Source organism: Peromyscus maniculatus, chromosome 10 (assembly GCF_049852395.1).
Source record: "Peromyscus maniculatus bairdii isolate BWxNUB_F1_BW_parent chromosome 10, HU_Pman_BW_mat_3.1, whole genome shotgun sequence".
Classification (NCBI taxonomy): Eukaryota; Metazoa; Chordata; class Mammalia; order Rodentia; family Cricetidae; genus Peromyscus; species Peromyscus maniculatus.
In genome coordinates, this window is record NC_134861.1 from 88,492,453 (window position 1) to 88,619,685 (window position 127,233).

The window sequence follows — 127,233 nt, forward strand, 5'->3', positions numbered from 1 at the left end:
GTCTGAACAAAGGAAAGTTATTAATAGTCTCTACCTACCAAAGAAAAGAGCTGATGCAGTCAAAACATTTTAAGAGCCAGGCTAACATTTTAGGAACTGAAGAAACATGTGCAAATGGACTAGAGGGCCTAAGTCACTGTGCCTTAAATGATACGGTGATCCTTTCTGGTGAATCAAGGCAAATGTTTAAGCAGAGTACTAGCGGTAGTACTAACACATCTTCTGAGATACACAAAGAGTGGACAATGGGCCCCAACTTCTCATGGGTAGATTCCACTTGTGTTCAGCCTCACACCATAACTTTATTTTTTATGTTGCCTCGGCCACAGTTCCATTTTCAGCATCCCAACTCCATTTCACTGAGACAAATGAAAGTGATGCACACACAAATACACAAACACAGACAGAGCAACTGACACCCAGAGTAATTCTGCATGTCATGTAGATGGGGTTCACAAGTAAGTTCTTTCCCATTACTCTTAAATACAGTGCTAAGAAGCACTTTATCCAGTTCCGCAGAGTTCTAGCAAGGTTTATTGTACTGTTGCCCACAGAGATGAGTTCCAAAACGCCCCCCAACTTTGCTTCGTTTTCCCCAATTTCATTCTTTCCGGGTCTCTAGTGTTCTTAGATCACTTAACACCGTTTACTACTTTGTCCAAAGCTTCGTCCTGGTCCAGTTGTTAGAGAAATGGGTCAGGTGCTGGAATGATGGCTCAATTGTGAAAGTGCTTGCTATATAAGAACAAGAACTGAGTTTGGACCCCCAGTACACTGGACTAACTCATGGAAACTTAAGATTACTACCTTGACTTTTTTAATAAGGCTGTCTTGCCCAGGGCCACAAGTACACAAACACACAGTGAATGATTCCAATGTCCTATCTTAAGAGCTTCTTAAGGCAGTCACTTTGAAACCCACTTCATAAAGGACTTCTTAAAGGCTGTCCAACATAATGGCTTCTGGGAAGAGCCTCAGGGTCAATCACAGGCTTGTGATCTTTAAATGCCAAGTAAGCAGTCACTAAGCTCTGTAGCCTAGGGATTTCTTTAGATGCCAGCAATCTGTTCCAAAATAATCTAAAGTGTTCTTTCAAGTACTAAGCTGGTTACTTCAATTTCCTCTCTGAATCTGACTCATATATCTGAAAATCAGTTTTCAGTTGAATATATCCAAAGTTCCTTGAATTTCTAATTATTTTACTTTATGACCTCTCTTGATTTTCTTTCGTAGATTCTAAGATTTACAATTATTTTCATACTAAAACATTTGAGTATCTTTTTGTGTCATAAGTAGAATATTTGGGAAGTTATTTCTTGTAGGACAAGGAGACTACCATCTTTATATCCCCTGGAATATCTTGTTCATCAAAGATATATAAACACTGAATGAATTTACTCTGGGCCTTGGCAGGTCTAACCTATCAAGCTTGTTCAGTTCAATTTAACTCGGGTTATTTGTCTGATGGTTGTCACATAGGTCAGACTAAAGACACTAAGATTTAGCAGTTGCTTCATATTCATAATGCATTCCTAAAGTTCAGCAGAAGACTTCTGTTCACCAGGCACTCAAGGACATAGGATGAGAAGTTTCATCTCAGCAAAAACTTCCAGGATCACCAAGGCACCAAGGTAAGAAACTGCAGCATGGCGCATCACATACCCTTTTACACATACCCACAGTGACACAAGTCCCTCTGCTTGATTTCTTCTGGCAAAGCACATCATGTAACTTCAAAATCTACTGTATTTGAAATCCGTAAGTAATTTTTTTTTTTTTACCAAATAACAAAATAAAAATACTCAAGCATGAATTTGTAATTGTTTTATCTATATCACCTTGGTTTCCTAGTCTGCTTTACAAGAGAAGTACCCACCCCAAAGCAGGAACTTAGCATTGCACAAATAATCAAAAACCAAGACAAAAATATGCTTGCAAAATGGCCATTTATTGCCTACAGGGAAAGGAAAAGTGGGAGAGAAGGGGAGAGTACACAGGTGCAGGGAAACAAGCATATATTTAGCCCTATACATCATGTGTGAGCAGTACCCATCTCCAAAATGGAAAAAAAATAGTTTGTCATCTGACATAATAGTTAAGGTTCTTAAGCACCTCCCTTCTGAGCTGCCACAAGATTTAAAAGGCAGGACTGCTTTGTTTAGTCAATATTCACATTAATGAAAAAGAATGCCACCACTCAACTGTGTCCTTTTCCACACGCATCATCTATAGTGTCTACTATGAAAAACATCTCAGCTGAGCAGTTCGGTCAAGATCCAAACCTTATCAACTGTTTAATAAATAGAAAAATAAAGCAGCTGGTGATTTTATCAGAGAGAATGAGAGTAGAACCATCTTCTCCAGCGATGACAAGAAAGAATTAAATGTCTAGAATACCACAGAACCAGTCTATTAAACATTAATTATTAGTAAGCTACAATTACATGGCACTTCATTGAATTCTCTAATAAAGAAAAAGAGAAAAGCTTATATTGTAAGTGATTATCAGAATACATTGATTTAGTGCTCGGCTTTTTCTTAGGATTAAAAATAAAAAATAAATACACAACCTAAAACAGTAGAAATTTGCTTAGAATGATATTAATAGAAATTACCAAGTATTATGGGGAAATTACTAAAACACCTTTTTTAGTTTGAGGATCATGTGCTTTGCTTTTAGACCATTGTAATAGTTACAAAAACACAAATATGCCACAGAATAACTCAAGTGTATGCAAAATAATAAATTAGTCAACTTAATGCCAGGAAATAAAAATAAATAATCCCTTCCCTAGTCAAACAGTAAACTGAATGGAAAGGTAGAAAGTCCATGAACAATTACTTGGCACTTATACAGTTTAAAATAAGATACAACTTAATCTCTGATGAATATAATCATACAACCTGGCCTTTTCAAAGAGAAAAAAATGTATATATTTTTCTCTTTAAAAACAAAAGAGAAAAAAAGAAAAGAAAAAAGAAAGAAAAAGTACTACCCCACTTCAGAGACAACAGAGTTAAGCATTTTTCCCTCCTTGAAATACTCCAAGTATTCCTATTGAATCCGACACCTCAGCTTCTCCTGATGAAAGAACTGCTTGCATTTGGACAACTGTATGAATGCCCGTAGTGCACTTCTCAGTGCTGCTGGTGTTTAAGAAATCTGCCATTCAACACTGAACAATTCCAGATCCAGTGTGCAGTAACAGCCATCCAAACCCCTCTCAAAAGTCGGCAGAGCACCGCTCAGGAATTTCACAGGTAAGGGAATATACTTTTTAGCAAATTAAGCACAGAGAAAGGGCAGTAGTTTCTGGATAGAGAGCAACCCACACACTGCATCACTTACCGCATTAAAGTCGAAACAGCAGCAGGACACTAAGTCTGTCTGGTAAAAAGCAAAGCCATTGTTTGGCACACCAATGCTGAGCCAATATTCTGAGTTCAAGTAACTACACACAAATTAAACCTATGTGGTACACTGAACAACTGATAGCTAAGAAAGTATGTCTATGCTCTGAAATAATGTACAAGAAAGGATCATTCTTCAGAGGGCTACCATGACTCCTATGCTTTTAGAAGTGACAGATCTACAAACAGGGAAATTAAACAAATTCAGGGAACTTGCTGATGAAAATAACCAGTAACAGGTGCCAAATGAACCTTCTGAAATATTCTGAAATGTGAATACATCAATCATGCCAAGAGGCATATGATTTCTGATGGCATACTTCTAATTTCAGTTCAGTGCTATTCATTTTATAGGCTGTGCCATAAATACCAACATTTAATAGGCATGCCCTTAATTCATATCCTTTGAAAGGCATCTTACTAAAAAGTACTTCAGTTTCTCCTCTGGATCCAAGAATAAACCAAGTCTACCATAAACCAAACTTATGCTAAAAGAAATAATTATATTAATAAAACTTTCCGGGAAGCTTTTTCTTCCTACAGGCCTTTACCTGAGACATTTACATGAATGCATTTAGTTAAGTAAGAAGTACACATTCTTCCTTATCATCGTCCTGACAGGTCCCCAGTTCTTCCTTATCATCGTCCTGGCAGGTCCCCACCTTTCTTCTGCTTCCCTTCCCATTCTCCTCTTCCTGTGGCTCTTGCTCAGAACATCCAAGGGTTTTATCTTTTAAGCATTTAGGTGATAATTATGAAAGATGTTCTTGTCATCCTGTTCTTAAACAGGCTATAACTTTGGTAAATGAGCGGGTTAAAGATGTAGTAGCATTTACTTGTGTTTGAACTTAAATTTGGGAATTAATTATAGAATTAAAATCATACAGAGCAATCAGAAACATAAATGTTCTGTCTACAAACTCAAAACTTCAGTTGAAGTTTCTGATTTAGAAAAATAAGTCTAACTTCTCTACTTAATTTATCTACTTCTAATAGACAAAAGTCGTACAAATATGATACAAACCAAATGGAAAGTCGGTAAACAAATCTTTGAACACATCAGAAAAGAGTTACTTTGGGTTTTATGGGGAGAGGGAAGAAAAAAACCTTACAAACATGACAGCTCACATTTCAGTCAAAACGTTTGTTACTTTGAACATGTGACAAAGAGATTTTGCTTGCTACAGGACCATTATTGTAATACAATTTGTTTTTTGTAGCTGACGCTACCAACCAGTTAGTATACTTTGCAAAACTATTAAAGATATTTCAGAAACTCAGAATATAAAAGATTAAATTTTAAATCAGTATTAGAACAAAGTCCATTTTTAACACCAGGAAGTCTACTTTTGCATTAGAAATGAAGCTCTATGCTCCTGGCTCCTTCAATGCACGTGCTCAATCTACTTCTCCTGTGTCCCCCTCCCTCTGCTATCTGCTATTGAGTGTACAGGTGGGACCTGTCATTTTTATGACATCTTAGAAATACAATACAGACTTAAAATTCACCTACTGACAAGACATACTCAGGAGACAGAATTTTTAAACGGAGCACAGTTTTGTCCATGTTCTAGGTTTAATGTGCCACACCCTCAATTTTAACATAATCTGCCACAGATTCAAGTGATATGAGTCTTAGTTTTCAACTTTCTCCCTTCTCAGTGATATATGACTTTAAGAAAAAAAAAAAAGGATACGTTTTGTATTTCCACAAAGTATAACACTAAAACACAGTGGCTTTTAAAATACATTCACACAGGATGCTTATTAGTAAAATTAAGTATCTGCCTATAACTATCAGAAACGTAATTTGAAAATAAAGATTGGAACAAGGCAAATGGGAGGGTGGGGGAAGCTGGTCTCAGAACCCATTGTGCCATACCTGACTTTAACATGTGATATTCAAATGAATGTTCACACGCCTTACATCAAATAAATCAAACAAAAATATTCAGCTATGTTGTACAAAATTTTTTTTACATAAAACATCATAAATCTTGAACAGATCTACTGTATCTGAATTCTAAAAAGTTGCCTACAGAATGGTGCTGGGATTCTGTTCTCTGCTTGCTTTTAGGCAGTGCTGTTGCTTAAAAGTTGACACCAGGCACAATATTGTAAAAACAAAGTCAACAAGCAAGGAGCAGTAAGTGGATTTGAGCCTTTTCCAGATGTCAGTCCTGAGGATGCTGCAATATTCCCCATCAAAGTGTGTAAAGCTATGAGGAGGATACTGATGCTTGACAGTGGGTGACTTGACATGCACTTGTATGACTGTTACGATGGCAAACAGTGCAGTTTCCCCTTCCTCAAACAACACCGTTTTAATAAACCTAACACTCCAGTTCTTAAGAAAATTACCAGAAATCATATTTAACAGTTAAAAAAATACATAGCACAATCTAAAAATGCCCAAATTTTCTTTTATCATCACATAAAATATGCAGCAGCCCAACGGCATAAAGCTTATTCACTTATTCTGAGAACTAGAAAGTATATGAGCACACATGACTCACTTCATTGAATATATACCATGTCATTCACCTTGTCCTTTGGGCTTCTCACTGCCAAAGTTCCAAATGGCATGCATTTAACAAGACAATGCTGAGGACAGCAGCATTTCTGATCATCTGAACTGGCAGCTCAAAACAAGATACCACTCCTTTTACAAAGGGAACAAAGGGAAACAGTGTGTGAAATCTGGGCAAGAGGCTAAAGGGAAACCGTGCACATGAAAGCTGGGTTACCATGCCCTAGGTGTGTGCCACCCAAAACAAAACACAATCATCTACTTTACCAACATTTACAAAAACCACATTAAAATACACAGGATGATGAATGGTTTGAAAGAGTGCATTTGGAAGCAGAGAGACCCAATTACACACCTTCTTGCAACAGAGTGCCTTGATCATACACAAAATAAACTTAAGCTGTTTACAATGTTTCCCAATTTTTTTATTTTCCCCTCTACATTTAACTATTAAAAAAGATTTTTTTTATTAATAAATGGGCTCCTCTGTGGTTCATATACAATCATAAGTGAACTTTAAATTTCATTTATACAAACATCTCAAAAAATATCGGGAGTGAAGTATGGTAGGAAATATTGCTCACATTGCTAATAAACATGCGTCTATGAAAGAAGAAGAACGTTCTGTTAGTGCATATACCTCCAGAGCAGAAAACCCACCCAAAACAAAAGATCTAAATTAAACATACAGTAAGTAGCTGATTACAAAAAAAAGGTAATGTCCACAAAATTAAGTTTTTCATGCTATTCTACTTTCCAGTACTATGCTTCAGATAATCAATTTGCATGGCTAGATGTTGGATGCTTGAGGTATATAAGAAGGGATACCTGAACACTGAGGAAAATCTGTCATTAAGGGTTTCTTCTGCTTATTTGTTTATTCAGGTACTTTAACATTTTTAAAAGAATATTTTATTTACATCAAACTTTGCTGAACTACAGTGACATTCCAATTACAATAGATGACAACGCCTCTGTCACTAGGCACTTTTAAAAGGGAGTTTAGGCTTTACAGAGCTCTTCTGAATGCAATCCTGTGTGATATTACATCATCCCACCACCCTCATCCCACTAAAATTACCCTTTGGGGAAATATTATTTTATATAGCCTGATCAGTAAACTATGGAAGAAATTAGTATAAAATAGCCACAGGAAATGTATCATTTAACACTAATAAAACAGCCTAAGATGTCAGGTTTGAAAGAGGAGACAATTTGTATATATTTATAACTAATTAAATAATTTAAATTTGACTTGTACTTTATATATTAGTGAGACACAAATATAGGCTATTTTCTTTTAAAATTTCATTCACATAATGGAAAATTTCTTGTTTATTAAAAATATCACATTTTGATACTAGAAACAGTAAAGTGCATGAAAAGTTTAAAATATAAATTTCAGAAAACTCTTATAGCAGCAAAAAAGCAGAATAAAGAAAAACTTAAAAACACAGACACAACCTTTTCCAATGTTACTGTGCCATAATTAACATCAAGCAGCCAACTAATTTTCTCCCCACAAAATGGTATTTATGCTCTCTGCCTCTCAAGTCAGACTTTCAAGTGGCCCCTCTTGGCCAACAACAAAGTGGGGGGTTGGTTTCCAATACATCTAGAGGCATCCAACTTTGGGAATAAACTAGTAGCTTAATTCAAATCTAGACAGATATGGCAACAAAGATTAAAAGCATATGATGGCCATTTGGCAGCTAGAGTCAGAAAAAAATGATCCAAAGTTTTCAACTACTTCCCCAAGTCTGTCTTCTCCTCAAAATCCTCTCTATTTTTACCTCAAACAAACAAACAAAAACAACAAACAAACAAACAAACAAACAAAACAGCCATTTAACTTACTTTGGAAAATATGTGTAATAGTATATGGCTTTCCCTTTTTCAAACTTTGACCAGGGGCTTTTCATTCAACAATTTTCTTTGAACATTAAACTGTAGTGGTAAAGACAATATGGATCTTATCTTTTTTTTTTTTTTTCCAGTACAACCAGACAGAAAAGAAGAGTGGACATGAAAAATGAAAAATACCAGACACTAATTTTGTGGGCATCCTAAAAATACCAAGTTCTACTTTCAAGATGTATGGCAGTATATATCTGCTACTTTCCTATAAATGAACTGGAGAGATGGACTTAGAGTTAATAATTCTAAAAAGATTACAACTAATAGGCAGACCAAGAGAGAAAAGAGAAAAAGAAAAGAAAAAAAGGGGGATTCCTCAAACAAAACAACCAGCATTTGGCCAACAAACTGTCACATACTATGCTTGATTTTGAAAGCATGTTGTGCAATTATTTTCATTTTTCAAATTATCTTATTATGGCTAGTGGCTATATCACATTTAATGTACAAATCAAGCAAATTTAAGTGCTTTGTAAATGTGCAAATGACTTGGGAGCCAAAAATCAGTTTGTTATGAAGGGAAACAGAAACTCAAAGTTTTTCCTATAAGGCATGCCATCATTCAATTGAAAATCTTGTATTTGGAGTTTGTAAAAATCCCTTTTTACAAAAATGGTTGGCTTATTTGAAATTATTCCAAAGAATGTATTTGTTTTTAGAGAACAACACTGGTGTTGGGCCTCAAATTAGTGAATTGTGAATGCTGTTTTCTAATATAATAGGAAGAGAAGAAATCCAATTTTAAATATATTAAACTTTTGGATAGAGACAGATGGTAATACTTTGGTTCCAGCCCTAGTGCCAAATGATATCAGTATGCACAAAAACATACAAAGTCTTATAGCAAACACATAATGAAAGGAACCTGAAGCAGCAGCTTAAGGATGGCCATACTTCACTCCTACATACTTTGATTTACAACTGTACAAGTCCATAGCGACAGATCCCCGTCTTGGCGGGGCTGTACTCCACTACCTCCGATTAGGCAAGTGAACACCATTGACAAGAGGCAGGAGTGGAGGGTGGAGTTCAAGTTGTGTTAACAGTGAGAAGTGGTCTGAAGGGATGTGAGGGTGTGGACACCCAGTGATGTTGTTCTCAACCAGCCATTGAGGATCTAAAGGCCCCAGGACACCAAGCACGTTCATATGAGTCTTGGAATAGAAAATGTAGTCAATCACACCCTGGAAAGAGATTAGGGATAACGGGGAGGGGAAAGAAAAATATATTTAGAAAAAGAGAAAAACTCCATAAAAGAACAATCCTTAATTTGGAAAAGCTAAATAACTAAGTAACCTATATTCCTGGTACCTGTTATCCTGACTGTAGATTAAACAAGGCTGTAATCTTTAATGGGTTATTACATGAATAAAGGTGGCTGAATAGAGAAACACAGAATCCTACTGAATCATAAAGTTTTACATTTATACATAAATGATAAAACTAAAAAGCTAAACAGACTTGCTTGATTTGGTAAAATCTAACAGTCATGCAAGCTACTATATATAGTTAACTGTCCTAATTTGCTTAGTTTAAAATACTCATTTCTACAAATTCTGGCACTGAAGCAAAGTATCAATTAGCAGGAACAGACACATGCATGAAGACATGCAGCTGTATATATAACACCTGTTCCATTTCCCAGAGCTAGATCATTTGACTCATTTGATTAGTACATAGCAAAACTAATGTGCCTCCACCATCCTAGGCTGTACATAGATTTCACCTCATCTAATGCTTACATATATCAAGAGAGCCCACACTCAAGTAGAAAGGAATATTTCTACACGTGAAATTCATTCATCCATTCCTTTAATGTAGTGGAGACTTGCTATCTAACCCAGATAGGTTTGAATTCAAGATCCTCCTTCCTCACCCTCCCAAGTGCCGGGATTACAGGTATGTGCTACATGAAAGATATGTTGTTAAAGAACTTTTTTTTTTTAAGTGATTTTAGACCAATTCAGAAGATCAAGGTAGATGGTTTAAACTAATACGCCAAGTTTTTTTTTTTTAAATTTATAGTTCATGGACAAGTAAAAAGTAAACTTTCAAAAAGGAAGAAATAAAATTTTCTCTTAACCTACTCACAGACCAAGACAACAATAATAACTATTTAATTACTGAACACTTATTTTGGGAAACTTTTATTTACAGTTTTTTTCTGGGATATGCTGACAATGTTTTATATATTATTATAATTATAAAGATAGGATTTAAACTATAGTAAACTACATATCACTAAACATAGAAGTATATCTTTCAACTGCAAAAACAGTAATACGCTAGAGCTGGAGATTGCCAACTTTAATAGTACCATTGTCAACAATGCGAACAAAAGTTAATTAGAAAAGTATACAACCCACAGAAAACATTACAAATCAAGGCTTACTTCTCCCCAGAAAGTTAGTTCTTAAAAGTTTTACTGCCCATCACCATGTATAAGAGAGTGATAAAACAATACAAAAGCTACCAATGGATAGTTATCTAACAGTAGAACATTAACTTCTAAGCAGTTTTATTTCTGTTTTCTAACTATGAAAGCTGACTAATATCAACATACAGTTCTTTCTTCCTTATACTTTTGTTTGGAAAGAAGTAGACAAACATCAAAAATTAAGAAAGGAGGCTGGGCATAGTGGTGCCCAACTTTAATCTTTCATCCCAGCACATAGGAGGCATAGGCAGGTGGATCTCTGAGTTCAGAGCCAGCCTGGTCTACATAGTGAGCTACAGGTCAGCCACAGAGACCTGTCTCAAAAAACTAAACAGACAGAAAATAGAACAAAAAAGGAAAAGGATTATTTAAGATGTGAATAAGCCTATTTAATAATTTTCCTTTTGTATTATACTATAATTTCTCTACGCTTTCTATACTAACAATGTTCTACATCTATATATGTATACTTAGGATAGAACAAGATATACAATTCATTCTAGAAATGACAGAAAGTCAAACAGGTAAAGAGAAGAGCTACAGGTAGATGAAATGATCAGAAAATGGACAAAAGGAAGTGAGTAACCACAGAGAGTCACTGTCATCATCAGTCTTTTTGGAGGATCTTGTCCTGAACATGAACAACAGGTTCCCTTATGGTTAAGACTTCCTTTTCCTTTTACACACTTGCTCCATGGATGACCTGGGAATATACTAATGTGACTGCATGGGTAAGACTGACATTAAACACAATCTATGACCCCACCCTACAAGAAACTTGGGAAATAAGATAAATAAGATATCCAAAGAAAAATTGGACAGAATATTGTATAAATTCATTCCAAGTGAGTTCAGCTATATTAGGTGCTTAAATTCTTGCTAAGCACAGGTGGTGGTAAACAAGTGAAGATTAACTGTATTAATATATACCCGAGTGCTTTCAACAATGACTGACACATAGTAAAAATTTTAGAAATACTGGCTATTGTCACTAATATCTGAAATGTGAACAAATGAAAGTTCATTAAGAATTCAAATGACATCAATAATAACCACAAAACCTAACAAAATTCCTTCTTTAGTTGTCTATGCAAATCATACATTTGAGACTGGATTTTTGTGTGTTTGTTGTTTGGAGATTGCCTGTTGAATCAGTGATCATTCTTTGATTTCATGTATATGGATACTTTTTCTGCATGTGTGTCTGTGGAACATCTGGGGGCCTGGTGCTGACAAAGGTCAGAAGATGGCATCAGATCCCCTAGAAGCTGCCAGGTAAGTATTGGGAGTCAAACTCAGGTCCTCTGAAAGAGCAGTTGGTCTAAGTACTCTCTCTCTAGCTCTTCAAACTCTTAATCATAGGGTTTTATACTCTTCTTTTTTTACATACTTTTATTTGAAATAGTTCATATGCCAGCCCAGAGACTGCTACTTACTTTGAAATCAAAGGTGTAATTGGTATAAGGCATCAAGTTATTTTCATAGGCGCTCTTAAGTTGGAAGCCATGTGTGATTCTCCCTTCTGAGCTTCCATTCTTTCCACTACAGCTGAAGTTCATAAGACACTCATTGTACCTTAGTTCCTTGAAGTCTTTATGGTTGTCAGCTACTCCTCCATTGCTTAAATATTCCACAACACCTAGCAGAATAAAGAAAGGAACACTGCCCTTTAATATTTAGTACAAAGCTAGACACACCAGGTCTAGAGCAATTTGGTTAAGTCCTATGAAACTCTTAGCAGGATTTGGTGGTACATGTCTTTAATCTTAGTATCTAAGAAACAGAAAGGCAGGCTGGTTTCTCTAAGTTCCAGGCCAGCTTGGTCTACATAGGAAGCTCCAGGCAAGCCAGGGCTGCATGAGATCCTATCCCAGAAAAAAAATAAAAACACAGAAACAAAATAAAAAACAAACAAAAGTGTTCCTGTTTTGTTTTGTTTTTTTAAATTAAACACCAGCAATTTCATATAACTCAACCACATTGAAAGGCATTTGTTAATTTCAGAACAATGTATCAGGACCATCCAGGAATACTGTCAATCTTAATGGTTCTTTGGGTTCAGAGGACTTCTAGAGCCTAAATAGCATTCACCAGAAGTCTTGACTGTATTTTTGTAGTATTATTCTAAATCACTGTCTTCTGGTAGTTTGAAAGTAACTGGCCCCCATAATCTCATAAGGAGTGGCACTATTAGGAGGTGTGGCTCTGCTGAAGTGGGTATGGCCTTGTTGGAGGAAGTGTCATTGTGGGGGCGGGCTTTGAGGTTTCCTATGTGCAGGGTACTGCAGTGCCTCAGTCGACTTCCTTTGGACTGCATATCATGATGTACAGCACCATGTCTGCCTACACGCCGACATGCTCCCTACCATGATGATAATGGACTGAACTTCTGAAACTGTAAGCCAGCCCCAATTAAATGTTTTACTTTGTAAGAGTTGCCATGGTCATGGTGTCTCTTCACAGCAATAAAAACCCTAGCCAAGATTTATCTCTTTAGCAGTAGTTATAATAATCAATCAATAACATTAGGGATATATAAAAAGAATGTTTAGATTATTCATCCTCAATTCAATATTCAGGGTTAACTTGGAAGTATCATTATTTATTTTTTTAATTATTATTTTTCTGTGTATGAGTGTTCTGTTTACAAGTCTGTGTACCTGTGTGCCACATGCATGCCTGGTGCTTCACAGGCCAGAAATTCTGTCAAGATTCCTGGAATTAAGATTCCTGATGGTTTTAAGTCACCATGTGGGGGCTAGGAATTGAAACGCGGCCCTCTGGGAGAACAGTCAGTACTCTTAACAACTGAACCATCTCTCCAGCTCCCCTCCCCCATTATTCATTTTTAGGTAGCACTGAGTCTCAGTCTGACACCTATGAAGAACATTTCATGTCTAAATAACATTATATGCCAGAGACTAAATGCTAACATGTCTAAAAAGCTGAAAATAGCAGCTTCAAAAAGTTGCTACCGAGTAGCAAACATGAAAAGTCTCTTACTTTTTTTATTATTAGTTAGCAATACTATTAAATTCATCTATTAGTGATTAAGAATGATAGAAAAAATGAAGTAAAATGAGTGTCGGTGTTATGAATAATTCAAAAGGAAATGCAACTTATCTAGCATTTATAATATGCTAGGCAAACAATATAATGAGGTCAATAAAATGCTTATCCCCAAACTGAATAGCATGTATAGCACCTAAACAACAGAATCAAGATCCAACCCTGACAGTCTGGTTTGAGCCAGTGAACTATGCTTTGGTAACAATGATACTAGTAGTATCAATGGGAACAATGATACTAATAGCTATTATAAATGGTTTCAAGAAATCACATGAAATAATACAAGAAAAATACACACGTTTAGAGAATTTAACTATTTTTGTAAAAGACTAAGGAAGAGGGATGTGGGCTGAGGAGACAGCTCAGTAAAGGGACTACCATGCAGGCATTAGAGCTCAAGTCCAAGCTTCAGAACCGCTGGAAACCTGAGTGTGGTGGAGAGTTCTTGGAAGACCAGTGCTGGGGATATACAGGCAGACAGATCCCTGGGGCTCACTGGTCAGCCAGCATACCCTACTTGGTGATCCCTAGGCAGGTAGGGACATAGTGTGACAAACAAGGTGGATGGCACCCAAGGTTGACTTCTGGTGAGTGTGTGAGCACACATGCACACACATACCACCGTGTATACATGCATATACACGTGGGAGGATAGGAGAGGCAGAGGAAGGAAAGAAGGTGCCAGTTGGCCTAGGGGTCAAACCAAGTATTTGCAAAGATTTCAGCATTTACTTACTATGAACAAGATATTTACTAAGGTTGGTGACTATTTACAAATCCCAGGTATAGGCACTTCAGTTATTTTATATTTGCTATTGAGTGACTATTCTGACTAGCCAAATGACAGCTGGGGACATAATTCAGTGGTGGAATGCTTGCCTAACATGCAATAATCTTGGGTTTGATCCCTACTGAGGGTATGGATTAAATACCTTAATAGTAATATATAATTTTTAGAATATGTTTTACTAATAGTACAGGACTTATATTTTTTTGTTTTGCATTTGAAATCCACGATCTTGGGGCTGGAGAGATGGCTCAGAGGTTAAGAACATTGGCTACTCTCTTCCAGAGGTCCTGAGTTCAATTCCCAGCAACCACATGGTAGCTCACAACAATCTATAGCGAGATCTGGTACCCTCTTCTGGCATGCAGGGATACATAATAAATAAATAAAATTTTTTAAAAAAGGAAAGAAATCCAGGATCTAAAATAGAGAACTCAAGTCTTACAAAGATGAAATTCAGACATAAAGTAGTCCAGTAGTGTGATACACAATCTTACTAGAATTTTTGGCTCTTTATACTAGTATTAAGTACAGAAAGATCAATGAAAACTTGCCAAGATTATTATGTGAGATAGTTATCTGTAATGAATGTTCTCTAAAGAGTGCTCTTCTCTAATCAACTCTGTGCCTCAGAAGGTTGTTGATCTTGCATGGCTATAAATCCTTCCTATCCCTTTAGCTCCTAGCTGGACTTGGTTCATGGGCAGCCCTGGCAGATAAGAGCAGAGTGTGAGAGGGGTTTATCTTCCCACGGCTCCCTTCTTATTATAATCTGGCAGGCACCGATTATATCATTTCAACTCCCCCCGCCCCAAATTCCAACTGGTATGTTCCTTAATTTAGAAGAGAAAGCCCTGTTAGGAGATAGGTGGCTTTTCAACCAAGACTAAAAGCAAAACTGTAAGCGAGGAAAAAATGACGTTGTAAATACCTGAATCTGGCAATGAGTTAAGATCTGCACATAGCACCAGCGGGATGGAATTAGGATCTGCGGTTGGGCTGCCAGGCCTACTTGAGGCTTTCTCCAGAATGTTTTTAACCTCTGAGACAAACATCATGGTCTGAATAAGTTTCACATCAGAATACTCTGGGTCCCAATGCATGTGGGCATTTGCCACTATAAGCAGCTGTTTGTCTGCAGCATGAATAGGCTTCATACCTAAGTTTAAACATCATAAAAAAGAAAATGTAGAAAGTTATGTTTCTTAAATACTAGTACCTTAAAAGTTTCCTGAAAAAGATCCATAGCTACTTCTTTATTCTTTTCTATAAACTTATATTGATTTTTATCTCAAACTTATCTGAGAAGCTAAAGGGTAATTCTGGAAATCATGATATATTAGTTATTCATCACAATCATGTTAACAAATGGTAGCCTATGGAATAAACCTGGTCTACTACATATTTCTATTATAGCCTCTGTGAGCTAAAGGTAGTTTTACATTTTTCGAAGAGACTCTCTGTGGCTCACAGAGCCTAAAATATTTAGTATCTCGATCATTACAGAACAGCTTTGCTGACTCCTGCTGTACATGCTGATGCTAGGAATTATTTCATAATACAATCAGTATTTGGGTTATAGTACTTTTCATCTGCTGAGTTCTTAGTTTAAGCAAGCAAGTCATTTATTTTAATTTTAAATGGTGTATGTATGTGTATCAGAGTATGGAGTCGGTACATGAATACAGTGCTCATAGAGACCAGGACAAGGGCACTGATCTCTTGGAGCTGGTTAAATATAGATGCTAGGAACCTATCCTCTGGACAAACAATACATGCTCTTAACTGCTAAGCCTTCTTTTAAGCACAAGTAAGCACTTTTAAGTGCCTCTTATTTAATTAGCATAATAATCTAGTGAGAGAGTTTCCAGTTGAATTAACCAATACTGAATTTCTTGCCATTGTACAATACATTATCTGTCTTTCATTTCACAAGCTGAATAGTGAAAACTCAGTAGGAAAAATCAGCAACATTATATGAACCTAAAGAAAATGAAATAAGAAAGCATATGAATCCCCAAATAAATTCTAGTTATTATTTCTTTTTTTTTTTTCAAGTCAGGGTTTCTCTGTGTGGCCCTGGATATCCTGGAACTCATTCTATAGACCAGGATAGCCTCAAACTCACAGAAATCCACCTGCCTCTGCCTCCTGAGTGTGGGATTAAAGGCGTGCATCACCACTGGCCCCAAATAAAGTTAATTTTAAAATGGAAACTGTAGGACTGGATAGACGGCTCAGTGGTTAATAGCACTTGCTGCTCTTGAAGAGTCTGAGAATTCAGTTTCTAGCACTCACATCAGAGTGCTCACAACTGCCTGCAACTCCACTTCCAGTGGATCCAACAACTCTTCTGGCCTCCGTGTGTACCAGGCATGCACACTGTGCACATACACATATGCAAACATTCATTTCAAAACAAAAATCAAGCCGGGCGGTGGTGGCGCACGCCTTTAATCCCAGCACTCGGGAGGCAGAGGCAGGCGGATCTCTGTGAGTTCGAGGCCAGCCTGGTCTCCAAAGCGAGTTCCAGGAAAGGCGCAAAGCTACACAGAGAAACCCTGTCTCGAAAAACCAAAAAAAAAAAAAAAAAAAAAAACAAAAAAAAAAAAACAAAAATCAGAGAACTGTGTGTTCTCAAAAGTTTAAATACTTTTATCGTTCTGTCAGCATCTATTAAAGTTTACTTTCCACAATTTTATTTTATTAATTACTATGTCCACCTTTTGAAAAATATTGTGTTGATGTTAATTTTGAACATAATTTTAGGGAAAGAATGTATATAGCTGAATATCATCTTCCAATTACCCGAGTATTGAAAGCATTACGTGGCTGACTACCCTGAGTTCACACAAAGCAATTAGAAAGATGACCCTAAAATAGGCAAGGCATAAAATTCAATATTAATGCTATAACACCACTTACATAAACCTATATATCCTATATATGTATACAAATATTCATATATACAAACACACAAATACTTATATATTTATACTTGGATTCATAAAAAGAAACGAGTAGGAGCTATTTCTAGATTGTGATAAGACAGGAGCTTCTCGCTTTTTAAATTTATATACTTTGGGACTGTTGAAGTATCACAGAAGATGCAAACCTAAGTTTTCTACTGAAATTTTCTTAAGAATATCTCAGAATTTTCTACTGAAATATAAACTCTAAAGAATAAGGCCCAATTTCTAAGTCTGATATTTTGGTAAAAGTATGCTTCTTTCTAAATCTTATCATATTTAATTTTCTTCAACATTGAGAAAATAAATTACCAAAGTAATCTGCTATATGAAACTGAAGGAATAATTTGAATTTTTTGTAAGCTGTCTGCTTTTCCTAGAAGTTTTCATGTCACTGATGGCAATAAGTGAATGTTCACTGTGTTAAATATTAAAACGAGTCCCCAAAAAGCCATTTGCTACTACCCACCAAATTCCTCCTCTAGAAGGATAAGGGACATATTTTAGGAAGTAGAAGTATTACTATGTAATTTAGAATTACTCCTCTGCAAATTAAAAAGGACATTTCTATAAAGCAGCACAAAACACACCGGAAGAAGAAAGTGAGAAAAAAGACATAAAAAAAAAATTTGAAAAAGTTAAAAAAGAAGTAAACATGAAATCTCACATTAAAGGCTGATTTTGTTTAATGATAAACTGAAGAACTGTATAAAAGAGAAATGTGACAGAATTATAGTCTAAATAATTCAAACTAGGACTCAAGACCGTCTTTTCTTTCACAGGCAGCACAGAAAGAGAAGTGCACTGGTAATGGTCTCATCACCTTGTTCCTGTCTGAAACATTACTGAGTAATGAAGAGCTCCCAGGCAGGCAGGAGAGAGTCTAACAAAAGATCTTGACAATGCCAAGTACACAATGAATTTCTGACTCTCAGGGAAGCTATAAATAATCTAAAAACCCTGAAGGATCACACAGATAAAAGATGTCATTCTCACCCTGACAAAGACTTCAGATTTAACAAAGAAATTAAAGAAAACAAGCCAACTATTTAACCTTAAAAACAAAGGGTTCACACTCATGAAGCTAAAGCTACAAGAGAGGACTAAGTGACTGCATTTCTAAGTCAGCCTAACTAAAACATCCCTATTTCAAAGAACTTTTTCAATTAATGGTATGTTAAAAAGGCAGGTAGGTATTACCTTGTAAGTAAAAATGATAGAAACTATAGACTATGTCAGGAAATCATAAGAAATACATGATAACTTCTATAATTAGTATTATTTTCTCATTCATCTCCATTACAGTTCTCAAAAGAAAACAATTTTGTAATAAATGATTCGAAGATTCTCTTTTCCTGTTCTGAGATAAGGAAATCGGAATGGTGTCTCTTTTTAATACTATTGTATTAAATAGTATTTTAATACTATTACAAAGATGGCACTCACCTGTTCCAAAGAGTTCCTTGTGAACCTCTAAAACCACGGCAACGCCAATGTTATCTTTCGTCATCACTCTGTTCAGCATTGCTTCGGATCCATCTGAATTCGCCATTGCTACCTGGTTGAATTCCACTGTATGCTTCTGCACCAGTGTAAATCTAAAAGGCACACATATTTAGATGACTTAGGTAGTTACACTGTCATGCTAAGACATGAAGAGTGGAGTGGACACAATACAGACACTTGATAATCTGTCATTTTCTAGCTACAAATGGTCATGTGATATAATTCTGGAAATAAGAAATATGGTTTTTATAAACTTTATGGAGGCCCCATCTAGCAAAGATAAAATATATATCCTCATCATCCTTTCATGTCTTTCCCCCTTCTAGCAAGTACCTAAAGGACTAATAAGTAAGTGTGAACCAACCAGATGTGGAAAGAAGCCAATCTTGTAAGGATGGGGAAGCAGCTGGATCAATTCTATCTATTTCTGACTATTTGATGTATCTGAGAATTCATTTACTTGAGCGACTGTTCAGACTGTCTGGCATTTCAAGGTGCACACAATCTTAACTGACTCACCAACTTAAAGAGAATGAATAAAGTCTATCTGCCCCATTTGCAGATTTTTTTTTTGTACCATATCAAGATAATTGTCAAGAAAATGTAGGAATACAACCCTTTTCCCAGCTAAAAATTATCACACTTTTGACTAGTTTTTTTTATTACTCAAAGACTGTAATTATGTGTAAATGTTCAGAAAAAGATTGTGTCAAAAGAAGAAATGACTCTCTATGACGATGGCTTCTATACTACAGTATTTTCTTTCCTTAGTGACAAATTTTAAGTATAATAGAATTGTAGGCTATAATAAAAGTCTAATGCTGATGTTTAAGAACTGTGAGCTTGGTCAAGCCCTCTGTACTACTTGTTTTGTCAGTTGGATACAAGCTAGACTTCTCTGGAAAGAGGAGTCTCAATTGAAAAAAAAAAAAACAAAAAAAAAAGACTGCCTGTTGGCAAGTTGACGTGTGAGGGTCCAGCTCACTGGGAGCATGCCACCCTTGGCAGGTGGTACTGGGGTGGTGTAAGAAAACAGACTGAATAAACCCTTGAGGGAAAGCCATAAGCAGTGTTCTTTCATGGCATTTATGGCTTTTGCTTCAGTTCCTGCCTCCAGTTTCCTGACCTGACTTCATCTAGTGATGATCACTTATAAGGTTAAGATGAAAGAAACCTTTGCTCCAAGTTGCTTTTAGTCATGATCTTTATCAGAGCATTAGAAACCAAACTAAGATACTATTTAACATCATTTACACAGTTTTATTAGTTTTTGAAATATTTACAGAGAACCAAAACAGTACTGCGGGGTAAGCAGCAGCCCCTGACTGGCTTTGAACTTGCAGGTAATTCTCTCTTCCTGCCTTTGACCCTTAGTAATAAGATTAGAGCATGTAGCACCACACACAGTTTATCATACTACTTTTCACTAGAAGTTAAAATACATTTTTGATTTCATAACAATCTATCACTTTACATTCTTTCTAGCTTTGAAAATTGAGCCACAAATATCCCACACAAATATTTTTGAAATATTGACTAAAAGGCCTTTATACAGGATATGATGCTAGATGAAACAATATTCTTTCCATCAACTTCTTGCTCCAATTTTGAATGTCTCAGATGTGCTTAGAATAAGTTATGTGTAAAGGGTCTGGTCATATGGCCTATTTCAAACTCAAGAGTCCTTAAAGAAAGCAGTTTCCACCTTGTACAGTAAAAAGGTAGTCCTTAAGCTGAAAAGGCTACCAATGTAAAGAATGAAGTTATGAGCATTCAGGTAAAAGAAGGTAAAGATCCCGAGACAGCAAATGGCTTTGTTAAAAAATAAAACAAAACAACAACAAAACAAAAAAAAATTAGAAGAACACAAAACATAAGAAAAAGAATGGCAGAGTATGAAATCGTATTGGACATGAAATATACAGGGGCAGCTAAGTAGATTATAGGTAAAGAGCACTTGCTGCTCTTCTAAATGAACTGAGTTTGATTCCCAGCATGCACATTAGACACAACACAACTAACTGTAACTCTAGTTCCAAGGGAACCTGACAGCCTCTTCTGGCTTCTACAGGCATCCAACATACAAAATATACACACATACACATAAATAAAATAAGAGGCAAGTATAGTACCACACGTCTTTAATCCCAGCTCTTAAGAGGCAGAGACAGGTGGATATCTCTAAGTTTAAACCTAGTCTGGTCTACATAGCTAGTTCCAGGCCAGCCAATGCTACGTAGTGAAACTGAGTCTCTAAATAAATATGTAATAACATCTTTTTATATTTTATAACACTAACTTAACACAACCATTTATATTCTTCCCCAACCACCATATACCAAGTATGTTCCATGTGACTTTTACTTTCTGGTGTACAGAATGCAATTCAGGAAACATTTTGAAATATAGCATTCTCATCACCGGGTGGAAGCCTTTAATCCCAGCACTTGGGAGGCAGAGCCAGTTACATTGATCCCTGTGAATGCGAGGCCAGCTTGGGTCTACAGAGCAAGATCCAGGACAGGCACCAAAACTACACAAAGAAACCCTGTCTCAAAAGAAACAAGAAAAAAAAGGAAGGAAGGAAGGAGGGAGGGAGGGAGGGAGGGAGGGAGGGAGGGAGGGAGGGAGGGAGGGAGGGAGGGAAGGAAGGAAGGAAGGAAGGAGGGAAGGAAGGAGGGAAGGAGGGAGGGAGGGAGGAAGGAAGGGAGGGAGGAAGGAAGGGGGGAGGGAGGGAGGGAGGGAGGGAGGGAGGAAGGAAGGAAGGAAGGAAGGAAGGAAGGAAGGAAGGAAGGAAGGAAGGAAGGAAGGAAGGAAGGAAGGAAGGAAGGAAGGAAATATAGCATTCTTCCTCTATTCTACTGAAATTTTTCTTTTGATTACCATGCATTAGTTTACAGTTACTTTCTAGTTATTGCTTTACGATAACAGTCTTTGATAATATATAAAATCTTAAGTCTGCCATTTTTTTTTTCAGTATTTAAAATTCACTTGGTATTTATATTCTGGTTGGTGTACTCTGCTTTATAAGCATCATCCCTGACGCTATTTTATCATATAAGATTGTTTTTTTCTATGTTCCCCTTGTTGAAAATTTTTAGCAAAAGCTCAAATGAACATAAAAAAAATTATATAGTCAAGAATGGTATGACTAAAAAACCAAAACTATAATAAAACAGCATTAAAAAAGCCTTATATATTTGAGAAAGACTGTATCTCATGTGCAGGAGAACATGTTCAAAACAAGCCTTCAAATAAGCAACAATTTCTTAACAGTGTGCAGTCTAAAAGTAATGTGCTATGTTGCCATGTGATTACACTAAAACTAGAAATACAACACTGAACACCAACTGTGAGCAACTAAAACAATAGGACTTAAATAGTATTTCCCCCAAATTTACTTCTAAGTGAAAAGAACACAGAACACCATTGAGAAGATAGTATGAACCAGGGAGATAGCTCTGTGTGGTAAAGGCCCTTGCACTCCAAAGCCCGATAATCTACACCAGGGAGGAAGGAGAGAATGGACTCGTCCTTCACGTTGCCCCTAACTTTTACACACAGGTCACTGGTGCATGTGCTGACATCAACCACCCTACATGCACACACACAAAAAAAGAAATGTGAAAGTGAAAAGAGGAAGAGGAGGACGAGCAGGAGAAAAGGGAGGAGGAAAGTATGGTACCAAAAGTTAACCAGTATCTTCCTTTCTGTATCACTTCTCTGTAAATTTCTTAAGGTATATTTAGCATGAAATATATAAAGGATGACCTTGAGTCTCATCAATCATTAGCATGTAAGAAAACTAACTTAGCACCGCTGGCAGTGACACACACCTTTAATCTCAGCACTGGGGAGGCAGAGCCAGGCGGATCTCTGTGAGTTCAAGACCAGCCTGGTCTACAGAGCGAGATCCAGGACAGGCACCAAAACTACACAGAGAAACCCTGTCTCAAAAAAAAAAAAAAAAAAAAAAAAAAAAAAAAAACCAAACCAAACAAAAACAACAACAAAAAAAACCTAACTTAGTAAATGCAAACCTATAGGCTAGAAATAAATATGAAAGAAAAATAGGCAAATACCACTCTGTGTCTGCACAGCCTTTAACATTTTTGTTCATTTGGGTTTGTGAGACAGGGTCTCTCTTTGTGGCCTTTCCATTCCTGGAACTTACTATGTAGACCATAGTAAGGCTGTTCTCCAACTAACACAGATTTACCAGCCTCTGCCTCTTGAGTGCTGAGAACTCTTGAAGGTACTTCTAACCCTTTTATCAATTTAAGCCCCATAATGACAATAGATTAATAGTTTTTATTAACTCACATTTGAAAAGAAGAACTGTGGCATAAAGCCATTTTACATCTCAACTTTACACTATTTTAAAGATTTGTTATTTTTATTTATGTCTATGTGTGTGTCTACGTGAGTTTATGTGTGCCACATGTGCAGAGTGTCTGTAGAGACCAGAGGGCATCATCCTCTGGAACTGGTGGTTGTGAGCTGCCTAACATGGGAGCTGGGAAACAAACCCAGGTCCTCAGCAGAGGTACTCTTAACATGAGCCCTTGTTCCAGCCCCACATTTAATTGATGGCAAATTAGTATTAGAAGCCAGAATTCAAGATCTCATTTTAAAAAATTAAAATCACAGATTAGTAAATGCAACCAAAATAATCAATAACCCAGAGGCCAATGAGAATACTTATAAAAAGTGTAGCAGTTTGGAGTGGCACTATAACTTCTGAATGCCCTTCTTCCAAGAACAAAACTGTATTTAACAATACAAAAAGAAAAAGAAAGAAGCAAGTACCTGGCCTTTCCTAGATAACATCTACAAGTTACCTCATTTGGGAAAATTGCCTTTGAATTGAATTGGACATTTATTACCAGTGTTCATAGGAAAATTTCCTTGAAGTACCGTTGTTTAAAACTATGTAATAACAGTAAAATGTTCAAGAGCACCAAGCTGGCTTCCCCACCTACGCTTTTCCTCTCCTACGCTGTCCAGATAAAAATCAATCTTAAATGCAGTTCTCTACACACACACCCCACATATAAAATGCATGTATGTGTTTTATAACATGTTTGCCTACTATAGGTCATATTTGACATAAAAGACAAAGCAAACTCATTTCTGGCATTTGATCAATCAAAATTGATTTCTGTGGTATCTTTAACTATTAAAAATAAATGATATTTATGATGGCACCTAAAAGGTCCTGCCAAATTTCAAGGTCCTGATGAGCCTTGCCAAAGTAAAACTAGGTGGGATTAGAGTGTGGCTCAATAGTCAGCAACCACTTGCCATCTTAAAAAGAAATCACTAGAATATTTCAGTATATTCTAATTCTCTACGTGTCCATAGAAATATAGAAATATGAAATATATAAAAATGACCTTGAGTCTCATCAATCATTAGAATGTAAGAAAACTAACTTAGTAAATGCAAACTTACAGACTAGAAATAAATATGAAAGAAAAATAGGCAAACACCATTCTGTGTCTGCATAGCTTTGTAACGTTTTTAAGCTACGATAAAAGCTAGAACATAAAATATAATCTGTGTCCTAACTTTTACCAAAAGTACTCCATTCTTTCACCATATGGGTAGGTATTTTGATAAAAATTACTGTCTGCACTAATTTAAGAGACTTTGAAAATGCATACAGAGTCAAAATAGTCTTCTACAGCTATTACTTTGACTTTGTTCATTTTGTAAACAAAATGTCTCTTCCAAGGTAAAATAAACAAGTGAAGAAATAGATCTGAAAGGGTAAACAACTTACTCAGGATCACACAGCCAATTGAATAGCAAAGGTGTGATGTCCTAGTCTTTGCACTATTACCACCTCTTCCAGGAAGGAAGAAGAAAATAGAAGTGGAGTCCCTGCAGCTTCCCCTCAGACAAAGAACTACGCAATGCTAAGAACAGAAGAAACAGTCTTCCCCAAGGAGGAGCCCCTAGCTGGTCATCCTACACCGAGGGGTCAGTCCTGAATTATGTACATACATATGAGCAACACTGCAGACTCAGGAGGTTGTATTTAAATATGATGGGCCTATGTGTACACACACATATGTAAGAGTAAAATTAAAGAAAAAGAGGCCAGAAGTTTGAGAGGAGTAAGAAAGTGGGAAGACATGGGAGAAATGATATACATTGTAATAATAAAAATATTGGGGCACACAGAAAGTGGGGTCCTTGGAAAGTTATTAGCAAAAGGTTTAATTAAACAATGTATCACATTCTAAGTCTCCACTGTTATGGACTCCATGATGCTATACTATTTAGGAAGGAAATAGCTAAGGAAGTTAAGAAAAAGAATTCAACAAAATATTTTCTATGTACTCATCTTTAAAAACAGTTCAGTCTTTAATAATCTAAGAATGAATCTGCAACTATCCAATCAATGGTTCAAGTTTCCTATACTGCAGTTATAACTATTATTTCAAAACATGAACCAACCCTAGCAACTTATCAAGGAATTAAAATTCCTCCTTTCAAACTGTACAGGGTATGGTTTTGTTGTTGTTGTTTGTTTTTTCTTTGTTTTGTTTTGGAGACAGGGTCTCTCTGCGTAGCTTTGAAGCCTTTTCTGGAACTCACTCTGTAGCCCAGGCTGGCCTCAAACTCACAGAGATCCGCCTGCCTCTGCCTCCCAAGTGCTGGAATTAAAGGTGGGCACCACCACCGGCTGGCTTAAGGATATGATTTAAAAAAAAAAAAAAAAATCTTCTACATTATCTGGAAAGTAGGAGGAGGAAATAGACCAGATGCAGTGGCACACACCTGTAATCCCAGCACGTTAACAGTGAGCTCAAAGCTACATAAAGACCCTGTCTTAGGAAGACAGAGATGAGGAGAGGAAGAGCACCAGGTAGAAAAGGGGGACAAGGATGGAGGAAGGCAGTCAATGGGAAAATACCTTGATGTTATTAAACATTTTACTGTTACCACATAGTGTTTTAAGCTTACAATGCTTCAAAGGAATTTTTCTATGAACATTATTGGTAATAAATGTCAAATTTGAGCATTTTTTCCAAATGAGGTAACTTTGTAAGAAGTAAAAGTAATGCCAGAGCAGAAACAAAAAGCCTAAATATTGTATTGTTATAGAAATTGTTTCTGTCAACTATGAAGGGAAAGACCTCATGAAGCACTGTTCACAGAACCTGTCTGCCTGTGTCATTATCTATTTTAAAAAAAAAAAATAAGAAAATAGGTATCTACTTACCTCTGAGTCACTTTAAAAATTTAAACAAGACAATCCATATAAATAATTAGAAAGGACTTTTTATCTAGTAAAATAAAACTTGCAAAAATACTAAGGAACTATATATATTCTGGCATTAAATACTATAGAGTTCTATACTTGTACTTAAAATGAGATGTTTATTAAAAATTCACAGAAAAGATAACAAACCGGGTAAATAAAAATGAGAAGTGGGCCAAAAGATTTCAAGTTCACTGATTTTGTTCACATAAAAATAATATATATGATGGAAAGATGTGCTTCAGAAAAAAAAAATGCCTGACTTTGTTATAAAGGGGATTAAACAGGGAAATACTAATACACAGGCATAAACATATACCCAGCTATCTTGCATGTAGATAATTGTCAATGTATCAAGTCTAAAGTATTAACTATGGAATTCAACCTCTTTCACTTCCACACATTTTCTTTTAACTAGTGTTAATTTTTTAACTTCCCACTTACAAAGTCCTATGGTTTCCTTCTGTCCTCTCCTTATCTATGTAACTACAACTTTCATATACATATAAGCATATATGCATATATATATATTTTCCTGCTATATTTGAAGTCCTAGTGAGATTAGGAATTATTCACCCTTAGCACAGACTTGTCACAAAAAAAGTTCAGTAAGCATTTAGTAAATAAATTATTAAATAGATATATGAAATGTTAATTGAAAATGATGAAAAGGTTCATCATATAAATGAAATCTCAGAAAGTAATCCACTTCAGTTACTGTTTTCATACGGTATTAATTCCACTTTACATATAACTAATATTTTACTTCATGAAAATATTTTAAAAACAGAATCTTCAAATCTATCTCAAATTTTTAGAGTAAGCTGACAATAAAAATACAAAGAATAATACAATAAATAGCTTCATTTTCAGTACATTTCCTAAGAAAAAGTTTGAACTTCTCCAACACTTGCAATCTCTAGCTTCACCTTTTGAGAGTCACACTAAAAAAAAAATTAAAGTCATTAAGTGCATGTCTCTGTGCTGTTTTACTGACTTACTTTTCTGTTTTGAAGAATATTGCACAACCATCCACATGCTTTCTTTCCTGCTCAGACATGATTTTGGCACGTGACTTTGGAGAAAAAAATCCATCATATCCACGATCCTTCAATGCTGGCAGAAAGAGAGTAAAGTATTGCTCTGTTTCCACTTCCTATGATGAAAGAAAAATTATTATATACATGACAGAGTGAAAGCATGATTAAGACATAAAAATATTATGCATGAGTAAGGGGTGACTAAGATAAAGCACTTCAAGTAACATGCCATCCTGCTCTCTTATCAGTAGCGGGTGCCTTTGACATGTGCAGCATTTTAAACATAAGGTAAAATAAGGTTGGCATGATTTTCTCTTGTTCACAGTACTGGTTAGTAAACAGGAGTAGGATTATATTTCAGCTCCCCTGATTCCCAAATTAGATTTCACTCCAATACATTTCACTTCCTCAAGACTAGCAATTAAACAAAGCATATATGATAGGTTATATGGTAGGAAACACTAAATCTTTCATGTAAACAGAAAAAAAGATTACTTAGTCTTCTTAAACTGTGGTAGAAAGAAACAATACCTGGAGTGTGACAGAATCAACAACAACAAAAATCTAAAATTTTAGAAAGTTTTAAAAATAGCAATCATAAAAATGTGCTAATTTAGTAATTTAGAGACTTTATTCTTTGATCCATAGAACATTTTAAACAAATCTTTCCAAATGAAATAATCAAATGTGGAAGTGATGACACTGATATATAAAAGTGCTAACAGCTGCTTTTATAGCGAAAACCTGTAAGTGACTAACAGTCCTACAGCAGGAAAGTTGTATTCCGATAATTATACTCACATACTTAAGAATTTGAGTAACATGAAAACTGCATTAGTGAATAAACAAAACATCAACAGCAGAATCTCTCATTTTATTAAAAATAACTGAAATAATTAAAAATTAAAATGAACAAAAATAGCATACATTAAAATACTCCAGAGGTTTTAACATACTAGTTCTTTGATGTATAGGAGTGCATGTTTTCCTTGGTCATATTTTCTAATTTTTCAGCTTTCCTAGAATACTTTATAATAAATTATGGCTGTTACATAAGTTTTCATAGATTCTGATTTATCTTTCAAACTACATTTCACTCACACAGGCACGAGCATGTTCCTACTATAAATACTAAAGCAAAAGCTAAACAGTGAACCACAGCCTAATTCACTTGTTTTCTTCTCCCCTAATTCTGGTTCTTCTTACTGTTTTTAAGAACATTTACTCTTTAAACATTTTTATTTGTTATGTTTCAGGTAGTGTAAAATACAAAATAAAGAAACAAAACTATCAAGCTACTTTTTTATTTTATTTTAAAAAACTGTTTCCTTATTTGTTTTCGTTTTTTGAGATAGGGTCTCACTATGTAGGCATAACTGGTCGCTAAAAACAAAACAAAAAACAAACAAAAACAAAAAGCAAGGTATCAGTTTTCTGCCCAGGATACATTGAAAATGTGCAAAATAATACAATAATTTTAAAGCTTCTTTAAAAGAAATGGCAACTATTTGAGGTGGTGGAGATGAACAAGCCTTACTTAGCCATTTCACACTGTACAGATAAATTAAAATACCATACTATCTAATAAATGTAGACAATTATTTGTTAGTTTAAAATTTTCAAAACAAAAACATTTGATATGCTTTGAAATTAATAAAATTACTTAAAAAACTAGTTCAAATATGTTGAAAAGGAATTTAAATCTCAAAAGAATATATTTCTTCTTCAGTTAAATTCAATAAATATAGTGTTATTAAGTAGAAGATTCTAAAGCATTCCTCTCTAATTCAAGGCTACGTAACTTGTACAACTGGGTCCTTCTTCAAGTGGTCCACCTACTGAGATCTGAGCCCTTAACAAGACTTTAAAAGAATTGAAAGGGATTTTTAAATTATTTTTGAAAAATAAATAAAAAAATTTTACTAATATAGATCTATATAAATGTACTGGAAAAAAGAAACAAAATTAGGTAAGTCTAAATTTTAAAGATAGTTTATAAAGTAAGAAAATTTATGATTTACTGTGCAGTTTTTTAAATGTTTAAGGAACAGTTTTGAGAAAACTCTTTCTTCTGAACTTAACTCTAAATAAAACTTATATTCCTGAAAGACTAGTAACCTTTTTGCAATTTTCTCTATGAGTAATTATGATAAATTATTCACAGGGGAATTGTTAAAATTGTTAATATGCATTAAGAGTCAACATTAATTTCAGAAAATAGTAAATAAAAATAAGTGCATGTGTGTCCTTGGTCAGCAATATAGTTACACTGTGTCAATCTCTTAATCTGTTTTAAAATAATCCCTTTCTTTAAAGGAACGAACTATTCTTTTTGAGTTGTGCTTTGAACACAGGCTATCTCCCAGAGAAAGGTTCTTTTATTATTTTTAGTCCACCTTTAAATTAAACACAATTTAATTTCTATAGTGTTACCTGAAGACTAATGATATCTGCGTCCCAGTTAACAATTTCTTCCATAATTCCCTTTTTCCTGTATTCCCAGTTTAATGCCCAGGATGGGCAATAGCCATATAGCTGCCGGGTAGCGTATTTATCACATAACACATTGTAACACATAACCGTGAATGATGCTAAGAAGCAAGAGAAAAAAAAAAAAAACAGACAAAAGGGAGGAAATTAGGCAACTTTTTGTTAATCAAGAATATACCTGCATAAGCACACAAATACAGTTCATATATCATTATGGCAAAATGCCAGAAGTAGATTCTGAAGTATTTTCCTGTTTCATTTGGAATGCAGGATTTCTCAGAGGTAGGATTTTCTATGACTTTTACCTTTTAAGTTTAAGACAATTTCACTTAACGTGTTACCTGATGATTTCACTGAAATACATTACACCAATGTTTGTTTAATAGTCTGGATTTAACTATCTAGATTCAAAATTTTGAAATCAATAAGTTCAAATTTTGAAAATCAGAGTATTGTTTGCATGTGATTTACTGAGAAAAGGGTTTAGTTTAATTAAAACAAAAGCAAATTTTACTCTCATTATAATTAAAAGGTTCTAATTTCATTCATGTCAAAATATCGTTAGTTAATATTTTGGGGATGTATTATTACTCCCACTAATCTGAGCCAGAAGGGGCTGAACTAACAAAAATTTAGCCATACAAGAATTCTTTTTGCCAATCTAATGTAAATTTCTGAAATAAAATTATCATTTTGTAAGATTCTGACTTATTTTAAAAAAAAAAAAACTGTAAGCAAACTAATAATCTAGATGCCCTCACTACTCAAAATATGCTCTAAGGCCTAGCAGCATCAATGCTCACCTGGATGCTTAGAAATTCACAACTCTGGCCCCTAAATGTCTGTGAAACAGGAACTAAAGTTTAACAAAATTCTGAATTGACCCAAATTAACATGCATATTAAACTACAAAAAGGCCTGTCTTTCCTCAATAATTCTCCATCTTGGGTACCCATTAGAATCACTTTGTAGGTTTAAAAAATCATGAACAACAACAAAAACTGATACCAAGGAGGATATAACTCTATACTAAGTCAGTGCATTAGCTTCCTGGATGCATATTTTCAAAAGAGATGCACTTGGTTATAACAAACCTACATGACTGAGAACCACTGATTTAATAAATTTGTAAGCAATTCAAGATGAAGTAACATTTGTTTAAGTTGGATTCAGTTTCAAGAATAGGAAAGGTAGTAAAGTATCTGGTTCATGGCCACTTTGTATAATGAAGGCCAAGTTTCAAATGGAGTTATTTATATCCTCTGTATTTACTTTGGAAATGACCCAGAACCATTCCCAAGCCACTACATTGTGAAGTGAAGCATCCTGAGTTAACCATATTCTGCCTCTCCAGATTTGGAATACCAGTTTGAAGAGGAAAAGAAGTAAGGCGGATTATTACTGGCTTTGTTCATATCCAAGACTTTGTGAAGTAAGATTTTCCTAGACAAGTCTAGTAGTTATAATTTGTCTAACAAAGACTAAACTCCACATCAATGCCATGTTTACAAGTTTTAAATGGAAGAGAAAATTAATTAAGCCGCTATTACAACTTTCTTAAACTCCATTTCTATTTGGAAGATTTTTCACTAACTGGTCTTGATTACTACATAGTTAATGATTATAATAATTTTATTATAAATCACTCGTAACTATAATGAGTTATTATACACATCTCTCTATTCAGCAGAAAAAAAGACATTTTCAATGTTGACACTTAAAATCTATTCAGGCAATTCCAACCACACACTAAGAAGAATCTTTACTAGTTTTTTTAACCCTAAGAATATATTACTTTAGGAATTCACTGACTAGTTTGTATTTTTCTCTATGTATTGTCTCTGTTCTTAATAAAAATGTAGCTTTGCAATAGTAGAAGCTTTTCTTCCAAATTATGTTCATTTGGGTTCAAAGAGGGGATTAAAGAGCTCAAAAAATTATAACTCATTTTTACATTATTTTTATTTTAATTAGTATATGCTCATTGTACAAAATAATGGGTTTCATTCTGACATTGCATACATCAGATACTTTATTCATACTCACCCCCTCATCTAACTGCCCCCACCCCCATTGAATCCCCTTCTGTAAGGTTTCCTTCCTCTTCCCACATAGCTTCTACCCTTCTACCTTTATGTCTTATGTGAATTTTTTTTTTCTTCTTAAATCTGGATTTGCAAAATAAGAGAAAGCATGAAGTAGTTACAGTTGAGCATCTGGCTTAATTTCACTTAACACAAGATGAAAATCTAACTAAGGAGGTTAAAAAAAAAAGATGATCTTAGAGTAGGAAGCACAAAAATCACACTACAGAAAATCAATTATAAAATAAATCCACCTAACCCAAGGCATTCTGGAAAACTTAAGTGTTCCTTTTACTTAGATCACTTAATATGCATCATGCTAAAACAAGTGTTATTTGTGGTAATTTTGAAACAATGTCTATTTAACAGGCTGATGTTGTTTTTCTACACCTATAGAAGACACAAAACCCTACTGCACAGAATTATTTCTCAGCATCATTAAAATATAAAGAGAACCATGAAGAAGTTATACATTCAACATAATATGAAAATATTCTGGTTAAAAAAAAAAAAAAGCCAAAAGGCCAGGTGTGGTGGCACACTTTTAATCCCAGCACTCAGGAGGTTAGGCAAGTGTACCTCTGTCACATTAGCTTGGTCTACATAGCAAGTTCCAAGGATAGCCAGACCTACATAACAGAGAAACCCTGTCTTAGAAGAAAAATAAAAATAAAAAAAATTTAAAAAAAGGAAAAACCAAAACCTCAGAACAGAAGAGTTTGTATTGTTCAAAATGTAGCTAGTAACTTCTAACTCTAACAGACCCATTAAAAATCATTAAAGTATTAGGACCCAGTGGCTAGTCTAACCTATGAAAGTGAAAAGTTTCATCGAATTTTGGAGTGAAATTAAGTATTATAAAAATGCTTATGGATGTGATTTAAAAGGTACTTAAACAATAATTCAGCTTCTAAAAAAAGATTTTAAAGTATATGTATCCCACATGCAGCCTCGGTGCCTGAAGGCCAGAAGGGAGAACCAGATTACCCTGGAATTGGAATTACAGATGGTTGTGTGCTGTCCTGTGGGCACTAGAAATGGAATCCAGGTCTTCTTCAAGACCAGCAAGTGCTCTTAACACCACTGAGTCTTCTCTCTAGTCCCTTCACAGCTTATTTTAAGTAGAATTTTCGAACCTAAAATGTCTTAACATGCAGTAGTAGGAAGTCCTACAAAAATCTCAAACTGTTACCTGGGCTGCACAAAGACATAATGGTGTAAGTTTCATACATTACTACTGTTCTAGACATGCCAGGTTATGTCCTTAGAGTTATAAAATATTCTGAACCATTTCTACAGCCAATCTTGACATTTCCACTAAGCTAACTTAAACATTAAGTTAATATCAACAGTATTCATTTCAAGGAAGATAAACTATCAAAGAAATTCAAAATTTTTCAAAAGAAAGTTCATTATTGCTCCTTTTTCTTAAATTATGTAAGGCCTCTCAAAAGCTGAAACACAAGGAGTAATTTTCTAGCCCAATGCACCAATGTAAAAGATTCAAGATGTTTACTTGTACAGTAAGACTATCTTAATGTTGGCTTTTTTAAAAGTCCATCTAGCAATACTTTGAAACCCATCTACACCCTGATGGATAAAATGAAAACCTATTAACCACACAGCTCAAATAAGTTTATTTATTTTAAAGGCCAAAGATGAGAAAACCTACCTGATGGCAGAATTTGGTCTCGTTCTTTTAATGTAATCCATGGCCTCGGAGGAAGCTGCTCTGGATGAACTGAAAGAAAAAAATTTAAACATAAGATAATCCTATATGTTTGTAAAATCAGTATCATTTAGTTTCTAATACCAAATTTACTACTTGGCTATCATGGCCCATGAAAGGACTTAAAAATCGAATCCTAGAATTTAATTAAGACTTCAAAATGAACTAAAAGATAGTTAAGAGATATGCAGGAATCAATGCGTAAAAGTTCCTCTTGTCAGATCCTGAATAAATTCAACTCTCATTCTTGGAGGGTATGTAAAAAGCACTATCTCTTTGCATAAGTAATCCCAGCACTCCTGTAGAACAGAAGAAGCCATAGAATCCACTAGAAGCTCAAAGGCCAGAGAGCATGGAGTATCACAGCAGTGGCAGAAACAAGAGAAAGGTGAAAGGAATCTTCTGAAAATTGTCCTCTGACCTTTGCAAGTATCCACAAACATCATACACAAACAATAAACAAACTCATTTAATTCAATTTCTAAGAGCTATGCAGAGAACATAAAACTGGTATTAGAAAGGGACACTAAGAAACTCATTAGTGATATTTCCGCATATGTGATTTTATGAAAAGTGCCTTAAATTTAAAGCCTTAAGCAAAATCTTTTGTTTTAATTACATAGGTAGGTCATAGTGATTTTGCTTTGTTCCCATCTGCAAAATCAAAGCTATGTGAAAATTTAACATTATGGTAAATCTTAAAACAGAAAAAGAGGGGTTGGGGGCGTTTATAGCTCAGTGGTAGAAAGCACAAGGCCCTGGGTTCAGTCCTCAGCTCTGGAAAAATCAGAAAAAGAAAATGAATATATATTAAAAAAAAAGAAAAAGAAAAAAGAAAAACTGATTTTTTTAAATGAGACATTCACTACTTGATCTTTCTTCTACTGTTTTATAACGTCAATGCAATGCAAGAGCAGCTAGCTCATCCTCTTCAGACTCCGAGCACACAAAAGACAGGAGTAGTTGAGGTACTTTACTGTCAAGTTTCTGGAATGTCCTATCCCAAAGTTCGCAAAAAAGTCTCCATATAGTTACCCTAAACCTGCAATCACCTTGGATTCCGGGAGAATTCAGCCTTCCAGAATCACCCTGCCCCCAAGATGAAGGAAATATTTATGATGCTGTGCTACCTCTCAAACAGATCATTTCCTAAGAAGGAACCTGTATCGAGGCCAGCCTGGGCTACCAAGTGAGCTCCAGGAAAGGCGCAAAGCTACGCAGAGAAACCCTGTCTCGAAAAAAACCAAAAAAAAAAAAAAAAAAAGAAGGAACCTGTACGCTCAAGAAGTAAGGACTTTTTCAAATCTACCTTTTTGAACCAGAACTGAGACCACTGAGAGAACACAGTAAACAAATTACAAAAGATAAAAATCACTGACATTTAGAAAGAATGGCTACAAGTTAAAAAAAAAAACAAAAGAGAAAAAAGACTTTTAAAATATGCTAGGTGATGATGGTACATGCCTTTAATCCTAATACAGGGAGACAGACAGGCTTTGAGGCCAGCTTGGTCTACAAAGCAAAATCCAGGACAGCCTGGTCTACAAAGAGGAACCCTGTCCCAAAATTAACGAAATCTATACCAAAACAGATTGTAATTAAACTTCTGAGAATTACAGAAACAAGCGTGAGAAACATCAAAGACCTAACAGATTACCTATAGGAACACCAATTCAAATTACACTGAAAGCCTACAGAAGCACTCCATTGTTTGACGGCTCCATGAAAATTATCTATGTAGCAAAATTATTCTTTGGAAATCAAGGAGCTGGTCATGGGTGCATGCGTGTAGTCCTAGATACTGCTAACTACTGTGAGCTGGAGATTAGTAGAAGAGGATCAAAAGGAAATAAAGGTCAGTATGCAATAGAAAACTAAAAGACTAATCACTAACACATCTGTCCTTAAAGAAAGGCCAATACTAAAGGAAGCTCTCAAAACAGAAAGAAAAATATAAGGGAAGAAAAAATAAAGTATCAAAGAGAAAGAAGAAATAGATAAAATTAGGAACATTAATATCACCCACTTTACTATCAGTTCTTAAATCATATTTGACAGCCAAAGAAAAAATAATAACTATTATGGTACCAAGTATGGCTACCTAGACTTTAGTTAAAGTTTAAAGGCACAATAAAATCTTAGTGGGTGAATTAAAAAAAAAAAAAAGACTCAACTATTCTACATATCCTTCAAATACTATATACAGAAAATGTAAAAAAAAAATAACTTTTCAAAAAGCAAGAACAGCTATGGCAATATCTAATAAAGTACTTTTCAGAACAACAACAAAGGAACACAACGAGTCCTTACACAATGAAATGATCAATCCACCAAACTACAATAACCCTAAACATGTGACAATCAACAGAGCTTAAAATATCAGAAAGAGAGGCTGCAAAGACAGTTCAGCAGTTTAAGTTACTTAGTGCACTTAACCAGAACCCAAACAGTGGCTCAGAACCACCTGCCAACTCTAGTTTCAGGGTATCAGATGCCTTCTTCTAGCCTCCTCAGGCTCATGGTACACATATATACAAGCAGGCAAACTCTCATACACATAAAATAGAAATAAATCTTGAAAAAAAATATCAGAAGCAAAAGCTGACAGATGAATAGAGAAATTTTTAAAAATGCATAATTACAACTGAGAATTTTTAACTCCTTATCATCATTTGATAGAATTATCAGATGGGAAATTAGAAAAAATAAGAGAAATTTTTAGTACCATCACTAACATGATCTCATTTACATTTTTACACCATTTTCCAATTACAGAATATATGTTTTTCAAGAGTCCATAGAACACACATTATAACCAATATCTTAGATCACAGAAAAATTAACATTAAAAAAAAAATCAAAGTCTTAAACATGTTATCCAATTGTTCCTATATAGAATTAAACAAGAAATCGACAAATTAGGAAAACTACCACACTCTCATATTGGACAATACACATCTAAATTCCTCAGTGATCAAAGATGAAGTCACAAGGGAAATAAAACATTGAACTGAGTGAAAATGAAAGTGTAACATGAACATACTTCTGTTAAAAGAGGAAGATTTCCTTTACAATTCAAGTTACTACCTATGAACAAAATAAATCCAAACCAAGCAGAGGAAACACATTAAAAAGATACCAAAAATATTAACAATGAAACTAACATAGAGAATTAAATAGTTGAAGTAATAAGAAACAGACAAATCTCCAATTTTAACAGTCTAACAATAATGAATAAAACCAAAATAGTTATTAATATACATTCATCACATGAAAACAATATAATTAACAAACATAAACTTGTATATATAGAATTCTGCATCACAACTGAAGAGGCATATTCAGAGTACATATTTAACACCTACAAATATTAAGAATGTGCTAGATCATAATGTTTTAAATTTTTTAATAAAAGAGTATTATTGTGAAATAATCCTTCTGCACACTGTGTGAATATATGTCACGGTGATTGGTTTAATAAACAAGCTGACTGGCCAATAGCTGAACAGGATAAAGTTAGGCAGGAGAGCCAAACAGAACAATGGGGTGAGGAAGGCTGGAGTCAGAGGTCGACAGTCAGACACAGAATGAACAGGACACACAAAATGGGACAGAGGTAAAAGCCACAAGCCTTGGGGGCAAAACACAGATTAATAGAAATGGGTAAGTTATAAGAGCTAGTTAGCAACAAGGCTGAGTTATTGAACAAGCGTTTATAATTTATATTGAGCCTCTGAGTGAATATTTGGGAGCAGGCGGTCAGGACAGCAAACTCCACCTTCAGGAGTATGTTCTCTAACGACAATAAATAGAATTGAGCTAAAAATCTAGCTTGAACTCTCATGAAAATTAAGAAATAAAATTCTAACTGATTCACAGGGTAAACAGGGCTATTACAAAAAGTGCTGAAGGGCTGGAGAGATGGCTCAGCAGTTAACAGCACTGGCTGCTCTTCCAGAGGACCCAGGTTCAATTCCCAGTACTCACATGGCAGCTCACAATTGCTTGTTACTCCAGTTCCAAGAGATCTGACACCAATGCACATAAAATAAAGTTAAATAAATTTCAAAAAAATGTTTTTAAAAAAAGTGCTGAATTGGATGCTAATGAAAATAATACAAATGGAAGCCTGTGGGACACATTTAAAACCCATATTTAGAGAGAGAGAGAGAGAGAGACAGAGAGACAGACAGACAGACAGACAGACAGACAGACATAAATGGGTATTATTGACCTAGGTTTCGTGCTGTTAGAAAAAGAAAAGCAAACTGGGCGGTGGTGGTGCACGCCTTTAATCCCAGCACGTGGGAGGCAGAGGCAGGCGGATTTTCGTGAGTTGGAGGCCAGCCTGGTCTACAGAGCGAGATCCAGGAAATGCGCAAAGCTACAGAGAAACCCTGTCTCGAAAAACCAAAAAAGGAAGGAAGGAAGGAAGGAAGGAAGGAAGGAAGGAAGGAAGGAAGGAAGGAAGGAAGGAAGGAAGGAAGGAAGGAGGGAAAGAAGGAAGGAAAGAAGGAAGGAAAGAAGGAGAGAGAGAGAGAGAGAGAGAAAGAACAGCAAACTGAAGAAATAAAGTTGAGAAATTAATGATAACTGGAAATAAACATGTAATAAAGGATAACCAATAAAGCCAAAAGTTAGGTTTTTCTCCCCAAGGAAAAGACTGACAATTATCTAGAAGCAAGACTTTCTACAAAGTAAACTAAAGCAGCAAATATTAATATCACACATAGAAGAAATATCACTCTACATCCTATGGATATTAAAAGCACTATAAAAAGATACTCTGAACTCTTTGTGAAAAAAGATTGAAGAGTTATATAAAATGTAATTTTCAGATAACACTTCTTTCAGAAACAGAAATAGAAAATAGAATAGTGCTGTGGGATGTTCTGTATGGCAAATGTGTTGCTCTGATTGGTCAATAAATAAAACACTGATTGGTCAGTGGCTAGGCAGGAAGTATAGGCGGGACTAACAGAGAGGAGAAAAGAAAGAACAGGAAGGCAGAAGGAGTCACTGCCAGCCGCCTGCCAGGACAAGCAGCATGTGAAGATGCCGGTAAGCCATGAGCCACGTGGTAAGGTATAGATTTATGGAAATGGATTAATTTAAGCTGTAAGAACAGTTAGCAAGAAGGCTGCCACGGCCATACAGCTTGTAAGCAATATAAGTCTCTGTGTTTACTTGGTTGGGTCTGAGCGGCTGTGGGACTGGCGGGTGACAAAGATTTGTCCTGACTGTGGGCAAGGCAGGAAAACTCTTGCTACAGAATAGTACTATAATTACTAAAGAAAATTAAACCAGCAACCAAATGATGACCACTGCCAGCATATGTCTCAGATGATAACTAAAATGCGTCTAGATGGAGAGATGGTTCAGCAGTTATGAGCATTTATTACTCTTGCAGAGAACCCAGTTTTGATTCCCAGTACCCACAGAGCAGCTCACAAACATCTGTAACTCCAATTCTAAGGGATTTAGTGGCCTCTTCTGATCTCTGTAGGCACTGCAAACATGTGGTGCAAATACATACAGAAAGGCAAACCCACATACACATTAAATACTTTTTAAAAATTAAAGCAATAGTTTAAAACATCTTGCAAAAAAAACTTCAGGCCTAGATATATATATTCTGCCTAACAAAAACAAAATTAAACTCTCCCAAATAATACAATTCTTAACAAATTTTATGAAATCAGTATATCCTCAAAAACAAAACTTGATAACAACAATGGAGAAAAGAGCTGGTAGCAATTCTGACTCAACCATAAATGCAAACAACTCTAGGAAGAGTGGTAAGCTTTGCTCTCTTTGATCACAAGACTTTTTATACTACTATCATCAGACTGTTAGATTACCTAAAGACTGGGAGAACAGAAAAGCTGAAAACTATTCTATATACATTGGCACTTCATTTTTTTTTTTTTTTTTTAAATTCTGGAGTTATCACCACCTTGGTTCTTAAAACTTTTCCATCGAGGATCCTCTTCTGCATAGATCCGAGAACCTCAAGGGGAGGGATTTGATAAAGACACCCCTTTCAGGACTGAGTGTCCCAAGTCTCTTAATCTCTACACGTCTATCTGCAGGTCTCCATACATAACAGGACTGAAATACATATGAACTCATACACTATTAACAGCATACACAGAAGCTCATAGACACTGTAACAGTACACACAGAAACTCGCAGACACTGTAACAGCATACACAGAAGCTCATAGACACTGTAACAGTGCACACAGAAACTCACAGTGCACACAGCATACACAGAAGCTCATAGACACTGTAACAGTACCCACAGAACCTGCATGGGTTCAAACCAGATGAAGTCCCAGCACTAAGAAGCGGGGGTGGACAAAGTCCTTAACCAAGAAGCTATTTACAATTGATGCCTGTTGGGAAAGGGAAAATCCATTTCTCCAAGGAGTATCACTGGGTATATCAACCACACTCCTGGACAGTCCCCATGCCCAGGAATAGTTGCTGGAAACACAAAAAGGATGCCATCTTTTGTTTTTGTGGGCATTTTGCTTCTTTTGGTCTTTTTAGTCTTACTGGTTTATTTTGCTTTTTGTTTTGTTTCTGGTTTTGAAAGGAAAAAAAAAAAACATGAAATTGGCTGGGTAGGAAGGTGGGGAGGATTTGGATAATGGAAAAGAATATGGTCAAAATATATTGTATGAAAAAATTTTAAGTAAAAAAAATCATTTTCCTTTGCTTCCATGTATTTCAGGCTAAGCTTCAAATGTAATTGAGGACAACTTTTAACTTCTAATCCTCCCTTGTCCACCTTCCAAGTGCTGAGATTACAAGCATACATCACCACCACACCCAGTTTATGTAGAACTGGTGATCCAACACAGGTCTCTGTAAATGCTAGGCAAGTTCCTCTAGAGTTATATCAGCCTCTCCACACTTGGTTTCTGAAGTAGCATTGAAAATTAGTAATGAGCTGGGCGGTAGTGGCGCACACCTTCAATCTCACCACTTGGGAGGCAGAGGTAGGCAGATCATTGTGAGTTTGAGCCCAGGATGGTCTACAGAGTAAGTTCTAGGACACCAAGGCTATACAGAGAGAAACCCTGTCTCAAACCTCGCCCCCCCAAAATTCAGTAATTAAAGGATAGAATTATCAGTAAATAAATAAAAAATATACACATGGGAGTGTTACTGTGCAAAAACCAATTCCAAGAAGGTTATAACCTTCTTACAAGTAAAGCAAAGGTGTTTCTAGAGAACACATTCATCATCTTATGCTAAGGAAAATTTCTTAGAGAGGGCACAGATGTGGCCAATACCAGGACCACCAGTACCCATCCCAACTCCCAAACCAGTAAATTTTATTATGTTAAAAGTTCTATTCATAAACCAAGGACAGGAAAGGGTATTTGCAACAGAGATACCACCAAACGACTTACACAAAGTACAATATATACATGGCTGAGTTAACTGGTGACATTGATAAAGATAAGAAAGATATTTACTGTAAATTGGGAATGGCATGCAGAGTATACACACAGCTTAAACAAACGTTCACACAGTCCTAGTTCTTTTTTTTTAAAAAACAGAATCTCAAGTATCTCAGGATGGCCTGGAATTTGCAGTGAGCTAAGGATGATCCTGAACTTCTGATCTTCCTTCCTTTGGATCCCAAGGACTAGAACTGTATGTGTACACCATCATACCCAGTTTATGCAGTGTTGGGGATAAAACCAAATGCTTAGTGCATGTCAGGCCAACAGTCAACCAGCAGACCCACATCTCTAGATCTATTCTGCATTTCTTACTAAAAGGATTCTGAAAATAAGTTTATTAATTTGTCTTCCATCATTCAAATTCAAGTCACTTTGAGCCAACAGCACTTTGAATAACATTAACTGGTTTTCCTCTTATTATTAGCCTTACATTTTGCCTGTGAGGTGGAAGATGTCTTCTATGATAAAGCTCATTTTGAGGGTATAGCTGAAATAGTAACAGTGACCTCTATGAGGAAACTCACCATTTCTTTAGCTCTGTTTACAGACTATAGAGGGGCAAGAGAAATGGTTCACTAGGTAAAGGGGAGAAAAATGACTACAGAAAGCATCCTGACCTCTTACTTCACATGTGCTAGGGCATACACACACCCACACACAACAAAACAAAAACAAAAAAACAAAACCTTTCTGTCAGGCATGGAAGTGCATGCCTTGAATTCCAGCACCTCGGAGATGGAAGCAGGTGGATCTTTGTGAGTTCATGGCCAGCCTGGTCTACAGTGAGCTCTACACCAGCCAAGGTTATAGTGAAACCTGTCAAAAATAAATAAATGTGTGTGTAGGGGCCAGGAAGACAGCTCAGTGAGACTCTGCCAAACGGCTAGATAATTTTTGTATGTGCAGACCACGAAGATGTCTTAGTACATAAAAGTGCATGTTCTACAAGTATGAGGGCCTAGATTCAAATCCCCAGAACCACATAAAAAGTAGGCATATCTGTATACACTAGCACTGGGGGGCAAAGACAGGCATATCACAAGAGACTGTTGGTCAGCCCGTCACACATAAAAGCCAGTTCTGGTTCAATGATTGATCCTGTCTCCAGATACTCAATAAGGGGGAGAGTAATAAAGACAACTCGGAAAGCATGTACACACACAGGCATTCATACCCATATACTCATGTTCATGAAACACATACACACACACATACAAGTGTGCATAAAATATGTATATTTTTTAGAAAGACATTATTCCAGCCAGGTGGTGGTGGTGGTGGTGGCGGCGGCGGCGGCGGCGGCGGCGGCGGCGGCGGCGGCGGCGGCGGCGCACACCTTTAATCCCAGCACTCGGGAGGCAGAGCCAGGCAGATCTCTGTGAGTTCGAGGCCAGCCTGGTCTACAGAGCAAGATCTAGGACAGGCACCAAAACTACACAGAGAAACCCTGTCTGGGGAAAAAAAAACAAAAACAAAAACAAAACAAAACAAAACAAAAAGACATTAGTCCAAGAATAGCCTTTTTATGTAAGAAAAATTTGCATATGGAACATAACTATTTTATTGCCCTGTAATTCTGCTATTCTTAAAAGACCACCTTCAAATTTTCCACAAATGTACAATGAGTGGAACTACAGGCAAACCTTGATTTATAATGAAATTGTGTTCCAATTAGACCCATAGACTAAATCAAAAGAGTATTTAAAACACTTAACCTGCATCATACCTTAGCCTGGCCTATCTAAACTTTGATAGAATACTTCAGTTAACTTATAATTGGGAAAATTAACTAACAGAAAGCCAATTTTATAATAAAGCATTAATTATCACATTTAATTTACTGAACACTATACTAAAAGTGAGAAACAGAATTGTTCTATGGGTAAACTTTTATATAAAGTCAAAATCACCTTTGTCTAGGCACTATTGATAATTATCTTTTCCATTAAAAATATATAAACAGGGTTGCAGGTCATCTTACCAAATTCAGGTCACTAGTAACTATTTATCTTAGTAATCAGAAGTATGACAATCTTGAGTTCATTGCCTTGTAATTACTAGCCATTTTTATCTCAAAGTCTGTATTTGTAAAATGTAAAGATCATGGAAATGGAGAGATGGTTCTGCAGTTAAGAGCACTTGCTGCTCTTCCAAAGGACCTGCATTTGGTTCCCAGCATTTAACATCAGACAGCTCACAATTATAACCAGTTCCAGGAAATCTGACCCCTGTTCTGGCCTCCTTTGACATCTCCAAATATGTGGCATATATGATTGATCTCATCATTTAATTCCCACACTCAGGAGGCAGAGGCAAGTGGATCTCTTCTAAGTTTGAGGCCAGCATGGTCTACATTATGATGTCCAGACCAGCCAGGGCTACACACTAAGACTCTGTCTCAGTAGTGGTAGTAGCAACAGTATTAATAATAGATAATTTTAAAATGTAAAACTTCCTACAAGATAGTGTAACTAAAACTCTTATCCCATTGCTTCGTACACAAAAAGTACTTATACATGAAAATAACAAAGTCTTGCCCACATGCTGTGGGATGTCCTATATGTTGTAAATATATGTTGCTATGATTGATTGATGAATAAAATGCTGATTGGCCAGTAGCCAGGCAGGAAGGATAAGGTAGGCGGGACAAGGAGAAGAATTCTGGGAGGTGGAAGGCTGAGGCAGAGAGACACTACCAGCTGCCCACAATGAGTAGCAAGATGTAAGTTAAGGGTAAGCCACGAGCCACGTGGCAAGGTATAGATTAATAGAAATGGGCTGAGTTTAAGAGGTAGGCTTGAGCTAATGGCCGAGCAGTTTAATTAATATGAGCTTCTGAGTGATTATTTTATAAGCAGCTGTGGGGTCCATGGGGCTGGGCAGGACTGGAGAAAACTCCAGCTATACCCACATAAAGCAGAAATTCCAAACCTATAGCAGTTATAAAAGCAATTTATATCAACTACTGGTAACATCTATAGAGTTCACTGCTTTGTCATTAAGAGTTACCTGCAAGATTGTCAAGCATGAAGTTCAGTAGCTTTCGGGTTCCATCTGGGTCCTGGTATAAGCTCATAATATCCTGTGATAAAGGATTGCCTTAAACAGAGAACAAAAATAAAATGTGACAATTACAATTTCAGGGCATATATTATGGAACAACACACTAATTTCCTAAACTGAATTTTACTGTTTGATCTGTGACACACATCTAAAGAAATTATATGAATATAAAGTAGATATTTTAGACAGCCGTAAATAATAACTTCAAAAGAGTTATTTCCAGATTTCAATGTATGAGCCTAAAATGTGAACTTGTCAAAAAGAAACAAATATGTGTGTACATAAACACATACATATTAATCATGATTTACTTTGAAATTACCTGTAGAGTCTACATTATATTTAAAGACAGACTGCTAACCAAAACGTAACAATTCTATTTAAGAAGGAATTTATAATTATCATAAAAAGGAGGTCTCAGTCCAGTGAGAAGACTGCCAAACCTGATGACCTGAGTTTTATCCCCAGGAACCACATGGTGGAAGAAAAACCAACTCCTATGGTATTGTCCTATGACTAAAACATGTGCCTCCCTTTCACACAAATAGTTAAATGTAAAATAAAAAATAGTTTTAAATAAGTAAGAAGTCTCCTCTGTTGCCAAAATAACTTAAGCAAAATGTGGAAGGAAAATGTTGTTATGACCGTGATGAAAAATATCTTGAGTATTAAGAAAAGAGATGTATCAAAACACAAGATACCTGTAACAGACTGTGTATATCCTTAATAAATGAAGCATCGATTAATGTAACATACAACAATTATCTAGCATTGAGACCCAGAAAAGCAAAACTCATCAATAGTCTAGACATGAAGTTCCAAATTGCTAAAATAAACCAGCAGTAGTCCATTTACCCATCAAAATGCAATTAAAAAAAAATAATGACCATGTTAGGAGAATGTATAGTTCCTGGAAATTTCATATTACTGAAGTATAAAATGATGTGACTAAGGTGTAAGTCTGGTTGACAGGTTTCAGTAAACCTCAGAGGAAAAGGGAAAAGGGAAAAGGGTGATGGAAATGCTCTGCACCTTCATCTGAGTGCTGTTCTCACAGGTGTACAGTCACACCCTCATGAGTGCTGTTCTCACAGGTGTACAGTGCACACCCTCATGAGTACTGTTCTCACAGGTGTACAGTCACACCCTCATGAGTGCTGTTCTCACAGGTGTACAGTCACACCCTCATGAGTACTGTTCTCACAGGTGTACAGTCACACCCTCATGAGTGCTGTTCTCACAGGTGTACAGTCACACCCTCATGAGTACTGTTCTCACAGGTGTACAGTCACACCCTCATCTGAGTGCTGTTCTCACAGGTGTACAGTCACACCCTCATCTGAGTGCTGTTCTCACAGGTGTACAGTCACACCTTCATGAGTGCTGTTCTCACAGGTGTACAGTCACACCCTCATGAGTGCTGTTCTCACAGGTGTACAGTCACACCCTCATGAGTACTGTTCTCACAGGTGTACAGTCACACCCTCATCTGAGTGCTGTTCTCACAGGTGTACAGTCACACCCTCATCTGAGTGCTGTTCTCACAGGTGTACAGTCACACCTTCATGAGTGCTGTTCTCACAGGTGTACAGTCACACCCTCATCTGCATAGTCAGTCAAGCTGGATTCTTAAATATTAGGATACTTTGCAGCATGTCATTATAACTTAAGTACCACAGGAAGAAAACTTTAACAGACATACTAAAAAGACAACCCAGTAAAGAGGGAAGTTAGATTCAAGGGAATTACTAAAAAAGCATGAATGGGTCTTAAAATGCTGAATATCAAATAGTTAAAGATATAAAATTTAAAATAAGAGAATATGTATTACAGTTATACAAAAAGTGATTACAACTTTGGTTTCTGCTCCAAAATGTAAAATGTCTGAAAGTTACCATTCCTATCCTTGCAACCAATAACTGGTAATTCAAACTACTGCTGATTATGTCCTCCACAAGTCCTGCCTAGTCCTAAAAACTATTTTCTCCAAGTCGGGCGGCAGTGGTACATGCCTTTAATCCCAGCACTCAGGAGGCAGAGCCAGGTGGATCTCTGTGAGTTCCAGGCCAGCCTGGTCTACAGAGCGAGATCCAGGACAGGCATGAAAACTATACAGAGAAACCGGGTCCGAAAAACAAAAAAGAAAAAAAAAGAAAGAAATTTATTTTCTCCAAATCATGGTTTTATCAAGGCTTAACAGATCCACATGGCCCCTTCTAGTTTTCAATAATGGTGGGAAAATATTCAACTGAGGATCCCTTAAGCCCTGGTACCAACTGATAAGCTTCTTCTCCCTTCCTATTTATAGCTACATTAACAGTGTGCCTTCATAATAACAGAAGACAGCTGCTGAAAGAGCCTTGGGCCTCAGGCATTGCACAATGAGTCTTTAGGCAAACACAGAAAGGGAAGAGAAGAAACAAGGACATCTGACGCAGTTCTAGCCTTTGATACAACAGATAAAGAAAGCAATAAACAAACTAAACCCTATACAGAAAGACAGAGCCAGTTTTTAAAAACTGACATAAAAGGAGGTTCACCTTTTATGTAAGAGGTAAGAATCCAGCAAAAGAACCCAGGAAGTAAGGAGAGGGGCCGCCGTGGAAGAGGAAGATTAAGTAAGAACAAAGTAAAATTATGTATACAGCTGTATAGGCTGCCATCAAACCCTTAACTTTGCACACTTAAGAAAAAAGCTAATCAGTAAGCTGATACAGGATGCACAATATATACAAAGAAGTTTACTAAATGGTATCCTTTAACAAAATGCATTGTAGTACAAACTGGACCATGACAATGACAACCAGAAGCTCTTAAAAACAGACTGGATAAAAGATCAAATACATTCAGAAGCTAAAAACAACAAGTGACTTCCCAAGGATCATATAAATTACATTGGAGACTTCAAATCTTCTCTGTTGTGGAATATTACTTTACATTGTGTGAAGACGTGTCACTGTAATTGGTTTAATAAGAAGCTAAACGGCCAATAGCTAGGCATGAGGTATAGGTATAAGCAGAGAAAAGAAGAGGTGAATCTAGGCATGGGAGGGACACCAGAGGACATGGAGAGGAAATAGGGGATGCAAGATGGAAGAGAGGTAAAAAGCCATGAGGCAAAACATAGATTAATATAAATGGGTTAATTTTAAGTTGTAAGAGCTAGTGGGACAAGCCTAAGCTAAGGCCAAGCTTTCATAATTAGTAAGTCTCTGTGTAGTGATTTGGAGGCTGGCAGTCCAAACAAGCCTGCTACACTTCTCACTTATCAACAGAGAAAAGTGGAGACTCCCCTCCCCCAAAAAAGATGTAAACGGCTTTACAACTTTACCTAAATATTTATGTAGCATCAGTCAAAACCAGAGGAAAAAGAAAACAAAAAAAAAAACAACCTGGCTGAAACACAGTGGGAAACTGCTTTTGAGAAATGGATAAATTCCTTTAAAGACAGAAATTATAAGCATTCATACAAGAGGGGATAAAAAGGTAGTCAAAGTGGTACAGCAAGGGCCTTCAAATTGGCCACTCCATACCAACAAAACTGATAAAAACAGAAGTGGGTCTACTATAAAACAGTATCAGTAAAATGGTTACATCTATGTTGAAGATTTGGAAGACTGATTAAAACGCTGTGATTGTGAAAACAGAAAGTTACAAAGTTACAAATTGAGAGACAAAATTATCCTAGGATATCTTTTTAAACCCCTTTCAGAGTTATTAATTATCAACTCCTGTATTAGATCTAACATGGTTGTGACTATTAAGTAAAACTTTTGGGATGAACTATTTTAAGTAAACTATCAGCTTCCACTAGCACTAAAGCTAAGAATAAGATATCATCCCACTTAGCTGATGTGCCTCTATCAATATATTTGGTAAATATATTAATTTATGGCTTCCTTTTGCTCTATAACTATAGAAGTTCTATAACTATAGATCTCCTGCCGGAGAACATGCTCATGGCAACTTAAACATTCATATTTGGCTCAGAATCAACTGTCTTATTCAAACTGGATGCAAGAGCAACAAACTAGTTATACACTCCATAATGACATTTTGTCAATAAACAATTGTAGCAGGAAGGTTTCTCTGGTTCCACTCGGCCACCGTGGGACCGCATTTCTCCAGTCCCATCCAGCCCTGAGGTCCCACAGCTGCTTATAAAATAATCATTCAAAGGCTTTTATTAATTACCAACTGTATATATGGCCTATGGCAGGCTTCTTACTAGCTAGCTCTTATAACTTAACCCATTTCTATTAATCTGTAAGTTGCCACATGGCCGTGGCATTACCAGTCTGCTGGCACCTTGCTGCTCCTTTGGCAGCAGCTGGCATCTCACTCTTCATTCCTTTCATCTCTCCATATATCTGCTTGGATTTCCCACCTGCTTCTAAGCTGCCTTGCCATAGGCCAATGCAGCTTTATTTATTAACCAATAATAGCAACACATATTCACAGCATACAGAAAGATATCCCACAGCACTTCCCGAGACAGGAAGAATGCAGAGGCAGAGGAGACGCCATCCTGCCATCCAGGGAGCAGCATATAATGGCACACAGGTAAAGCCACGGAACACATGACAACATACAGAATAGAAATGGGCTGAGTTTAGTTATAAGAGCTAGCTAGCAAGAAGCTTGAGCCATAGGTTTCTAATTCACATAAACTTCTGAATGATTATTTTATAAGCTGCTAAGGGATAGTGGGAAAGGGTGGGACCTGGGAAAACTTACAGCTACAAACAATTTCATGTTATATTGGTGCCCTAATATTTCAATGGAGCTGAAAATATCTTATCACTACACAATAGTACTGCCTTCCTATCATTGAAGCATGATGTATTCATTACTCATGTATTTGTAGTGACATTGGTGTTAAACAAGCCAGTACTGCCAACTGCATAATATTATAGGATATATAACTATGTGGCGTATGTAATATTAAATGACAATAAAAACTGTTACTTGTTCATGTATTATATTATACTAGAATATATTACTCCCACACATTAAAAAATCAAGTTTACTGTAAAATGCATGCCCTGTTACATCATAGCAACTTCACCATCTCATATTTATCAATTCTTGAACTGCATTAAGAGATGAGATAGGGTTCCTAACCTTACCATCTAGGCTTATATAAACTCTATGATAGTCACACAAAGATGAAGTTGCCTAAAAACCTATTTCTAAGAATATACTCCTGTCCTTAAGCAGTAAGTTACTCTATTTGAGATCTTGAATGGCTCCAGCATCCAGAGAATTCATTTAAGGGGGAAAAAAAAGACTTTGATTAATAAAAATGATTTTTGAAGTTTACTTCTGACCCCACGCTGTCCAAACAGCCCAGCTGGAGTTTTTTCAGCTTTATCTCATAAAGACTAGTTGTTATCTGGTCTGCATGGTGTTTTTCTGACTGTTGTCCACAGCTGAAGGATCTCCCCCCGACACTCCCCACATGCTCTAATAAGAGGGTAATAGAGTGCAGAAAATTATTAATGGCGAATCACTGGTAAATTTTAACTTTGTGGGAATAGGGGAGATAGGTGGTAGTGGCAGAACCAACAATAGGCTAAACATGAAAATCTTGAGAATTAGAGATCCATAGGGGCCTGAAAAGCTCTGATGGTTCCCGGCAGTTTAAAAGACCATCCACATGCACAGGGCTATATACGGGAGAGACTGAAAAACAGCTCAAGTTTCACCTCTGACCTTGAAACTATGCCCAGCCAGGAAACAAAGCTAACAGACTGTTGTAAAAAGTTCCAGCTTAGTAATAAAAGTGTGCTCCAAACAGAATCACAAAGCAAAGAGGGAAGATTTATTGGTTCCAGGCATTTAAAGAAAATCTCAGACCCTGAGTCAAGATTTCAGTGACCACAATACAAAATTACTTCTGAAAATTCATTAAAGCAAGAAGGAAAACTGAAGTAACAGTAAGACACAACTATAGTACAAGGTAAAATTCTGATTTTTGAACTGTCATGTTTACTTAAAGGTCAAGTTCTAACTAAAACAAAAATCTATAAAAGATACAAAGAAAATAATACATTATGAGCCAAGCTAAGGGAGGAGAAAACAACAGATAATGAATTAAAAAGAAAGAAAACTGTCCATCGGTTACTTATAATATCAACAGTCTGACCTTGGGTGGTTCAACTTAACAACTGTTAAGCTTTAGGACAGGTCAAAAGCAGTATCCATTTAGAAGAAATCATATTTCAATTCTAATATTTCATCAGGCTAATAAAATGTAGTAAGCTATCTTGTGATGATAGGCAGCTGTAACAAGTTTCAGATTCCAGGTAGGCCCAAGATCATAGGGATTTTCAGTGTACTGTGGTTGAGTTCAGTGTAGTAAATATACTTTGCAATTACAATGGATTTATGATGATGCAATTCCATCATAAGCAGAGAACCAGCTGCATGTGTAATGAGTTTTAAAAATTGTCTAAAGAATTTAAAAAGCCAGGCATATAATCCCTGGACTTAGAAGGCTGAGACAGGAAGATCACAAGCTCAGGGCCATCATGAGTTAAACACCGAGAAACTGTCTCAAAAACAAAAATTGAAAGTTCCAAATTGATTTTTTTCAGTGCCTAAAAAATATATGTTAAAAAAAAACAAAACTATAGAGGTGTTGGGGATTTAGCTCAGTGGTAGAGCACTTGCCTAGCAAGCCCTGGGTTTGATCCTCAGCTCAAAAAAAAAAAAAAAAAAAAAACTATAGAAAGAAAAATAAAGAGAAATCAACAGCAAAATTCTCTAACTAGCTCAATAATAATCTTGACAGCTAGGAGCAAAGGACCAAAGGTGAAGACATATGAGATTACACAATATAAAAAAACCAAAGTAAGAAAAAGTAATGATGAAAGGCATCTCAGATAGATGCCATGAAGGATATCAGCATGACAGGAGTCCCAAGAAGACAGAATAAAAAGGTTAAAGAACTAGAGGCCAAAACCATCTCAAATTTGATAAAAACCCTTAGCATACATATCCATCAAACTCATCAAATTCCAAGTAGGATGACAAAATGCAAGAGGTGTACAACTAAAACTCTAGCAAAACTGAAAAAAAATCTAACATGAAAAGAGTTTTGAAAAGAGGTAGGAAAAGTAAGTAAGGTATCATGGACACATCATCAGTTGTCTTACTAGGTGAAATGCCTACAAGAAACTTACCTTACCATACAAATAGCTTTAAAGTGGGCTTCAACTCTCCACTCCTGCACACAACGCAGTGTGGCAATTACTAGATCCAGAGCCGTTTGAGAACTTCACCTCTCAAATCACCACCACTGAGCCAGCAACTTATTCTATGAGCATTCTTTTTATCTCTTACTTTCTACTATTACTTCATCTCCACTCTTGCATAAATGACTGATGTTTTGCCTGTGACTGCTCAGTTAGGTGTTAGGACTGTTCTTTATATTCCTCCACCTACTTTACTATACCATTCTTTACTACACCCTTCTGCCACATCTTACATACTTCTCACTCCTACATCTTTTCCCTCCCTCCCTCCCTCCCTCCCTCCCTCCCTCCCTCTCTCTCTCTCTCTCTCTCTCTCTCTCTCTTTCTCTCTCTCTCTCTCTCATCCTTATTCCCTCCTCCTCTTTTCATCTTCCATGGCTTTAACAAACTCAAAAATCTGTGGACCTTAACTGTGTAACCAAGCCTCCCACTCCAGCTACTTTACCCACCTCAAATTTGTTTCCAAGTCTAATATTTAATCCTTATCCTAGCCCATCCTACTTCTCTCCAACTCCGAATTTTATCTAAAACAGGAGAATTCTCTATACCATCCTTAGTTGTTTCTCCTCCCACAGTTACTAAGGTCAAATGGGGTACTGCTATTAACTGACTAATGTGACGCCTGTACAGTGGTAATTCAAGAAGCTGTGGCTGCTCCATCAGTTCATGTCCTACACAGAGCTTACATCAGGCACCCTGAGTGCCTGGACTGAGGAACTGAAGTCTTCACAACACGACAACTCTCCCACATCCATGACCCATATGAGTTCTGCAAATACTTCAAATGAAAGAATAAAACTAATAAATAAATAAAATCAAGAAAAGTAATGCCAGATGCATAAATACAAGAAAAAAACAGAAATTCTCAAAATCACTGATCCTACAGTAATGGCATCTAGTGATAGTAAGTGAGATTATTATCAGAGCATTCAAAAGGATTGTTACATGTGTTCAAAGAAATCAAAGAGGAAATAAGTTACCAATTGAGAACACAAAGAAATAGTAAGACGGTGTAAGATACAAAAGAATTCATCAGATTAAAAAAACAAAACAAAACAAAGAAATAACAGGCTGAAATGCTGGATATTAAAAAACATACTAAGCCAAATAAATAGTTCTTGAATAGTCTCAACCAATAGCCTGGATCAAGGAGACAGAATATCTGAGTGTGAAGGAAAGCAGAACTACGTGAGGCAGGGATAAAGCTCAAACAGTAAAAGGTACCAGTGGGACAAAGACACACATAACATTCTGAAATGACCCAATCTACACATGGTAGGCACAGAAGAAAGAAGAGAACCCAGTTCATTCTAAAGGCATGGAAATATTTTTAAATAATCGTTAACAGAAATTTTCCCTAGGAAAAGAGAGCTTGAAGACAAGGCCAAGGAATTGGAATAATCAAACAAAGACAAGGACAAAGAACATACCAATGGGAATTCTAAGGTATATGTAACGCTCTGAAAAGACCAAATCTACAGATAATGAACATAGAAAAGAAGACTCTTAAAGGCACAGAAAACATTGTTAAAGAAATCATGATAGAAAATGTCTCAGAATTAGGAAAAGAGGTTATCAATTCAAACACAGGACACATTTAGGATACCAATCAGGAAAAGAACAACAAACCCAGAAAAGAAACTCCCTTGATCGTGTGGTAACTAAAACACTAAACATACAAAACAAAGTTTGAAAACAGTAAAAAGAGAAATCCAAGTCACACACACAGGTCCATCAGAATAAAAGATTACTCAACTGAAAATTTAACTCAGGTGGCCTGGACAGATGTATCTCATTCTGAAAGACAACTGCCAATCCAGATTAATACAGGTATACTAATAAAGTTATCTGTCATCATTGAGGAAAAAATTAAAACTTTATGCAATAATAATAATAATAATAATAATAAAGGCTAAAATTTTTGACTACTAAGCCAGCTCTACAAAAAACACTTGAAAGAATCCCTCAGACCAAAGAGAAAAATTTAAAAGGCTATAGGAAATAAATAGCACTAAAATAATAGTTAAGCAAGAAAGGAAAAGGAGTAAAATACCAAACACTACAAAATCAACAAAGTAACGGGAATACATACATACCTTTTAAGATTAATTGTGATTATTAATGGTCTCTGAAACTGCTAGAAAAAAAAGTAGGGAGTACACGTCAAGATATAGGTATAGGCAAGAACTTCCTGAATAGGACTCCAATCGCTGAGGAATAATCAACAAACCAGAGCTCATAAAATTAAAAGCATTGTACAGCAAATGAAATTGTCAATCAAGTGAAGAGAGAGCCTCAGATGAGGAAATCTTTGCCAGCTATATAGCCAACAAAGGAGTAGTATTTAGAATATACAAAGAACTCAAGTAGCTAATATTAAGAAAACAAACTAGTTTTAAAAATGGACCATGGAACCAAACAGAGTTCTTAAAGAAAAAAAAAAAAAGAAGTGGCTGATAAACATTTTTAAAAGTGTTCAACACCACCAGACAGCAGGGAAATGTAAATTAAAACTACTTTGAGGTTCCCTCTCATCCCAGTCATAATGGCCATGATCAATAAAACAAATGGCAACAAATGCTGGCAAGAGTGTGGGGAAAGAGGAATTCTTACTTTCAGTGGAAATGTAAATTAATGTAGCCAGTATGGAAATCAGTGAAGTGGTTTCTCAAAAGCTGCAAAAAGATCCACAATGTGCCCAAGATAAACCACTTCTGAGTGTATACCCAAAGGACTCCATATACTCTTATAGAGATACACCCACATCCAGTCATGGTTGCCCTACTCACAACAGCTAGTTAATAAATGCCCATCAGCTGATGGTTAATGAAAATGGGATTTTATTCAACTGTTAAAAAAAAATGAAATTATAGAATTTGCAGAGAAATGGATGGAAATGGAATACAACAGTAAGTGGGATAACCCAGGCACAGCCAGACAAACGCCATGTGTTCCTTCTCATAGATGGATCTTAGTTGTGTATTTTTAAGAGTTGTATATCTAAACTGGAATGTCTCTAGTGGTCAGGAAGCTAGAAAAGTGCTCATGAGAGGTAGAAGGGAAGAGATCTTGAGGGATGAAGGGATAGAATACATGTGATAAAATTTAAGTGAGGATAGGGAAAGAGGACAGGGAAGGGGTGTTGAGAGGTGGATTGCGCAAAATTAAGGTTGTACAGAAAGCCCTTATGGAAACCACTACTTTGTAAGCTAATTGAAAAATATAATTCAAAAGAAAAGTTTGAACACAGGTACCCTGTTTGGGTGGACAATGCTTCCCCCAAAAGACATGGATTATTAAAATAAAATCCCAGTGCCAGGCATGGGATAAACTGGTTGGATGGGGGCGCTAGAGGCCCCAAAACAACACAATCTACTATTTGCCTTTGGTTGCCACCATAAGATGGTAAGAACCTACTGCATAACACACAAAACATTTTGTTTGCAGAACAAAGAAATCAAGCCCGAATTGGCCTGAAAACAGTCTCTCTGGTGGCTGGTATGCCGAGTGCTGGAGGAGAAAAGTCATTAATGGTGTTACTCAACAGTGTATGTACCCAGAATGCTACAGTCTCCACTTATCAGGCAAAATGTGCCCACTAGTGCAACAGAAGCATGAAGATTTGGGGGTCATCAACTGCTTTCTGATTGGATCTGAGGCCTGCTCTACTGGAGGAAATTCGTGCCAGGTTGTAAATCTTGGCCAACCAAATATTACTACTGCTTTGTTAAGTGGACATTTTGTCAAACTGCCTTCTAAATATTTTTGTTTATGCTCGTATATTAGTGCTGCTCGCAGCTTTGACAGAAATGCTTTTTATGCAGTGGGCAACAGTTTGTTATACAGGGACTCATAACTAGTGAAAAGGCTAAGCATACATGACTGTTGAGTGCTCAGCCTTCAACGGGACACCTAAATCAACCCTCTGATCCCCAAGGCTCAGCAATATCACAGAACTGGGGACAGAAAGAATGTTAACAGCTGGAAGACAGGGAGGAGTGCAGGAAAATGCTGTCATCTAAACAGACACGGTTGCCACACTCAGGAACTCATTGTAACAGGGTTACCTACACAAGGTCAAGCCAACAACATCAGTCAGCATTCCAGCAAGCAGGCTCTAACTGGACTCAGTGGATCCTCATCCCCAAAGAAAGAGACAGTACACCAATGTAGGAGGAGGACACATTGAGGATGTCGAGGGAGACAGGGAGAGGGGAACTGGGAGCAAATGTAATCAATTGTATACATGTATGAAAACTATCAAGGGTAAATGGTATTTTTTTTAATGGTAGTATTGGGAGGTGAGAGCTGATATTCCATGGAAATGGAACCCAGGAGCTACATTTACAATAGATTTTAAATTAAAAAATTACAAAAGAAAACAAGATTATATAAAAGGATCAAGAATATACAATTGTAAAATACACATTTATCCAATACCACACTTCACTATCCCATGTCCATCAATGGACTAAACAGTCAGAGACAACAGAAACATGACAATTTAAGTATACTGTAGACCAAATGCACCTAACAGACATTTATAGAATATTTCACTCTACCGCAGAATATATATTCTGCTCATCAGCACACAGAACATTCACCAGGATAGCCTATAATATACTAAGCCAAAACCCCTTCTCAACAAATTTACAAAATACAAAATTGCATGTTTTCTCTGACCACATGAATTTATTTAAAGGAAGAACTACAGGAATTATATGAATATATGAAAATTAAATAACATGTCACCCAAACCTTCTAGTTTCAAGAACTTAAGAATTTAAGCATTTCTTGAAACAAACAAAAATGGAAATACATTACCAAACTGATGTGATACAACAGAAGTATTATTAAGTACTGATATTGAAAGAGTAAAAATATTTTACATAAGCAACCTATTGTAGAACCAGAAAAAAACAGAACTTAAACTTAGTAGGTTGAAAGAAATAAAGGTGTGATTTAATAAAATAAAATTCTAAAAATAAAAAGATTCACAAAACAAATACTTTATAAATAAAATCTTATGTGGACTAAAGAAATAGATGTCAGTAAATGAAAAAGAGGTGATACCAATGATCACTGGGAACTATAATCAACTACTATATGCAAACAAAAACCCTGAATACAAAAAAACCATACATACTAAACTGACAGCAAGAAGAAAACTGACTCAGAATGATCAGAATGAGACTAGATTCCTGTCTTTCATCAGAAACATCAATTCAAAATGGATAAAGGACTTACTATACAAAACTATGATAGTATAAGAAATACAGGGTAATTGCTTTGAGATACTAATACATGTGAAGATTTTTGGTATACAACCTCAAATACAAAAAAATGGGATTACATCTTTATGAAAACAATCAATAGAGTAGAGAGGCAGCCTACAAAATAAGATTTACAAACTGTTAATCTAATAAGGGATTAATATCTAGGGAGACTTGTCACTTGAGCCAAGATTTCTAGAGGAAGCATGATAACATGAATAGACACTATTTCAAAAGAAAAAGAAAAAATATTTCCAATTATAGATACAATATGCAACACAAGGCAAAATAAGACAATATATAGCCAAAAATGTTTATTTGAAAATAATAAAGTGTAAATGTGAATGATACAACTTGAGATAGAAAAAAAACTTAAAAATTGCTTAAAATGATAGGTAATATAGGCACAAATAGACTCTAAAAATATACCAAAATTACAGAAACAAGTACATTTTCTCTCCTTTTTCTCTTTTTATTCAAGATACAAGTAGATGTTTTAAAATTTTAACTGGATGTGGTAGCACACTGTTAAATAGCCAACTGCGATGGACAAGGCAGGAGAATTTCAAGTTCAAGTTCAGTTAGGTTCTACTTCGTAGCACTGGTACCATTAACTGAACAATTAACTATTAGAAACCCTCAATCATAATGTTAGAGAGATGGCCCAGCTGTTAAGAGCATATACTGCTCTTTGCAGAGGACCTGGTATCCAAAATAACGACTCACAATCACCAGTGACTCCAGATCCAGAGGATCCAGTGCCTCTTCTGGCTCTCCTGGGCACTGCACTCACAAGCACAGACTTACACACAGGCACACACAAATACACATAATTCAATTTTTTTTTAAAATTCCTAATAATCATGCTTATAACTACAAATATATTGAGAGCCGGGCGTTGGTGGCGCACGCCTTTAATCCCAGCACTCGGGAGGCAGAGCCAGGCGGATCTCTGTGAGTTCGAGGCCAGCCTGGGCTACCAAGTGAGCTCCAGGAAAGGCGCAAAGCTACACAGAGAAACCCTGTCTCGAAAAACAAAAAAACAAAAAAACAAATATATTGAGAAAGTATTTTCCAAAAGAACATACACAAGTAATGATAGTTTTACAGAAATATTCTACTGAACTTTCAAGGAACAAATTCACTTATCATACTCAAATTTATATGAAAAATACAGAATTTGCCCAATGGTTTTTGTTTTTCCTTTGCTGTTGTTTTGATTTGTTGTTGTTGCTGCTGCTGCTGCTGCTGCTGCTGCTGCTACTGCTGTTTTTAATGAAACAGAATTGACTATATATCCCTGAATGGCCTGAACTTGCTATGTAGGCCAGGTTGGCTTAGAACTCACAACTATCAGCCTGCCTCTGCCTCTCAAGTACTGGGAGATTAAAGACATAAACCACCATACCCTTAAGTAAGAATAATGAAAAGAACAAAGTTGACTTTATTTTCAAAATTACAGAAAAAAAAATCCTTAAAAAGTGTTTTTGGGAGGCAAGTCCTATGCTTTTGTAGTGCACAACCGTTATTTAGAACTCTATCTGTTTCTACTAGGAAGTTTCTGTAGCTGCTTATATAGGCAACTAAATAGGTCAAGGCAACCACAGTGTAACTACTATGTAACTGTTCTCCAGGCAAAGTATAACTAGCTTTATGAAGCTTGCTACAGTATTTGTTACTTGCTTAAAATATACTGAACCCTAGCCAGGATTACTCAATTGCATTATGTCAGCCACTATGCATGAAAGAGTAGGCAAACAAAAAGTAGCTAGTTAGTAGCATAAACTCTGCCTCCAACTGTACACAGATTGGCCCTCCTCTTAAGTGTTGGGATTAAAGGTATGTGCCACTACGACTAGCTCTCTCATCACAGTTCTTAACAGACATTATCAAGTTAAATTCAGCAATGTATAAATCATATAGTATGTTAAAAGTTGGGTTATCACTGTAATGGAAATTTAGTTTTTTTAAAAAATGAGAAATACGGTATCGTTTTGGTAAAGGCATCTGATAAATTATGTCAAAAATTATCAAAGTAGAAATGAAACATCTAAAACTGGGCATGGTGATACACACCTTTAATCCCAACACTCAGAAGGCAGAGGCAGGTGGATCCTCTGTGAGTTCAAGGCCACCCTAGTCTACAGAGTGAGTTAAAGGACAGCCAGGGCTACACAGAGAAACTCTATCTTGAGAAACTAAAAAAAATGAAACTTCTAGATTCTAAATGCTTTCACTGTTTTTCAAACAACAACAACAAAACCCACGGGAAAAATCCCTCCCTCCTTCCACTCCCTCTCCTCATAAAATTAAATAAATTAAAAATAAAAATAAAACAATTTTAAGTTGTTTTCTAATCGTGTGTGTGTGTGTGTGTGTGTGTGTGTGTGTGTGTGTGTGTGTGTGTTGGGGGGTGGTAATCTGTGTGAGTGCACATACACATGTGTGCAGGTGCCTGCAGGGGCCAGAAGAGGGCTTGATAACCTGAAGCTGGAGTTACAGGCAGATGCGAGTCACCTAACATGAGTTCTGGGAACCAAACTCTGGTCCTCTGGAAGAGTCACTCTTAACCACTGAGGCTTCTCTCTATGTCAACATTGGACTTTTAAGTGACTTACAAGAAACATCTCCAACTTACTATCTTGGCCATGCCTATGGTTGTAGGGAGCTAAGTAGGATCTGGGAAGGCTTGGGGGAGAGAAAAACTATGATAAAATTATACTGTATGGAAAAAAAGTAAAGCCAATAAAAAAATTGGTCCTTTCTGAATTTTTCAAATAATTTATCTTCCATACACATTCCTCAGATTTCAAAATATAATTTTCTAAAATGAGCTTGTTAAACCAGGACAATACAAATCATTATTAGAATTTCAGTAACTATGATTTCAAAGAAGAAAAAGAAATGAAGACATCAAGGTTGCATCCCAGAGGCTGCTCACTCACATCGTATCATCTTTTAAGTTTCACAGACTATGTTAAATGCTCTGTTCACTTTTCTTTCATTCATTATATGTAAACTACTTCAAAATAGCTAAAAACGGACTTAGAAATTATTTTGAAAGTTATGTTCCTGTGTATATAAAGCTACCATTTGTTAAGGACATTACATTCCTTTAACTACTTAAGAAAAAAAAAGTTTTAAAAGGCAGGAAGAGCTCTAGCTTTCTTTCTTTTCTAATAGTTCCTTGCCCTTCTTCTGTATATAATCACTTCAGCAGAAAACAAATCTGAATGAAAACAAAGCAGATCCTCAAAAGGGAGAAAAATATCGAGGACAGTATGAACATTCCTACTGGAATTCAGAAACTCAGCTGGACATAATGGCACAACCTATAATCCCAGCACTTGAGAGTTTGAGATGTCAATCCTAGCTACACAGCAAGGTATCTTAAAAATAAGAAAGAAAAAAGAAAAAAAAAGGGGAAAGAAAGTAGACTGCTACAAAACCATACTATTACTGTCGGGCTATGTGTATAGTGTGCAAATAACACGAATGAATTATATCCTCAAAATACTGTGTTACACATGTATACATACTGAAAACTGAAAAGAGAAGAAAAATAAACACCATTTCACTCTCAATTTACCATAGAATTAATTAAGTTTAGTAAGAGGGAAGTCTCCATAGGCAAGAACAAAGCTAAATTGTAGTTAGTTGATGAAGAATAGCTAACAACTAACAGATTAGATACCTGAAAAGATTTTTTTACTTTATTAATCCAAATTGTTATTTTTCTGTAAATGGCACAAAGTTTGATATTGTTTTTCTTTTATCTGGTCTGACAATCCTGATCTTTTGGTCAGAGAAGAGATTTTAATGAGCTTGTGTTAGTAGAAAAATGCCACTACAATGACAACCAACCGAACAGTAGTTACTTTTTTTGTTTTGCTTTGGGTGTTGCTGAAGATCAAAGCCGGTCCTTGCACATGGTAGGCAAGCACTTCACCACTGAGTTATATACTCAGGCCTAGAAAAACTAGTTTTAAGATTTAACACTTTAATAAGATATAGGAGAGTAAAATTAACAAATAATCAGAATAATCCATTCAGCTGGTAATACAGCATAAATTTTTGGGAATGTGTAACCTAACACGAAAAGAGTCGTGTTAAAGTATTCAATACTAACATTTGCTATTTCAAAAATGTTGTTTGGCTCAAAAGGTAAGTCTGCTAGGTTCAATTTTAAATTGCTAATTTATCATTAATGGGCTCTCTATCAATAATATCAAAATGTACAAAATAGTTGTTCTAAAAGTTCCAAACAACATAAGAATTATTCTTATTAAATAAATAGGTGAAAAAGTATTAATTTCTTAATTCATGAATCTAAGCTTATAAAACAATAAGCATTCCATAAGTTTTCAATCAAAAGGAATAGGCTTGCCTCATCATCCTACTTCTACCTAGGTGACTGTTTTAACTACATAAGATTTAGCACATAGAAAATAAAATAAAGCTGGAAGTGGTAGTTCACATCTGTAATCCCAGAATGAGGGGGTGGTGATACAGAGTGAATATGGAAATTTCAAAGCTAGCCTGGGCTACAGAGTATGAAACCTTACTTACAAAAAAAGGGAGAGAGAAATGGGGAGGAGGGACGGGAAGTGGGGAGGAGAGTGGACAGGAGAAGATAAAATGTCTCAACCTTTACATTTCTAATGCCTTTAGCTAATCCTCCTCACATTCTCAAAGTCATTCCAAAACTGACCTATACTTCAAAAAAAGATCTTTAAAGGCATTATAATACTTCAATACTAAGTATTAACATATCTTTTTTTTAAGTCACTCACCTGTTAAACCTAGAGTTTGTAGCTGGAAGAGCCGGCCAAGTTCATAAGGCAAAACCCGTAAATAATTGTCATTTAAAAGCAATTCCCTGTTTAAAAAAAAATTTTAAAGGTTTCAGTATAATATAAGATGCTTTACTAATACCTACATTTGTCATTCTTAGCTTTCTTCTAACACATCGTAAGTGATGTTTACATTCAAGGTATTTCTTCATGTTAATCCCCAAATGCTGTACACTACTATTAAAGTGCTACAATTACTAAATATTTCTATGATTTACTCATTCTATAGCACAGATTAAATTCAGGGGTATATGAACTACACATCAATCTCAGCCTAAATCAAGTTTTTCTTTCATCCACAACATCTAGTAGATGCCAATCAAAGTGACAGATGTTATTAGTATCCAAAATCTGTAAGACCTTGAACCAAGCCTAATTTATACAAGAAAGTAATTTATTTTATTTTATTTTATTTTACTTTTTTTTTTGAGACAGGGTTTTCTATGTGTAGACTTGGCTATCCTGGAACTTGCTCCGTAGACCAGGCTGGTCTCACATTCAGAGATTCACCTGTCTCTGCCTCCTGAGTACTGAGATTAAAGGTATGCACCACCACCACCCATCATGAAGAAAGTAAAATTTTAAGCACACTTGAGGATTAAACAATTAGTAGCCAATTGCCTATGTCAACTATTTTAACTAAGTCATGTCAAAATACTGTGAGAAAAAAATTTTAGAAACACAAAGAAAAATACAGAACAAGGCAGTATATTGCAGAAACTAATGATACTTAAACATGAAAAAAAGAGCAGGCCAGATGGCTCAGTCTGTAAAGACATTTGATGTCACCCCTGACAACCTAAGCTTGATCCACAAGACCCACATAACAGTAGAGAATAAACTCCCACCAAGTTGTCCTCTGACCTTCACATGCAAGCTGTTGACATGTGCGAATTCACTCACATAAACATGTTATTAAAAAAAAAAAGCAAAATATGAAAAACAAAATGTACTCTGAAGAACAATCACTAATATAGAATATATGTACTAAAGCACAAAACAGAAAAGATAGGAACAGGTCAATAAAGACAAACACAGAAGAGCAAGACACAACACAGATAGGAACTAAATTTGTTACAGAAATTTTTAACGGATTATGAAAAAAATAACACCTTCATTAGTAAAGTACAAAAAAATAAGCATTCACATAACCCAGTTATGGGGTGGTAAAAGAACAAATAAACAAAACAACAGTTATTAATTTTAAACATGTAAGAGCAACTTCTAAAAAACTGTTACTATTATAGTCAGGATAGAAAAACAAAATATAAATAATAAATACACACCTAACAACAACAGCAAAATTGTTACTCAATAGGTAAGATAAAAAATTCTTATTCTGGCCGGGCGTGGTGGCGCACGCCTTTAATCCCAGCACTCGGGAGGCAGAGCCAGGCGGATCTTTGTGAGTTCGAGGCCAGCCTGGGCTACCAAGTGAGCTCCAGGAAAGGCGCAAAGCTACACAGAGAAACCCTGTCTCGAAAAAAACCAAAAAAAAAAAAAAAAAAAAAAAAAATTCTTATTCTGGAAACAGTTAATAAGGTCCTAAAATGTTTTCTCCTGTAGGAAATCTCACCAATGTAGTGGCACATGCCTGCAGTCCTCAGACATGAGAGGCTAGAGCAGAACTGCTGCAAGCTGAGGCCAGTTGGGGCACCACAGCAAGACCCTGCCTCAAAGGGAAGACTTAAAGATCCTTGAACTATAAATCCATTTTAATCAAGTTGTAATAAAAGCATATATTTATAAACAGAAGTTTGTTCCTAAGAGTTTCATTTATAAGCAAATGATATTTTCTCAAGTATTTCTGATTAGTCTTATCAGACTTGACTCTAAGGAAGAATTTTGACCTCCCCCTACCTCAAATCTGTCAAAAAAAAATTAGTAGCAGGAACCTACAATGCAAAGGGAAAGAAAGATTAAATGGAGGCCAACTCGCACTGGGCTTTAAGACCACTCCTATGTTCTGGTCTTCACAGACATGGAAATCCCACCATAAAAATAACATCCCATAACTTTCTTATTTGGCAAATTTGTAACTTTATATAATGAATCGTGTCTTTAATGTTTCCTCACCTGAGAGACACCATGTTTCCTAGTTCTGCTGGTAAACTTCTGAGTTTATTGGATGACAGATCCAGGTAAACCAGATTATGAAGCTTGGCAATATCAGGTGGAATGCGAGCAAGGTTATTGTCATTTAGGTGCAGCGCTGTCAAGTGTGTCAATGACCAAAGTGATGTACTTAAGCTCCGCACTCTACCTAAAAGGCAAAATATGAAAGCATAAACTCTAGACCCAAGACAAAACTTGAATCCCAAGAACTGGTAAGTGCTAGGAAAGGCAGCAAATACACACAGATACCGTATCTTTGACATTTTAACTTTGGATTTGAAGCTATGTGATTGCTAATGGCCTCCTTTAACTTCACTCCATTTTCAAGTCACTCTTTTTCATGGAATGGAGAAATGGAAAGAGAAAGAAAGAAGAAACAGAGAACAAGAGAGAGAGAGAGAGCCGGGCGTTGGTGGCGCACGCCTTTAATCCCAGCACTCGGGAGGCAGAGCCAGGCGGATCTCTGTGAGTTCGAGGCCAGCCTGAGCTACCAAGTGAGCTCCAGGAAAGGCGCGAAGCTACGCAGAGAAACCCTGTCTCGAAAAACCAAAAGAGAGAGAGAGAGAGAGAGAGAGAGAGAGAGAGAGAGAGAGAGAGAGAGAGAGACAGACCGACCGAGACCTCTCTCAAAGCCAAATGTGAAGGATAAAAGTTGAGGTTGAATTAAACTTTGGTGATAAAATAGACATGAGCTTTTATTTTTTTTAAAGAGTCATAACAGTCTATATCCACTCCATAAAAATTATGAGTGTAAGATGTATCTAGATCCAGGGCGTGGGTTGATCAACAAACTTAAAATAAACAAGTAATTATTATTATTTAGAACCAACCTTAGATTAGCCATCAGGAAAATCACTGTGTCCTCAAAGGAAACATCTTCCTAGGTTTCTGATGTTATAGTTAGAGATTAACAACTGTAGCTTAAGATTTTACATTAAGTGCAACATATTCAAAGAAATATGTTTCACAACAATGCCTGTGAGCAACTGGGCATAAAGCATGCACTAAATCAGAAGACCTGCTTCAGAGTTCCGATTTTGTATCACTTATTAGCAATACAGGTCTAGGCAAATCACCGAGCCTCAGGGTTTCTAAAATGAGATGTTAACTATCTTCTGAGTTGTCAGTGTTCTGGTTTTGTGATGGAATCTCATGTAACCCTGAATGGCCTCAAACTTGCTATGTAACTGAGGATGGACCCCTAACTTCTTGATTTTCTTGCCTCTACCTCCCAAACGATAGAATTACAAGCATGCACCACCATCCCAGTTTATTTGGTGCTAGGAATTGATTCTAAGCCAAGGCTTTACAAATGCTAGGCAAGCACTCTACCAGCTGAGACACATCCCAGGCCTGTTTATAATTATATAAAGCATAATTTATATAAAATTATTTTATAAATTTTATAGAAGCAAAGCAACAGTTTTTACTACTTGTTTTGCTTTTAGGTAAGTGAGTATCCATGTGTTTGTATGGGTATGTGCCCATGGCTGCAAGTGCTGCCGAGTCCTGAGATTCCCTAGGAGCTGAAGTTAGAGATGCCTGCAAGCCACCTGATGTGGGTGCTGGGAACCAAACTTATGTCCTTTATAAGAGCAGTGTGTGCTCTTAACAGCTGAGCCATCTCTTCAGACCCATATACATTTATCACTTTCCAAAAAGATTCAGATGAGAGAATATAGAGAACACAAAATCTCAAAGGGATAATGTTATTTTTTTTATATAACTAAACTCAATGTTTATTTCTATTCAGGGTTTTTTTCTACCACAAACTCTTTCCTGCTATTTATTCAAACACAAAGTGTCAACTAGGATTTTATATTTTAGTACAAAAACAAAGTATTCAATGATGAGGCTGTGAGTAAAAGCGAAACTTGTGCTAACAAGGATTTAACACAAAGGTCTCAATCAGGAAGGACTGACTTTGGTATTTTGGGTTGATACAACTAAAGGAGTACTCTGGGGTATCTACTGGGTAGAAGCCAACCTTTGGCTTCTTGTATGTACGTGGGGTTCTTATAAGTACTTTGCTATCCCCTAATGTTAGAGTCTTATATTCCATGGTATATTTATCATAAGTAAGAAGCCAACACTGATACAGTCATAGTAACAAACTCAGGCTTTATTAGGAATTTACCAGTTTTTATATGTTTTTGTTCTTGAAACTCAATTCAGGCTGTTTTAATTATGTCTCTTTAACCCTCCTGTGACTTAAGGTACTTCCTTTCTGTTGCTGTTTTTCACAATCCTGGTAACTTTGAAGTGTTTCAGTTAGGTATCTTATACAATGTCCTTCACTTTTAATTTGATGTTTTTCTCACTTTCAGATGGGGTTACAAGTGTTTCAAATCATATTCTACTTCAACAAATTCTAAGTATGCCCTACTCGCAGCCAGCAGGCACTGCTACACAGATGGAGTTCAGGCTTCCTTCTTTGCCAGCACTGAGATAATAGAAGGATAGCAAAAATTTTAATTTGAAAAAAATTACTCTGGAAAAGTCAACACAAAATTTATTATAGAACCTAATTTTACTCAGAAATTGAGTTCTGAATATCTTTAACCATAGATGGTTACTCTTGATCAAAACAATCTCAAGCGAAAGGGAAAATATCTAGAAAGATCAAAGAAGCACTAAGTGCCTCAGGATTCTTACACATTTCCAATTAGTTCATTCAGCTAAAAGACAACAAACAGCCTATAAATATGGTAACACTCTTACCAATTCTTGCTATTATACTCCACATAAAACGCTTCAAATTCCACTCACCCGAGATTTCTAATTCTGCCCAGTGAGATTTTTTCCCATTGGCTACCTCCTCTGCTGACATGATGGTATAAATTCTGCGAGGATCTGGAGGATCATATTTTTCCTTTGGCATCCCTATTAGTCTGTGAAAAAAATATCAATAATTATTACAGTCATGGCCGGCAAAGATGGCTCAGGCAGTTAAAGTGCCTATTCCATAATCTTTTTTTTTTTTTTTTGGTTTTTCAAGACAGGGTTTCTCTGTGTAGCTTTGCGCCTTTCCTAGAGCTCACTTGGTAGCCCAGGCTGGCCTCGAACTCACAGAGATCCGCCCGCCTCTGCCTCCCGAGTGCTGGGATTAAAGGCGTGCGCCACCACCGCCCGGCTCTATTCCATAATCTTAACGAAATGAGTTCAAGCCCGAAACCCATGGTAGAAGGACGCCACCAACTTTGGAAAGTTGTCATCTGACACCCCACCCCCACACACACTGCTTCTTTAAAGTTGTAATTATTATAATTATTTGAGGAAATTAGTCATTTGGGGGAAAGGGGGAAATCCCTGTATGGGGGGAGAATATGAGCAAATAAAAAATTAAATTAATAATATAGTACCAAAAAAGGAAAAAGAAGGTGCTAAGTTTTCTTTTTCTCTCCCTTTGCCTACCTCTTCCCTGTTTCCTGGCTGCAGCCTCTAGTGAACCTCCCCATCCTCAAAAGGTGTAGGAATAATCTCCCTCCTCTGACAAGTAGGCTCTGATTCTCCTCAGAGATCCCACCACACTTCTCTGGTGCTGTGGCCTGAAGTCACCTCAAAGCCTCCAACATGCTGTTGCTACCCCCACCCCAGAAATCTGTCTTGGTGTACTCTAACCAAACCACCAAGCTAGTTAAATCATTTTATACTACATATTCTCACTTGAAGAAAAACACTACAATATTCTAAGCTTTTGGAGAAACTCTTTAACAGATGCCTAAGGGAAAATGCAAATACACAACCGCACTAGACTTCAGAAAACAGTGTTGCTCCCCAATTCCTTCCCCTGTGCCAAGCTGCACTGCTTTCCTAGAAAAGCTGATCTTACAACTAGTTTCCTTAATGGAAGGTCAACTAATCTAAGAGTACTGTAACTCTATCCTCCCATTTGAGTAACACCCAGATATCTCATACCTAAGACTAACATAACAGCACATGGCTTTCCCCTTGACCCTGGCATTGGTTTAGACAATGCTCAAGACCCCTTCTGTTTGTCGAAGAAGCAGGATCCTCTTTCCCGCTGATCATAAACAAAGAAGGCTATAACCCAGATAGTTCCATATAGCCATCCAACTACAAGAAAAGCTGACCTCATAAGTTAGTCTAGAAAACAGAAAAAGGACAGACAGATTTCTCAATAAATCACACATGCAGCACCCATGCCCAGTATGCTTCCCTTACCACAGCAAGCTGAGGTTTGTCTTCTGTTACTTGCCATCAAATAACATCAACACATCCTAGTCAGGTAAGTGCATATCTTGATTTGCCTGAGTCAATCTAAATTTACACCTGTTGTTCTGAGGTAATTGTTGCTCCTTTTTATCCTCAGAAGTCCTTAACTAGATAAATTACAGAACCATGCCAACTAAACAAAAATCATGTGATTGTCTTCCTAATCACAGAATAATCATCAATGGTAACTAAATCAATCATAAAACCACTTCAAATGTGCTAAGTATTAAGCAGATGACAAAAAGCCTTGAAAATAACTTTATTCAAGGGGTCCAATACAAAACTTACTGCTTTGATAGCAGACAAAAGATAAAATTCACTTCAGATCAAAACTAGCAAATGAAAAAGCCACATGTGTCTAATTCAGGATCTACATGCTATCCTTATTACAAATGACATAGTTACAGTTGACTTGACTTTCATGTGTCAGTGACCTGGCACCTGCCATGGAAGAGTTCTCCCACTAGGCTGCAGTTTTCCTCAGCTCTACAGTTGTGTCTCTGCTCAGTGTTCTTTGTTCTTTCTCACATGTGCCCTTAAACCAAGTATCCAAATCTCTTGCTATTTTTAAGTTAAGAAACAGTATTCCAAATCTAAGAGTTACTTTCAGGAGATGTAAAATTTGCTGCATATTGAAAATAAAGTATAGTAGTATTCCATCACGTACCAAGAAATCAAAACTCGTTTAAGACCACAATCAAAATTTCTCATGTCAGTTTTCCCTCTACTTAAAGGAATAGAGGTCAAGTTTTCCACATTGGTTATTTATCCCCAGTCTCTAGGTTAACTCTTCAATTCTAATCTCATCATATTATGTTATTTGGAGTTACAATGTTAAAGAAGAAAAAAATCCTTCTAGTCAAGAGAACTGAATCTCTAGCCTAGGTGGAGACCTAACATTCCAGTTGGGCCAAGTCAATCACCTGGCCAAGGGACCACACCTACAAAGGCAGGATCAACTTAAGTCAAGCTAAAGTGATAGATGCCATAAACTTTCCTTTACTAAGTACTATCTACATTCTTCCTTCCCAGAATTTCGGCTCCCTACCTCTTGCAGTCACTATAAGCTACTACGAGGTCTGATCAGTCTGTCTACTTTCCTGAGACCTGAGTTAGAAAGGTTCAACTTCTCCATTTTCTTTTCTTTATCTTTCTTTTGGGTGCAGCCCAGAAGGTAAATATGCTTTTCTGATACTTTAGATTTCCTTACTTTTTTCCTAAAGCTCTCTTCCCTTCGATATGGCTGGAATGGGTCTGACCTCCAGGGCATGGCTTTTTTCCTTCCCTTCTCCAGGCACCTACTAAGGATTTACAGCTTGCCTACCCTAGGATGTTCTTTCTTTAAACTTCGATAAAATTGTCCTTGAGCTTCCATTTAAGTTCATTCCTAAATTCTTTTATTTATGACAACAAAAGTCCAAAGGGGGCCCCTGATGTTCTCTGTATCATCTGGCAACCCAGTGAGAACCCCAAAATTCTAGTAATAATAATAAACCCTATTTTTCCATAAATGTGTGCATAATTACTTATAAAACACAAAGAATATAAGCATTTTTCACAAAGAGAAAAACTTGATTTCTACCACATTTGGCTTATTTTAAATATTTCTCAAAGTTTTCAGAAAATGAAAGCTTTATTTTATATATAATATAACACATGTGAATTCTGTGGGCATTTTTCCATTCTAAGATTACATAACAGTAAGTATTAAGCAAATCAAACAGACCTAGATTCAAACACGATACACAATCCTTATCTATAGTAAGGATGAATGAAAAGCATGTTTCATTAATGTTATATCATTTTTATAAAACTTAACAGGAAAGAAATATGATCAATATTATACATTGTGTTGGTTAGATTTTTTTTTACCAACTTGACAGAAGCTAGATAGGGTCATCTGAAAAGAGGACACCTCAGTTGAGAAAATACCTCTGTACTGGTTGGTTTTTGTGAACTTGCAGAAACCTAGACATATCTGGGATGAGGAAATCTTAATTGAGGAAATTCCTTTTTAAAACTGTCTTATAGGCAAGCTTGCAGGGCAGCGGCAGCTGCTGCTGCTGCTGCTGCTCCTCCTCCTCCTCCTCCTCCTCCTCCTCCTCCTTCTTTTTGGTTTTTCGAGACAGGGTTTCTCTGTGTAGCTTTGCGCCTTTCCTGGAACTCACTTTGGAGACCAGGCTGGCCTCCAACTCACAGAGATCAGCCTGCCTCTGCCTCCCAAGTGCTGGGATTAAAGGCGTGCGCCACCGCCACCACCTGGCAGGGCATTTTCTTAATTAATGACTGATGTGGAAAGGTCCAGAAAACTATGAATGGTTCTCTTAAGAGAACTCATCACTAGCAAGTTATGCACATAGAAAAGTGTACCACTAAATCCAATGGCAGCATAACCTGGAAAATGGACAAACACAATCCTATATTACCAAGTTTTTTTTCTTCAGATAATCCTAGAAATGATAGCATCTCTGTTCCTATAAACAAAGTCAACCATAAATTATATTTAGACCCAAAATGAGACAAACTACAAGAGTGCCTATAAAGGGATCACATATAGACAAGTCCATTAAAGAACTACATTTGGCCCAACATGTTTAAACAGAGAAGGACCAAAAACAGGAAGCAACAAAACAATTCATACAAAATCTTCCTTTTTCCTTCCGATTTCATGCTTTATCTCAGATCATATATGAAATCAGTGACTTTAGTCATACTTCACAAAATTTTGTTTAGATAAACAATTACCTATGGTAGTTGTGGTAGCACATGCCTTTAATCTCAGCACTCAGGAGGCAGAGGCAGATGGATCTCTGTACATTCAAAGCTAGTCTAGTCTGTGCTACATACAGAGTTCTAGGTCAGGCAAGGCCTTAAACAAAACAACATTCATATATAAACTAAGAAGGTTATACTGTATCTAAAAAAAAAAAAGGAAACAGTAATTTAAGTTACTATTTATTTCAATTTCTAGAAAACAGTATAAAAACTAAGTTTAACTAATAAACTGTTTTCATGATGCATAACCTTTTGTATCACTTTATTTTTCTGATAAAATATGTTAAGTTAAACCTTGAATACAAAAGCCTAAGAATAATCTGTAATAACTGTCCCATATTTTTTTGACACGAACCAAATTATACAATGTTCCAGTGTTAGATGAAAACAGTAATCTAGAAAGAGGTAATAAAATTAATTATTACTTTTCTGAGAACCAAAGTATAGAATGTGGAAAAGCATTAGCTAAATCTGAAGTCTCCACTTGAAACAGTGAAGTAAAACAGAAAAATTTCAATAACCAAACTGTCCAGAATAACATTGAAAAACCATAAAGGAAAAGGTTCCATATCTTATTATGAAAGGGTTCAAAGGAAAGATTCAATGCTGACTCACAATCATTCAAAACAGCATTAAACATAAAGATCAACCTTTGGAGAAGGACAGGGGCATGATTAATTTCTCACCAAAATATCCAATCTACTCATACAAACCCCTATCAAAAGGTAATGCTTTGTACTGAACAAACAAGGTTTAAAAGGTAGAGGTAATGACTTTAAAATAGTTCCTAAAATAAATGGTTAAAAGAATAAACAACTTGAGAACTTACAAAAGCTCTGAGTCAACAATGTTTCCATGCTATGGCCCAAAGCAAAAACAAAGCTGCCCACTGAAAGAGAAACCTTTATTTTATCAGAAGAAACTAAATTTATTTGTTCATTTCCTACAAATGCCCCAGAACCTTTCACTTCAATTTCTGTTTTCTTGGCAGGTAGACAATCCACAAAAGCAACAAAACACACAAAATATAATGTTCTTCCAAATTTTAGTCCTAGAGTAGAAATGCCTCCATAACAAACTCATTAAAGGTCACAAAGAAGCAAATGTCTAGTTCTGTTACTTAAAAAACACAATTTTGTTCCATTAGCTAGACAATGCAAAATAGTAACAGTATACACTTTTAACATACTAGGAATAACAGGTAACTATAGAGTCAAAGAATGGTATTTGTTATCAATTTTTGAAACTTAATTACACACAATCCATATCCACTATTACAACTGAGAAAAATGCTACATTTTTTTCTTAAACTTTATTTTGAAGTTAGTTTTGACAAAAAAGCATAAGAATGTAACATTTTAGAAACATTTAGATAAAAACCCATGACAAAACTGTTTCCTTTGTCCTAAAAATAAGCCAAAACAAACAAATCAATACCAGGGATATCTAACAGACTCCCAAAACTTGCAGCCTATTGCTATTGTCCTTGGTAACTCCTAGGAAGTACAAGGTTAAGTCCCTATTGTTAAAGACACCATGCACTTCAGAAACAGGGCCCAGAGACCCAGAGTTGGAAGGAACCTGAATTCCTACTCCCTGTGGAGTAGCTTTCGTGGTATTAGAAGGGACCATGTAAGCTTCTACCCATTTATGATGCCTATGAACCACACCAATGATCTGGTACTAAAAATCTAGCTAGCTACTCAGTGCTAGTAAAATTATGGTTACTCGAGGAGAATCGACAATCACCAATTTACTAAACTAGCATACTAATTCCTAATAACAACCTATAAACAATTGTCCTTATACCCACAGATATCATCAAAAAAAAAACTTCTTCCATTGAAGACCAAGGCTGAAAACCACAACCAATCAATACGCAGAGTTGTGCAGCTCAGTATCAATGAATTCATCTACAAGACATTCCCACACCTAAGGCTCAGGGAACATTGCAGATGGGGTAGAAAGACTGTAAGAGCCAGAGGATCAGGGAGTTTGCTGTAAGATTGTTAGTAACATCAGAACCTACACGTGTTAAGTCTCACCAACAGAACTGCCCAAACATGAGCTGAACGAGAGATATTAACAAACATGACAAACCAGACAGACCAGGAAAAGCCCACAACTCTTCAACCCTACACAAAGAACTACAAGCAACTGAGTAAGCAGGGAGCAGAGGAGACGGCCCTCGCCAGGGAAGACCATACCCATTGGTTGTCCAATGCCAGTCAGCCCTGAAAAAATACATACAAGTGATGCTATGTAAGTTCAGCAGACTATGGTTAGGAATATGTATGTTTATATAAATACTACATGCATGCAATAATAACTAATGAAAAAAGAGGCAATGAATCTGAAGGAGAATGGGGAAGGATCTATGGGAGGGTTTGGAGGGATAAAAGGGAAGGGAGAAATGTAACCAAATTACAACAAATAAACAAAAATTTAAAATCTCACGGTCTTGGAACTATGACAAATGTATATACATTTTTCTATTTCTCATTTTTTTTATAAAATACTGTTCTTTTCCACAAAAGCAATATAAAACATTTCAGAAATCAATGTAATATAATGAATAATGTATGCAAATATGATAAAGTAGCCACTAAGAACTAAATTTGAACTGAGTAATTTTTAATCAGGTAGATGATTAATTGTGAGTACATTACAATTATTGTTATTTATGATAAAAAAATTGTCTAAATTTATATATATTCACACAGTCTCTCTCTCTCTCTTTTTTTTTTTTTTTGTTTCTCTGTGTAGCTTTTTGGAGCCTATCCTGGAACTCACTTTGCAGACCAGGCTGGCCTCAAACTCAACAGAAATCCGCCTGCCTCTGCCTCCTGAATGCTGGGATTAAAGGCATGTGCCACCACCACCCGGCTGAAAAATGTCTTTTAAGTGACTTCATAATTACTAACTGAAGATTTGGTCTCTTTTCAATCAATACTAATCCCAAATGACTTTCCTAGTTTTGAAAACTGAGGATCACACTCTCTTGAAACTCCCTCATATCTTCTGAACTGAATTTTAAGTAGGATAAAGAAAGACAGGGTTTATGAGTTAGAAGGAGAAGAAAACATGCACTAAATGCCCAGTACATGCCTAGATAGCTTGATCTGTATGTACTCTCATGTTTCATTTCACTAAAATTATGAATTACACATTAACTTTCAATTTACAAATAAGGAAATTAAGATACAGAAAAGCTATGAAACATCCAATACTCCACAGATGATGAGTAAGAAGAATTTCTTTAAAGTCCCCCAACACCGTGTACTATTCTTGCAATACCAGGTTTATACATGTAATGAATGTATAGTATGTTCCTATTCTACCTACTTACTCCAAAAACTTATATATTATCCTTGGAAAGATAATACATCAGACAGCAAACTGATAAGAACAGATGCTATGCCTGATCTTGGCCAAAAGCCCAAGAAGCAATTAACTGGAATTTAAACATAGATTAAGTGCTGGAGATATGGCTCAGGAATAATACTTGCCTAGCTTATCATTTAATCCTTAACATGGAGAAAACAAAATAAACCCACAACTATGAAACATAAGTTGTCTAACTATAAAACCTAAGCTCTGACTAAGTCATGCCAAGTTTAGTTCTGTACATTCCTAGAAAAAGAAGCAGAAAAAAAATTTACAGTCTTAGTGTACAGAGAACTTTTCAGCAAGGTAAAGACCATTAGAATTATTACAGATGTGCCAGGCTTGGTGACATACACCTTTAATTCTCAGGAAGCAGAGTTTTGTAATGTGGCACACAAATTTTTAATGCTATAAAAATTTGAAAGCATAAAATTTAACTAGTGGATAAAAAATTAGTGTGATGTGTTTTAAAAAAAACCCAGCATATACAATATGATTCTACTTTTTTAAAATGTAAATTAAGTGTGGCTATATAAAAGCATATTGCTCAGATAATAGTTCTATATACTACACTAACAGTCTTAACTACTATGAGATAAAATAACCAGAAAATTTATCCCCTTTAGTATCATTTCAAGTTCTTTTTAAAAGAGCACATATTTAAAAAAAAAAAAAAAAAAGTATGTAACTAAGACAAAATACACAAAGTTGAGAGAAACAGTAAGTATAGATTGTTAACCTGGGGTCCATGAATATCAAGGAAATCTGTGAATTTGTATAGGAAGAAACTGTATCGCAGTTTTCATACAGACCTAGACAACCTACATAGTAGTGATAGGTAACTATGACTTTTGTCAAAAACAGAATTTAATGTTCATGTAACATTATAGTTATTACAAAAATCTCAGAATATTTTCACTACTTTACAATTATGGTTGCCATCAGACTTACTGCTAGATCATCTTATACTTAAATGCACTAATAAGGAAGGTTATATACTTTCATAGCACATATTTGTTTTTATTTATTTTAGTATTTCAATTAATAGTTTTGTTTGATTAGAAATTTTTAGGGGAAGAGCTAGTTTTGTTTTTCTTTTTGAGACAAGGTGTTATGTATCACAGGGTATCCTTGAACTGATCCTCTTGCCTCCATCTCCAAAGTGCTGGGATTACAGGTGTGTGCCACGACATCCAACTGTACGTGATGGTAGGACAGAACCAAAGCTAAGTGATGCTAAGTTGCACTCTATCAAATGAGCTAAACTCTCAGCCCAACAAGGTTCTTTTTCAATCCAATTTATTTTCTTTCATTTACCTTTAATTATTATATAAAAGAACCACCGCCTTCTCAAGGCTATCAATGGTGTTCTGAGAACCTAGCAAAAGTTAAGAACCTATGAAGTCTACAGGCCAGGAAGTCAATACTGAATATACTCAGTATTCTCAAAATTAAGAAGGACCTGAATTCAGGAAACAATGCAAATCATTCCAGTAGAGATCGCACCAACCTATTTCTCTTAAAATTTTTATTTTTAAAGACAGGATTTCACTATGTAGCCCTGGCAGGCCTGAATGGAACTCAGTATATTGCTAAGACTGGGTTCAAACTCAGAGATCTGGAAGTTCTGCTTTTCAAGTGCTGAGATTAAAGGTTTGTGCCACTGCTAACACAAAATTCTTAATTCCCTTCCCTGAACCAACTTTTTGGCATATTCACACTTGCTCTGAGTTCTCTCCTTCATACAAAATAACCAATGTACCTTGTAAGCTTTCTTTTTTCATCTCAACATAAATCTATTGTATTACTTCTTTGAGAATTTCAAACAATGCTTTGATTATATCTATACCACCACTTTATACCTATTTCTTGACTTAACCATTTATATTTTAATTCTAAATCTTAAAAGATTTATTCTCACTTCAACTGATTCCTCGTCTACCAGAATAATATTAACTTAAAATTTTCATTTCCTGAGGATTTCGTGAGTGTGTACTTACATCATTTTACTCTCTCTCCACTCCAATTCCTCCCATGTCCAACTCCTCCATGTCCCCCAACCCCTTCCCAAATTCAACACTTATCACTTACATATGTATATATATTTATGTGTATGTACACACACCCTACTAAGTCCACCATTTAGTGTTGCTCAAATGAACATGTGTTTAGGGATGAACACTCAGAATTAGATATCAGAGAACTTGTCACTGGATAAAGCTCCCTCTCCCTCTCTGGAAGCCAGAGTACTCTATAGCTCCTCATGCAGGAGTGGGATCTTGTGAGATTAACCCATCCACATTGGTATGTCAAATGGTATTGTCATTATGCAGGTCTTGTTTAGGCAATCATATTGTTGAGATTTCATGGTTCAGCTTCTCTGTCATGTCTTTGCAGCAGACAATCTGATCTCTGGCTCTTATCTTTCCGAAACCTCTTATTTTTCCCTGAGCCTTAGGTGTAGGGGTTGTATTGCAGATGTGCCAAATGGGGTTAGGCATTCAGTCACTTATTTTTTGCATTTTGACCAACTATAGATCTCTGTAGTGGCCTCCATCTGCTGCAAAAATAAGCTTCTTTGTTGAAGGAGGAAAGGTACACCCATCAGGCTGGACTGGTGCTCAGGCTGCTCAACTCAAACTAGGCCTTCTTCAAATGTCCAGGTTAATATTCTTATGACCCAGGCTCCATCCCTAGGACGGGTTTCAAAGAGAATGAGTAAACTTTAAACTTTTATCAACCTGCTCAAAATCACCCAATGGTTCCCAATGTCTTTAATAGTATAGGTAAATAAGAGATTTCGGAGCTGTACAGTATCTACCAGTAAAAATAAGTGTGTGGTTAACTAATGAGTGCTTCTAAAATAAAGCCACACTATAACTTTTTTATTTAAATATTAGTAAGAGCCAGGCAGTGGTGGTACACAACTTTAATCCCAGCACTCGGGAGGCAGAGACAGGTGGATCTCTGTGAGTTTGAGGCCAGCCTAGTCTACAGAGCTGGCACCAGGACAGGTACCAAAACTACGCAAGAGAAACTTTGTCTCGAAAAACCAAAAATAAATAAATAAATATTAGTAAGAGGCCTCAATTTATGTATTTTAAAAATACTTGCTGCTCTGGAACTGAAATATGTGTCAATGACATAAAGACAAAACTAATAATCCTTATGTAGGCACAGATCCCACAAATAATCATGGTTTAATTTGTCCTATTAACTTCATGTTCCTATGCAAGTCATGAAAGTTAATCAGAAGTTAAACTGACTTTCCAAAACTTAACATCTGCAACTACATATTTGTTAATGTAATTTCCACTGCTTATAATGGCACTTACGATTTTAATACACATTTCCTAAGTTCTTACTATATACAAAGCATTACATGTTTCCTATTATGTTTCAAACACTTGAGCTATAAAGATGAAGTATATATCATCTGTACTCTTCAAAATGACATAGTCTAGAAGAAAAGTCAAGACATAAACCAGGTAATTATAAGATCCTGTGGTAAATTTTATCAAAGAGGAACACATACAATACTAAAGGCATACAAGAAAAATCATAAAGCAAAGCCTGGAAGTGTCAGATAAGGTTTCCCAGATTAAGTAGCACCTGAGGTGAATTATTAAAGAAGTCAGTGGGGTCATAAAGTATAAGGTACTGTAGGCACATTTAAAGCACAGACCAGACTCTAAGTTACTCACTGTGGCTAAGCTAGGGAATATGTGAGAAGAAAGAGTAATAAATAATAAAACTGGAGAGGTAAGCAAAGAAAAGATCTTGACGGGCCTTCCTTATGGTGCTATGAAATGTGTACCTTATTGTAGCAGACTAGGCAACAAATATGCTGGAAAGCACACAGGTTAGGAATTCCAACAACCTAATTGTCAACCTTCCACTTAGTATGTGGCCTTTATGAAATCTGCTCAATTTCAGTATTCTCAAATATACAATAGGGATTAATATCAATTTCACCAATACTATAATAAATATTTCATTTAAATCTAGCATAGGGATAGTAAACTGCTTACACCCTGAATTGATAGTAGTTACTAATTTTTATTTATTTATTTTTGTTTTTTGTTTGTTTTTTGAGACAGGATTTCTCTATATAACCCTGGCTGTCCTAGAACTCGCTCTCTAGGCCAGGCTGACCTTGAACTCAGAGATTCCTCTGCCTCTGCTTCTTGAGTGCTGAGATTAAAGGCATGTACCACTACCACCCAACTAATTTTTAATCTTTAAGTAATAATTAAAAAACAAAAATTCTATCTGGATATGGCTCACATCTGTAATTCAAATACTAAATAGATTGAGGCAGGAGGAGTGTCTTGAATTATAGACTACCCTGGGCTGTAAAGTGAAATCCTGCCTCAAATGCAAGAAATAAAATTACAACAACAAAAATAAGATTATGCAATGAAGATCTTACATGACCTACAAAATCAAAAGATTTACATCTTTACCAAAAGTTTACTGACTCAACCTAACACATAATGTAGAATCAGAAAATATTAACTATTATTATAACTGAAACATTTTAAGTATGAAACAGAAGGTGAGTTGAAATTTACAAAAATCTGTCTGGTGATAGTATATATAAAGGAACAAAAGGAATGTCGAAAAATGATAAAGATGTTGCTGTAATCTATTTTCTTTCCTTCTTTTCCTTTCATCATAAAGGGGGGAAAAAAGATTAGCACCTCTGCTTACTAATCCCTGTAAGTTAAAACCTATTATGCACTGTCTGAAACAGCACTAAATCTTCCTGTCAGTTAGCATAGTCCCCTTGTTTGTTATACCAGATTTAAATGACCTATTCATGGAAAAATTAGCACTCTAGTCAAACATATCCCACTGTAATCAGGAATGTTAAATAACTTGTATGTTTACTAATAAGAAGCTTCAATAGCTAGCATATACTGAAGTTATAGCTTTTACTGCAGATCTGTTAGATATCATTCTAAACACCATGAGAATCAGATCATTTAATCATTATTCAACTCTGAGATAAGTGCTCTTACTATCTTCTTATTACAAATAGAGAAACCGAAACAGAGAAATTAAATGTATTTCTGACAGCTACAACATGGAAAATCTAAGGCTCAAATTCTTAAGAATCCTGCCTTGGTCACAGTATTTTCAGAAATATTAGTTTAGATTACATGTGTAAAGGCTATGGGGATGAATTTTCTTAGTTCCATTCCATAGTAAAGACTTAATCCAAAAGGGAGGGAGGGAAAGAAAAGCAAGCTATTTTAACTCAGTAATAGGACACAGATAAAGCATGCTCAGCACCCTAGGTTCAACTTCAACATTACTATACTTTAAATGTCTTAATTTCCTAGAACCCTAAGTTCAATAGCTTATAGCTATTAAAAAATTAATTAACATGTACTAATTGGCTAAGTATGGGTTTGGTTTTGTTCACCCCTTTTAAAATTATTTCCTTTAAAAACAGGGTCTTGCTATACAGCAAAAACTTGTCCTGAACTTGCCACTCTCCTGACACAGTCCTCCAAGTGTTGAGATTTCAGGTGTTACTACTATGCCCAATGTGGTGGTTTGAATGAGAATGGCCCCCACAAGCTAATGTAGCTGAATGTTTGTTTCCCAGTGGGTGGGCAGTTTGGGAAGGACTAGGAGGTGTGGCCTTGTTGGAGGAGGTGTGTCACTGGAAGGTGAGCTTTGAGGTTTCACACCATTCCCAGTGTTCTCTCTCTCTTACCTCCAACTCATCAGTAAGCTCTTAGCTACTGCTCTAGTGCCATGCCTGCCTGTCTGATGTCATGCTGCCTGCCATGACGACCATAGACTCATCCTTGATAAAGGTAAGTAGGCCTCCAATTAAACGCTTTCTTTTTTAAGTTGCCTTGATCATGGTGTCTCTTCATAGTAATCAGATAGTAAACTAAGACACCCAGTTAAATAATACTTTTCCTGATTCAAAGTTTTCAAACCTGAAACAATTTTACAGTGTTTCAAGTTTACTCTTATATTTGTAGCTGTAATGCCCTCTGCAAGGTCTGTATTAAAGGCTTGGTTAGCAGCTAATGGGCTCCAGAGAGGTGATTGTGTCAGTACTTCAACGTATCAGTGGACTAACCTACTAACAAACAGTAATTTGATGGCATTACTGGGATGGAAAATGGTAGATATTAGGAAATGAGCCCAAGTGGAGGAAGTGAGTCATTGAGAGCATGCCTTGTAAGGATATGTCTTGTCCCTACCCCATCCCTGCTTCCTAGACACCATAAAGTGAACAGCTTTTCTCTGCTTTGCTGTGGTCCAAAAATTATAAAGCCAGCAAACTGTGAAGTGAAACCTTTGAAATCATGAGCTAAATAAATTTTCCCTCCGTTGTTTCACTTGGCTATTTTGTCATATTAACAAAGTGACTAGCAGGTTCCATTCTGTACAGAAGTCACTATTTTTCATAAATTTACACAGAGATGTTGCATTAAATATGAGCCTATAGGATGAACACTTATTTTGGAGGTTTTGTTAACATTATGATTAGAAAGTAACAGACATATATGCACAGGTCTCCATAAGCTTTGCAATGTCTCCTTTACATCTTTCATACTTCTCTTTAGAACTAGGTTTATTAACGAGTACAGAATGGGTCTTTGAACAAGGCTTTTAATTTTCAAGATGCAAAACATTAGAAATATTTACCATGAGGAAGTTAACCAAACTACTCAAAAATCTTCCTCACAGGGTAGGAAAGCAAAGTGAGGGAAAAGGAAGAGAGAACAGGAGGAGGAGGAGGAAAGGAAAAAGGAATAAAAAGAGAGAAAAGGAGTGGGGAGAGAAGGAAAGGGGAAAGGAGAAATGAGATCTCACCAAGTAAAGCAATATGCAGAGATATACAGCCAAGTTCTTAGGGGAAAGTAAGTAAACATGAGTCAGGGTTTCACACTGTAAGATTCCTGGGCAATGAAAGAATACACTATGATTCAATTAAAATTGAAGTTGTCGCCGGGCGGTGGTGGCACATGCCTTTAATCCCAGCACTCGGGAGGCAGAGCCAGGCGGATCTCTGTGAGTTCGAGGCCAACCTGGGCTATCAAGTGAGTTCCAGGAAAGGCGCAAAGCTACACAGAGAAACCCTGTCTTGAAAAACCAAAAACAAACAAACAAACAAATAAAATTGAAGTTGTCTAGAGGTAAAAATCTATTTCAGGTACCAGTGTTAGTGCAGCTAATAAAGCAAAGATGTGGTATTTTCATTGTGAAGCATGGAACATGGGCTAATTACATTTTTCTTGTTTATTTGATGACTTTCTTGTTATTTCTGGATTAAGACAAGTATTATTTTAACAACTTTAAAATTACAAAGCAGCTAAAGAAAAGAGAACATGGCAAGGCTCACCTAAATAATGCTCCTTTAAAGTATAAAATAGTAAAAGAAATTTAAAAAGAAAAAAGTTATCTGAGAAATTAAACCCCAGAAACCGAAATTCAGAGTTCTGGCTCACAGATCCAATTGATTTCAAAATACAGGAAACAAATCAAACAGCCAGAACCCAGTAAACCACAATAACTACCAAATGTAACCAAATTTGTAAGTTCTCATAAGACTGCAAACCTTTAAAAAGTTGGTAAAATTCACTTGCCATTCAAGCCTTCACAACATACCAGAGTTGTGCTCCCTGTTTTCTTGTAGCTCTTCACTCCCTTCCCTACTATTTTTCCCTGAAATTTTACTTTGAAGATGGAGAGCAATTACTAAGTATTATAATTCAACTTTTAGATATAATTTTACAAGTATCTAAACTTAATACCCTGAAGCTCTTTGTAGCAAAGATAAAGCGTCATCTATCCAGGGCTATTTCTCACATTCATTATATTTAAATAATGCTCTATGACAAATTCTTGCCAATGAAATTTGGAGAAATGTCCCTTTCAGTTCTTCAGAAATGGTCTGTGAGCAATAAACAGCATCCCAAGATTCTGGGAATGGAGGAGTCACAAAAAATATGGTGCTCTAAAGTAATTACCACAGAAGACAACCATGCTAACCTGGACATGCAAACTTCTGCATGCTAAGGCACTAAAATTTTATAGTGAAGTTATTGCCATAATTGGCATTAGCAGTAATGACAGAAATTCCTAAATATTTTAATCTCTTGTAATTAAAGGTATTTATAATGAATATTCTAGAAAGGTTATTTAACATTACATTTCAAAACTGAAATAATATTCTACCTTGACTTTGTTATAATTTCTTTAGTTTAAACAAAAAGGATGAATATCTAGTGTTAAAAATAAACTATCCAAATACTTGGCTTTTTTGTTTGTTTGAAGCAGGGGGCTGCCTTTTTTGTTTGAGCGGAGGGGTGGTTTGGTTTGGTCAGTCTGACAGGGTCTCAATATGAAGCCTGGACTGACCTAAACTACAGGGTTCTGCCTCTGCCTCACCAGGGCTGGGATTGTAGGCATGTGCCAGCAGGCTTTAGAGGATGAGGGGAAAGAGGAGTCCCTACTCACTGTTGGTGGGAGTGTAAACTAGTATAGCCAGTACAGAAATGACCTCAAAAAATTAAAAATTATCACTAGTACATATACACTCAAAAGACTCTATATCCTATGACAGTGATAAGCATGCACATTCATATTTATTATTGATGCTATATTCATGATGGCAAGGAAGTGGAATCAGCCTAGATGCCATGATTAACAAGGAAAATGGAATCACTCTAGATGCCTATAATAAAAATGTGGTATACATACACAATGAAATTTTACTCAGCTGTAAGGAAAAACTAAATGTGCAAGAAAAAGAGTAGCCTGGAAGGCATTATATTAAGCCAACTGACCCAAATGCAGAAAGACAAAACCAATGTTCCCTATTCATATGCAGATTCTAGCTTGTACATGTGTATGTATATAAGTGGGAATAAATGTGGGTAAAGCCTACAATACTACAATGGACTCCAAGAAAGAGTAAGGAGATTCTGAGGAGGGAGAGGGAGGACAAAAGAACATACATGACATGAAACCAGATGGGGTGCAGGACAGAAACAAAGGGGGTTAAAGTGTAGGGAAATCAAAACAACAGTTTTTTGAAAGTGCCATAGTGATAATTAACACTTTGTATGTTAACTTTTTAGATAGATCAGAGTATATTTTGCCTTCTAGTAAAGCTATCCCTATAAACATACATATATGTTATATATATAAATTTTCACTGTTTATATATTAAAACTTCCACTGGATATTTTGAAACCTCACTATATACATACAAAACTTCGAATATATACTAAGATCATTGTTGTTAAAACTATAATAAAATCTCACTAGGAAAACTGACATTTTTAAGAATCATTTTTATTTTTAATTATAAGTTTATGTATCTATATATAGTTATATGCACATGAATGTAGTTGCCCTCTGAAGCCAGGAGAGTCAGATCCCTCAGAGCTGGCACTAGAGTCAGTTATCAGCTGCCTAACATGGGTGCTGAGAGCCCAACTCGGGTCCTCTGTGAGAGTATTATGCTCTCTTAATCACCTCTCCAACTTCAAAATTGGTATTTTTAAACAGACATGAACTTAACTCTCAATGCAATTATTTCCACATTCTCACTGCTCTGTCTTCACGTGACCCCATCCCCCAAAAAGGAAAAGGGGGGAATCCCTTAAATTAGAACCAAGTGAAATGGCTACTGCCTATAACTATAGTAGGGAGGCTGAGGCAGGAGCATAGTAAATCTGAGATAAGCCTACACCAGGGCAAGACTCTCCAAAAAATTTTTTAAAAAGCAAATAATTTTAAAAATTGTAATTCTTTTCACCTTTCCTGGTTTTACTTTATACTCCTCACCATTATGGATTTCCAAAAACATAAATTAAAATTAAATTTAAAAAAACTTAAAATCCAGTAACACATTACTCTATACAAAACAATGAAAATAGCAAATTTTCATAAGATGGTAGGAAAGCTTTGCATCCACTCTGAGACTCCTAAAGCTTTTATTTACCAGAATCAGTCAACATGAACTGTAAGAATTAAATAACACTTCTGTGACTGTACAAAAATTCTGGTTCTCTGATCCATTTGAATGTTTGATTGTATTCAAACATGTACAGAACTTAAGAATCCTCCCCCAGGGGATATGTTACAAAAATTCATAAGCAATGAAACTAAGAGACTATTCAAAAACAGTAAATACATCAAATATGGCTATTTATTTATAAACTCACATGCAAGGCTAAACTGACTACTTTTTTCCTAGAAAAAGTACATCTCATATGCTTACAAATACTTTGTATCTCAAAGGCCTCTGAAATACTTCTTTTGCCCTTCGGTGTTGGAAACCAAACCCAGGGCCTCTCACATGCAAGCTAAGTTGTACACAAAGCTACACCTCCAGCCGTTATTTTCCTGATCCCTAACTCACAGTTAAGCAATACTGTTTTAGGCCATTAATGAGTATGTGTACCTAAAAATGCTTTTCCACACTTATAACCAGAGCAGTAGCTGGCAGTACTGAAATAGAGCATCCACTGCGTGCCAAACATGTGTGTTTCCTCTTCCTTTTCTCACAACCTTACTGAAAGGATTATCATCTGGATGCAGGTAAGAAAACAGATGTACAAATTCTAGATATTCTAAGGAGAAAGAGAATATGAGAATGAATACGGATTACATGGCCATGGTTCCAACAGGTCTGTAAAAGTCAATCCTTTTCCCACTGAACTGCACACTTAGGCTGTTCTTCAAGTACTGGTAATAGAACACAGCTTTTCACCTCTCCTCTCCCCCAACCCCCACCTGCGCAGTGAACAACGCACACTGTTTCTTTGTAAGACCCGGTTCAGAAAAGAGCAATCTCTGGCCACAACACTGACCACAGCCTAAAAGCACCAGATCTGTATTGTGACTCCACCCACAGTCAAGGTCTAGCTGTGTGGGCTAAAAGTAAACAAACACAAACGTGAAGACGGTGAGGCAAATCTGCAAATAAATACAACGAAATGCCGTTTATGCACAGTTCTGAAATGCACTGAGTCGGCCGGCAGATTTACCTTTATCTCCGCTTTTTGCTTTGATTCTTCTAAAATAGCTTTCCAGGAGCACACAATGAGTTGATGACCACAGAGGCTGCTTGGTCTAGGTTTGGGAGGCTTGAGGAAAACACGTTGGGTTTGTACATGATTACGCTGATGGGCAACTGAGGCAGCGAGAAGCCGTAAGGCAGCATCTAACAACGCTGTAATGTGCTTCCACTGTGTACAAACAGCCCAGGTAAACTCAACACAATCCTCCCAAACAGGCTAAGCTCAATAAGCTGGCTGGGTTAAGATGACAGCTCCGGGAACTTCCTCTTCCTCACTGACCACCTCAGTCCCATGTGTCCACGCCTTTCCCTCTAGGAGGCAGGGCACAAGCCATTTCAAATTCACAAAACTGATCCCATCCCACCATCACCACAGGCCAAGAAGGCCAGTTTCCCTTCCTTCCTTCCTCTGCCTTTCCCTGGGTGATTTTTTTCATAGGGTTAGGGGGGGAAAAATCTTACCAACGATAAAGTCATCTGCAACAACAACAACAACAACAACAACAACAACAACAAAAGAACGTATTTAAAACTCAGTCTCTCCTCGCACAGGCTCCAAGGAAGGCCGTCCAGGAGGAGCTGCGAACCCCACGTCGTCTTCCGAGATTGACTGTTTTGATTCACTTTCCCTGGGGTTCCCCCCCTCCCGCCAGCCGGGGAAAGGGCCTGCAGTTAGAACGCCAAAATCTGCCTTCGCCTCCCCTTCTTCGGGAGACGCGGAGGCGGCCCAGGCCGGCCGCCGCCACCCGCGTGTCCCGCCCCCCGACCCTCACCTGGCCAGGCCCGGGGCAGCGCCCAGGGCCCGCGCGAGCACGGCGTCCCGGGAGCGTCCGGGGAGGCCGGCGGGCGGGCGAGCGGGCGCGAAGACGGTTAGGCCGCGCTGCAGGCCGGCGCGCTTCCTGCCGCGGCCCCAACCTCGGGAACCGCGGCCCGAGCCCCCGCCGCTCGCCCGCCCGCCCGCCCGCTCGCCGCCGCCGCCGCCACCGCGGGGGCCGCACTCCCTCCCGCGTCCACGACCTGGGGCCCCGCCGAGCACTTCTCACCTGCGAGGCTCCCGAGCCCCGGGCCTCCTCGAAGCGGGAGGACCACGCCGCTCAGGGGGCCCCGACGCGGACCCCCGCCCCACACGCACACGACCGGGAACCCGCGCCCCCCGAGGCGCCGCGGGCCGGCTCCCGCCGCCCGACACCGCACACGCACACACGCACACACACACACAGACACTCACACGCACGCACACCCACTCGCCGCGGGGCCGCCTCCCGCCCGCCAAAGTCCCAACTCACACACACACACACCCACACGCGTCCGTCCCTCGCCCACCTCACTTCCCCCCCCAACACACACACACACACACCCCGGGGGGAGGACGCGCTTCCCCCCTCGCTCCACTCCCGGTCCCCCCACGGCCGGTCCTCCCCTCCGGAGCACCGAAAACACTCTACCTCATTCTCCTCGGCGGGCCCAGGAGGAGCCACAGCAGCCATTTCCCCCGCGGCTGGGGACGGACACACACTCACTCACGGACGGACACACACGCGCGTGCGCGCACACACCAGCTCCCCCCCCCCAGGCCCCCCTCCAGACCTCAGACGCAAACACAAACACCCACGCCCGCCCGCCCGAACGCTCGCCCCAAGGGGGCCGCGGCGGCGGCGGCGGCGGGAGGCCGGGCCCCCGGAAGGCGGGCGAGGGAGCGGGCGCGCCAGGCCGGGGAGCCGACCGAGGCCCGCGCACCCCTCCTCCTTCCTCCTTCCTCCTCCTCCTCCTCACCTGCATTCAGCGCGCCAGGGTCCGGGCGGCGGCGGCGACGGCGGCGGCGGGGCGGCTGCTGCTGCTGCGGCTGCTGGGGCTGCGGCGGCGGGGGAGGAGGCGGCGGCGGCGGTGGCGGCGGGGCTGAGGGCAGTAAAGACATGCAGGCAGCCCGCCGGGGGGAGAGGCACCGGCCGGAGGGGACGCGGGGCGGGCGGGCCGGGCCGGGCCGCCGGAGGCACCACCGAGGCGGCGGAGGGCGGCCGGAGGGAGCGGGGAGCGACGAGACGGATCGGGAAGGGAAAGAGGGGAAAGGGGGAGGGGGGGCGGGGAGAAGGGAACGCGGGCCGCGCCGCGCCGCGCCGCGCCGGGCCGCGGGACGACTCGGGACGACGGCGACCGGGGAGCGCGCAGGAGAGGGGCCCGCGGTCGCCGGAGAGACGCGGCCGCCGCCGCTGCTGCTGCTGCTGCTGCTGCTGCGAGAGGCTCGCGGAGCCCCGGCCTTGGCCTTGGCCTTCCTGCCGCCGCCGCTGCCGCTGCCGCCGCCGCCGCCGGGGTTTGCTGCCGAGCCGGGTTGCTTGCCGAGGCCGGGGGCCGAGCCGCGAGAGAGGGAGAGGAAGAGAGAGAAGAGAGAGAGAGACGCGAGCTGTCGGTGCCTTGGCTCTAGTTCGCACACGTTCACACCCCCGAGGGCCGGGGTTGTGGGGACGGGGCGGGGGGCCGGGAGGAGAGGAGTCCGGGCGCTATCGCTTTAGAGATTAATAACAAGGTGCCGAGAGTGCGAGCCGGAGGCGAGTTGATTGACGTGGAGGGGCTGGCGGGAGTCAGTCACTCCCCAGCGCCGAGGGGTGGGGCCAGGCCAGGGGGCGGGGCTCCGGCGCCGCGCCGCGCCGCGCCGCGGGAGGTGCGCGTGCGCGCCGGGCGGCCAAGCCCGCGGCTGGCTGGCTGCTGGCTGGTTTCCTTCCTCGCCCTCGCTGGTGTTTTGGAAAAAAAAAAAAAGAAAAAAAAATATTCTCCTTTATTAGATAGAGCCGAGAAGATGGGTACGATGATCAAAACCTACGCGCTTACGGGTGGGGTGGGGAGACACGCGCGGGCCCTTGCGTGGGCTCTGCACGGCTTCCCCCCCCTCCCCCGATGCTGGCCCCGCGCAGGCCCGCAGCAGAGCCCAGGGCATGCTAGCTGGTTTAAGGAGAGACGTCAGGTGAGGTGAAGTGACCCAAGGAAATGTTTGCTGGCATCCTCAGTGGGTTTCTTTTTTTTTTTTTCTTTTTTAACGAGTAGTATGTGTAAGTTGCGTGGCGGGAGGTGAGCTTAAAACCCTCCGACGCTCTGCGATAACCCCGTCCTATTTTTAAAGCCTCCCTTCTCGCGATAAAAATTGTATTTGGCAGTTTGCGGCAGTTACAGAATGAAAACATTTAAGTGTAAACTAGAAATATTATTGGTTACCGCGTGAATGGAGCTTGCTATTTTAAGTTCGGAGGGGTTTATTTTGCCACTTGAAGGTTTTTTTTTTTTCCACCAGCAGACCGAGAAGCAAATGAATCGCGTTTGCTCTTCGAGGCAGGATGCTGCCTTGGGTTTGCATTTTCAGCCCTCTCTCGGTGCGTGGCTCTGTGTTGGGTATTTACCGATGTTGGCCCAGAGTCGATTACACCGTTCAACATATATTATCCCCAAAAATATGTTGTCTTTAGCCCACTTCAAGGCACCGTATGTGGTTGCAGTTTTTTATCTCAGGCCCTGTTACTGAAGTGAAAGCCTTTATCTCTTGCGAGGGGAGAAAAGGGATGTGATTAAAATGCAAATCATTTATGAAGAACTGAACTGCAATTTCATCTTTTCACCAGGAAGTGTGAATGAGTGAAAAAGCCCCTCTCGGCCAAAAAGATCTGTTTTTGTACACGCTACCTGTTTTTCCCTCCTGGTTCAGTTTCTATTTCCCTTGCTAGCAACAACTGCCTCCCCCCCCCCCCACACACACACACACACCACACTCTTTGTAAAAGAGGTTAAATGGCCGTAATTCTGGAAGAAGTCTATTCAATCCCAACTATTTTAGTTGAGGCTGACAAAAATACTGACAATCTTTAGTCATCTTTAGCTTTGTAAACAGCAAAGCCAAGCAAGTCCCCTCGGAGGCCAGGACAGTGAACCTGTCTTCACTGCACCTTATTTCCCATCAGATTTCTTGACACATACCCCCCAAAATAGAAAGCAAATGTTGAGAAGGATAAATAAATACTTTAAAATTCAAGTCAGAGAAATGTGATACTTACATGTCTCACAGGTCTTCCAATACCTCTAGGTAAATTTCTAGCTCAGTCACAATAAGCAAACATGCATGTGTTCCGTTCTCATAGCACCAGAGAGACAGTCAAACATGTACAGTCCCTGTGCCCGTGCACTTCACAGTCCTTGCAGGGGAAGCCGACACATAAACAGGAAGTTCTCAGAGAATGAGCCAAAAATGAAAGGTGACACAAATTAGCTGAACAATGCCTAGAAGGATGGATTGAAAGCACTGACATTTTCACCTCAGCCATCTGATGCTCCCCACCACCATCGGCTGCCTCGCAGTGGAAATGGTACAGGGAGGAGAGAGAGGACCACTGTGGATGTTTGAGAAGCACTAATAAAGGACGTTTGCTCGTCTTGAGGCTCATATTTATGTAGGCAAATGTTCATTGTTGGTGTCTGAGTTTGAAGTAGTGAATTTTATCTCAGTCACTAGGGACAGGATAATTATAACATTTAGAATTTAGAATGTAAATTTTTATAAGATGCTCCATTGGAGGTGGGGGCTGGAAAGATGGCTCAATGATTAAGAGTACTGAGTGCTCTTGTGGAGGACCTGTTTGATACCTGCGCCTACATGGAGGCTCAAACCATCTGTAACTGGATCTGATGCCCTCTTCAGATTTCCTTGGGCACCAGACACACTGACATCCATTTGGGCAAAACATTCATATACTCGAAAGTCAATAAATAATTTTTAAAAGCTCAGTTGAATCCAGGTTGTATTCAAATAATCTCTACTCACAAAGGTATTTTCTGTATGATAGCACGTATATCGACTCTGCAAACAAAAGTAAAGGACTAATTTGCACACACACCCAGCCCTTGGCATGTTGGGAACTATACCAGGGATTCAATTTACAAGGCCTCCAGCATCTTTATCAAGTGCTGTATTACTGAGTACTCCTGAGCTACATCCCTGGCTCTGGACAGTTTCAGGCTGTTTAGTTAGTACAGTTTTGAGAGTTTGTTGCTTTGTTTGAGAGATAATCTCACTATACTGCCCAGGCTATCCTTCAACTATCCTGCCCCCTGAGTGCTAGGATTACAGGCTTCTACCACCACACTGGTTTCCCTGACTATTTTTAAAAGTCAGTTTTATAGAACAGAGATGGTGGTGCTTGCTTATAAACCCAGAACTCAGGAGGCAGAGACAGGAGGATTACTGCAAGTTCAAGGCAAAGGGCAACCTGGCCAAAGTTGTTGGCCTGCCATGACTACAGAGTGAGATCCTGTCTCAACAAAAGAAAACTTGCTGTGGATGTTTTTCATGTTTGTCAGATTTTTGCCTTTTTAAAAAATTATAAATTAGAATAAAATAGAAAATCTCTGCCTTGGCTATTGGGAATGGCGCTGTAATACACATGAGAATACAGATCTATCTTTGACATACTCTGTTTGTTGGTGGTATCTCATTTATTTTTAATTTGTATTTCCTTGATGGCTACTCATTTTTATAGTGACGGATATACTAATTTTCTAGAATTTATCATTACACAATGTACATATTTAAAGAAACATATTCTGCAAATAAGCACCATTATGTGTCGATGAGAATTAAAAGTTGGCCTTTTAAAGAGGAGATTTGGAGTTGGAGACATGGCTCAATCATGTAGAGCCCTGTCCGTGGACTTCTCCCTACCATCCCATCAGGCCTCTCCCAACTGCCTGGAAAACACTCAGGCTCCAGGAGATCCAACACCCTCTCCTGGCTTCCAAGGACACCTGCGTGCACCACACACACACACACACACACACACACACACACACACACACACACTTAAATCTTAAAAACAGAAAAAAAGGTAAAGGGGTAGTTTATCCAATTGAAGTTTCTTAGTTAAGTCTTTTAGGCCAAATTGCCCTAATAGAAATTTTTTTTTATATGATTGCAGAATTGGTTCCTTCTTTCTCTGTGAAAAAAGTACTTGTTCTAGCCTGTCGGTAGTGGCACAGCACGCCTTTAATCCTAGCACTCGGGAGGCAGAGGCAGGCAGATCTCTGTGAGTTTGAGGCTAGCCTGGTCTACAAAGTGAGTTCCAGCCACGTTACACAGAGAAACCCTGTCTCAAAAAACCAAAAAAAAAAAAAAGTACTTGTTCTGTAATTTGTTTCAAATTGACATCTGAAACATCTTATCTGAATAAATTTTTCTGTCCATGTTTTTATTGGCATCCTATTGCTGTCAAATTCTGTTCAGCAACTTACTTAAAAGCAAGATTTCAGGTTTTATTCTTTAAACAAAATTACTACTATTTGATTATATTTGATTTTATTGATTTCAGTACTTATATTTATAGCAACAAGTTTGTAACTTTTAAGAAAAGTCACACTTAGATTTATTTGATTAAGGAATAATTAGTAAAATAGGGCTGGAGAGATGACTTGGAGGCTAAGAGTGCTTGACCCTTTTCGAGAGGACCTGAATTCTGTTCCCAACATCTATGTTGGGCTTCTAACTCTAGCTCCAGGGGATCCAAGGACCTTTTCTGGCCTCCAAGGGCACCTGCACACATACATGGTAAACATACACAGAGAGAAACACACATAAGTGAATAAAAATATATCTTAAAAATGTTAGTAAGATAAATGCATTTTTACTCCATTTTATGAATATAAAGTAACTTTAACTTGGTCTGGAATGTAGTTCACGGGCATAGCAAATAACTTAACTCTGGAACTGATTCTGTGCTTGATGATAGTTCAGTCAGTAAAGTTCTTGCCTTTGGTCCTCCAGAACCTACCAAAACAAAACCAGAAATGCTGGGCATGGCGACACAGAGCAGGAGACAGAGGGGACTGGAAGGCAGGCAGGTCCCTGGGACTCACTGGCGAGCAGTCTAGCATGTATAAACACAAACCAAGCAGAAAAGAAGAAAACACCATGGTTAGAACTTCAGGAACAACAGCTGAAGTTGTCTTCTGGCCTACACACACACACACACACACACACACACACACACACACACACACACAAGTGCTTGTTCCCACTCATATATGAACATGCCGTATAAATGCACACAATACACACTAAGATTATCTTTTTTTTTTTAACTTCCCAGACCTCCTCACAGGGCCTCCAAACTACATTTCTCTGAAGTGAGATAGTCTGTATTTCACTGACCTGTGTTGTCTGTGCACTTGGCGTTTATGCCTCTCTCTCTCTCTCTCTCTCTCTCTCTCTCTCTCTCTCTCTCTCTCTCTCTCTCTCTCTCTCTCTCTCTCTCTCCTGTTTTGTATGTTTCTTTTTTGTTGTTTTTATTTGGGGGTTGATGTGTGTCCATGTCCGTGTGTGTGTGTGTGTGTGTGTGTGTGTGTGTGTGTGTGTGTGTGCATTTCCTGCACATACTGATGTGCACACATCTGGTGCATGTACATATGGGCGTTTGTAGGCCCAGGGGCAACCTCAACCTCAGGTGTCATTTCTCAATAGCTCTGTACCTAATTTGTTTGTTTGTCGATCTTGGGGGGCTTGGGTTCCAGGGATTTTTTGGTTAGTGGTTGGTTGATTGGGTTATTTTTTTGAACCTGGAGCTTACCAAGTAGGCTAAGCTAACCAACTAGCAAGCCCTAGAGATACACCTATCTACCTTCCCTGGTACTGGGATTGCAAAACTACAAGACCACACCTGACTTTTCTTTTCTTTCTGTTATTGAAAAGGGTTTTTTTTTTTTTCATGCAACATACCTTGATTATGGTTTTCCCTTCCTCCATTCCCCACAGTTCCTCCCCTATTCCTGACATTTTTAATGTGGGTTCTGAGGGGTTGTTGCTTGGAAATAGAATTTAGTATAGCCCAGGTAGGCCTTGAACTTGCTATGCAGTGAGGATGACCTTGGACTTCTGATTGTCCTGCTTCCAAGTGCTTTGATTAGGGACTCGGCCCCCATGCCCGGTTTCATGTGATGATGAGGATCAAACTGAGGACTCTGTGTGTGCTAAGCAAACACTCGACCAACCGAGCTGTACCCCAAGCCCGGAAGGTTTGTCGTTGTTGTGTGTTTGTTTGCTTTTGAGCCAAGATCTCCCATTAGAGGGCATGATGGCCTACAGTATAGCCAGGCTAGCTTGGAAGTTGGGGCAATTCTCCTGCCTCATCCTCCCAAGGGCTCAGATTACAAGCATGCACCACCATGATGAACTGTTTTTATTTTTCTTGAAGGTATCGACTGCCAGTGATGTGTACATCCAAGCGTGGTGACTTCCCCACAAGTTCTGCCTGCTCCTGGCCCATCAGCTCTTTCCATTGACCTTCCCCTTGTCCTGTTCTCCAGATTGGCTGTGGATATCACCGGGGACTATACTACTGCTTTGGTGTATTAGTTACTTTTCTTGTTGCTATGACGAAATAACTGACAGGCATCATCTTAATCTCAAGGCCTTCCCCCAGTGGTCCACATCCTCCAGTGAAGCTCCACCTTCTAAAGGTTCCCTAACCTTCTCGAACAGCACCACCAGCAGAGCACCAAGTGTTCAAATGCACAAGCCAAAGGGCCATTTCACATTCAAACTACAACTCTTAATAGATGACTGTGTTTCACCATGGTTAATATTGTAGTATATATGTTGTTCACCATAAAATGGTAAGCAAAGTTCTTCTATTTTCTTAATAAACTATTTCAGGTCCTTGATTACGGAGTATTTAGATTCTGCACCTTGATCCTGTCAAAATCATCAACACTCTTCCTAGTACCTCCCTATATTCCACAGATTTTCTAGCCAGGCCATCACTACTACCAAAATAAATATTTCATGCCTTAGTGCATCTGGGAGATGGCTGGCATTCTATCCAATCAAAAATCAGCTATTTTAATACTGTACACTACAGATGTTATTGGATTTTCAAAGCTATGCTTCAGAAGCTACCTCTAGTACACAGGGAGAGCAAGGAGATAAGACTTAAACTAGCCTGCTGGGCCTGGTGGTGCATGCCTTTAATCCCAGCACTCAGAGAGAGAGAGAGACATTGGATCTCTGTGAGCAGTCAGGGCTGCCTGGTTAGACCCTGTCTAAAATAAACAATCAACAACTGGTAAATTAGAAAGCTTCTCACATCTGTCTTCTATATTGCCATTTGTCTGCCCAGTACTTTCCTTTCTCTCCAGGGCTCCTTTTCTTTGGGGGAAATATTTCTGCCTTTAGCAGGTTGTTACAGAAGTGAGTAGTGCTCCAGCATTCCTTCCCCTGTGAGGCTTTATCTACAAGCCCACTAAAGCTCTCAGCACATCATGCCCAGCTCTGCTACAGAGAGTATGCTTAAGTTAACCAATATATTCTCTTTTATATAGTACCTAACTTGAGTTGACTTCTGAGAACAAAACGGGTGGACATTTTTTTTTTTTTTGTCTAGCCACATTCTTTCAGAGAAGACTAACTGCTAAATACAGTTGGACATCACCAAACAGAAGTACAAAAAGCAGTACCATTGTCTTCACCATCATGGGTTGAATCGCAGTCTATAAACAAAGCAGACATTCCCTTTATGAAGATAAATTTAGAACGATTCTCTCTGTATATGATCTATCAAAGCACAGTCCCCAGTTGCCTCCTGGCCAGTTGTCTCTATGTAGTATGTAGAGTGAACAGCCATGGGACAGTACCCTCTAATTACTTGTGTATGTACAACTCTATCTTACATCCTATATAGTGAGCTCTGTCATTAGCAAATAATAAAATATGATATTGCTTATCTATGAATGTTGGATACAAATTATCAAGAAATATTTGATTAATGGTAGTCCTTCTCAAGTCATACCATCAGCATTTTTGTTTGTTTCTTTTTTTTCAAGACAAGTTCTCACTATGTAGCTTAGACTGGAATGGAACTCACTGTGTAGCTCAGCCCAGACTAGCTTTAAACTCATGATCCTCCGGCCTCTGTCTTCTGACTACTTTTTACAGATGTGGTACCACATCTAGCCCATGTCATCTTAATTTCCTAGGAATTACCTGCTAGTAAAACAAATCAGAAATAACAATTCTTTTCTCTCACATTAAAGGAGTCTGCTAGTGGCCAATTCAGGGACCATTATGGCCAACAGGACCATGTTACCTTTAAATGGTGACTTCCTTTCCTGTTTGATAGTCCAGTGCCTCTCTCAGGGCCCACCCCACATAATTGTACAATTTACTGAAATGCTGCTGATCAGGATGTGAGTAGGGGATGAATATTCTAAAGGACTGCTTGTAGTCATAGGAGGAGCTTCTAACTCATCTACAAGGATAGGAGTGTCTTCTGCTCAAAGACAGGAAAAGATGTGGATGTTGGAATTCTAACTATCTCATTTATTTTCTTGACAATGCAAATTTTATCTTCACCTGTAAGCACTTTCCTGGAAGGTCTGCCTAAAATACTTACTTGGATTTTATTAGCCATAAACTTAATGAAAAGTCATTAACTAGCTGAAAAAGAAGCTGAGAAACTACTTCTGTTCAACACATTGCTACCAGAAGTGAAACACTGGGCAGCATAGACAGGATCCATCTCTGCAACATTGAATGGCTCGGGGGTCCAGAGAAATAAGTGAAGACAGTGGATTTAATTTTTTTAAAACTTTTAATGCTGGCAAAGCAAGCATGCCGTGGTGCTTATCTAAATTAAAGTGAGGCATTTTCAGCCAAACTTTCATGGTCTGTATTTAGAAGCTCATAATTAATTACTCCCTTTTTTCCTTTGTTTCTTTATCTCTCCGAAAGGTCAGTAGAGCTTGTTTTTTGTGTCCTCAAGAACATCTATATTTAAATTCTGAGATGTCAAATAGAAGGATTCCCTTACTCTGTAAATTTTTAAAAGAAAAACTTTCTTCTAAAGGGTAAGGTCCTTTTCTTGTCCCAAATACCATTGAACTTTTAGGAGTGTGTGCATATTATGCTTGTAACTATTTCTAAGCCAGTAAATTGTACGGGGTTCCCCACTGCCTTTCCAGGATGGTTATAACCTGGACACCAACACTGGCAAATTTAGCACCTTTCTCCGTCACTCTCCCTGGTTTATATCCACACTTGTTTCACATATTCCGACTTTCCCAATCTGGTTCTCTGGTTGACTGGCTTCCACTGTTTGGCCTTCCATTTCCACACTCTCAAAGGAGTTGTCCTTCCAAGCACCTGCCCCAGCATTCCCTACAGCCTTCCTTGATGCTCTCTCTCACAATGGGTCATACCCTCCTTCCCCTTTGAACACCCACAGCTTGTTGAGGAGAGGTCCTCTGCCGTGTGAACTAAGCCCGACTGGAACCCAGTGACTTGAGAAAAGCATGTTTGACTCCAGATTGTTGGCTCTGCCCCTTATCGTACAATCTTGGGGAAACTGCTTCACTTCATCTGAAACATCAAATATCCAATTTCAGGGCAACAGCATTTCCCATTCTGTGAAGAGACCTCGGAAGTAGCTACACCACTGTGCGGAGGCCCAGGTGGGGAATGAAGGAGACTGGGCTGGCTGATTGATCACGTCGTGTGTAAGGAGCTGGAGTGGTATAAACAAAGTTTGTCGATAGACAGCTGCAGGAAGGAGAGACAATGGCAGCCCTTATCAACATGATGAGAGGTGCTTCCTTCAGATACAAAAGTGATCTCTGGAGCTCCGTTTCCCAACCATTCTCCAAGCCCGGATCCCACAGCGCGTCTTGTTAATATGGCTCTTATGTTTTACTTTGTTTGACACTCCCTTTTTTAAATAACCTTGACTTATTGAAGGAACCAGATGTTCCAATTGAAGAAACAATCATTCCAAACAACGTCAAACTTCTGGTTTGTTTGATTACTTGGACAAATATATTAGCATTTGCTTTGATCCATTATCTCCTCTGTTTTCTGGAATCTATGTTATAACTAAGGATTTATTGGATTAAAATTAAATATTTTTTGTTATAATACATCATAGATGTGCTCTGTACTTCATTTTACCTACTTAAATAATACAAAAATCTGTATTGTTTAAATACAGTAAATGAATATGAATCCTGGATAGAGTGATTATGTTCCACTCCCACCCCAGAATTCAACCTCAGTGACCTGTGAATGGAGGGGCTTAGTACATGGGTAAAGTATAGAATTCAATATTGGTTTTCCTCCCAGGGACTTTATGTGTTATAAGAGAAGCCTTGACCTGGAGTGACAACTTAATGGTAGGACATATGCTTGACATGGTCACGGCCCTGGGTTCGATCCCTGCACCAACAAGGAAGGAAATGAGGGAGGACAACGGAAGGAAATGAGTGCTAACACACCTGTGTCCAATGAATTAGGAGAACTTCCAACAGCTGACCTTTAAAGTGACTGCAATCAAAGGAACTCTGCTCTCTCTGTGTAGGGTAATCTTGTTACTGTCTTCTTTCAGAACTGTGTTCCACTTCTTTCTTTAGATTGTCTATATTGCTAGCCCATTCCCCCAGAAGACCCAGGAAAGAGTATTTCTAATATCACACATTTTCCGACTTCTTCCTGTTAGTTTTCCATATATAATAACTTGCTGTCCCAGATCTAAATATTTGAACAACCACATGCTTTTTCTCATGTTGGTGCAATGTAGCTAGTTTTTGCTACGAAGAGGGAGCCTGTATTTTACTTTAGTTCTAAGATGACTCATGCTAATCACACATTCTAATTTATCTTCTCTGGTTAACCTTCTCAGTTCCTTCTTTTTGTCAACATGAAGTTACAAGTTAGAATCCCTTCACGCGAGGTGACTTGGGAGAATCACCACACAAAGCCTTTCCCCTTTGCATGTTATAATGCCTGAAAATGCACTGTGGGAACTTTCGTTTGAAGATCAAAAACAAGTTCTGAAATACCCCACTTTCCTTAGTCAGCTACCACAACTACTAAACATCATTTTCCCAGAGGTTCTCAGTGTGGAGAGAGAGGGGAGATCATGCATGAAAATAGAAACAGAACGTGCTATCCACTGCATTTTTTTATTCTCAGAAACTTCCTCGGTTCAATAAGAAAATTGGTTTTGTTTTGCTTGTTTCTTCCTTTGTTTGTTGTCTGGGACCTTAGCTTAGTGACAGGGCACTTGCCCAAAATGCACGAGGCCCTGGGTTGGATCCTAAGAACTGCACCAGAAAAGTTTTAATTAAGTCTTACGAAAACATGTTTAGTTTTGTTTTTCCCGGTGTTTTCCCAAATGCGTTGTCATGACTAATCACCGCCTTCTAGACTGGATTTGGATTCACCTGGGTAACACACAGGTAGGGGTGTCTGTGAGGGAAGATTAACCGCGGGAAGACCCACCGTGAATATGGTGGGCACTCTCCATAGGCTGGGATCCTGGACACAGTCGAGTGGGAAGGAGGAGGAGGAGGAAGCCAGTCAAACACCTTCGTTCCTTTTCTCTACTTCAGTGGCTTGCTCAGCCATGAGCTTCTGCCGTCTTGTCCCCTCCAAGCGCTCTCAAACTGTGAGCCAGAATATCCTTCCTTAACCTGCTTCTTCTGGCTAGGAATTTGACAGCAGCAACTAGAGACGTAATTAGTGTGTGTGCTGACCGGAGATACCTAGGAGCACCTGTGTGCCCCACGAGGCTGCTGTTTGTTGGCACCTATGTTCCCATTGTATGGGAAACACAATGTAAACCTATACTAAGCAATGGCTTTGTTTGTTTGTTTGTTTTTTCTTGTTTGCTTAGAATGGTTATGTTTATTTGTGGATTTTTTCTTTTATTGAAAATAGGGTTTTTTTTTTTTCATACAATATATTCTGATTATGGTTTCCACTCCCCCCACTCCTCCCAGTTTCCTCCCCACCTCCCCACCCATCTGGTAGCCCTGTAAGTAAGAAGTCACACGTTACTGTAATTGTTTGAGTCAGGAAGGTCACCTCCAAGCTCATGTTTTGAGCAATGGGGCCCCAGCGTGAAGTCCAGAACAATGCCGAAGGCTGCACCTAGCCAGCAGAAGTGGGCCACTAGGGTGGGCCTTCTGAAGGTGATACCTGCTCAGATCTAGGATCGCGACTTCCTGGTCTACTGTGATGTGACCCCATGCCTCACCTCCATGACCTGAGCTGCTTTCAGCACGCCTTTCCCACTGTGAATGGCCTGAAATCCTGAAGCACACGCCAGAATCACCTTTGTCTCCCTTGTGTATGCGGTCAAGGTAACAGTGATTCAAAGGTGACTAGTGTATAGTGTAAACATCTGGTTTTTCACGTTGCCGGATGGGGGAATGTCATCTTCTTCTGTCCTGTAGCCACTGATAGATAAATTATCCACGCATTGGTAAATGACCCCACTGTGCTCATGCAAGCAGCTCTAAACTCTGTGGGCCTCTCCCTCCCTCTCCTTCCCTCCCCCTTCCTCCCCCTCCCTCCCCCCCCCCCTCTCTCTCTCTCACACACACACACACACACACACGTATGTGCACACACACATGCATGAAAGTAGGAGGGGCTTGGGAAGAAGAGGGATTTCAGTGGGACGAGAGGCAGGAGAGGGTAATGGCAGGTGAAAATTACTAAAATTCATTACACACATGTGAAACTCATAATTAAAAACAAAGAAATGGCTGGGATGGGAAAAAATTGTCTGGCTAGGATTAGAACTCAAATTTCGTTTCCCATCTGATTCCTGGAAATGCAAACAATTCACTGCTATAATTCTCTGCTTGAAGTGGAAAACATGAATTCAAATGACTGTAGGAGTATAGAGAAGAGGCCTCTTTAGTGGAGTTACTGACTCTCTTTCTCTTAATAATCTGTAAGGTATTACAAAAGGAGTGTAGATTCTTTTCGTGTGTGTCTGTTTGTACATCTGTGTGTGTGTGTGTGTGTGGATGTTTGAGATCAACCGTAGCTAATACTGTGAAATTTACTTTTTCCACCCAGTGTTATAGTGTTAATGTAATGTAATGCCATCAAGTATAATGCTCAATCCCTTCAGATCCAACATTCTCATTTAATAGCAAAGGTTTTGTAATCTTTCTTTATTATCCTGACCTGTTCTGACCTGGTATGCATAAATAATATGTTTTATGTACATAAATAATTTCTTTTAAAATAATATAATGTCTTAGTTATAAGCTATATGATAATTAAAAGCAAAGTAATTTATCATTAAATACTATGATGAAATGCTCAGACTTGACTACAATGGATGCGAAAATAAAGACGTTAGAAACTTGTATCTACATGTAGCTTTAATGTGAATCCCATGACTATAACAGCAAACCGGCTGATATATAGGTGTGGTAGGTCATAAAAGTGACATGATATTTCTAAAATGGTGAATTACTCTTGGTAAAATTCCAGGCAAAACAATTATATTCTTTCATAGTTACATAATAGCTGTGTTCTATAAAAAGACCGTATTAACCGTCTTCCTTAAAGATCCCAAGTCCTTCATAAGTAAAATAGAGTTTGCTCTAGGTTTGGACCATTGTGAACTTGCTTTTCCTGTTTATCCAGGAAGTTTCCCCCCTCGTGCTAGGGATTGAAGCCATGGTCTCACATTTACTAGGCAAGTGCTCTTTACACTAAGCTACACCACCAGCTCTTGATGGCAAGGGCTGGTGACCCACAGAGTGTGTCACTTTTCGTAGTGACATTTAAAGGTCATGTATGATGCATCCGGTCATGTGTAGGACTTTCCTGAGAATTTTTGGATCTTCACTTATCTCAAATATTGTTTCCTATGACAGCTCCCTCTCCTGATTATGGTATCTAAAGACCTTCCTTATCAATTCTCAATGGCCAAACTCACAAGTAGAGATATGTCAGTTACAAGCTGTTAATACAAAACAAACAAATGAATAAACATTTTAAAGACCACTTAGCCTAATACCATTCCTGTTGTTTAATATGACATTGGGAGTTACCAAATAATTAGATATTTACCAAATTCAACACCTTTTCCTTAAATCGTGGAATGATAACAGTAGACGCCATTTAGTAAGAGCTCACAATTTCCCAGATATTTAATTTCTGTTCACCTATTTGACCTTTAAAAGCACCATATAAGGTAAATATTATTATTGCTCCTCAAAGATGTCAAGTAACTTTCCTCAGGGGAACCAGTATCCAAACCAGGTCATTGTGTTGTTAGAATTCACAGGCTTTGCCACTACAATATATTGCCAAATGCAGTCTTAGAGTAGCCAGGCTCCTATGTTCATACTCTGATTACCTTCTGATAGAACTTCTCTCTGTGAGCGTCTCCCCTTTGTGATCTCTGTAGAACAATTCTTGTCTGGAAGCATGGGAGGCTGTTTCCCACCTCCTCTTCCTCCACCCTTTCCAGTGCTCTGTGCTGGATTTGGATCTGCCACAATTGGTTTCAATTAATGTCCCTACCCTAAGGCTGTCTCTGAATGAATGACTCAATGTAACTAGCAAATTCAATTTTTAAAGGAGCTTGAGAATTTTAAACCTGCACCAACGTGCCTAGGGAGTATACTGTTTCATATTCATCCTCTCCTCTTCCTCATCTCTTTGCTGTTTAAGCTACTAGATGGCTGTATCTCAGAATATTTTCCCATTATTAGAATCCACCCCCATCTCTCTCTCCCTCCCCTTTCTCTCTCTGTTACTAGAAGGGAACAATGTGAGAACAGGGAGTATATACTGCTGTCTTTCTTCTGTAGTGCATTGTAATGCTTGTACATAACAAATTCATAGTAACCATTTGTTGACTGATTTACGTGAAGCTGAATTCAGTGTAATTGGCACAAAAATGATAACCATGTTTAGATGAAAAGTCTCCGGTAGAGTTTGAATCTATAAAGTTTCCCAAAGGCTCATGTGTAAAAGCTTGGCTCCAGCTCACTCCCACTTAGGAGATGCTCGACACTTTCAGAGATGAGGTGTAATGGGTGGTCTCCAGCCCACTGAGTGTGTGTTCTCACAGGGGATGTGGGGAGGGTGAAGTTCAGCAGTAGAATGCCTGTGGAGCGTGTGTGAGGTCCCGAGTGCAGCAATCTCCAGCACACAGCTCCAATCCAAATACGAAAACAAATCAACAGGAACAAGCAAACAACAACAGGAAGAGGAAGAGTCGGGTGGGGAGGAGCCCCGGGAGGAGGAGGAAGGAGGGGACTGTGGGATACCATCTCTTCCTCTTTCTCTCCTTTGGCTTAAGCCTATCAGTAGGCATCTTTGTTCTGCTACATGCCCCTGTCACAGGTCCAGACCAACAGGGACAGGTGACCCTGGACTGAGGCTCCAAAGTGGCAAGCCCAATGGCCACTTGCTCTTTATAAGCTCACTGTCTTGGACCAGCAGGGGACGGTGACCAGCAGACTCACTCACATCTCCAGGTTTTCATTTCCACACCGATAGAATGAGCATAACACCTTCTCCTTTGTGGAGCCTTGAGGATTCCATGAGATGGTCGTTGTCAGCATTGCCAGGATCACACCAACACACAGGAGGCGGTTCAGAAGACAACGGAGTTGAGTTCCTTTTGCTTCATTCTTTCCGTGTGACCCTCTTGTCTCTGTGACTACAGCTGTGGTTTAATTGTGGTTGCCCTCCCAACCTCCAACCCATTCTGAGTTCATCCTCATATGTTGATGGTAATCTTTCTGAAGATGGTAAAAACTTGATCTGACCATGTTGCTTAGAAGTGGGATCTCTGGAAAGTGAGCAGGGTAGATCTGGATGTTAGGGTGGTGCCAACATGAACTCTGTGATGTTTGTTTGTTTGTTTGTTTTTATTGAGACAGGGTTCGTCTGTGTAACAGCTCTGGCCTGGAACTCACTTTGTAGACCAGGCTGGCCTGGAACTCAGAGAGATCCTCCTGCCTCTGAGCTGGGATTAAAGATGTGTACCACCATGCCTGGCTTGAACTCTGTGATTTTATAAGGAGTAGAGAACATATACGAATACACACACACACACACACACACACACACACTCCTTTAGGTTTTTGTAAGTATTATTTTTGGAAAATATACAGCCCATTTATCTAATGAGAAATGAAAGAAGAAATTAAAGAACTATGCTTTGTGGTCGAGAACTAATTTCCCCACTTATTTTATTACTGTACATGTACATGTCTTTGGAGGAATTTCAGCTCATTGTATTATGGTGCAATTATCATGAAGTATCCTCAAACAGCAAGTAGAGTTTTGTCTGAAGGACTGTATCTTCCTTGATAGTTTTGAAGGAAGAGGGTGGTCTTTGGACAAAAGAGCTTTACTGAATAAGCCAAAACTGATAGAGCATGAGATGATATCCAAAGGCCAAGGAATCCAGATGTTTGGAAATAGACCATTCAGTAATTGTTGTTAAAGATCACTCCCTCATCCACCATATGATACCAAACAGGAAGCCAAGATGTAAGGATACAGATATGTTTATAGTTTTAGCTGTCCGGGGGGGGGGGGGGGGGGGGGGGCGGGGCGTATTCTCCACCTATAATCTTACACTGTCGTAGTAACTTTGCAAAACTCTAAAACTTCAACACAGATTCTGCAAATTTATGTTATTATTTAGGCTTTTTTTCTTGAGAGAGCAATATCTCAAGATGAAGCCCAGTCTCTGCCAGGTTGGCCTTGAACTTAGGATCCTACTGTTTCATTCAAGACAGGATTAATAGCTGTGCACCAGTACACCACCATGCTCAGAGGGTCTTCTGTTTGTTTTTGTTTCCAAGTCTCATTGCATTGCTGAAACTGGCCTCCAATTCCTGGGCTCAGTGCCTCAGCCTTTGAAGTCACTGGGAAGACCGGTGCCCCATACTGTTCTCTGCTCTTTCCATTTTATAATCCTCAATTCTCTTTACTTGTTTGTGGAGCTGGAACTCCAGGCCCGCGACATTCTAACCCTAGCTTCCCACCCCTCAAGTCTTGCCGGTTAGTTAGTTTACAGGCAGGGTCCCACTATGTTGCCCAGGCTAGCCTCAGATTCCTGAGCTCAAGCGATCCTTCTGCCTCAGCCTCACAGGTGCTGGTATCACAGTGACTGACTGCCTGAGTTTCTTATTGCTGGGATAAAATGCCTTGACAAAAGCAGATAAAAGAGAAGGGGCTCGTGTGTCTGGGCTCCTGTTTTGGCGAAGTCAAGGAAGAGGAGCTTCCACAGTCAGGTACAAGAGAGCGACGACGCTGGCTGCCTCTCAGCATCCTCTCTCCAGTTGCACAGTCTGGAATCCCAGCCAGGGAGTGGTGCCACTCACAGTACACTGATCTTTCTACCTCAACTAATGCAATGCTCCCCTCACAGGCATTCCCAGAGGCCCGTGTCCCAGATGATCCTAGATCAGTGATTCTCAACCCGAGGGTTCTCAACCATTGGAGAGACCGAGCTATCCACTTGCAGATGCCTCGTGAGATCATCCGAAAACACAGATATTTACATTTTGATTCATAACAGTAGCAAAATTACAGGTATGAAGTAGCAATGAAAATAATTTTATGTGGCAGTCACCACAACATGAGGAGCTATCTTTTTTTTTTTTTTTTTTTTTGGTTTTTCGAGACAGGGTTTCTCTGTGTAGCTTTGCGCCTTTCCTGGGACTCACTTGGTAGCCCAGGCTGGCCTCGAACTCACAGATATCCACCTGCCTTTGCCTCCCGAGTGCTGGGATTAAAGGCATGTGCCACCACCACCTGGCTGAGGAGCTGTCTTAAAGGTTCACAGCATTAGGAAGGTTGAGAACCACTGTTGTAGAATATTAGTTAAAGATGTGTTACATTTGTTTGTGCTGTGGAATATCTGTTTAATGATGCTAAGATGTGTTGCATTCTTTTATGCTGCATTTGTTTAACTCTGAAGCTGTGTTACTTTGCCTGTCTAAAATACCTGATTGATCTAATAAAGAACTGAACATCCACTAGCAAGGCAGGAGAAAGGATAGGCTGGCAGGCAGCGAGAATAGAAAAAGGAGAAATCTGGGGAGAAAGAGATCAAGGAGCAAGAGAAGAAGGAGGACTCCAAGGGCCAGCCACCCAGCTACACAGCAAGCCACAGGGTAAGAAGCAAAGTAAGGTATATAGGTTAAAGATAAAAGCCCAGGGACAAAAGGTAGACAGGAGAACTTAAGAAAAGCTAACTAAAAACAAGCCAAGCTAAGGCCAGGCCTTAAAAGGATAAGAATAAGAAAAGAATAAGCCTCCATGAGTATGATTTATTTGGGAGCTAGGTGGCAGGACCCCAGAAGAGTAAAGAGTAAAAAACAACTAGCTACAAACTATTGTTCTAGATCCTGTCATGTTGACAAGTCACATTAAGCCTCAGCCCACCTCATCCCAGTCTTTAGCAAACTTTTAACTGTAATTTGGGAAACCAGGAGAAAGTCATTTATCCATGATGCTTGGGCCAGAATAGCCCTCTCCCTTGTATATATATGTTTCAGTAGCATTTCATTTAGAGACCATACTGGGAGGAAAGCCAGGAAAAAGGACAGGGCCACATGGTACAGCTGTTTCCCAAACCTCAGGAAACTCTAACACTGTACTTAGAATGTACAGATTACATTTTTATAAAGAAAATAGACTTGTTGCTATGTTCTCAGAGCCTTCCTAACTCAGGGTGCTTGGGAAGAATTTTTGGGACCAATAAAGGATCCAGTGTGTAATTACAGAGCTTTATCTTTGGTCTTTTTGCTGTAAGAATTACAGTGTCGTGTTGTATAATATTTTGTTTATGTTCTGACAAGTAAAGCTTACTTGGAGATCAGAGGGCAGAGTTAGCCACTAGTTAACCATAGAGACCAGGCAGTGGTGGCACACACCTTTAATCCCACCACCTGGGAGGAGGAAGCTGGAAGATCATGAGTTCAAGCCCACCCTGGGCACATGAGATTAAATCAGTCTAAAAGAGAAACAGAGCCGGGCAGTGGTGGTGGTGCATGCCTTTAACCCCAGCACTAGGGAGGTGGAGACAGGAATGTAAGGTGAGAGGAGGCAGGCTCTCAGACCCCCCTCCCCCATTTGGTCTGAGGATTCATAGAGGTAAGAAGTCTCTGGTGGCTGCCTGCTCTGCTTCTCTGATCTTTCAGCTTTCACCTGGATATCTGACTCTTGGTTTTTATTGTTAAGACTAATTAGGATCATGCTTCAGTGCAGGTCAGTTCTACTCACATTCAACTCAACACCCACAGAGTACTTCTATGAGTTGAGCACTGAGTTAGCTACTCTGGAGGACACAAAGATGATAAAGATACGGCAGCTGGCTTGAAGGAGCCAAACGCTAGTTGACAGGCATAGACACGGACATAGATGTCGACACTGACACAGACAGCCCTCTGCTGTGTGACCTCGGGATGTCTCAGTCTCTGGGCTTAACACCTTCCTCTGCCTTTGAGGCATTTTTCAGACGTCTCTGTCTTGAGAACGCTTGTGCTTTGGGTGCCTCTTGTTCCTTGTCCTTCACTACCTTGACATCCTTCTTACGTTCTTTTTTATCAACTATTCTTATCACAGTAATAGCTCTTTTTCTTTTAAATAAGCTTTGAGTGTATCCTTCTTGGCAGAAGAAGAGTCTTCCCTGGAGGCTTTTCTTGATTATCTTTGTTTCATTTTCTTTCAAGTTTTTCTGTATTTCAAGTTGGTTATTCTTAGCTTTCAAAAGGTAGAATAATCATTTAGACCTTTAGATTTTCCCCAGAAGATATTTCCCTTCTCTCCTCCTCTTCCTCCTTTTTTTTCTTCCTCCCTCTCCCTCTTTTTTCTATGTACATTGCTAGAAATTGAACCCAAGACATCCTGCCTGCTAAGCATGAGCTCACCCCCTGAAGGGTACTCCTGGCCAACTCCCAGAAGATATTAATAGTAAACACTTTATAAGTAGAGACAGAAGTCCTGTCCCTATGTATTGGTGTTGGGTTTTAACCATTACAGAAGATGGTTAAGATTATTAAGGATAGAGCTAAGCATATGTCTTATAGACAATATATACAGTATTTTCAATTAAAACCACAAGGGACAACAGTTACTTCACATCTGAACTATATAGCAAAGGGCCAATAAAATGAATTAAAGCAAAAAGGGGAAATGTCATTCTAAACCTCTCTAGTTAACATGGTATAAAAATTAATTAGACCAAGATTTTTGTTTTAGGCCACCAACCATCTCCCAAACCATGGCTTGTTAATAGTTTTGAATGCTGGGGTCTAGCTTAGGCTCATCTCTGGCTAGCTCTTTTAACTTAAACTAACCTGTTTGTCTTACTTTCCTGCTGTCTCTATGTCTGTCTGTCTGTTTGTCTGGCAGCTGCCTGCCTTCTGGTCCTGGGCATGTCCCTCTCTTTCTCTTCTCCTCCTCTTCTCTTTCTCTCGTTCCTCTCTCTCCTATTTATTCTCTATGTTCCCCAGCCCCACCCATCCTTTCTCTGCCTAGCAACTGGCCATTCAGCTTTTTATTGGACCAATCAGGTGCCTTAGGCAGGCAAGGGGAAACAGCAACACATCTTTACATAGTTAAACAAATGCAGCATAAACAAATGTAACACATCTTTACATAGTTAAAATAATATTCCACAACAGTGAATGAAATAGTACTTTGAATTTTAACAAATATCTTATTACTCTTATCTCACATTTTGAATGATGCTTTGCAATTTATGAAGTGCTTTTATGTCCAATCAACTCAGTTGATATTTATAACAATATTGCATCATAATCTCATCTGTCATTTTTAGTGGAAAATTTAGAGGTGGTTGGGAGTGGAGCTGAGTGGTAGAGTGTGTGATTGGCAAGTGTGAGGCCCTGGGTTCAAGCCCCAGTGTCCCCCCAAATAAATAGGGGTGTCAAATGAGGTCTCTAAATTCATAAAATCTGTTTATATGTGGCAGATTTGGTTCCAAAATCAAACATCCTTACTTTTAGGACATGAGCCTTCTGTTTTTTCTTGTGGTACATTATTTCATCAAGTCATTTATATTTACATTTAAATATGCTTTTAATTGGGCATGGTGGCACATATCTAAGTCTCAACATTTGGGTGGGGAGTGAGATAGGAAGATTTCAATGAGTTCAAGGCCTGGAAAAAAATAAGATAAAATAAAAATTTACTTATTTGAGCCGGGCAGTGGTGGCTCACGCCTTTAATCCCAGCACTCGGGAGGCAGAGGCAGGCGAATCTCTGTGAGTTCGAGGCCAGCCTGGGCTACCAAGTGAGTCCCAGGAAAGGCGCAAAGCTACACAGAGAAACCCTGTCTCAAAAAATCAAAAAAAAAAAAAAATTTACTTATTTGAAATATTTGAACCACAATTTCTCCTGTAGAAATTCTTCCCACTAAACCTTTGTATAGAAAATTAATATAAATTATTTCTATGGTAATCAGGCCTAAACTTTTCACCATATAGACTTACCAACTATTACTGCAGACAGTGAAGCATGAGAGCTAAAGAGAACCAGAAAATGACATCTAGAGCTAAACAATGGTATTGGATCCAAAGACATTCGCTTCAAAGGCTGATTAGTGAGCATTTAAATTGTCTATGCCAATGACAATACCAAAATAAAAGCATCGGAGAGCTAAGGGAATATACCAGTCATACACACACATGCATACACACACACATGCATGCATGCACATATGCATGGATGGACACACACACACACACACATACACACATACACATACATACACACACTGTACCCAGGGCCCATCAGTACAGTACACACCTAGATCTTCATACTTCCTAATTTTGAGTCAGGGCCTCACTGAAGTGTCTAGACTAGAGTCCTTCTGCCATAGTCTCCCAGGTACCTGAGATTACAGGGATGTGCCACCATGCCGGACTGGCCTGATCCTTCCTTGTCATTCAGAGTTTTGTGGGATCAGATATTCATCTCAATGGAACAACATATGATAGTTTGACAATTCGTTTTCTTCTTTCCTTCCTTTCTTTCTGTTTGTGTACATCCTGCTGGGAATTAAACCCAGGACCTCACATGTCAGTCAAGTACTCTCCCCCTGAGCTCCATTCCCATTCCTCACAATTTTCTTGAACTCTAAGTAAATATGAATCATTGGTTTTCAAATTAAAAACTAGATGGAAATTACAAAGTAAAAGTGAAATAAAAATGAAAGACTTATGGTGCCTTATTTCCAAATGTCTTCAGTAGCTGCACATATGTCTAGGTTACAGATGGCTGATGACCAGAACGCATCTTGCTGCCTACTGTACTGATAAACTGCGAACCAGCTAACGGCAACAAAATATATAAAATCTATTCTTTCCTATAACTTTCACATAAGAGCAGTCTCCAACCAAAAATATTTTTAATGAAAATCCATTGTTTGTTCTGTTTTCTTAGACAGGGTTTCACTATTTAGCCTAATCTGGCATTAGCCCACAGGCCTTGGATCTCAGCTTCACAAGTACTTAATTATCGGCATGCACCACCATGCCTGTTTCAGTTGTTTTAGTTTTTGTCATGTGGATATATGTGTGCTTGCTTGAATGTGTGTGGTCACATGTGTATGAGTGTGTACATGTGTGAGAATGGAGAACCAAAGTTGAGTATGTGAGCATGTATGTGTATGTGAACACGTGCGTTTGTATGTGTGTGCAGACATGTGTGCACGTGTGCGTGTAGGGGCCTAACATTGACATTGGGTCTTTTCCTCGATCACTCTCCACTCTGTTTATTGAGGCGGGATCTCTCACATTGAACCGAGAGCTCCCCAACTGGCTGGTGTAGCTAGCCAGCTTTCTCCAGGGACCCTGTCTCTGCCTCCCGAGTGCTAGGACTTCAGGGGGTTGCCACATCTACCATTCTTTCTTGTGAGTTCTGAGATCTGAACTCCAGTCCCCAGATTCCAGGACGAGTAATTTATCCACTGAGCTGTCTGCCCAGCCCTTCAAAACTGCATTGGAAGATGGTTGTGTAACTGTTCGCAGGGTTTCTCTGTGTAGCTTTGCACCTTGCCTGGAACTCGCTCGGTAGCCCAGGCTGGCCTTGAACTCACAGAGATCCGCCTGGCTCTGCCTCCCAAGTGCTGGGATTAAAGGCGTTTGCCACCACCACCCAACTCGTTTTTTATTTTTATTTTATTTTATTTTTTGGTTTTTTGAGACAAGGTTTCTCCGTGTAGTTTTGGTGCCTGTCCTGGATCTCCCTCTGTAGCCCAGGCTGGCCTCAAACTCACAGAGACCCGTCTGACCCGTCTGGCTCTGCCTCCTGAGTGTTGGGATTAAAGGCTTGTGCCCCCTGGTCAACTGTTCAGTTTTTATATCTTAGGTGCTTGTTAACTGAGTGTTTGTTCTTCCAGGAGCATGACATTGTCAACATCAGGTTTAGAAAGTCAGCACGTCTCTCAAGATGTGAATTAGGGGACTGGAGAGATAGCTCAGTGATTCAGAATATGTACTACTCTCCCAGAAGACCCGAGTTCAATCCCCAGCATCCAGGTGGGGTAGCTCATAGCAACTGGAATTCCAGCTTCAGCGGGGAATCCAATGCCCTGACTTTTCACAAGCTCCTGCACTTAAAATTAAAAATAATAAAAATAAATTTTCAAAGACCTGGATTAAAATATCAAATGTTCTCTTATTTCTATCATAATGCATTTCTACAGCATCAATTTCAGACTAAGATGTGGGCATTCAAAGACATGTCAGTCTCCTTTTCCAGAACAGGGTGTGTTGTCCAAGATGATGATCAATGGAACAGGCTCTTCTCATACTCCTAGACTTTTGTGCTGTTACTATTTTCTTTCTGGTAGTTCGAAAGTCTTTTGATGTAAAACCTCTTAGGAGTAGTTTGCATGGTGAATGTAGAATACTTTTCTCAGAAAAGAGAGTAAATTGTTCATCTTACCTTTGATGTTTCTTGTACATTACTCTATTTTTCTGTTCTCTTGAGTAATTTCTTGGAAGCCATAAAAGATTATTAAGCATCTAATCATACTGAATTTAATATATTTTTCTTAAAATTTCTTTTAAAGTTTTTGTTTCCTTTTCTTGGAGAGATTATACTTGTTCCTAGAATTTTTTTTTTCCTGGACATGTTCTCTCCTGGACACAGACCCATGGGGTCCTGATTGATTCTTTCTGTCTCAACAGCTGTGTGATTAGGGGACAGTCCTTTACCTCTCAGCCTAATATGGAAAGTTTAACTGTAGTGTCCTTTCATGGAATTTGTTTTTGATAGAAAGCAAATATTCAAAATAATCACCAATGGAATAAGAATTAGCATTTATTGACACACATGTCAGGCCAGACTTTTAAGTGATCTCTCACATCGATAGCATAAATAGACCGGCTGGGAATAGGGGATTGTTGAAGGCCTCCCTGCTGGAAATATCCAACATTTGGTGTCATGAAGTCCAAGCCTAGGAATTATTAAAAAGTTGTTATAAAGCACTACAAAGAGTGGTGACCAAACTTCAACCGTGACAGTTTTGGAGTTGTCAGCTCTTTTTTATGGCCTTACATACTAGTACAGTAGGCAGAGAAGGAGGAAACTGCTGTCAGTCTTAAGGTTTTCTGCTGTGTCCTTGCATGGCTCTGGTGACTGATATGACTAGGGTGGTAAGGGACACAGAGATGCACAAAAGCTGGGATCTAGTGGCCTGGGCTTTCTGATGGAGAAGCTGCAGTACTGGAAAGCCCAGCATATTCGTCACAGAGTTGAACAGGGAGGCAGATTTATTGATACAGCTGAGCAGGGAGGTTGGGTTATTACACACAACTGAATAAGGAATTGGGTGGCGCTAATCTCTGTAGGAGCAGGCTCTGTTGGGGAGAAGCCTTCAGGCTGTAAACATGGGTGTGTATGGTAGGGAAATGCAGAACGTGTTCTGCATACACTATCAACATTTGCCTTCAGACCAGAGGGAGGCTTCCTCTCCCACTGAGCCTCACCTGGGGAGGGCTTCCCATCCCACTGAGCCTCACCTGGGGAGGGCTTTCCTCTCCCACTGAGCCTCACCAGGGGAAGGCTTCCCATCCCACTGAACCTCACCTGGGGAGGGCTTCCCATCCCACTGAGCCTCACCAGGGGAAGACTTTGCCACTCCCATGGAGCTGAGGCATTGGTCTTTGTCATGGCTGTGCCCCTGTCAAACAATACACCTTTACTCAGCTTCACTCACTCACATCATGGTTCTCTTAGGCTCTCATCAGTTATGAATTGTCAAAATTATAGATTGTCAAAATTAGGATTTTGGAAAATTCCACTTTCTTGACTCATTTATCATAATTTAGTGCGTGGAGGGGAAAAGTCTGGACACACAAACACATCACCAGGGTTGCTTCTGTGGGGTAGGGATTCCTGGGGGGAGAACATCCATTTTTTTCCTTACATGTTTTGGGATTTTTAGTATTACTTTTGTCATGCTATATATAAAATCCAAAATTGAAAATGTGCTTGTTGTCCAGATAATTTTGGTAATGGATGTGATTCTCAGACTGAAGAAAGAAAATAGTCTTGGGGGCTATGAATGTAGCTCAGTTTTAGAGTTGATGCTGAGTGTGAGCAAAGCTCTGGGCTCCATCCCTAGGGCCATGAAAAAGAAATTACTCTCTATTTTCTGAAGTAGCTCTTCCAACTTGGTTTATAAGCATTTGGAAGAAAAATCATTTTCATTTTTCTTCTTGATTGGTACAGCTGAAGATGTATGCCTAAATATGTATGTCATTATAGATGATCAATAAATACTTGTTGAGTGAGTAAATCGACCTGACTTCCTGTATTTGGAAACCACAATAAGACCTAAGAGATAAGGATTTAAGTTTGTGGTCCAAGGTTATCCTGCTTAGTACACTAAACAATTGTATGTCTCTAAAATGTATTTTACAAAAATTCCCCACTTATTGTCTTAATTAGGATTTCTACTACCATGATGAAACACCATGACCAAAGCAATTTGAGGAGGAAAGGGATTACATGTCACAGTCCTTGAGTGAAGCCAAGGCAAGAACTCAAAGAGGTCAGGAACCTGTTGATAGGAGTTAATATAGAGGTCATGGAAAAATGCTGCTCCTTGGCTTACTCCTCAGGACTCACTCACCCTGCTGTCTTATAGAACCCAGGACCACCAGCCCTCCAATAGCAACACCCACAATGGGCTGGACCCTCCCACATCAGTCAGTAATTAAGAAAACGCACTACAGGCTTAACTACAGCTCCATGTTTTGAAGGCATTTTCTCAGTTGAGCCTCCTTCCCCTCCAATGACTCTAGCTTTTGTCAAGTTGACATAAAACTAGCCAGCACACTTATATTCAAGGATTAGTTTATATAATAAAATATGATTAAACAAGTAAGTTAGAGGGGCACAACCCATGCCCCCAAACCCCCACCCATTGCAGCACCAGTTGTGGGCCAGCAGGCAGGACTCCTGCAGGCAGGCCAGACTACCCCCCTCCACTGGACCCTGTAACATACAAACCCCACTCCATTCCCCAAACCCACCCATCCCCCAAGATCACAGCTGCTGCCTGAGACACAGACTCCAACAACTCTGATTGGACCAAGCGTGGCTCCCTGAGACACAGACACCATTTGTACTGATTGGAGGAAGAGATGGGTAGACACCAGTACAAGAATACATTCAACAACGTGAAGAGCAATATGGTACCACCAGAACCTAGTGGCTAAAGACCTGAATACCCAACGTAGAAGAAGCAGAAGAAAATGACCTTAAAAATGACTTTAAGAAGATGATAGAGGCCTTTAAAGAGGAAATGAAAAATTTCCTTAAAGAAATTGAGGAAAAGACAAACAAAAATTTGGAAGAAATTAATAAATCCCTTAAAGAAAGTCAAGAAAATCAAGAAAAAACAAACAGGCAAAGGAAACAGTACAAGACTTGAAAACTGAAACAGAGTCAATAAAGAAGATACAAACTAAGGGAATGATGCAAGCATAACCAACAGAATGAAAGAGATGAAAAAGAATCTCTGGCATTGAAGATATGATAGAGGAAATAGATTCATCAAAGAAAAATTATACCCAACAAAGTCATAACACAAAATGTCCAGGAAATCTGGGATGCCATGAAAAGACCAAACATAAGAATAATAGGGATAGAAGAATACCAACTCAAAGGCATGGAAAATATATTCAGCAAAATCATAGAAGAAAACTTTCCCAACCTAAAGAAGGTAATGCCTATGAAAATATAAGAAGCTTACACAACACCAAATAGACTAAACCCAAAAATAGTCCCCTCACCACATAATAATCAAACTACTAAACATACAGAATAAAGCAAAAAATATTAAGAGCTGCAAAGGAAAAGGCCAAGTAACGTATAAAGGCAGACTCATCAAAATAACACCCAACTTCTCAATGGAGACTCTGAAAGCCAGAAAGTCCTAGACAGACATTATGCAGACACTAAGAGACCATGGATGCCAACCTAGACTATTATATCCAGCAAAATTCTCAATCACCATAGACAGAGTAAACAACATATTCCAGGATAAAACCAGATTTAAACAATACTTATCCACAAATTCAGCCCTACAGAAAGTACTAGAAGGAAAAATCCAACCTAAGGAAGTTAGATGCACCCATGAAAACACAGGCAATAGGTAATCACACATCAAAAAAATCCCAAAGAAGGGAAACACACAATACTACCACCAAAAAATAACAGGAATTAGCAATCACTGGTCATTAATATCCCTTAATATCAATGAACTCAATTCACCTATAAAAAGACATAGGCTAACAGAATGGATGCAAAAACAGGAACCATCATTCTGCTGCATACAAGAAACACATCTCAACTTCAAAGACAGACACTGCCTCAGAGTAAAAGCCTGGGAAAAGTCTTTCCACTCAAATGGACTTAAGAAGCAAGCTGGTATAGCTATCCTAATATCTAACAAAAGAGACTTCAAACTAAAATCAATCAAAAGAGATCAAGAAGGACATTGAATATTCATCACAGGAAAAATCCATCAAGATGAAGTCTCAATTCTGAACATTTATGCCCCAAATACAAGGGCACCCACATTTGTAAAAGAAACATTACTAAAGCTTAAATTGCACATCAAACCCCATACACTAGTAGTGAGAGACTTCAACACCCCACTCTCACTAATGGACAGGTCTGTCAGACAGGAACTTAACAGAGAAATAAGGGAACTAACAGACATTATGACTCAAATGGACTTAATAGATATCTACAGAATATTTCACCCTAACACAAAAGAATATACCTTCTTCTCAGCACCCCATAGAACCTTCTCTAAAATTGACCACATACTCAGTCACAAAGCAAATCTTTTTTTTTTTTTTTTTTTTTTTTTTTTTTTTTTTTTTTTCCGAGACAGGGTTTCTCTGTGTAGCTTTGCGCCTTTCCTGGAACTCACTTGGTAGCCCAGGCTGGCCTCGAACTCACAGAGATCTGCCTGCCTCTGCCTCCCGAGTGCTGGGATTAAAGGCGTGCGCCACCACCGCCTGGCTAACAAAGCAAATCTTAACAGATACAAAAAAATTGGAATAACCTCCTGTATTTTATCAGACCACCATGGCTTAAAGTTAGAATTCAATAACAACACAAATTACAGAAAGACTACAATCTCATGGGAAATGAATAATGCCCAACTGAATCACCAATGGGTAAAGGAAGATATATAGAAGTTAAAGACTTCTTAGAATTCAGTGAAAATGAGTGTACAATATACCCAAACATATGGGACACTATGAAAGCAGTGCTAAGAGGAAAATTCATAGCACTAAATGCCCACATGAAGATGGAGAAATCTCACACTAGTGATTTAACAGTGCACCTGAAAGCTCTAGAACAAAAGGAAGCAAACTCACCCAGGAGGAATAGACACCAGGAAATAATCAAATTGAAGGCTGAAATCAATAAAGTAGAAACAAAGATCCACCATAACCAAGTAGGCTTCATCCTAGAGATGCAGGGATGGTTCAAAATACAAAAATCTGTCAATGTAATCCATCATATAAACAAACTGAAAGAAAAAAAAAACATGATTATCTCATTAGATGCTGAAAAAGACTTTGACAAAAACTACCACACCTTCATGATAATGGTCTTGGAAAGATCAGGAATACAAGGAACATACCTAAACATAATAAAGGCAATTTATAGCAAGCTGACAGCCAACATCAAATTAAATGGAAAGAAACTCAAAGCCATTCCACTAAAATCAGGAACAAGACAAGGCTGTCCACTCTCCCCATATATATTCGGTATAGTGCTTGAAGTTCTAGCTAGAGCAATAAGACAACAAAAGGAGATCAAAGGGATACAAATCAGAAAGGAAGAAGTTAAACTTTTGCTATTAGCAGATGATATGATAGTCTACATATATGACCCCAAAAATTCTACCAGGGAACTCCTACAACTGATAAACACATTCAATAATATGGCAGGATACAAGATTAACTAAAAAAAAAAAATCAGTAGCCCTCCTATACACAAATGATAAACAAGCTGAGAAAGAAATCAGAGAAACATCATCCTTTATAATAGCCACAAATAATATAAAAATACTTTGGGGTAACTCTAACCAAACAAGTGAAAGACCTGTCTGACAAGAACTTTAAGTACTTGAAAAGAGAATTTGAAGACGATATCAGAAAATGGAAAGATCTCCCATGTTCATGGATAGGTAGAACCAACATAATAAATATAGCAATCTTACCAAAATCAATCTACAGATTCAGTGAAATCCCCACCAAAATCCCAACACAATTCTTCACAGACCTCAAAAGAACAAAACTCAACTTCATATGGGAAAACAAAAAACCTAGGTTATCTAAAACAATCCTTTACAATAAAGCAACTTCTGGAGGTATTGCCATCCCTGACTTCAAGCTCTACTACAGAACTATAGTAATAAAAGCAGCTTGGTATTGGCATAAAAACTGACATGTGGACTAATGGAATTGAACTGAAGATTCTGACATTAATCCACACACCTATGAGCACCTGATTTTTGACAAAGAAGCCAAAACTGTACAATGGAAAAAAGAAAGCATCTTCAACAAATGGTGCTGGCATAACTGGATATCAATATGTAGAAGATTGCAAATAGATCCATATCTATTACCATGCACAAAACTCAAATCCAAGTGGATCAAAAACCTCAACATAAACCCAGCTACAATGAACCCAATAGAGAAGAAAGTAGGAAATAGCCTAGAAAGCATTGGCACATGAAACCACTTCCTAAATATAACACCAGTAGCACAGACACTGAGAGCAACAATTAATAAATGGGACCTCCTGAACCTGAGGAGCTTCTGTAAGGCAAAGGACATGGTAAGTAAGACAAAATGACAGCCTATAGAATGGGAAAAGAACTTCACCAACCCCACAACTGACAGAGGGCTGATCTCCAAAATATATAAAGAACTCAAGAAACTAGACAGCAAAATACCAAACAATTCAATTAAAAAATGGGCTACAGATCTAAACAGAGAGTTCCTTTTTTTTTAAACAGAGAAGAATCCCAGATGGATGAAAGACATTTAAGGAATTGCTCAACATCCTTACTCATCAAGGAAATGCAAATCAAAATGACTCTGAGATACCATCTTACACCTGTCAGAATGGCTAAGATCAAAAACACTGATGACAGCTCATGTTGGAGAGGTTGTGGAGCAAGGGGAACACTCCCCCATTGTTGGTGGGAGTGCAAACTGGTACAGCCACTCTGGAAATTGGTATGGCAACTTCTCAGAAAATTGGGAATCAATCTACCTCAAGACCCAATGATACCACTCTTGGGCATATACCCAAGGGACACTCAATCACACCACAAGGACACTTGTTCAACTATGTTCATAGCAACATTTTTCATAATAGCCAGAACCCTGGAAACAACCTAGGTGCCCCTCAACCAAAGTATGGATAAAGAAAATGTGGTACATATACACAATGGAGTACTACTCAGTGGTAAAAACAATGACATCATGAAATTTGCAGATAAATGGATGGAATTAGAAAATATCATCCTAAGTGAGGTAACCCAGACTCAGAAAGACAAACATGGTATGTACTCACTCGTATGTGGATACTAGATGTAAAGCATAGGATAATCAGGCTACAACCCACAGCTCTAGATAAGCTAGGAAATAAGGAGGACCCTAAGAAGGACCCATGGATCACCTTAGGAAGGGGAAACAGAGGAGATATCTATGAGTAAACTGGGGGTTGGAGGGGCAAGAGAGGGGAGAGGATAGAGGATGAGAACATGAGGAAATGGGATGGTCGAGCTGGGGGAAGAACAGAGTGGGAGAGCAATGAAAGAGATATCTTGATAGAGGGAAACATTATGGGGTAAGGGAGAAACCTGGTGCTAGGGAAATTCCCAGGAATCCACAAGGACGACCCCAGGTTAGACTACTAGCAATAGTGGTGAGGGTGCTTGAACTGGCCTATGCCAGTAATCAGATTGGTGAAAACTCTAACTGTCATCATAGAGCCTTCATCTAGTAACTGATGGAAGTAGATGCAGTGATCCACAACCAAGCACCTGGCTGAGCTCTGGGAGTCCAGTCAAAGAGAGGGAAAAGGGATTATATGAGCAAGGCGGGTCAAGACCATGATGGAGAAATCTACAGAGACAACTGAACCATGCTCATTGGAACTCATGAACTTTAGACCAACAGCTGTGGAAACCTGCATGGGACCAGACTAGACCCTCTGCATAAGCAAGACAGTTGTGTAGCTGGGTCTTTTTGAGGGGCCTCTGGCAGTATGACCAGGATTTATCCTTGGTGCATGAGCTGACTTTCTGGATCCCATTAACTGTGGTCAGACACCTTGCTCACCCTTGAGGCAGAGGGGAGGGTCTTGGTCCTACCTCAATTGAATGTACCAGGCTTTGCTGACCCCCCATGGGAGGACTTACCCTTTTGGAGGAGGGGATGGGGGAGTTGAGATGGGGGGTGGCAAGTGGGAGGAAGGATGAGAGGGAGATCTATGATTGGTATGTAAAATGAATAAAAAAATTTTTAAATAAAAAAAAGAAAGTTGGAAGTAACCAACCAACCAACTAACCAACCAACCAACCAAACAAACAAACAAACAAAAACAACCCCCCCAAAAAAAAAACTAAACAAAACAAGTTAAATATCATATTTGAGTTTCGAAAGAAGTGGAATAAATAAGAATGGTTTTGCTTCTGGTAAATATTTGGCAAGAAAATGTGACAAGGTTAGGTCAAATAAGAAATGTCAGCTTGGGAGTCCAATATGGTAGTGCATGCCTGTATTCTTGAATTCAATAATTCAAGATGCAAGTTAGCAGGAGTGCCATGACTTCTAGGCCAGCCTGGTTGCCTGGTCAACATAGTAAGTTCCTGGCCAGCCAGAGCTACACAGCAAGAGCCTCCCCTCTTGAAAAAAAGAAAAAGGGAAGAAAAAAGAAGGAAGGGAGGGAGGGAGAGAGAGAGGGAGGAAGAAAGAAAGAGAGTGGTGCTGCAGGTGTGGTTAGTATCTTGTCTTCAACTGTCCATGGTAAATGTCTTGGTTACTGTGGCTGTGGCTTCCTGGCCCTTAAATGTACAAATTCACATTGTTTTCTTGAATGCCAAGAGATAATTTCACCCTCACCCTGTTCTGTGTCTGGAAAGAGCAAGAGAGGAGAAAAAAGTTTAGAAAGAGAAGATATAGTTTAAATGGATCTATCATACTCAGATATAACATTTTTTTTTTACCCAAATTTCCCACATTTTAAAATTGAAGAAACTTTGAAGAAATGGTGTGTGTGGAGGGGGGGGGGGAGGTTTCTGGCAGTCTGCCAGTCGATTGCTAAATTTGTTTTCTTTCTCTTATTACATGTTTGTTGAGTCTCTCCCCCTGGGTTTTGTTGGTTGGTTGGTTTTAGAATTAAGCTATTTGCTGTGAGAGAAACTTATTTCTTGTTCGCATGCCCAACACACACACACACACACACACACACACACACACACACACACACGCACGCACGCACAAACGCACACAGAGCTCATGTGATGTTCACATGAGCCTTTATTATGTTTATTTGGCTTTAGATATTTGCTTCCTTTGTGCTCTGAAAGCACTTTTCCGTCACGTGAATTGGGTATTTACATTACAAACTGTTCTCAAAAATACAAATTTCTTTTGTAGTGTATAATCGTTAGAATACAATCTATCCTTGGTGGTTGCAGTTACACCAGGCCCCTCTCCTTGGATAAGCATCCTCTAGAGCTATTTGGCTGACATCAACATTGAATTATAGAGTTAGATTAAAAGGCACAAAATCTCTCTTGTTTCATAGTTGTGTGTAGTATGTGAGTATTCTTTAAATTATTTCTGGCTTGTCCTATTCTTAATTCTTATTCTTAGCTTTATTTGTTTCTTTATACTGAGTATATTGCTGGCATCATGTTTCAATTTAAAAAAATGATAAATGCATATTATTATTCTCACTTTAATTCCATACTAAAATATGAATATACTTAAGGCATTGCAAACATCCATTTGTGATATTCTTTTAATCCATGGAACAAATTCTTCTGGGTAACATTATACAGACCTGTCATTCTATTTAATGAAAGTAAACCTAAGTAATGAAAAGTCTTACCCTTTAGAATTACACACTCTTTTAAAATATCAAAAACCCACTTAGAGCTGGGGAGATAGTTCAGTTGGTGGCATACTTGCCATGCAAGCTTGAAGGCCTAACATTAAAAAGGACAAGGTATGGGGGTGCACCCTTGTAACTCCAGATCTGGGGAGGTAAAGGCTGGCAAATTCCTGGGGCTCCCTGGTCAGTGAGCCAAGATTAATCAGTGAATTCCAGGCAAGGAGAGACCCTGTCTCAAAAAACAAGGTAGGTGCTGGAAAGATGGCTCACCCAGCAAAAGCATGAAGCCTTATAACCTGAGTTTGTTCCTCAGAACCCCAATGATGGAAGGAAAGAAGTGACTCTCCAGAGTTTCCCTCTGATTGCCACGTGTGTGCTATGGCATATGAGCATGCTCCCCGCCTTCACACACACAAAATCAAATGTAAGAAAAAATGTAAACAAAATAAGGTAGACAACTCCTAAAGAATAGCATCTGAGGTTGACCTCTGGCCCTCTCTCTTTCTGTCTCTCTGTTTCTGTCTCTTTGTGTGTGTCTCTCTCTGTTTCTCGCTCACTCTCCCCCTCACTTCATCCACATACACACCTGAACACATACCCATATGCATCATACATATACACATAAACACATATGCACATACAAAATCTATCAGAAATACTAAACTATATTTCCTTCTCAGACGGTTGTAACTAGAAGTGAAAACATCGAAATGTTTTTATTTAAATATTATGACAACATTAAATATTTTTTTTGCTGAGTGTCTAATATAAAGTAGCTAATAAAAGTCCCACTGTGCAAATGATAACAGCACATTTTGGACTTTTTTCTGGGAAAGAGCTGTTATAGAAGTCTGTTGCACTATTACATTGTTGTTTTGGTTTGGTTGGCTGGTTTTTCATTTGCTTAAGGGATGCGGCAGGTATCACTAAATTTTATAGGAGCCTGAGGAGCAACGTGATAAAATATTACTGTTTCTCCTTCGTCCCGGTTAAAACCCCTCAATCTCAAACCCTGCAGTGTCAGACTTACACTGCAGGTAAGGGTGGCATTTCCGGTTAGAATCCCCGGGAGCGGCCTTTAGTTTCCAATAGTCCTAAGCTACCTGCCTTGCCAGGACTCTCCCAGACAATCCGTGCTTCGGGAGATGCTGAACTCTGCCCAGAATCTCCCAGTCGTCGGCTGGCCTAGATCTACTCTAGACGCAGCTGTCACTGCCTCCAAGCATCCTCCCTTCCAGTTTGGCTCTCCTTGGGGCAGGCAGCATCAGCACCCCTGGGGACATGTTAGAGTAGAATTCTCTGGTCACACCCCAAACCTAGAGCTCTAGAAAATCTGGGGTGGGACCTATTAATGTGAATTTAACTAGGCCTTTGGTGATTCCAGTTAACGCCCAGTAAATCACTCTTTTTCTTTCACCTAGATTTTCTTCCCTAAAATTTATAGTTTCTTATTTCATATTTAGGTTTATGATAATTTCTTGTTTTTTTCAGAAGTGTGTGTGTGTGTGTGTGTGTGTGTGTGTGTGTGTGTGTGTGAGAGAGAGAGAGAGAGAGAGAGAGAGAGAGAGAGAGAGAGAGAGAGAGAGAGAGAGAGAGGTGGAGATTGAAACCAGTTTTATGCGTGCTAGGAGTCTATCCTATCAGTGAGCTGTACCTCTAGCTCACACTTTCATTCTTTTACAGTCCCTCTCTCCTCCTCCCTCCATCCCTCTCTCCTCCTCCCTCCATCCCTCTCTCCTCCTCCCTCCATCCCTCTCTCCTCCTCCCTCCATCCCTCTCTCCTCCTCCCTCCATCCCTCTCTCCTCCTCCCTCCATCCCTCTCTCCTCCTCCCTCCATCCCTCTCTCCTCCTCCCTCCATCCCTCTCTCCTCCTCCCTCCATCCCTCTCTCCTCCTCCCTCCATCCCTCTCTCCTCCTCCCTCCATCCCTCTCTCCTCCTCCCTCCATCCCTCTCTCCTCCTTCCTCCATCCCTCTCTCCTCCTCCCTCCATCCCTCCATCCCTCCATCCCTCTCTCCTCCTCCCTCCATCCCTCCATCCTTCTCTCTCTTCATTTGTGACAGAGCAGTGTAGTCCAGCCTGGAACTTGCTGTTCAGTTCCTCTTTATCTCCATCTCTTTCTATGATCCATTTTCAATTAATTTTAAATTATGATGTATATGTGAGAATGCATTTCCAATAATGTCGGTGTGCAATTATCTCAGCACCATTTATTGAAAGGATTATCATAATTTTAGTATTAAATTCTGTATTTCATACTAAAAGAAGACACAGCCTTTTTAATGTTATGATTCAATGTTATACCTCTCATGATTAAAGAAAACGTAATTTAGTTCAGTTAGACTCCATGGTTTTGTAAATGAATGAGTTACATACAGTTTAAGAGACAGGAAAATGTCTGAAGTATGTACTTTACTAAACCTTCCTTTTGATATGGGCCTGTTGATTGAGGCTATGAATTGTCACCTTTTTTAAAAATGCAACACAGTCATTATGTTTAACACTAGAACTTGGACTTCTCAGATCCAAAACCAGGCTGTAAAACATAAACTCTAGATGATTATACCCAATCTCTTTGTGCTTTAATTTCCTCACCTACAAAACACAGTAGCAGTGTTCATCTGACCAGATAATTAAATATGAGCTAACTTACGTCAAGCACTTAGAGCACATGTCTGGCATCTAGTAAGCATGATAAATATTTGTATTAAAGTAGAACATGTGATTGTAAATCGATATGAAGATGAATTCACCTAGACAGCTAATGTTTTTGAAGAGGCTGTGGGGCAGGGATGAGGGATTGCTAGGGACTGACCCCACAACCTTACACATATTAGATATTAGGGGAATGCTGTATCAGTTATTCCCTCAGTTGTCTTCTTATCTAAAACTTGGCAGCAATGATGTTGATGTGTAGCAGCTTGTCTGAATCATGTCTTTCCAAAGTGTTCACATTAGTTTTCATATTTAAAAATTTATTTTTGTGTACATATTTCAGCAATAATCATAAACAGGTTTGTATCAACAATAAGCTATCCCACACACACTCTGCTTCTTGGGGAAATGGTGGCCGACCAGAGAGAGATTGCAGATAAATTTCCATAGTGTTGAGTGAATCCATGAACATGTTTTCACTGGAGAGGGACCGTGAATGTAGCTAATTGACGAGGTGGAATTTTGTTAAGGAGTGTGTACAATTACAAAATCATGGTTTTCTTATCTTTATTTTTAACTCAGTGGAGACTAGAATGTGGCCAAGTTTGAATAGGTACTGTGTTAAAAGATTTATCACTTTCAAAAGAAAGAATTCTTCATTAGTGGAGAATCCAGTTAGAAAATTACCACAACACAACACTGCTGTGGGATGGTCTGTATGTCAAATTGCTCTGATTGGTCAATAAATAAAACACTGATTGGCCAGTGGCCAGGCAGGAAGTATAGGCGGGACTAACAGAGAGGAGAATTGAGAGAACAGGAAGGCGGAGGGAGACACTGCCAGCCGCTGCCATGACAAGCAGCATGTGAAGATGCTGGTAAGCCACGAGCCACGTGGTAAGGTATAGATTTATAAAAATGGATTAATTTAAGCTATAAGAACAGTTAGCAAGAAGCCTGCCACAGCCATACAGTTTGTAAGCAATATAAGTCTCTGTGTTTGCTTGGTTGGGTCTGAGTGGCTGTGGGACTGGCGGGTGACAGAACTGCAGACAAATCCTGAACTGCAGACAAAAGACGTGTCAGCTGGAACTACATTACATTCTATAGAATATTAAACTACCTCAAAATGGATCAAATGCTACAGGATTTCAAATTAATCCATTCCATTAAAAAGTATGGTCCTAGTGAATTCTGACCAATTTTCTGAAATCTTTACCTGAAGCATTTTGAGCAAGAGAGTTTAGAAAAAGGTTTCATTCCACTACCATACATCCCCTTAGTTACAACAGAATCAAGTTGCATAAATACTATTGAGCATATAATGTTCAGATGCAAGAACTTTTAGAATTGCTTAAAATATAAAAGGGAGGTGGACCTTGCCTCTCCTATCTGTTCCACAAGACCCTTCCGAGTGGTAATTCCAAGGCCTTGATTCATGGGTTTGAGCTAAGGGAATGACCACTACAAGGTTATTTTGTAGTGCGAGGCCTATTTCCTATTAACCAGACTGAGCAGAATTTAAAACAGTGAGTGGGGTAAGAGTTGACAAAGCCCAGTGTCTGCTGAATGCTAGCAGATGCTATGAGTGAGTGGAGCATGTAGAGGGGCATGGTGCTCCAGGAACTAGTGCCTCAACAAAAAAGTGCAATGTCCTTTCCTTCCAGTGGCTTTTGACCATGCAGAAATGATGAGGCTTGCTATGGCTGGGTCTTCTGGTTATTTTCTCAGGTTAATTGCCCGTCAGATTTATTAATTACTTTAAAAAATACTGTATTAACAAAGCACATTAAAGAATTCATGTAATTCCTATTTCTTTTTAACCTCAATTGTGTTTTTGTGTGCGTGTGTACGTGTGTGTGTGTGTGTGTGTGTATGTGTGTGTGTATGTGTGTTCTAATAGTATTCGATAGGTAACTAGAACAACAAAGAGAGTTTTGTTTTGTTTTGTTTTTGCAGCTCATGCTACAGGAGAAAATTAAAGGTTAGATTGCTGTGGTTATATCCTCAGGTGTTATTCTGTGAGTCTTGTGTTCCTAAATCTAGTCTATGTGCTTGCCCCTTGAAAACTAATATGGGGGAAATGAGAGCTGGTGGGAGGCAAATCAGATTTCTTCAAGGCATGGCTGGCATCTTACAGGAAAGAAAGGAGCTGTTATCCCCCACCTCAAACTAAACTTCTTAGGGAACTAAAGTATGAGAAAGGATGTTCATAGGGAGGCAGATGAGGGGGCACTGGGCAGGAAGACTATGCTCTGGAGAGGGTCTTCATTGGTGTAAGAGTCCTGTCAAAGAGTTGGAGTCAGAGAGTATCCCCTGAAACAGATCCTGGGGGCTCTGGCCTACAGGATGTTTCCTGAATTTGGACAGACTATTAGAAGTAGTAGGACTGCAGAAGGCTGAGCTTAGTCAGCAAAAGAAGGTGACTGGTGGCATGTCTCTAAGGGCACACCTTGGCCTGGTCCCTTCCTCTCTTTGTTCTGTTCCCTGGCTGCCACAAGTTGCACAGCTGTGATCCACTGTGCCCTCTGTCCCTGCTCTGCTGGACTGGAACCATAGAAACTCTCAGCAAAATAAATCCTTGCTCCCCCCTGTTGCCTTTCTCCCACATTTGGTCCATGGAGGAAGCTAATAGTTATCTCAAGCAGGGGAAGGAAACAGTTCTGCTAAGGACATCACAGAGGGACCCCTTGCCACTGTCACACTGGGAGACTGCTGAGGGGCATAAAGAACTGTATTGCTAGAAGTTCTCAGGGCATTTTCCTTGACACATACTACGATGGAGAGAAAGGAAACACCAGCCAAGGTTGCTCCCTCTATCTAGGGAAAGGTTTTCAGCAAAGACCCTTGCAATGTGGTTCACTGGAAGGAGCATGTTCCTACTGCAAAGCACAGACTTCAACACAGACTTAAGAAGTCCTATCAATTTTAAGAGGATCTCAAAAATAATTGACTTCTTTCTTACAGTTCTTTTGAATTGTAGAAATTATTAGTAGTATTGTGTTGAGTTATTTTTCCCAACATAAATAGTTCCATTTGTTTATCCTATCCCTTAATTTAAAGTCAATTTAGCTCTGTTGACTAGGTGTCTGTTGGCCAGTGAATCAGTAGGAAAATTCGAAGAATTTAACTCACCAGAGTTTAGTAGGGTGGAATATTTACAGAGGTGTGGGAAGGATTAAGGATGATAACAAAGGATGTTGAAATTAATATTGAAAATAAATATTGACTCCAAGTGTGGGAGCTACTGTGACACAGAGGTCACAAGATCAAGGAGTGAGGTATCATGTCATTGGAACTAGATGAGTGCTGGAACTATGAACAGAGTGGCCCCTGAAAGCATGTAGACATCTGCATAACTAATCAGGAGGGAGGGAGCCCGTCAACAACCCAGCTTCTTCCTTCCTGCACTGTATTGACTTCTGGTACTCCATGTGGCCAAACTCCAAGAGAAGCCAGAGGGCAAGCAATTCTAGGCTGTCCACTTACAAGGATGTCATCATGGATACCTAGCAGAGAGGACAAGGATGAAGAATGAGTGCTGTTGGGGTCCAACACGGTACTCTCTCTGGGGTTTTGTTCATGCTGGCTGTTTCTTTTCCTTTCTTTTTATGCTAGGAAATGAACCAAGGACCTCATATATACCGAGCATGTGCTTTACTATTGAGCTATATCCCAGCCCTAAAATGTTTCTTACAATGAGAAATTACTAATAATTCACTGGAATATAGAAAGAATGGGAAAATCTATTAGAAAAAAATGAATAAAGATAAGGTGGCAGGCAAATTTACAGCAGACTATAAGAATAGTAACACAAAAAGTAAATAAAATAGTTAACTTCTAACCTATTAGATTATTTGAAAGAGGTAGAATAGATGAGCAAGAACTATGATTCAGTCAGATTTTACAGTGAACCTGATAATATCTTCCTGTAGCCTACGAAAAGTATTAATTCTAGCCAGGTGTGGTGGCTCGGCCCTCTAGTCCTAGCATTTGGGAGGCTGATGGGGGACATAATTCGAGGCCAGCCTGGACTACACCGTGCAACCCTGTGTCACACGATAGAAAGCAAACACCACGTTTAATTCTCATGCAGCGAGGGATAAGGTCAACAGTCAACAGCTGTGGATAGCTTGATGCAATTCAAGATGGCAGGAAAGGGCTTCATTGTTAATTCAGTTAATAATTAGTTAAGATACGAGGTACAACATGTCATTTTAATTCCTAATCTAAAAGTAAAATCTTTTATAAAAAAGACACAATGAGACAAATTGCTTATCCCAATAAAAGAAAATTTAGGAAAATGAAACAGTGAATAAAGCCTACCAATGTCGTCATG

General features: G+C 38.5%; 1 protein-coding gene, 1 long non-coding RNA gene and 1 other non-coding gene across 9 annotated transcripts; 1 reads left to right on the plus strand and 2 right to left on the minus strand.

Annotated features, from left to right (window-relative positions):
* Nucleotides 1-4,968: 4,968 nt before the first annotated feature.
* Cnot6l (CCR4-NOT transcription complex subunit 6 like) lies at nt 4,969-88,900 on the minus strand. Of its 7 annotated transcripts, none has more exons than XM_076546679.1 (12): nt 88,783-88,900; nt 66,055-66,176; nt 63,247-63,433; nt 61,111-61,196; nt 43,732-43,821; nt 33,186-33,254; nt 29,373-29,530; nt 26,901-27,055; nt 18,567-18,718; nt 15,083-15,310; nt 11,732-11,934; nt 4,969-9,042 (listed from the first exon to the last, which is right to left on the minus strand). In XM_076546679.1, the coding sequence occupies exons 2-12, from the start codon at nt 66,164-66,166 to the stop codon at nt 8,830-8,832; spliced, it is 1,653 nt and encodes a 550-aa protein (XP_076402794.1). In that variant the 5' UTR covers nt 66,167-66,176; nt 88,783-88,900; the 3' UTR covers nt 4,969-8,829. The 7 variants fall into 7 exon arrangements, with proteins under 7 accessions (XP_076402794.1, XP_076402793.1, XP_076402792.1 ...); XM_076546678.1 differs by lacking the exon at nt 88,783-88,900 and adding an exon at nt 86,522-86,887 and having other exon boundaries at nt 15,083-15,193; XM_076546677.1 differs by lacking the exon at nt 88,783-88,900 and adding an exon at nt 86,522-86,887.
* On the minus strand, nt 73,557-73,747 carry LOC121821074 (U2 spliceosomal RNA). The gene has a single exon (XR_006061767.1). It is a non-coding gene; the product is annotated as a U2 spliceosomal RNA (small nuclear RNA).
* A 4,350-nt stretch (nt 88,901-93,250) lies between the features above and the next one.
* On the plus strand, nt 93,251-96,288 carry LOC143267659 (uncharacterized). Its single transcript, XR_013043034.1, has 3 exons — nt 93,251-93,385; nt 95,499-95,614; nt 96,152-96,288. It is a non-coding gene; the product is annotated as an uncharacterized LOC143267659 (long non-coding RNA).
* The last annotated feature ends 30,945 nt before the right edge of the window (nt 96,289-127,233 follow it).

Coding starts and splice junctions, on each gene's coding strand:
- Cnot6l (XM_006996869.4), bottom strand. Junction 27,056..29,372: donor CAGATATCATTAGTCTTCAG/GTAACACTATAG, acceptor CTTTCATCATAG/GAAGTGGAAACAGAGCAATA. Junction 9,043..11,731: donor ATTACACCTTTGATTTCAAA/GTAAGTAGCAGT, acceptor ATCTCTTTCCAG/GGTGTGATTGACTACATTTT.